Below are 139,259 nucleotides of genomic sequence, written 5' to 3' on the forward strand. Positions count from 1 at the left end.
AACATTTTCAATAGTATTGGTTAAAAGGCAAATTCCAAAAGTTAATTCCCCTTTTTCTAGTTTTTTTTATGAGCTTTTTATAGCTTCTGACTATAAAACAGAGCTTGTGCTGAACAATAAATGGAATTAAATTCCTCCCCCCAGGTGAAAATAAAATCCATGTGCCTGCCAGGTGATCTGCAATACAGAGGTGATCTTACAGTGATCCTACTAGACTTGTTAACTGCTTTTCATTTTTTTCTGTGCTGTACATTATTGAAGATCCAGAACCAACACAAGTTTCTGCAGTTTCAGCAATCTTGGGGGCTGATGATCCTAACAGCATGACATCCTTATTCTGGGATTTTCCCCAGAACTTTCCCCAGCACTGCAGGTGGAAATGTGCCCTGTGCAAATGCCTGCAGGCCCCCACTATGCTGACAACCCCTGGATTAATACAAACCGCTATCTGCACAACAGACTACTCCACTTTCAGTGCAGTTGGTTTATTATTTCCCTTTGCAAAACCCTACACAACCCTAACTTGAGGCTGAACTACTGTCTTACATGAGTGTTTTACAATACATTGGCAGTTCACAGGAGTCTAGCTCACACGAAAGGCATCAAGAGTCTTATGATGACTCTGCCGGGAGAGCAAGTAATTCTTTCAAACACGCCTCATGCTTGCTGACCTTGAATGCTGTTGTGTGATTCTCTGCACGTCTTCACCATGGCTTTACAAATCTATTTTGTTAAAGAACACCGTCTTGGTGTCTCGGGCACATTCAAATCAAACTGCAAATGGTGTTACTTTGTTATAAATGTGTTGACTGCCCCTCTATGACTTGTCGTCCCTGACCCCAGAGGTGAATAACGAGACAGGGCTCTCTGCCCTGTGCTTTTATTGCGGAGTTTCTCACCAGCTTCCAGGCCTATCCTGATCCAAAGACACGGAGGCCAAAGTGCTTCATTCTTGACTGCAGACTTCATTCCTGCTGCAGCCGACATCTGCCAGCACCTCCCGGTTCTCCAGGATACATCAGCTCCGTCTTCTCCACCTGTTTTGCTGCTGAGGACTTGACTGCCGGAGCCCTGTTAGCGGAGTTTGGAGGCTGCAAGGAGTACTAAAAGGCCCTTATCTTAACAAAGGGTTATTGATAAATGTCCCCTAGCTGGAACGTTTGCCATGGATTACTTCAAGGTACTGAACTGAGACATTTTAAGGACTCCATTCAGGCAATTTTTGCTTGCAGGTTTCAAGTGTACAAAACTGACAGTTATGAGTAAGCGAAATCTTTAAAACAGACCAACTTGCAAATTAAAGACCCAATGACCCCATTGCATATGAAGGGAGATCTGACAGGAAGAAGACATTAATTCAATTTAAGTATTTATTATGGCTTTTGTGCAGCTCTGCAGAATATTTGATGTTCCACTGAAATTTGTTTGTTATGGAAACAATGACTGAATTGTTCATCGAAGGTTAAAGAAAGAACTCAAGGCCAAAAGGCTATCCTTCCATGTGAAGCACAATGCAAGTTTGCACTTTTACCTTAGTGTGTCTCCACGTTTTAGCCCACACTAGGCTACCGTATCTTTTCAGGATTAGCCAGTTTGTTCACTGAGTCAATGAAAAGCCATTTGCCTTTAGGTACCTTTTGTAAATGAAACAGGTCTGAAAAAACAGGCAAATTTTGGGGATAAGGAAGTGTAACCTTGGCAAAGAAAGTTTAAAGCAAGCGGGAGGCGGCTTTTCGGCCCAGCTAGAAAAGGTAATGAGGTAGCCAGGGCCTCAGTGAGACCTTTGACAGCTGAGTGTATGGGAGATTGAGCTTGTTGTCAAGGTGACAACAAAATTAGAATTCCCTGGCTATTATTGTAGGCTTTGATAATGTTTTTATTTCTCTGCCTAATACCAAAGTGCATCTTTTAACAAGTGGGCCCAGAAAGTTACCGAGGAGTCAAAGAGAGAAAATGCAATAACACCCCTCCTTTGCATCCTGACCCTTTGCAAAAAAACAACAACTGAGTGACAGAAATCTAATTAAAGCATTTTGGAGAGTGCAGGCTGCTACGCACATCTGTAGAGTTTTAAAAACCTGATTTGGCTTTGGGGAAAAAAAAAGATTCTGTAGTGGAGTTCTTCTTCAGCATCTATACTGCACAACAAGAGTCTTTCCCAGGAAGGCTTGTCAGTAAATAAACAGCCCTGGTTAAATTTAGTTCTTTTGTCTTACGAGCCTCTCAAGATACTTCCGCGGGTTGTGGTTCGAAAAACGAAGTAAACTTTCTGAAGGCCAGATTTACCATTCTTAGAGTTCAAAGACCTGTGAGGTGGACATGCCTTAACAAATGTTTAATGGGGAAACTCTTCTGCAATTTTAAAAACAAATTTATTGAAAAGTCTCAACCCACACACACCAAAGGAATTTCATGCCATATGTTGGGGGCTGAATGATTCGCCCACTCATGACAGGCCTCTTTTAACTGCGTTTTATTTTTGATGTTGATCACCATGGCTACCATAGCATGCTGCTTTTGTTCCTCAATTACCGAGTGGATCTATCAGGGAAGGAAGATTCAACCAGTACAGTGGCACCAGAGACAACCTTTTCAGCAAAATGAAATCTGTAGAAAAGAATGCAGAGTCTCAATTTATTGTTCCAAATGTATGACTTCCGGAGGGTTAAAAACCCATTTCTTCAGGATGAGAATGAAACTGAAATAAAAGTAACAACATTCATGGCTGACCTTATAGTGAGTTTTCAGTGGATTTTCTGGTTCCTGTTCGATAGCTGGCAGTTATAAAGATACACCTTCCTCTTCATCTGGTGAACAGCAAGGTCTGCAGCATCGTTTCCTTCTAAGGAATGACAGCTGTGAAGTGTCAATTTGACAGTAGCTACTTGTGTCAAAAACCTGCATTGTAAGTTGACAAATTACAATGTCAGCAGAATTTGCATAAATATATTACTAAAGATCACAACACACAGATGGCACTTGTTATTTTCTGACATGAGTGGTTGCAAGACCTGGAATTGAACTTGTTTTGGAGTTGACTAGCTGATTTTGTTTTTGCAAAATATGGATTGTCTATATATAAAGTTTATTCATCCATATTTTCCCAAATGACATCATTTGAGTTCCACTGTATTCCAGGCTAAAGACACTGCAATGTATTTATTTCTACATTTACTTACAATACACCATTTATTTATTTGGTGTCATCATCTAGTGGATTAATAAAAGAAATCAATTAATAGCAATGTGCAGGCAGACCTCTCTGGAGTCACCCTTGGGCAGTGAAATGAGAGTCTTAACATTTGGATAATAACACAATTCAGAAAAGGAACTCTCCTGTACGGTTCTCACATTTCTGATAATTAAACTGTATTGTAAACTTTCATCATTTTTTCCCCTATCTGTAAAAAAATTAATTAGATAAAACAGAGCTGGGTTTCACACACTAATCACCTTTTGCCAATGTCATGAGCAATTAACGATAATATGAATCCTAGAAAAACTCATCAAATTAGATAGTCTAATTAATACAGTGGTGCTCATCTCCTGCTCTCAAGGGCTGTGTTCGTGTTTCCTGTGCATCTTTAAATAATTAGTTTCTCAAAAGCCCTAAAAGACGTTCTATTAAACATACAGATAATACATATAAGTTAAATGACTAGAAGCTGCTACAGTGAGCTCTTAACTGTTAGATAGCCAGTTTCTGGACATACTAGTAGGTGTTGGTTCGCAGGCGTCATTAGTTTCTCTATATTATACAGTGCTTTATAAACAGTTGCATGTGTTGTATTACTTTAACTCCTATACAAGAGGTAATTGGATAAGTGGTCAAGACTTATTTTTGTACTGTAAAGTATTAGTCACTTTAGTTTCTAGTTGTAGCAGAATCAGTAGACTAACCTGAAGAATTGTACATTACCCTATATTATATAATATACATGTACATTTAGACAAAGAGATAATTAATGATGAAGTGATAATGCACATTGATTCAAGTAATTCTGTATATGTTTTGTATAAAAGACAATTAACAGTCATTAAACTCACAAACACAAAAACCAATGCTGCTGTTCAAAGTTGGCATGTAACAAAGTACAGTCTTACTCTTTCTCGAATGTATAGTATGTGCTGTATGCTCTTCTCTGAAAAACATCAGGTATTGTTTTCAAATTAAAGGAATCTATTAAATTATCTGTGTACTTCAGTTGAATTCTATATGTGAATACCTTTGGGAAATCAGTGACAGGAGGTAACTGTGTTAAAATAATAACCTGGCTTTTCAATTCAACCCGAATTATGGTGGTTTTACTGTCGAGGAGCTGAGAAGACTATAAATCCCATCATGCTTTGGAAAACTAGTGCAGTAAAAAGACCATAGATATACGGAAGCCTAATGTATTATGGGCGTGTGCATGGGGTTTGACGTCATTGAATGACAGCCAGCTGTCAGAAGTGAGTTTGGTCCCCAGCAGAGAGAGCTCTTGATTTTTTTTTTTCCGTGTAGAGGCGGAGACCACAGAGTGAGCGAAGAAGCGGCGGAGGAGAGCCGTCAGACAGAAGCGCCGTGTCAACCCTCCGCGAACCGAGCGCTGTTACCTGGCCTGGCCATGGAAGAACAGGCAGGGCCCGGAGTCTTTTTTAACAACAACAATAACTCGGTGCTGCCCGGCGGTGGGAAGGGACCCCAGCCCGAGGGAGGCGGAGGGGAGGCGGCCCGGGCGCAGTACAGTATCCCGGGGATCTTGCACTTCCTGCAGCACGAATGGGCCCGATTCGAGGTGGAGAGAGCCCAGTGGGAGGTGGAGCGGGCCGAGTTACAGGTAAACAACCTTGAGCGCCCAGCCGGGGTCCGGTCCGCGTTCGTGACGGTCCCGGAGAGAGCCCTGCCTGCCCTCCGGATCGGCACTGAACAGAACGGGCTCAGTCCCCCCTCCTCCCCGACTACTGAGTAGCAAACAGTGCATAAACAGCTAAGGGTTGTGTAGCTTCTAGGGCCAAGGCTGGGTGTTGCGATCGGACACGAGTTCTGAAATGTGTAACTTAAAACAAGAGGTTTCGCGTGTTTTGCCGACGTGCAATGTCGTGCCGGGTTGCTTTTGCGTTTCGACAGGGGTGTCAGACCCTGTGCATGAAAACACATTTCGCTGTGTTCAGAGGCGTAGAAATGTTTCAGGATGTGATAAGGTGGCGAAGTGTAACGCTTTCGGATTCCGGGCTACAGCATGTGAATTGTTGTCTGCACCCCTCCGTTTATCACCGGCAAAAGCCGACCTGCATTTTATACATTTGTAACCGTGTTTAGCTCTCCGATGTGCTCGGAGAAGTGTGTACTCCGATGTGTCAGAGCAATCAGTTCTTGGCACTGAATTCCGTTTGCACCTTTGAAATGTAAAGTTATGTAAATTCGTGAGACAAGGAGGTTAGATAGGTGTGATGTAGGGCTTCTGTCTTAAGGGAAGAGGTCAATAATTCTTTGATACGAAGTGACTCCCACATACGATGCAACCACGCTCAAATGTTTTGTGGCTGAGATTTAAAACGCCACAGAATTAAAAACGATGGCGAATTTCGTGACAGATGCTAAATATTAATTTGAAAATCTACTGAATAGTTCCCCCCCCCCCCCAATGAAACACGTTGAGGTCTACTGTTTAAATTCTGTCGTGAATATTTAAAGAGGGTTTGAGACACTGGCCTCCAAACTCTCATTAGTAGTTAAGTCCGGCACTGAGCCGTCTATGAACAGTAAGTGCATTAGACACACAGGGTGACTAAGCCAAAGCTGCTGCAAATCACTAAAAAAGTAGCAGGCTGCTTACTGAGAGTTTAGTGCGCTCTGACATATAACCAACCCTAACCCCTCTGTCGTTTGTGCAGGGCACCCTGGTGCTTGAGGAGGGCCTGCTGCCCGCTCCTTCACTCCTCTTGGTGCACACTGCCTTTCAGTGCCCTGTAGTAAATCCTTTTGGCATCTGGAGCAGGGCCATGAGCTTTGGTGCCGCAGCCACTAAGCATTTTGAGCTGCGTCGCTGGGGTCGGAGCTGATGGCAGCCTCTGAGAGAGGGGGAGTTGAAATGTCCCTCTCCGCTTTGTGTCTTTAAAAGACTGTCCGCTCACCTGTTGCGTTGGGGTTTAAGAGGGGGCCCGGGTGTGGGGCGGGACGGGGGTCTGGTCTTGTTGAGATCGGTGATCTAAACTACAGCAGCGTTTAAGATTTGCTGCCTCCTCCACGCACACTCTCTTGTACTTACGGATCTCCTCATGCACTATGAGGGGCCTGCGCTGTCGATAAGCTTGGCTGTTCCACGTAGTGGTGAATGCAGAAAAAAATTATCTCATCCCGCATTTCCTTGGATGGCTGAGAGAAGCCGACATCCAAAAATTGCCCTAAAGCACGCCAGTCTGGCGATTGTTTGTCCACAAAGAGTACCTGCTCACTGAAGGTCTTGGGTGAGCACAGATCAGGTGTAACAGAGAGTGGCGAAGCCAGATAGATTTTTATCCATTCTGGCCTGACAGTCTGCTCTGTGTGGAAACAAGAGAAACAGAGCACAACTGGCACAGCAGGGGGTTTTCAGGACCAATGCCGATAGTTTTGGAGGTGCTTTTTGCTTGATGTGGGCAGCTGGCCACTTACAGTAAATGAAAGTCATCTCACCATTGGCTTTGGCCAGTTCAGTTGCAAAGTTAAATTCTTCCTCCTCAATAAAGTTGACCTCTGTTTAACTAGGCCTGTGAGAGTTCAGAATGCTTTGTTGCAGGAGAGAAATTCATTTCTTCCCTTTTTTTGTACTGAAAAAGTTTTCTCCTTATAGTGAATGCTCAGTAGACATGAATGTTTTCTAGTTAGCAAACGGTATAATAGCGGTCTAGCTTTGCAAGCCAGGATGTATGATGTTTTTGTGTGTGTGCTACCTTGGACTCTCTTCTCTGATTACACAAATGCAAGCAGTTGTTACTGTTTCTACAAAAAACCCTGACGCAGCGCAATGCTGTAAACACCTTGGGGGTTTAGCTGTGAATATCGGAGGTTTAGACACTTGACTTACACTTTCTGAAGAAGACAGTAAGGTCGTGGAATTTTGGTTTGCTGTTCACATCATTAAAAGTAATACTGGAAGGAAAAAAAAAAGGCCAAAAAAGCAGGAAATGCTATTTTATCCAGTGGCAAGGAGCAGTTTGTGGTTGTTTCCTACATTGCTCTGGCTATAGATTGGTCGGGCTATGGTTTGCATTACACAGCACTTTTCCAAGTTGTTTGTTTGCTGTGCTGTCGCATGGGCATGTGTTCAGTAATGAGGGCTCGGACAGTCAGCTTGTGTGAAATAGGAGCGTGTAATCTGGACAGCTGCTGAATGGCTTTAGACATGATAAAGATGTTCTGAGAATATAGGGCTGTCATTAAGTTTTACCAGCCTTGGGGATTTTCTTTTTCCAAAGCAGGATTCAGCCCAGTATGCTAGCAATGAATTCAAGATTCAAGGTTTTTTATTTGCCATATACAACAAGTGTATTGGAATGCTTACTCATTTAGCTGTACTCAGTAACAGCAGAGAGAAAAAAATAGGCACAAATGACGAACGGACATTGACAGCCAAGACAGGACATAGTGCAAACTTGTACCTTAAAGTGCAGGTCCTTATTATGATATGGACTGCTTGGGGGAAGAAACTGTTTCTGAATCTACTGGTCAGTGTTCTGCCCGGACCTCACAACCCTCTGTATGGCTTTTCTGTCCTGTACTGTGGCTCCACCATACCACACTAATACCACCGGTCAGGACACTCGCAATGGTTTTACGGTACAAATTGGTGAGTTTTGTCTTTCTCATCCCCCACTTCCTTAACCATCGCGGGACGTGAAGGTGCTGGTGGGCTTCAGTGAGGATGGCAGCAGTGTTCTCTGACCAGCTCAGCCCCTCAGTGATCTGGGGGCCGAGGAACCTGAAGGTGCTGACAGTTTCCACTGGAGCCCCCTGAATGATGATGGGTGTGTGACGTCCTCTGTGCCTCCGGAAGTCCACTATAATCTCTTTTGTTTTGCCGATGTTAAGAGCGATTACTGTGGTGTCATCAGCGAACTGGATGATGTGGTGGCTGTTCAATCTAGCCACACAGTCATGTGTAAATAGAGAATACAGCCGTGGGCTCAGGCAGCAGCCCTGCAGGGCCCCTGTGTTGAGGATCAGAGGGGATGAGGTTTTGTTTCCAATCCTCACCATTTGGGGTCTGCCTGTCAGGAAGTCCAGGACCCAATTGCAGATGGAGTTGCTGAGGCCCAGACCCCTGAGTTGGACCACCAGCCTGCCTGGCACAATTGTGTTGAAGGCTGAGCTGAGGTCCATAAATAACATCCTGGCACAGGTGTTCCTCTTGTCCAGGTGGCGTGAAGGGCGAGTGAGACAGCATCGTCCACTGACCTATTATTCCTATAAGCAAACTGCAGGGGGTCCATGGAGTCCGGGACAATACTGTTGATGTGTCCCATCACCAGTTTCTTCACACACTTCATGACTGCTGAGTGAGTGCCACCGGACGGGAGTCATTGAGACATGACACCTTGGTTGCTTTAGGCAGTGGCATGACAGTAGTGCTCTTGAAGCACAGTGGGACAGTAGACAGGGATAGTGACATGTTAAATATTACAGTGAAGACAAGGGCCAGCTGTGCTCCACATGCCTTTAAAACACAGGAGGGGATGCCATCAGGGCCGGCAGCCTTGCACGGCTTTTTGAGGTTGTGTCCCAGAAACATTCAGCTTTCATGTCTCTGTTTACGTGTGTGAGTATACTGTTTCCCCCTGTCGATTTTAAATAACATTGAGAGACGCCATGCGTTTTGCTTGTATTTTCGAGTGCTTCATGTGTTTACCCTTCATTGAAGTGTGCCTTTAATTTTTCCATGGTTGTAATAAATATGTCACATCCCAGAAGTGTATCTTACACTTCCCTGTGCACGAACATGCTGCTGAGTCAGTAAGGTTAGGAAAACTATTGGTTGTTCATTGGTGCGAAGTCACAGCTTTGCTCTGTACTATCCCAGAAGGATGCCTGTCTCTGTGCTCGACAGAACAATGTGTATTGATTCAGATGTTTCCTTTTTGATTCCCTCCTTTCCTGAGGATTTTTACACACTTTGCCCTGGGGCAATTGTGTGTCTGACAGCACAGCACAGCTGTCAGGTCAGAGAAATCCCGAAACCTGTCTCCCTTTTCAGGGCAGTGGGTTGTGACTTTGCTAATAGTTTGCTAGTTTGATGTGTGGTTTTCTCCCTTGGATGTCTTTGAGGCTGTGCATTCCACGGGCTACACATTTATCTCTTCTCTCTTTTCTTGACGTCTTTTTTTCGGTCTTCTGATCAGTGCAATGAAAATCGGTAGCTCTGGAGGTTTTTTTTTCCTGCTCCCTGCAAGTGCAAATTCTAGTATAGTGCTTATCCAGAGGGGGTGGAATTCTCATTTGCTCAGCGCATGGGGCAAGAATAGAAAATGCACATAATCAAGCGGAGAAGGGAGAAAAAGATAAAAAGAAGAGTGCGTAAGGGAATTGGAAGTGGTTTTTTTTTTCTGCTCAACAGTAGAAGACAGTCCCAGGCGAAGATGCAGGCCTCACAGTAGCTGTTGTGAATGATCCTTCCTGTTGAACACTCCACAACAGCAGGGTTTTGGGAGCACTGTAGTCAGGGGCTTGAAACAGTACGGCACTCCTCTGTCCTGGCCTGTGACCCCTTTCCTCGCTGGACGAGTCTTGGGGGAGCAGAGGGGTGGAGGGCAGTGATGGGCTGAAGAGGTTGTTTTTTTTATCTGGTTGCCTGCATTTCCTCCCTTCAAATTGCTCCACCTCCAGAGTTTTTTTTTTTCCTCCCGACAGAAGGAAGCTAGCGTTTTAACTGCCCATTTTCCTTGTGTAAAAATATCCCACGGTGGGTGACAGGGGTGGGAAAAGTTGAGTAGGAGTAAGAAGCCAGAAGGCTTGTGAGTGTTTTGAAACTGCCTTTTTACGTAACGCGGAAGATGAGGCGCTTGTATGCCACTTTGTTCCTGCGTTTATTTTGGTGAAAATATTTAGTATTTGCCAAACACATGCCCACTGTGTCTTCATGAAGTGCGCTTTGCTGCAGATGCATGGTCTGGAGATCCATTGATTTAAGGATGTCCTTGTCATTTTCACAATACAACGCAGGTGGTGATTTTCTAATTGAGTCTTGTATGACTCACGCTGCAGAGCTCCACCGTGCTTCAGTGTGCTGACTGGTAGGCTTGAAGTGTAGTTTTGCTGTTGAACCTTAAATTCTGCACAAGGCAAAATTGCCTTCATTTGAACACTCTTGGTGGAGAGCAGCAGAGCCCAAGATTAAGAATCCAACCGAGTGTGCTGCACTTTCATTAGAAAGTGTTTTTATTTCTCTTTTGAAAAGCAAGATCACTTGCAGGCAAGATTAGCATGCAGCAGATTCTGTCAATAAGCCCAAAAGGTCACTAGTTACTCATGCTACAGCTAGTGGCTGTAGTATAGCTCTTTGCTAGTAAATATGGTGTAATAGTATAGCTGTGTTTGTGTGATTTTAAGCAGTAGCCAAGGACTCTGTTACAGCCTGAACACCAGAATGTGGTGAATGCGGTCAGTACAATACTGTACTGTGTGCTGTTTGGATTTTTTTGTGCTTTAATGAAGTCTCTCTGGCCGTAATCCAGCGTCTGTGTCGTCACAGGCTGGGAGTTGTACAGTCCTTGAGGATGCACTCGCGCCAGGGAAAGCTGTTTTTTTTTTGGCGTTTTTGCTCAGAAGACGTCTCAGTTGAACTGTCCCAAACAGCCTGCGTGTCGGATGTCTTGGCCAGAGTAACTCAGACAACAAGTGACTGAAGGCCCATTGAGACTGAGCTAGAGCTGCAACCTATGAGTAATACTGTCTGGAATTCTAATGGGACCCTGTGCGCTGTTGGTGTATTTCAGCAATAGCACCTGATGGCTTTGTTAAGTAAGAGTTGGTCAGTAGTACAAGATGTGTGAGTGGGGCATGCATCTCTTTGCTATGCTCACGTGTCTTTCTGTCAGTCCTCAGTTATTGTATGTTCCACAGCTTCCCATATGTACACTAATACCTTTGTATACAGTGTAAAACGCTTGAGCCCCATTAAAATTAAAAGAGCAGTTCAGATTTCCCCATGCAGGTCTGTTTTATGGCCAATCTGTAATTGTTAAAATTGGTTTATAACTGATTTAATCTATTATGTAATGCATTTTTATTATTTATTTGATAAAGATCTGTAAAACACAGTGGGGAGGGAGAATGGTGATTGGCACAGTAAATCTCAAGGGTGTGCCATTGTTAAAAAGAAGACCATGTGTTGCTTTTGTTACGTTTTGTTGTTCTGTGTTGAAAAGTCAAGTTTAAAACAGCGTAGAAGGCTGTGAGTTTCACGTCGCACTGTCTGGCTGCGGAGAATGTATAATGTATCACTATAATGTAGGAAATACTAGAATGTAATCCACGCTGCTGCATTGCCCAGCTCTCCAGCAGTGTGCCATTCCACGGTGCTGAGGAGCAGTTCAGTGAGTAATCCTGGTGTGAAAGCATATCTCATTGCATGCAGTGGATGAGGATTTTGCAAGTAAATGGCAGGTAAGTAGGCTGTAGCTCTTTTGCAGTGGCATGGAAGAATAATAAGGAGCTACGTCTTTCTGCACCTGTGAAGCCCCTTAGGATTTCTGTGCCTGACAAAAGCATCAGCTTTTTTGGAAATTAAGCTGTGAATGAGGCTAAACTCTGTACATTATTATGTTTGCTTTTTTTCAGAGCTGGCTGAGGTGGGTTTGTTTGCTGAGGTTAGAAAAACCCTCCTTCAGCCTGGGTTCCAGAGATTCATTTTAAGGAAAGCAGGGCCCTTTTTTCAGCTAAACCCTCTTTTAGGATATGTACATGGAGGGAAAATAACTTTTAATTTGCCCTTTGATGTATTGATGTGTCTGGATGTGCAAAGAGGATTATTTTTGCCACAGGCCTGAGGGAATGAAGGAATCTTGGGTGCATGGGGTTCCCTTTCTCCTAACACGCTACACAGCAAATTTGTAGCTGAACCAATGGACATTATAGTTCAGTCAGAGCCATCCAAAATGTGGACTGGCCTCACAGCAGCCCATCCAGAGCCTGCAGTTGAGTCACTGCTTCATTTCAGGAGAAGAGGAAGGAGTTATGTGCATAAATGCTAACGCTGCAAGCAGTCTGGGCACAAGAAGAGGGCTTTGTGTTTGGCGGAGAGGATTGCGACATGATTTGGATGGGCATACAACCAGTCTGTAAGGAGCGAAGGCCCTCACAACTGGAAACACCCAGACAGGTTGGGCTCCTGGAGGAAATAAAATTACCTCGCCCTCAAACAGCCGGTTTATTGGGTTTCTGCTTGTTAATCAACAGGCTTGAGCAATAACTTCAACAGGTGGAGTTTCATACAGGATTTTGGCAGCACCCTGCTTCGCCTTTTTTGTCTGATTCTTTAAGTACAAGTTAGAGGAGTTAAAAAAGGGTGAAAAGTAAAGTCAGAGTATAATAATAATAATAATAATAATAATATAATAATGATAATGTTGCTTTATTAGCCCTATACAATTGCTTGCATTAGGAATTAGTCTTTTCGCTTACCCCAGCTTGCTCTCCATGAGACACAGACAGGGAGAGAAGCTGGGGGTCAGAGCAGAGGGTCAGCCATTGTACAGCGCCCCTGGAGCAGCTGGGGTTAAGGGCCTTGCTCAGGGGCCCAACGGAGTAGGATTCCTCTGCCGGCTGCGGGATTTGAGCCGGCAACCTTCCAGCCACGGGCACAGATTCAAATGATCTTGATCAGTTCTCACTACACTGTGAAGCACCAGAGACAGGGTCATTCCAGGCAACGTTTTGCTGGAATAATTGGCATACAGGCCGCGCTTTTTATAGTGATAACACATTGCGTGGCGCAAAGTACTATTGCTTGGGCTGGCCTTCTTAAAAAGCAACAATAGCTTGTTTGTTTCATGTTTAACGTTGGGAACTTTTTTTCCTTCGCTGGGAGAGTGTCCTTGTTCTCCGGTATCGCTTTAATTTGTCGGACTGCGTCGTTACCTGGTGTTCTGCTCCTGGCCTGCAGAAACAAGGCAGTGGCCCCGGCACCGAATACACAGGGGCCAATACCGCCATCGTGAAGAGGGAGAAAGCTCAGGTACGGCTGCGGTAGTTGTAGGCCCTGGAGTGAAAATGGCTTGCGTGACGTCAGCCCTTCGATCCTGAATTGAGTCAGTCTACCTGGGTTGTTTTTCAAAGGAAGGAACTTGGACCTCCCAGGAACACGCCCTGCGATTCCTTTGTGCTGAGAACAGGCACGCAGGGGCTGTCTTGACTGTAGCAGAACTGGAGTCAGCAGGTTTCTTGTGCTGAATGAAAACAAGCTGGCAAGTAACCTCCTGAAAGAATGTGGTCCGTTCGTTCTCTCGCCTCCTTTGCTCTAATCTGCATTTCAGCTTTCAGTTTTTTTTGCATTTGGACAAAAAACTTATCTTGTATATAAAGCAAGTGAATTTGTCAGGATTTTGAGATTAAACATTTCAGAACTACTCTTTTTTCAGAACTGGGGTTTAAATTATCAGCAGCTGCATAACAATATTCTTCCAGGTTTTGTGCAGAACTGTAATTTTTTTGAGGTTGTAGTAGAAAGATTCTGTAAATGAAACAAACCGTTGATTTTAGTAATTAGTTACTGCTCCACTAATGGCTGACATTGCATACTTTTCCTACTCATTCACCGTGAAGTCCACAGTCCATATTTAATGAAAAATATATCAAAGTAATGTAGTGTGTTTGTCATTGCATGAAAATAGTTCTAGGGGTCTGTGTAGGCTTGAACACAACAACAAAGCATACGTAATAACTGTGCCTGACCTGTAGGCACCTGGGACATTGGGTTTTTTATAGCACTAAAGCAGAATTAATCTGGGATCAGTAATTTGTCAAAACTGTTACACAATAATCCCTCATTATGTTTTAAACGGGAGATTATAAACACTTATTTAGCTTTTGCTCTGGTGATTAAACTGCATGGTGATGAGTCTTCACAGGAGAGCGTAATAATGCATGCGGTTATTCTGGCGCAGTGTACATAAAATATTTGCAGGTTTTGTACCCAGTTCTAAGGATCACACGCTCACTTATGAATTTACATATAATTATATTAACATTTTGAGCAGGGCAAAATATTGAGCTCAGCTGCAGGTAATAGCTGAGCACTCAGAATGGACAGACTGTTGGATCTCTGTCTCTCTCGCTTGGGGAAGCAGAGGCTTCCGTTGCCTGTTCTTTTCTCTTGCACGTAGAGATGTCTCCAGATGCTGTGTTCCTAGGCGGTTACATCACATGCAGCATGGCTAGGAGCACCTCTCACAGCTGGAACGCAAAGCAGACCTGTAGTTCCCCCACCAGGCAGCAGTGCAGAGGGCAGGCCTGTCTCTCAGAGGGAGTTCCCATCTCTGCTACTGGAGGCCCCGCTGGTTTTCACTCTTGACCCGATTTAAATCCTTTATTATCAAAAAATTGCTTGATTGGAAAGTTTGCAAAACTTTGATTTGTGCTCAAAAGATGGAATTTAGGAAACAGCATTTACAGGGTAACCTTCTATGTGTTTTAAAACTGTAATTAGGTCAATAAGAGGTTCAGCGAGATGAGTTATTAGGTCAAAATGAGAGTTCAGCTGGAACAAAAAGCAGCATGTAAGTGTTTCCCCAGGACCGGGGCTGGGAATCCCTACTCTAAGTTCATCTCCTTTACCCAGTTATCAGATGGACAGATGTTGGACTGAGCTCTGCGTAGGTGTTTGTTGCCTATGTCCTTGTTCTGATGATTTTATTCCTTTGTTGTCCTACAATCAATCCACAAAACATGTTTTTTTCAGGATTGCTATCTTGAGCTCTTTGCCAAGTGTAGCTCTGAAAAAACACAGAAACATTATGGGTTCTTAAGAGCTGACCAGGGCAGAGTAAGACTTTGCTGTATTCAAGAGTGTATCTGAATGGCCCATATCAAGTCTGTATCATTAGATCTCATAGAAGCCATTGCAGCTAGGTCAGAGTCCTGTTTTACGAAAAATGAAAATCAGCTGCAGTCAACAGATCCTGCATTGTGAGGATCAACGAGTAGCCACTCAAGGCTGTCCCTGCCAGATTGCCTGCTTCTTTAAGATGCAGTGTCAAGTGGTGTGCAACAGATAAACAGCTGCACAGCCTTCTGCCTTCCTTATCGCTGGTGATCTCATTGGTGGAACTGTCTTTTGGCGCCTCAAGTGAGGCCCTATGCAGTATTGTAGTTTTTTTTTCATCTCTCGTTGCTGCAACCTGTTCTCGACCGGTGGTTTTCATAACCACAAGGAGGTAATGACAACAAGCTGCAAGTTCCGCCTGCTAAGTGTTGTAGTATTTGGCCTGCAAGCCTCTTCTTGTTTTGTTAAGCCGAATTGAACTGAGCCATGGAATCTGATGAAGAGGGTGCTAGATTTTGGGGGCCTTCTCTCCTCATCTTCACTGAACCTCCAGGGGCCTCCGTCTTTCTCGGCACCTTTCTGCCTTCTGTCTTTCCATCTTTTTCATTTTTTTCCCTTTTTCTCTCCTCCCCCTTTTCTTTGTTGTTTGTTTTTTTAACTCTAGGCCTCGCGTGATCTTTCCCTGCGTCTGCTGAGTTGCCTGCCGCTCTGTCTCTTTTGTACCATCGTTCCGTCTTCCACTTCCTGCAGGCTGTGAAGCAGCCCGCCGGCGCGCATCTGCGGCCTTTGCAAGTGGCTCTGGGATGCCGTCCCGAGCTCCTCGCTTTGACACGTTTCCCAGTTTGAAAAAAATCAACACGTACGCACACATTATCTTCATCTTGTGCAGGGGACTAAATTGCAGCTTGGATTAGCCTAGACTATTTTCTCCCTGCATGAAATAAATATGTAAATAACTAACTGGAGAAATGAGGAGTCGATGATTTTCTGTGTGTGCTGCTCTTAGCCTCACTTCTCTTCACACGGAGAAAGGACAGGAAGCTGTTTTTGGTTAGCTGTGTGGGCAGCACAGAGCATACAAGCAGTGGTTGGCTCAGAGCATTTTGAAATGACAAATTCCCCCGAAATGTTTTTGGCGCGCAGACTTTTTGTTGTGGGTTGGTATTGCAGGCATTTGGGAGAATCTGTTTACGCTCAAATCTTTCTCACAGGATGACCCCCTGAAGCAGATGTGTTTTTCCCAGCGAGACTGTAACAATGTATTTGTACATCTGTCAAACGTATTTAAGCTGTTGCAAGACAGCAAAGGTCTTATACTCGTCTGATGAAGGAGAGTCTACGTACCCTGGCTCAGATCCTGTGGACTCCCCCTTGTGTAACGGTAACAGAGGGGTCCCTGGTTTCCTACAGTTTCTCGGCCATTTCAAACAAGAAAAATAGATCACTTGTGCACGCAAAGATTTAATTCCTAACTGATAACCAACTAACAGTGTTAGACAAAGGAGTTGGAGACTTCGGAGTCGAATCTGTGGTCAAGAGTTCATCAAAGACTTTGTGGGTCATCTCAAGTGCACAGGCATTAATGTTTGTAAAATTCATGAGGGTTGGCAGCAGTAGCAGATTTAAAAACTCTTTCGCCTTTTGCAAAAGCAAACCATCTGCGGTGTGTTGCTGTTGCTGCCTGAGAGCGAATTTGCATTTCATGGAAAGAGTAATTTGCTTACATGACAAATCCTGGACAGTGTGTTGCTCATTAAAAAAGCTCTCAGTGGCCAATGTTGATATTGTAACATGGGTGCTGCCATGTTCTGACTCTGACCCGAAGCAGAAATCAGCAACGTCTCTTTTTACTGTCTCTCTCATTTTGTTCTCTTTGAATTGGCCTGTGAGCTGTTCGGTGTTTGTTATGTGACACCTTAGTGGTCCTTGAATATTTTTATAAATGTACCCATTCTGCATGTTTCTTTGGAGGTCTTTGTTTGCCTACAAATCTTATCAAAGCTTTAATTTCTTATACCTAGGGGAAATGTTATTATATTATCTAAAACCGTAGTATTTGCAGTTCAGCACTTTGCGTCTTGCTGGCACAACAACAGCAGTAACAGTATTAACTGAAGTTCTGTGATGGGTACTGTAATGTTACCTTACCTAGCTTTTTTTTGGCTTCTGTCTTTACTAATCGTAGCAGGAAGCTCTTCAAGGTAGCTCGATGCCTGCGCTGGAAAAGAATCAAGCTGTGACCCGGGGATTTTAGCAGGGTGATATATTTAGTAAGTGTTTTTTGGTAAGAAACAAAATCAAAACTGAACGAAAAGCGATCATGCAATCAGTTTACATGAATAATTAACTGTTTTAGTTATGGTTTCCCAGCCATTAAAAATTAAACTGGCTGATGTAAAAGAAGCTCGTGATGCAGAGCACTGGTCTCAGCAAGCGCTTTCCCGACCTGAGATCCCAGCCTGTAGTCCTGGTCTCCTAGCAGAGGGAGTACTGATGTGTGCAGGGAGAGCTGGACCTGTAGAGGGCAATGATGGGCAAATCACTTCATGAGGGATTGAATCCATTCCCTCAGTTTGCATTGTGCTCTGCCGTGTGTGTCGTGAGTTTAGTGTTGCGAGTCCCCGACAGGACCCAGACCTAGGTTAGACCTGCATGCACTACTACCATGATCACTGAGGCTGGCTTCTAATTTTAATAATTCTGTTCATGTTGTAATGTTCTGTATTCATGAGACCTTAATAGGTAGAACAGTTAGTTATTAGATGTGTCTAATATGTGGTTTATATATATTAGCAAAGGATTTATTTCTGACAGAAGGCAAAGAGCACTGACAAAACCTTCACACATTCTCTAAGTCCAGAATTGCTAGTGTCTTATGCATGTGCCTTGGATTGTGTGTCTGAAAGGTGTTTTTTTGTGCCTCTAGTATGACACAGTGTTAACAGTTAAACGGCAAAGTGAAGGGGCTTTGCACCAGGTAAAAACACTTTGTGTTCTTATTAAAGTTGAGCACCACTGTAGTGTTTTTTTTTCTCCCTGTTTTGGAATTAATTTTAATTTAACAGCACATCTTCTCTTTTCACACCTGCTTACCGTATCTACTTTGGAATGTAAGGGGCGAACAGTGTCTGTTTTAGTAGGGGTTTCTATTGTGAGGTACATATAGAAACCAGGTGTGGGGGGGAAAGTATCTAGAAGACTATAATAAGATTTAACCTAGAGCAGTGTGAAGAGCCAGACTGAGGTATTGGGCTGTAGAGTGCTGGTCTAGAGCAGTGTGAAGAGCCAGGCTGAGGTATTGGGCTGTAGAGCGCTGGTCTAGAGCAGTGTGAAGAGCCAGACTGAGGTATTGGGCTGTAGAGCGCTGGTCTAGAGCAGTGTGAAGAGCCAGGCTGAGGTATTGGGCTGTAGAGCGCTGGTCTAGAGCAGTGTGAAGAGCCAGACTGAGGTATTGGGCTGTAGAGTGCTGGTCTAGAGCAGTGTGAAGAGCCAGGCTGCAGTATTAGGCTGTAGAGCGCTGGTCTAGAGCAGTGTGAAGAGCCAGGCTGAGGTATTGGGCGGTAGAGCGCTGGTCTAGAGCAGTGTGAAGAGCCAGGCTGAGGTATTGGGCTGTAGAGCGCTGGTCTAGAGCAGTTCGAAGAGCCAGGCTGAGGTATTGGGCTGTAGAGCGCTGGTCTAGAGCAGTGTGAAGAGCCAGGCTGAGGTATTGGGCTGTAGAGCGCTGGTGTAGAGCAGTTCGAAGAGCCAGGCTGAGGTATTGGGCTGTAGAGCGCTGGTCTAGAGCAGTTCGAAGAGCCAGGCTGAGGTATTGGGCTGTAGAGCGCTGGTCTAGAGCAGTGTGAAGAGCCAGGCTGAGGTATTGGGCTGTAGAGCGCTGGTCTAGAGCAGTGTGAAGAGCCAGGCTGAGGTATTGGGCTGTAGAGCACTGGTCTAGAGCAGTGTGAAGAGCCAGGCTGAGGTATTGGGCTGTACAGGACTATAGAGCTCTGTGTTATGAAGCTATTCGAGTCAGAGCAGCTCCTGCTCAGGGAGTTCTAGATGTGTATCTTTGCCTCCAGTGAGAAGCAGTGATATTCTCCAGGCCCTGGAGGGCCACAGTCCACCAGGTTCTATAGGTAACTCCTAGAGGTCAATGAATGAAGACCTGCACACGGTGGTATTACAGAGCAATTAAGTGAGCAGTTGATTCAAATCAAGTCACTTAGAGTCCAGGTAGGAAAGAAACCAGAAGAAAACTGTGGCCCACCAGGACAAGGAGTAAATGTCAGTGGACTAGGGGGTGGTCCACTTTCCCTGCAGTTTCTCACAGAGATTAGCTGTGTGGTATTCCAGAATAAAATGGTCTATTCACTGCTGTAACTTTGGTCCAGCTTCAAAATATCTTGGCTAGTCCTCTGTTCAATATTACATATGAATGTATCACATTTGTTTGCACAACAAAATACAATTTGATTCATGTATTATTAATAAAGTTTGTGAAATAACATTAAAAATCATGGCATGGCTTAATTATTAATTTGGTGTGTGCAGCATAAATTATTACCAATGGAGATGTCTGGATGGAAAGAGAAACAAAGTGCTTGGCCTAGATAAATGTTGTCGGGGCTTATGAGTCTCTGGTAGTAGAGGGTGGAAAATGTCCTAAATTAAAGTCTTCTTAGCTGTTTCATTCTTTCCTCGTGTTGTAGAAATTTGTTTTCATCCTATCCCAGTTGAGCGAACATGTAAACTGTATAAAAAGTAACTTTGGGTAGGAGCTGCACACAATAAGTGTTCTGTTGTTGATGTTTCAGTTGTTGTAAACATGAATGTTTCAAGCAGAAACATTGTAACCTGCGGTTCTGGATAAGAGCCGAGTATTGCCAGTGTTCTCTCTGGACATGTCCCTCCATCCAAATCCAAAGGCTGTTGGTGAGCTCAGCCAGTGATGCCAGAGATTCCAGTTTGCACTCTGGACTCGGCTAAAATTCCCAGAGGCTCCCAAATTCCGTGCTTCCACACTACCCAACTCCTCTTGGCTTTCTGGAGGAATCCAGTGGAATTCCTTTGGATGCTTGTTCCCCATATCCTTGGCAATACCTTAATTCTGTTGCACCAACACCAGACAGAACTGGGATTTGTGTCGTACTGCATAAGCTGTAGTTTCCCCCCAGATGTCTGAGACTCCTGCCTCAGCTGAAAGGAGTTCTCATTTCTAATTAAAGGAACTTCCCTTGCATTTGTTCTGGTGTTGGTGGTGCTCCCTAAGGATGTGTGGGATTGCACTGCATCAGTGCTATTCTGGATGCCTTTGTTTCTTCTTTTTTGCAGTTAGGCAAACTAGATTCTAATTTGCTGATACTTCATTTCCATCTGGTGTTGCTTTACATATACTGTATGTTTGATCTGAGAACTGCACTGAAGAGAGCCATGCATAGCACAGTGTCTTCAAGTACACCTTGGAACTGTTTCTCAAGTGCTGAAATCTTTGCTTGCTACTCTTCAGGATGAACATACTGATTATTTTATAGCTAGGGTTGTCATACAGTATATTGTGTGTTAATATTGTATAGCCAGTATGTTATTTCTGATTCTATGACTAAAGCATCTAAGCACAGGCATGACAGCCCATTGTGTCGACTTTTTCAGTGCGTTGGGAGATCATAATGGAAGGAGAGCAACCTCCTTTAATGGGACGACAAGAAGAGAATTGTGAAATTTGTATCTCCTTTGTGTCTTTATCAGCCCAGAAGTGCCCGTGAACATTGCTTTAATATGAAGAAAGAAATAACTAGAGACATTTTACAGCATGAGCTGCAGGCCTTTGTTGTATACCAACACCAAACTTGCAGATTTCATCGTTTTTAACATTGATTACAATTGCACAGACACTGTGTAAATGTGTTTTTCAGGAGTAAGCTGAAGTACCGTGTAATATTTTGCTGTGCTGCTTCATCAGTTCAATTGGTGTGGAGGTCTGATCAGTCTTTTGTAAGCTGTATGCCCGTGGGATCAGAGACTAAGTGGGGCTGTGAGCACGTCTGTGTAATTATTATTCTGCACTTCCTCTTTAAATGTTGTGCCTGCTTTGTTTAAAGAGGAAGTGACATACGTGAAAGAACACAGCATGCCGACATGATGACAGTGGTGCAGCTCCAGCACAATTTTCACCCTGCTGAATAGCATACAGTTGCCTTTGTGTTTTGGACTATTTTTGGTGCAGAATGTCTAGAACCTGTCAAAACTGTATTCCTGCTGGATGAAAAATGTACACATTTTCAGAGCGGGTAGAAATGGTAAGAGCAAATGGCATTCGGTCAGTAAAGAGAATCATATCATCAGACTTTTTTACCTCACCCTTTATATCTTTTTCATTATGTGCACATTCATTCATATGTTCATACATTAATTCTTTATATTTCATTCTTGACATGGGAGAATGTGTTATGCCAGTCAGCCTAGGAGAAGCTTCAGAGGACATCAGATGACGTCAGATGTGAAAAAAAGTATATAAAAACATTACAACCTGACCAGTTCTCAATTTTTCTTCTATTTACCACAAACCCCGGAGTCTCTGCTCTGTAAAGTTTGTTATTTCACTTTCTAGCTATCTCTGTAGACATTTTAGAAAAGTGCACGACCCAGCCTAATTTTCTTAAGGCTTTTATGTGCGCTTCGAAATGTGGTATTTTGTTAAAGTGAATGTCTAGTGTCCAAAGCACATTTTCTGGAAATAGCCCAAAAATCCAGTGCTCTACAGTCATAATTCTAGAGCCCAGAAAACAATATGTTTTGTATAATTGGATGGGTTTACGGCCTACGCTGTGTTGTGTTTCACTAAGACCGATTAGCCACAATATAATTCTGCTTATTTTTTAATTAGCGGAATAAACAGCCTAACTTGTTTAACACTGCTTAGCAGATTGCCTAATCTGAGCTGGAAAAGGCAGCATTGTTTTGTCCAGTTGTCTCTGAATACAGTGACCAAGAGGATTCCCTCCAGCAGTGTGGCAAAGGAGGCAGGTGTCTCTAGGAGATGTTAGCAAGTCTTGTTCTCAGTGTGTCATCACATCACACTTGGATCTACCTCAGAATACCCTCTCGCAACTTTTAAGAGGGCATGGGGCATACATAAAGAATGAATGTGGTCACAGCTTCAGTGCCGAAGGGCTATTGACTAAGAAGGCTGGGCATACAGTGCTGTCTACAGGTGTCGAGCCACAGTGTTCTGGAATCAGCTGTCTGCAGAAGCAAGCTCCCAGTGTGAGCAGAAAGCAGTTAATCCATGTGCTCTTTTAATTGTGCCTCTTAAGCTAGCTCAGACCAGAGCAGAGTGGGTCCTGCTTTCTCTGACTGCTTGATGTTTCAATAAGCCCTTTAGGTTAAGTAATACTTTAAGGAAATGGATGTTTCTTTCTCTCTTGGGTTGGGACTTGAAGGGCCTTTCACAAGCTTGTCATCAGCTGTTAATTTCCTATGCCCGAACTGCATACCTGATTAAGCTTTTTTGAAGCACAAATTGTTCTACTTTTGTGCAGACAGAAGTGTTCACACTCGTTATTCGAAACCATTATTCAAGTATTCGTTTTGTTTAATATTTACTGAACTGCACATTCTCATCACTGATGGTGTTTTAGCGTTTATCGCATGATGGTTCTTCCAGCTGAATACTGCAGAGATAAAAATTCCAAGCGGAATACTGTCTGGCAGGGAGCCATTACCGAAGTCTGCGTATTCAGGGGTATTTGAGCAAAGTTACAAGTAGTAAACGTACAGCACCTGGTGTTGGTTTATTTTAAGAGCTTGCAGGTCCTGATACCTGAATCGGCCAAAATGCCTTAGCAGTGGGGGACTTCATTCCATTACTGGTTTATTTAGATTTAGGTGATTTAACATTGCTTATTTGAAAAAAAAAAAGAATGAGGGTGATTTTGGGTGAGCAACAAATAAATGAGAATCTGATATCCAGGAAAAGAGGAGGACGGGAACGTTTGGGCTCGTTACTGCAGTCGGAAGCAGAGAAGCCTTTGTGCTGCTCGGCTGTGAGCTGTTTCCTGAGGCTCGTCCAGCTGGGAGCCGCGCACCGACAGGGGAAGCGCGCAATTAAAGATCAGAGCGAGGGGACCTGTGCTGTGGGCTGCTTTAATTATGCCGTGGTGTGATTGAGGTGCAGCGCCGGGGTGTCCTGTGGGTGGCGTGTCTGGGCCGGTAGAGAGGGGTAGTGGGTCTTGTGCTGGTTCAGCTGACACGCCAAGCAAATGATGAGACGAGGAGGGACACAGCGGCACTCCCCTCCCCGCTGATCTGTCTGTAAGGCTGCGGTGCTCTGGGTCTAATTGTGAGGTGAAATGACATTGTCAGGGAGCAAAATTCGGCCAATTCTTTATTGATGATGGGGAAAGAAAGGCGCTAGTACAGGCAGTAGAGCAGCCATATCACCCTGAAACTCACAACTGGCAGCCCACTGGAGCTCAGCAGGTGTGAGCCTGGTCAGTACCTGGATGGGAGACCTCCTAGGAAAAGCTTAAGGTTGCTGCTGGAAAAGGTGTTAGTGGGACCAGTTGGGGGCGCTCACCCTGTGGTCTTTAATAATAATAATTGCTTACACTTATATAGCGCTTTTCTGGACACTCCACTCAAAACGCTTAACAGGTAATGGGGACTCCCCTCCACCACCACCAATGTGCAGCCCCACCTGGATGATGCGACGGCAGCCATAGTGCGCCAGAACGCTCACCACACATCAGCTGTTAGTGTGGAGGAGAACAGATCGAACCTTATAAGAACCTGTAGAACCGTATTAAAGCGTTATACACTGAACTCATCAGCGGTGGCGTTTACAATCACTACAGAGGAGCAAAGGATGAAAAAACAGATTTTACTCATCTCTGATCTTTTGTTTTTTCTGTACGGACACATGGATGGTTCTTATATTACTGGTGATATAGTTTTTTCTGCACTTTAATGGAGTTTTGAAAATGTATTGGAGATAACTAATCATAGAAGGTTGCTGTGCACTAGTTATTTGGGGAAAATGATTTTGCGTACTGAGAAACTTCCAAACATCTCTGACACGTGGTCTAACAGAACAGACTTTGCATCTAAATCGCATTTAAAATATTAAAAATGGCGTTTATTGGGTTATTGATCAATACTTTCTATTTAAGTGAGGAAAACATCGCAAACAGCCTTGTGTCTCAACCACTGACAGAGTCAGTGGTTGAGAAAATACAGCCGTGCACCTGGAAGCAGCTGTCATGGTTTTGCCCGTCGTGGATTTTGCTGTGCTCAACGTTCATCTCCCAAGGCATCTTCTTGGGCAGTTGCCCTGGCAACCCGGCGAATCGGAGAGAGGGAGGGGCTGGCACAGCCAGGGGTGCCGCCTGCTGGAGTTCACACCTGGCCACGATCCTGCGGAGCCGCGCCGCGCCATAAAACAGAACGAGTTCCTCTCACCGCTGTAAGCGCGTGCGTCGTAAACAAGATGGGTGACAGGGATGTGAGGAATAATTCTTCCCTTCAGACATCTTGTGCTTGTGCCCTCGGCGATTGCTCCAGTGTTAAAGTGACCTAGAAGGAACATTTTTCTAATAAAAGTTTGGCAGGTGGAAAAGAAAGTGGTGTGAATAAATTTATAGACACAGCTCTGCGAAGAGCTCCTAAAGCATTTTAGTTAGATGCTGAATATTAACTAGCATATCGGCTCCTCTTCTGTCTGCATTAAGACATTAAGTTGTTTTGTACTGTGTGTGACTCACATGTTTATTTTTTCCTTATCTCTGTAGGATTAATATGTGTTCCTTCTAAGGAAAAGTGGCACTGAATGTGATATTTCTTTAAATTCGGTTTTGCTTTGTATTTCCGGTGCTTTCTCTTACTGTGGGAGACTGGAATAGTCAGTGAGTGGCTGCAGACTTTGTCCTGAATTTCAAACATCGAAGTCACAAGTCTTCACCAGATATTGAACCTGCTGAGACAGACAAGCAAAATATATTTTTTTTTTGCGGGAAAAGGAAATCATTTGCATGTATCTCAATAGCTGCTTCTTATCTATGCAGAGATAACCAAAACTTTTTAGGAAGCTTATTGTCCTTGACTGGAAAGCATGTGAGAAAAGATGCACTGCCACGTCTAGGAAACACAGGCAAGGAAAAAGCTCTATTTGATTAACCGACGCTTCTCTTAGCGAATGATTGTAACCTTCTGCAAAACAAGTATACTCAGAATGGAGAAACTTAGAGAGCCTCTCAGCAGAGCTTCTTGGGTTCTGGACCTGTCAAGGATAATGGGATGCAAGGTGAAAACACAGGCCTGATATGTTTTAATTCACTACCAGAGTCATTCTTGAGCACTTGTTTTTTTTACACTGTTAGGTATGTCAGCACCCTTGAGGGCTTGTCATTCCAGATTGCACAATTTGACAGCAGTGCTGTTGGAAAACCGGTACGATCTGTCTGGAAACGCACCTCGGAATTCATTTTGCCGGCTGGAAGATTCCACCAACACATTCTGGTTTTCAAAATTGAAATTTTATTTTCGCCTGCATAAATTACTGTAATGCTGTTCTTTCACAGTTTCTTTCATTTTAGGAATAGGTCACTCGGAAGTCACTGCTTTGGGATTTATGACAACTCCCAGCTGCCAGAGGAGCACAGATTTTCCTGTTTTTTTTCACAGACCAAACAAAAGATTTTGTGGGTCCATTTTCATTGTGTAAAATCTAATAGTTTGAGATAATGAATTCAAAAATGCAAGCCCCCCCCCCAAAAAAAAATCTGTATTTTCCTGGAACATGCTATCACTTGTGCTGTGACATCTTCAGTATTCCTCCTCATAAATGTCAGCCGTGTTTCTAAAACACGTGAGGTAAAATGTAAAGGAAAAGCTGACTTCACACTTCAGAAGTTATGTAAAAGCAACCAGTCTTTGAAAACATGTAATGTGATGGTTTTGCAGCAATGCTACATGTTTTTAAAAATAAATTAGAATGTCCACATCTTGTTCTTGGATCAGGTTTTTAGTTTTGAATGAGATTGTTCCCAGGGACTCTATACCTACCACAAATTATATTGGTCACACAGAGTGACTGCTGCAGGTACGGTTAATAACCAGGAGATTTAAAAACAATCCTTGGAAGCTGACATTTTAGTCTAGATCATATTGATGAACAGACTCTTCAGCTGCTGTTCCACACTGTGGACCGACACCACAGGCACGCTTGTGGTAGATGAAGGTGTTATGGACTTCAAGTTCCTGATATTAAAACGGGATGTTGATTTTGAGTGGTAGGTCTGTTTCTCAGACAGATTGTCCTTTTTAAGCCTTACGCTGTGAAAGGTTTGGCTTTGTAGTTGATATAAAGCGTGTGTGCTTTCTGAGTGCAGGACGCAATAAGCTCGAGTCCAAATTCCATCCAACCACCCGTTTTCTAACCACTTTTTTTAATTTAGGATTGCTGGGAATCTATCTTTGCAAGTGGCAGGTACATGCTGGGCAGGACATTTACATAATAGTGTTTTTGAGTGCAAAAACGTTCTTAAGGGCCAAACAGCAGTGTTTGTATTGGAATAGATTTTGATGTAGCAGAGCTGTTTTACAGAACTCGCTCATCAGCACCTTGACTGCTGGGGCCAGAACTACAGCTCCGCCTAACGATGAACTGAGATTCCAGGCGCTCATCATGTCCCATCATTGTCAGGTAGAACGACAATAAATATAAGATCTGAACAGTGCTGCTGTACGCTTGAGGACTATTTCATCTATACCGTGCAACTGTTTAAAACATTTCCTGATAAAAACTAAAGTTATAGTTTCAAAGAATGACTTCGGTCATGATTCCTCTTAATGTCACACTTTGGATAATTGAGTTCTGAAATAAATCCTGTGAGGTCTTGGTACAGATTCACAGGGGCGTACTCTCCCAGATGAGACTTGGGAATGTAAAATGTTAAACAGTCTCTGCGTGCTTAGGAATCCGAGGTTTGTGTTAGGTCGTGATGTGGCGAAGTCACAAAACGGTCGCATCATCTGTGGGGACAAAAGAAGGAAACGGTGTTTTGACTTGAAACACAAGGGAGTCGGCTTTGCAGCAGCATGTTCCTTCAGCATTCTGCCTTAAAAATGCCAACCTGGGTTTATTTTGTCATTTTGGTTTTGACAGGATGCTGATACAATTTGAAGACAGAGCCCAGACGCCTAAATTAACTGGACATGTCTCCGAAAAAACAAAATGTAGCCTGTTAAAGGAAAGAGGTGGAAGGTGATTTCTGTCAGCGGCACCAACAGCTGTGCCCTGACCAAGCCGGTATAGGGAGACCAATTCCACGAGCTCCAATTGAAAACTCAGGGTGCTTTCAAAACGAAGCCTTCAGCTTTTCATTTAAATGCTCTGTTCTTGGTAGTCAAAGTAAAACAGGTTGGTAAAATAAGCAGTGTTAGCTCTCTGTAGGCTGGGTGGGTATGGTCAGCACTGAGACAGAAGACCTCAAAGGAAAACCAGGTTGCTGCTGTGAGTGCTGTCGGTGGACCAGTAGGTAGCGCCCTTCCGTCTGGACCAGAATTCACAAAATCTGCACGCGAGCATGGTGACTGGGAACAGCATGCTGTAGGAGATGTCATTAATGCTAAACCCCGGACCTGAGCCCTTGGTTATTCCCTTGGCCCTGCTCAAAAGAACAGCGTGATCATGGTCCTGCCTCACTCCCTGTTCTTCTGGGACAGGTTCCGACATGCTGTGGCCCTCACCTGGATGTGTGGCTCAGCTGTAATGCACGGATGGCTGCAGAGATTTCTGAATTTGCAAACCTGTACAGTATGTGATTGTGAGCTGTGACCGTGGAGCCGGAACAGTGGTCATATTGCATTGCACTAAACGCAAAGCCACAACACAGATGGCCTTGATGGCTACCTCATGAGAGACGTTTATCATTAATGATTAAGAATCTGAGAGAGGAAGAGCATGCATATCATCCATAAATAATATCTGTGCATCAATCAGGGGCTTATTAGTGTTGTTAGTGGCCTATAAGGCTATAGTGCCCTAATTGCAGGAGGGATAATAAATGACCATGTTTAGCAAAATTATGTTTCAGTGCACAGGCATGTCTCCAGCAATCATCCTGCCCAGGTAAAATGCACGCCTTTTTCAAGGATTTTGGTGGCAGCAGTGAGCTTGCAGTTTCTGCATTTTTTTAGCTGTGGTTATTTATGGGGATCTTTCATCACTGCTCACCTAAGGGAAATAGGGAAATGTGGTAGGGAGAGTTGAAATAAAGCCTGTAGTTTCAAAATTGATGCTGTTTAGCTGGGCGTTTAGCACAGAATTTTATTTCTCCATTTCGTTTGTCATGATGTGTTACTTGTTAGAGGGCGCTGAACAACAGCGATTTTCCAGTGCCTTGATCTGTAATGCTCTGCAGTGGTTGCCAGTCATGGTTACCTTGGAGGCTCTATTGTTCAGTGCTGGGTGAATAGGCAGTGTTCGGTCTCCACAGCTTTCTGTTCTCATCAGCTTGAAGGCTTGTATTGGGAAACGTCACTGCGCTTGTCTAGTGCCACTAAACAAATTTATACAGTCGAAAAAGGTTAGGTGGACTCACACGGCCGTGTTAGCTGGCTCTGTTGTTCGGCAGTCTTCAGTTCAAGCCCAGCACGTATATCATTAGGTGGTAACACCTGAAAACGGACATGAGTGAATTTTCAAGTAGGACAGAACACGACAGTTACAGACTGTCTCTGGGTGTCAGGTGCCGATGTCTGCAGGTCCGCTGTGTATTTGCAAGGATTGAACTCGAGGCAAATATTAAAATATAAGTTAATAAAAAAAAGTAATTTACTGGAGTTCTTCTTGTCATGCTGTTATTATTAAAACTCGGGCATTGCTGCATGGTTCCCTTAATGTGGCGCACAGTACTTTGTGTTACCTTTTCGAACTTTTAGAAAGAACAAAAGAATGTTTGCCATCATTTTGGTTCAGAATTCTTGCAGAGTATAGAACAGCTCAAGCATTCCATGAGCTACGAACTAGCTTGCCTTTGATTTAATTTAGGCTTTCTGCTCATGGATATTGTGATATGGAGTCTTTTTTTTTAAAACCTGTCCCAGTTTTCCTCTGCAGGTTCCACTGCAGTATTGTTAAGCAGTAGATATGATTTTCACAATAGGTACTACAGCTTCCTAATGATAATGGACACATGTAAAAAAACACTCATCATTCCATTTGGCATCTGAACAAGCAGTTCTCAAACGATGAATGACCCTCTGTGTGTCTTCCTTGAACCGTAATTAAATAAGCCAGTTTTATGTCCTTTAAAATGCATTTCATACTGTCTGTAGATCATCTTTGATAGCTGAATGAGAAATAGTGGAACAGCTAAGAATTTTAATGTCGGGGAGCACCTGTTGTATTTCTGCCACAGCACAGACTGCTGTCAAAGACGCTGCTGAAGATGCTGATTTACAATTGTCTTCCCATTTCTGCAGTAGTCTCCATGTCTATTTAGGGACAAACGAGTATTAGGATTTTCAGACTTCAGAGGTAAGGGAATACGTGGCAAAATTAGTTTAATAAATTGTTTGGAGGGTGAGGGAGCTGTGCACAATTGCACATAACATTTCTAAGAGAAACAATTCAGATTTTTACCCTACTCGGCAGTTACTCCCAGTACATTTTGGTTTTTAAACTTCATTAAAAAACTGAAATTCCTGCCCATCACAAAGCTGATGTGCTTAAATATGAAAGCGGGTTTACTCTTGTCTAGCAATCGTATTACGTAAGTGAGTATTTGGACAGGAGTGAAGAGTGAAGCTGATGCACTTGTGTGTGTTGTCAAGCAATTTAAAGTTCCCCTTTTCAAATCACAATCAAGTGTCTTGTTTTACAGCGTGGGGAACTGCTGCTGATGGAACCTCACCACTGTCCTAATTGAAACAGTGATTTGTGTTTGGGAATGTATCTGTCTTATTGCACAATGACAGGACGAAGTGATAATGTTCCTTTAGTTTTCTCTTCACTTTATATGTAATGTTGTATAACGTCAATACTGGCAGCTTTGCTTTGTACTGTTCAGACTGCAGAGTTGAACAGTACTGTCCCATTCTGCCTAGATGTTGTGCAGCTTTTGAAGGAATATTTAAACTTTCTTAACCCAAACTGACAGTTTGTTGAACTTTACACTTTAAAGTGGTATGTATAATAATAGAGAATATATTTTAAAAAATCCTGTTACCAGATGTTTGTATCAGCTTTGGCAACCTAAAAATACTGTTACATCAGAGTAGTTGAGATTAGTGTTTATTCTGCTGTCAAATTCATCTGCTTTCCAGTTCCAGGTTTCTTTGTGAAGGGCCTGCCAAGAATATGGATAGAATAAACCAGGAATATGTGAGAATTGCATTCTATATTATGAGGGTCTGTAATGGATACAGCCCTGTTTTTTCTAGATGTCTTAGTTCATGCAGGGAATACTAAAGACATTTTGTACAGAATGTTATCCTTTTTTTCCTTTATAAAAGTGAACATGTATCGCTCACCGTGTTGAGACAGATTTGTGCTCTTTATCATTGATTCCTCGATTCTGTGTAACTTCAGTCATGTCTCACTCCCTCTGCTTATTGTCCCAGGATACGTTTACGGCTGGGCCTTCAGTCTGTGACACGGGTTGCTTTTGAGTCTAACTCCAGCCACTGAGAAAAGTCTTCTTTATTTTTCCACAGAGCTGACAGTTTTATCTGTCTAACCACTGTACAATATAACCTTCAGTGCCCATAATTCTTGTGGTCTTTAAGACAGGTGTCTTACACCTGTAGACTATGGACTACGCCATATGCAGTGAAGCATAAAATTGCTAAAAGTCTGTAAAACAGGAATCATGCTCTCCACAGATGAGTGAAATGCTGCTTCATGTTCTCAGTTCAACATGCTGAGTGCTCTTGGCTTTAGCACAAAACAAAGGAGTGTGTGTTTTGGTTGGGGATGAAACTTCCAAAATCCAAACAGTCTCAGTCAAACAGCCATTTCACAACACACATCAACATGATAGTGGCAGTTATTTTCAAATGCCTTTTGAACTGAATAAAACAAAAGTCAGACTGAATCACAAACTAGGCATTCAGGAAGTGACTCAAGTTCATTTTTTATTCTCTCAGTGTAATTTGGTCTCTGATAAAAAAAAAGTACTTCGTTAGCCTGCAAAGTCATCAGCTTTGTGTATTTCTTCATGACAAGAAGCAACAACAGGGAGCCTCTAAGCCAACAGTTGTTTATCAGGCAATTGTCATTGAATAATATACGATATAAACAATAAAACCATTTTTCCATATTAGACCTCTAATAAAATCACCAGGCTAACAGCATATGCATCATTTACTGTTAAAAAAACTGCTGAGGTCCTTTAAATGTAGGGTGAGACACAGTACACTGAACACCGTACAATAAACTAAACACCGGTAGCATATGCTTTAGGGTCATCCCTTAATTTTTAACATAACTTTCTCTGAAGCATTATAATTAAATGTTAATGTCAGCTGTCCCCATTTTTTAAAGGAATGAATTTAGTGAGTTAACAGTGCTATATTCTCATTAATTTAAGTATTGTGGCTAAAAATATTTTTAAATCAATACTTTTGCTTATTTTTTTTATTTATTTTTTTTTGCTGTGTTGACCTGTGTCAAAAGTCATCCTAAAAGATTACGGAACAGAAGAACATCTGTTCTCAAATCTCAAAAGCAGTGAACAGAGAATTGCCGCCTGGTTAGTGTTTTTTATGGGACATTGGAGACCCGTTACAATGTACAAGAGTGGGTTGTGGGCATCACAAATATTTGTTTGCTTTTGTCACAGAAAAGCAATAAATAAGTGTTGCAGTACTATTACTTGCCAGATTTCAGCGATCAGAACTGCGTCACCAGCACGTTGGCGCCTGCACAACCGCCGGGTTGTGGCTGAACTGGATATGAATAATAATGTTAGGGTCTGAGTCACAGTTTTGCCAAGTCTGGATATTACAAGTTAATATTGTAGAGGTTTTTTTTGAAGTTCTGGCCTTGCTGTTTTTGAAGAGCACACTCTTGTTTTTTGGCATGGCTGTGTGCTTTCTGTGTTGTTAAACCACTGCATGATAGGAATAACTATAATGAGCAATTGCATGGCGGTATAGGAGATGTTGAAGGGGCGCAGTTCTCTGTTCTCTGTTTAAATTTACATAGAGGGCACCAGATCTATGAAAGCTACAAAACTAGAACACTATATAAACTGTCCTGTTATTAAAGATACCTTGCTTGTTAATCATCGTTACTAAGGTTTCCCGGCATCTTTAAACTCCTCTGGGCTCTGGACACCCACGTGCCGTGCTGTGGCTGCTCTTGTTCCTCTGTGGTTTTACCAAAAAGTTGGATGGCCATCTCCTGTCATCTGTCTTTAGAAGTAGCCATTGTATAGTCGCTCCTTTTGGAGTCATTTGAGGCAAGATGTACATGTTGAGCTTTAGACTTGAGTATTTCACCCGAAAATTTAAAAATACTCACAACAGTCTGAGCATTCATAATCATTATATAGCCCAAACATATCTATGAAAACATTTCTTATCCCTAATCCCTAACTATGAGGCGTGCCTCCACACACTGTTGTATCATGGGAGTCTTGCTCAGCCTGAGCATTGCCGAGGAGATCCCTTAATGCAGAATGAGTGTTCTGAATGTCTTAAAGTTTGAACTTCATTTGTGGTTCTGCAGTTCATAACCTCTAAGGTCGCAGCATATTTGATGAATGACTGACTTGAACCAAATATACAGTGTATAATGAAAATGGTGGCCTGCTGTTTTTATACTCTTAATTTTTGATGAGTTCGGTGATATCATATACTGGAAGCTGCAAAACGTGGAAAAGCCTCGTTACAGGCAGAGATTTCCTGAGCTCAGCTGACCTGGGCTTATTAATAAAACATGTCTGCTTCTACATAAATCAAATAATTTTGAATAACTCCTACACTCTGGAAAATCTGTGGATTTCCACAATAAGTCCTTTTGGTATTTATATTTCTCAGGTCTCTGATTTCCGAACCTCAGTACGATTCTTAGGCACAATATCGTAGACTTTTTCAGGTGCTTACGCGTCGTATCAAATGATAAACGCAGGGCACAGGAGACACAGATCCCTGCTTTGTGGAGAGCAGTGTTCAGAGCCGATGACTGAAGTGGCTTGTTTCTGCTTCTGGCTGTAGTTGATAGGTAGGCGGCTGGATCTGTGCAGCTGGGGAACAGCGCTGTTTGTGTGGGAGCTGGGGGAGGATGGCACTCTCTGCACATTTTGTGGTAAGTAGAATATTAGCAACAAGCAGAGAGCCCTTGGGGTAGCAGAAGATAAATCTCGCCCAAGCAGGCCAGACATGAGTGATGAGGTTGGAGGGGGAGGGAGGACTGGCGTTTTCAACCAAACGATTGATCTAAATTACACGCGTGCCGTAACTGTCGAGATCAACAGCTCCCAGTACGGTGACAGAAGAGTGGAAGGAAAATAAAACGACAAAAAAAGTTTATGTTCATAGACAGTCTAGTTTCAGCAGCTGTTCAAGGCAGGAATTTCAGAGACGCTTTCACTAAAACAGTCTGTGGGCACTTGAGACAGACTGCCTGGTCACCCTGTCACTGCCGATTTCTCCGGATTCTTCCAGGGAATGTTAGAAGCTGCCATGGGAGCAGACGTAGTCTCCTGGAAGGCCCGAGTCTGAGTGACCCCTGGGGTTTTGTGTTCTTATTTATAGCTTTGGGTTCAAGCACTACAGAAGGTCAGAACACTGAGCTCTGACGCCGAGATAAAGATGTATTAGCCTGAGCTATCCTTGGCTCCCGCCGGGCTCCGTACTTGCCTTTTGCTCTCAATGAAACCGAGCTATTTATCCAATCGTTAAATCATAATCATTTGAATAATGCGTTAATCTCAGATGGCCTGGGAGTGAGTTGCAGTAGGCCACTTTTCTAGCAGTAATCTCTGGCGCACACCATTGGGAATTCCAGGCCAGGAACTGCTGTGTTGTTATTTTAGCCATTGTCCAAGGAATTATCCACTTCAGCTGGACGAGGTGAGCCATGCCTGATATTGACCAGAGCAGACATTTATCACCTGCGTAGCCACAGCCTCTGATCTTATCACTGCTAATGAGGTCACATGAAGGATGGGGGAAGCTCGAGTGCAACAGCTACAGTACAGTATATACATGTAAGTTCTCTGAGAATTTACATTTTTTAACTGTGTGTTTGAAGCTTACATTTTAAGTTATTGTGAACTCATGTTTTTAGGCTAAATAATTCGATATGCTTGCATATATTTTGGACAGTTTCTAATGTTTTGGAAGGTAAACGCGCTGATGTTCTTTCCGAGTACGTGTGTTTAAAGTGAGTGAATGTTTTGTTTTCTTGTGAGTGTGCAGGTGAGCACGACAAAACTTGCTCCTGAGTCATGTGGCACCTACTGTATCAACATCAGTTTTGCCTCTCCAGTATTAAATTCCTAAGCATTATTTTAGTTCGTGGAAAGGCTGTACGTGCTCTTGCGGTGAACTGAAGGGGATATGATTCAATCTGTACCACAGTCATTTTTTTCAGTGATAGCTAAGATCAGTTTTGCGGATCTTGGCTCTTGTTGGTGGTTGTCGCTGCAGTGGTGCAGATTGGTGGGAGCGATACCTTATCGCATTTCTCCCGGAGACCTGAGCAGTCCTGTTGGAATGTTCTTGTAAGAACTGTGGTATGTATTGTTTTTGCCGGCAGATTTTTTTTTTTACATTTTTTTTTTCTTCAAAAGCTCTTTAGCGAAGTGGCTAAATCTGAACAGCACAAGGTGCAGATGTGTTTCCTTTTGGAAAACTTGATCTTAGTGGGGCTTCTGTTTTGGCGCCCTTGGCTTTCAGGCTCTTTGCATGGCTTCTCAATCACAAAGATAGAGCATTGGAAATATATTACCAGGCATGGTGCAGGACAGTGCTTTTCCCAACTTGTATCTGCCTGTTTAAAACATTTCTAACATGTTGGTGGGGAAAGGTAAGCTTACTACAGTATGTGTATTATGACACTTCTATATGGAATATTTTTGGCAGGGTATCAGGGATGCCTGTATACCTTGCTGTGTGTGATAATTCATATTCTTATAGTTGTCAAGTCGATGATTTGTAAATCAAAAGCAAGAGCCTTCCTAAAATAAAAACGAATGGATTCCCTCTGCCCTTATCTGTGTAACATCAGCTGTTACAGATTCGTTTCAGCTCACGATCTGTGTTTATGGCTGCAAAAACAACGTGACAGAAGGTTTTTCTCCCTTTTCTCCCATGCAAGGGGCGTCCTGTCAAAACGCCCTTTCAGCAGATGAGGCGGAAAAGCTGATGAGCGTGGTTTGGTTTTTCAAGTAGAAGACATTTAGGATTCTCATAATATTGTGGTGTGGCGCTGTGGGATAGCACCCTTGCTTCACAGCTCCGGTCTTCCAGCTGGTTTGAATCTGGCTCTGTCTGTATGGAGCTCGCAGGGCTTTACTCTGGGTCTTCTGTCTCCCTCCCGCAGTCCAGAGATGTATTGTTACTGCTGGAAAAAGTGTTAGTGGGACCAGTAGGGGGCGCTCACCCTGGAGTATGTGTACGTCCTAATGCCCCTGTCAAATGACGTTGACACTATACTGTAATAAGGCACTATTCTTCGGATGAGACGGAAAACTGAGATCCTGTCTTTCGGTGGTCATTAAAAAATACCAGGGTGATCTTCAAAAGAATAGGGATGTTATCCTTGCTTTCTGGCCAAATTTGCCCCTGGCCCTTTCCAGTCACGGCCTCCTGATAATTCCCATCTCTGAACTGGCTTCATCACTCTGTTCTCCTCCACACTAAGAGCTGATGTGTGATGAGCGTACTTTCACACTATGGCTGCCATCGCATCATCCAGGTGGGGCTGCACACTGGTGGTCGTGGAGGGGAGTCCCCATTACCTGTAAAGCACTTTGTGGGGAATGCTATATATAAGTGTAAGGAATGATTGTTAATTATTATATTGTGCAGGTTAATTGGTGACTCTAAATTTCTCCCCGCCCGTGTGTGTCTGTCCCATGATGCTTGGGCAATCCCCCTCAATATATTTGCTGTATAGCCTGCTCTCTGTTTGGGATGGGATCCCTTAAAATATATTAACAGTCGTTGCTCAGATCCTTCCCAACTCTTTTTGCTTAACCTCTATAGACTCTCCTTAAGCTCCCAGTGTTATCTCAAAGAACGTTTTCTCATAGGCCTCGTGAAATCTCTCCTGTGTTCCCACGAGGAGATTGGAAATCAACAACCACCCTATCGCAGCTCTGCTTTCTGCTCCTTGTGCAATGTACAGCAGCCTCCACAGGCCTCGTCCAAAAAGATTTCACAAAGAAGATGAAAATGTCAGGCGAAACCCAAATTCCTTGATGAAACATATCCGCATTCAGTATCTGGAAAATGTCTCCGTGTGCCTTCTCTGCCAAAGAAGGGGATTCTTTTCAGTGGAAAGTCTCTTGAAAACTGGAGTGAAACAGAGCATTCCTTTTCGAAAATAGAAAATTCCTGTGGGCAGGTGGTGCCTGGAGGTTATTGTATATAATTGTAGGCAGGGATTGTTCCGCAAGAGCTCTGTTAGTTACCCAACCTGTTTATGCATTTGTTGCAGAATGCTCCTGAGATTGTCATTAATATTTTATGACGACCCCCACGTACTCTCAGAAAGATGTATTTTCTTCTGTTAATGGCTGAGAGAAATATTGGTCTTCTTTAAAATGTTGAGTAATTCATATAAGCCATCACCATTTATTCAGAATGTAGTGCAACTGGACTACATGAGGCCCTTATTTGAAGTTTTAAAATTTGCTGGATTTCAGACAGATCATCCCATATGACCTCTTGTTTTTAGTAACTTGCCCTGGGCTGTTTCCAACATTTTTTACATGAGCTCCCAACAAAAAAGTGCAAAGCAAAAATGGAATTTGAAAATGAAAAGAAATCTGTTGTTTATGTGGCAGCTATACTGAGAACCGAAGTCCACAGAACTCCATTTTCGTAGCATTTTGTTAGATTTGTGGCAGAGCCTCCTTTTCATGTAAAAATGTGTTTTCATGAAGGACAACATAACAGCTGAAACCGAAAGAGCTAAGGCAGAAAGGAAATTACTCAAGAGTCATAGGCACCTCTATGAAAAACAGTGCAGCTCTTTGAAGATTTGTGGCATATTAGGAGAATCTGTAGGACCGGTGAGGTGAACTTGTAAGAGGGGGCTTACGGTAAGTGGCACGTACAGCTCCAAGGTGGGTGGGCAGGACTGAGAAACTGAGGCAGCAGGCAGTCTGGATCTGTGGGTGATTACCACTGTCAGCTGCTGGAGTGTAGACATCTAGCCCGGTGACGGCAAGCTCATGGGCGAGTTCATGGGCACACTTTCTTCACTAGGTGCTGATCACCAAGGTCAGTGGCTGATGGGAATGCGATATTTAGAGCATCATGGAGGGGGGAGGAGAGGCTTATTGACATTAGGGTGCAGAATGTCTAGTTCAGTCCATCATCATTGTTCAATGCATTCTGGTAGCAGACTCGATCACCTGGAGCCAAAAGAAGGAACTTCTCTTGGTGACTTTTACACTACTTTAGACTTACTTTGAATTGCTTGTCTGCTGAATGAGGGGGATAAACATTTCCATTTTTATTGTTTTCTATCACGAAATCGATATATAAATCGAGTAGCAGTTCTGAAGAAAATCCTAAGGTGGGAGACTTCAGCTTTAGTATAGTGTTGAGGCACTGTACGTTATTTGCAAGTGGTTTCTTTCTGTGTGAAAATGGATGTGTAGGGACAGGAATCGAATAGCTAGGGCTCTTTTAGTTTAAGAAGATCAATTATAGTTTGGAGGATGCCTCTGGTTAACATGAAAAACAAGAGAAAGTTTGATTCATTGTCGTCCCCAGCGATTCATTTATTTTTGTTATTATATGTATATTCTTATTTATTCAAGTTCATCAGAACAGCTCATGGTCTTTCAGCTACTGTAAAAAGCTCTGCCTGCCACACCAGTGAAATAGAACAATCCTCATCGAGTATTTTGTCCCAGGATAAGGAACTGATTCTGGTCTTGGTTCAGACAGGTCTGTCTGGAAGCAGGAGATGAAGGGGAGGGGGCACTTCAGCCTTTCTTTCAAAATTTGTCACTGCAAACATCCCAAGACACATTCATGTTTTTTTAGAGGCCTAATACAGACAGATAACCCAGGACAAGTTCCTTACTTCTGCACAATAAACAGTTTGTGGTGATAACACATGAAAGGGGAAGTTTCTTTGCCTAATCAGCCTTGAACTGCCACCTCCCTTCATGACTAGAATTCCTAACCTTGCTTCACAAAGCAGAGGCTCAATTTCGTGTGTGTTTATGCAAGTGTAATGGGTGTGACGTTTAATATATGCGAGTGTGTTTGGAATTGGGGCCAGCGAATGGGTGTGAGGAGTAATATAATGTAAGGTATTCACGCATTGAAAAATCTTGGGTTCTGAGATGGCCAGCATCTCAAAGGGGAACCAGCCTTGTTTGTGTGTGGGGGGGTGGGTGGGTGAGTTATTATATCTCCATGGCATTAGAAAAATGTCCCTTTCGCACACGCCTACCTTTAGACAGCAGCACATGCCAGAGATGGATTGTTTGACTGTATGGATATGTTACAGGAGAAGGCGGCCTCTGTGTTTTGTTTTTTTCCCCCCAATAGCAGAAGTTGCTGTGTACAGTGATGAAAGCTAAACGTCCGTTGTACCACAGTTCGAGCTGTCACAGGCACCAGTGAGGCACAAATTGCCGGGCCTGAACTTTGACGAGTCACAGCGCTCGGAATTGAGAGGGGTGCTTAATGGCTGGCACTCACTGCCAGCTGGAACAGTCCAGACGTCAAGGGAAATATGTTAATTTTCTGAGGGCACACTGTGACGTTTGTGAGCACTGTTTGTGGAACTGCCGGTACTGGAGGGAGAAAGCAACCGCGGGCATAAATAAATGACTGATCCTCTTAATGGAGTTATGAGAAAAGAGTTACAATTATCTCCTCAGAATGGCCTGCTGTCATACAGCTGCATCCTCGTACGCACGGAGACATTTATGTTCAGTTTAAACCCAGAATCTCTTCCTTTGTAAATAAATATCTGAAGTATTGAAACAGACCCACTTTTTTAAAAATGTTGGCATGGTTTCCTCAAAGATGTTATTTTTGTGGTTCACAAAGAGAGAGTTCTATATTTTTTCCTGTTGCCGAGGCTGTAAACTCATCCACTTTAATTATGCTGACCTTTCTGTTCATGACAGACACTGTGCACTTCAGATTTTCAGATGCCATCTCATTCATCATGTCCTAGTCTGTGCTCTTCTCTGAATGTGAAGACATCGTCTGGTTGATGGACCCCAAGCCGCCATTTTGGACAGTTTTCCTCTTTAAGATTTAAATGGATGTCACAGCAAATTCTCTTGGTCCCACCCAGGATCTTACAGGTTTCACCTCAAGGAAGAAAACAATGATGAGCTCATTCGGTTTCAGCTTGCTGTATGAAAAAAAGACCATCAAGACTGGTGTCCTTCCCTTTAGATTGGTGCATCTAACGGAAAGGAAAATGAGGTCATGATTTTTTTTATCAAACAGTTTCAAACGCTATGAGTGAAGCCTGGTGGTGTCAGATAGATTAAAGTACTTGTTTAATTCCTTTTTTTCTTCATGTAGGGAAACCTCATACTGTGGGTATGTAGGGATGCATAGTCATTCATAGATTCATATCGTCAAGACAAACAGTTCTGACAGCATTTCTAACATGCATTTTTGTTTGCTTGCATTCTTGAATTGCTCAATTCACACCTCACTCACATTGTTTTTCTTGAAAAAATTCAAGAGTTTTTCTTGAAAGCTTCCGGTTGCACAGTTCTAGGTACTTCATAAAACTTTTGGTTTATTTTTGTCCCTGGTTAATAAGGACATGGAGATACTTTTGCAAATGATCAGAATACGCAGATTGTTTCAAGCTTTCTCTGTTCATCTTAGAAATGCATTTGTAAACGAGACTGCTTCATACTGATGGAACAGTTGATTAAACCAATTTCAGATCTTGTCGTCGAAGCCAGTTGCTTCTAGAAGTTACTTTTGACGTGGCCCAAGAAATTCTCTCTGTATTTTAACCCATGCGCCCCCGGGTCACAAGCAAATGGAAGATATCATATAACAGACGTAAACTCCCCTTATCGAAAAAAATATACTCTAGCTTGCTCAAAATTGAGTTTGATCCATTTTCACATAAACACGTCTGCAAAATAAAGACCGTTTTGGTATGCATAATGAATTTTCTCTACAAAAACAGCACGCCAACCCACGTGAATGTATATTGCCAGTCCAGCTCACCTCCCTCACACAGCCTCTCACCGCCTTCAGAATGTATTGTTTGCTGCATACTGTAGCCTCCTCACGCCATTTTTGTGAGTTTTAGCTCAAAATAAATGATGCTTTCCTCACATCCTCACCCAGCTGCCTCAGAATTGTGTGGCAGACTTGGATTTTAATTAGTGCATTGTAATAAGAATATACGCCCATGTGTTATTTTTACTTCCATTTTTGGGAATTTGGAATTCATCTTCATTGAAGACATTTACTTTTCAATAATGAAGTTTTAAGGAATGCATCCTTTTCACGTAGTTGTATGTAAATATGCTTTGAAAAGGAAAGTGTACGTCTCTTAATCCTGGTAACAACTTGATAGTGACATCAGCGGGCACAAATGTATAATAATCTGGCATACTGGATGACTTTTATGTGAGGTTACTGATTGTAGTGTTGAAAGAAAATGATGCTGTGGTTAACTCTTTGACTATCACAGTTCAGTAGGCGTGAGTGTATTGTAAACCACTACTTTGTACTTATGACAGAAAATGTGCTCTGTCTTTAAAGAGCCCAACTCTAGGGAAATATTGAGTGAGCCAGATTTGCACAGTGTGCTCTCAATTCATCACAGTGCGTTTAGCAGGTTTAATATCCAATTTCTGTGCAATCCCAGCTCTTGCCTTTAGCTAAAGCCCTTGGTGAATTCTGCACTTTGTTTTCCACTGGAACAGCATAGGTGCAACAGTGTTTCAGCACCAGTTCCTCTCCACAGTGTCCAGGAATAGAAAGAGGCTGCAGCACTTCATTTGGAAGAAGCATGATCCTGAAGCAAAGACCAAAAGCAGAAGGATCGAATTGGATTTCTGGTCTTGGTGCTGGGACCTGAGCTGTGATCATCATGCTGTTGTCGTTTTCAGCATGATGTGGGGATTTGAGGATCTGTGATGCGTCTTCAAGGTTACGGTAGCTCCTTAACCTCCTGCTGCTATTGCAGCAACAAGTGATTTTAAAGGCCCCTGTCCGTATGACCATTCGTTTTTCCTCCGTCTCCTTAGGTCTTCTTCTGGAGGATAATTTGCGAACGGTTTAACTGTGTGCCTTTCTTCTTTCATTTCACAGAATGCAGGCTGTTTTCATTGCATCTCAGCAGCTATGGGTCAGTGCTGTACATACACATATAATCATAAAGTTATTAAATGGAAATTGTTTGGAAAGATTCTGGAGCCCTATATTCTGGTTACCTTAGCCAAATCTCGTGCACATTGTGACAAGTTATTTTTTTAAAATAAGCCATTAGTTTTCACTGTGTAGGCATCTAGAATTCAGTAAAGGTTCTCCTTTGGAGTGCTTGCCCTGCAAAGTGTTTGTGAGGCACTTTGAGAATGAGATGATGAAAAGGCATTTCATAAATGCAAATGTCCTTCTCAATAGCCCTATGTGTAGGTTGTCTTTACTAGTTATCACAGTATAGTGCTGTAGCTTACGGTCATCTTTTACAAGCTAACAGCATTTTGCCAAGCGAAAACAATAGCAAGTTGTCTTGTAATGTAATGGTCAGTAAGAATCTCAAATGATTATTGTGCCCTGTTGAAGATGCCAGAATTGCTGTTGTGCTTTGCTTACCCTCCTGGTCTGTGGGGGGTTCCTGTTTAACGATTGGCAGTGCCCTTTTAGGTGACGCACACAGTACCACTCTTCAAGTGTTGGCATTTTTAATCTGTGTATATGCTGGCTGAGTGCGACAATCACAGACCTTCAGTATTATGTGTAGGCTGAAACTGGGATTCTGGGATGCAAGGCTTATTCAGAGGGTAGGCGGTGAGGCTTTTTCACTCAGCCCAACTATACACGCGGATGGGCTGTTATTCAAAACAGCCGATTAAATGAAAGATGACTCATGAGGTGACAGCAGCACTTCTGAACAATTCTCTTAACTTTCTAACAGCAATCTTTTTTTTTTTTCCCCGAAGAGGTCTTCTCATAAACTAATCAGAAAGGAAAAATGTCTTTTTTTTTTATGAATGAATATATTTAGCATTGTTGTGGGGATTACACCACACCAGCTAGGCATTTTATCTGTGATGGTTTGTCAGACACGATTTTGAGCAGATGGATAATTAAGCACATCCTTTCCAACAAGCACATTCTGCATTAAAAAAATGTATGAACCGAAGCAATGAATGTATGCAAGTCATTTATATTCACATATAAATAAAGACCATCCTTCAAGAATCATCCTCCAGAATGGGCTGCGGCAACCCTGGCTTACTTAACGTTAAAACTGCAGGTTTTTAACCCACTGTCAACCAGCAGCATAAACAGGTTGTAGCCTGAACTTGTCTGGTCACACCGCAAGCTTTATTTCCATCTCGTTGGTAATGTTTATCTTCCTGAATTAAATCTAACATTCTTCCGGCAGTCACTCCCAATTGTCTTGAAATAAAACACTGAATGCTCACACAACACATGCATATTTAACTTCAGCAAAACTCTGCCTTTGAGAGTGTTTCCGTGTTTCAGTCAGTGTGTTTCAATAAAACTGAACTTGATCTGAATATGAGTGAGTACTCCGTAGCACAGGTTGCATTCTGTGTGTGCCCGGCAAAAACCTTGAAACAAAATGCCTATTGCACATCGGTTGCAACAGATAAAGGACAGAACTAGGATAACCACAGCTAGTTGCAAAAGCAAAACGGATTAAACTGTCCAGTCTGAAGATTAATGAATGGTAGTCTGAAGTATTTTGGAGCTATATTTCATGTTTTATAGTATTTTGTTTTACACGGGTGGCTCATGAACAGATTAGGTTTTGCTTCTCCATAAGCGTTTGCTTTGCAGTTTGCTGCAGTGCATAGCTTTTTATACGCTTGTAATTGCTGGTTAGGTTTGAAATTCTGTTTGGATGTGGGATTTGAATGGTCGGGCTCTCACTCGGAATGCACACGTCATATCCAGAAGTCCTTCTTCAGACCAAAAAAAAAAAAGATTCACCTTTTATTTTCTTCTTGTTTTCGTGCAGCTGCAAACCAGCAGCGTGGCTAGAAAAACAAGCTGGAGAATAAGAAGGCCTCAGCAGCAGTTACTGCTGGAAAAACACTTTTACTGCCATAGTCCTTTCCTTTGCTCCCGCAACATGTTTTTAAAGCTTAATAATAATAATAATAATATAACTGGATTTTCTATAGCAACTTTAAAAGTTGCTTCTCAAAGCTTTTTACAGTAAGAAAAACACCAACAAGGAGACAAAAAGAACAATAAAAAACAAGGGTTTTAAGTAGGCAATAGGCCAGGCACAGACAGCATTAACATAAAAGCCTTTATGAAGAAGAAGGTTATGAGTCTGGATTTGACTGCACTCAGGGTGGGTGACTCTCTGAAGCCTTGAGGGTAGAAATCTGGAGCTTTGGGAGTCGCTAGAGAAGGCCCTGTCACCCATAGTATGTTACCTCTGGTATATTCCAGCACATGTACTGTAGCCCATCTAACCTGTCCTGTAAACGTCATTGTGAGAAAGCACGCAAGACACCTCTACCTTCTTTTTCGTTAAGTTGCCTAATGTGCTTTGGAATTAAGTTTTTTTTTCGTTTTCAGGATGTGGTTTGACAAGAACCATAGTAGAATTAAGACATTATTGACGGTGTAGACACAGAAGTTTTTGTTGTATTGATAATTTGATATTTAACCTCTCAGTACAAACCACCTTCTGTGTTCAAAGACTGCTTGTATCCCTTACCACTTCGTCAGTTTAAAATAAGACACTGTTTAATGTTTATTCCTGTGGTTTCTTAGAAATTAAGCCTTATCAAGCCACTCCGTTTGTTTGTTCCATACCTTTGTCAAGATGATAATACATTTATTTCTCATATTATGGGTGAAAAAGCAATCCTGTTTTGTGCTCGTGTTTGCTAATGATAATGTATTTTGCCATCTAATGTCTGTTTTAAAATAGTATACCTTGCAAACAGCATTAAATGTTTTGACGAAGTGTTTATAGTATCAGAAATCAAAGCTGTGATTAAAACTTTTTAATCTGGGAAAAGGTCTTGTGATTTGGATGTGTTTTCATCTTACCAAGTGTGCTATGCAACACTCTGTCCCTCTCTATACGCCGAATGTAATTTTGTGTTTATAGTTCATTGATCACTTGAGCTGTCGAGAGGATTGGCAGGATAAGATTAGGTTTTTGCCATGTCCTGATAACCCCATTCGTAAATCTATAACCTCTCAAATCGAGGTCAACTATTATTTAACCCTCCCGCAGTCAGGGCTTGAAAGGACGTTTCAAGTCAGGATGCGCGATCTCTTATTTACCAAAAGGATCCTATCCATGGTTGAAGTACTTTTCAACCTAATTAACATCGAAACTGACATGGTATTACAGATCTGTCATTTAAGGAAGATGAAACGAAGAAACTGCCCAGTGCTGTGCTAGTTGGGAATGGTGATTGAGTTTTATCATCTCGGCTGCCAGCTGTCTGTTTATTAAGGAAAGAGGAGAGATCTGATGGCAGGATAAGGTGATTTTCACCTATCCAGAAAAATGCTGAGTGTCTGCATGTTTCTCTTTTGCCTCCAGTCAGATTAATATGGAGGAGAGCTATCAAGCTCACTGCAGGAGGCAATTCTGTTCCTCTGAATTTCTGGGACCTTTGAACTCTACCCAGGTGTTGAAATGAAATCCAATAACACAATTGAATTCCCAGCCATGAGAATTGCTGTGGCACTTTCATTTCTGGATTGGAAAATCTCACCCAGCAGTAAATACAATACTGGATGTTTGTGAAGAGTAACATTCGATGTGGTTCTCGATGGATTTCCAGAATGCATTCTCAGGGGGGGCTTGAAGGTTGTTAAAAGTCGGTATGTCCTCAGCTTTGTGTGGCAACGTGTGGCGTTACTCGTTTCTGCTTCATCAGTCGTGCTGGGTGGGTGCTCGCAGCAGGAGCAGGACGGTGGGCGGCTCTGGCGGGGAGGGCTCCGAGTGACTGTGCGGCAGCTCCCTGTTTTAACAGGTGGACTTTGTTGTGTTTCGGCTGCAGGCGCAGATCGCTTTCCTGCAAGGCGAGAGGAAGGGCCAGGAGAACCTGAAGAAGGACCTCGTGCGGAGGATCAAGATGCTGGAATACGCGCTGAAGCAAGAGAGGTCGGGGGGGGCGAGTCCCTGTCGCTTCTTTATTTCTCTCTCGCTGGCGCAGAACGACGTGCCTGCCAGACAAGAGCAGCACTGCCGAACAAGCGCCGCGATCACTTTTTGTCTTGCCATGTGCTCAGAGACGACATGCATGTCCGCTCTTATCCGTTTATTTCCCAGAATGTTTCATTTCCATATTTCCCTTCCCCCCCCCCCACCAGATCTTTTAGCCTAAGATCTGAAGTACTGAGCTCCTGAAGATGTCTTATGACGTGAAAGCCACAGCTTTGCTTTGGAAATCTCCTTCAGGTGGCGCTCTGTTGAAAACCCGACCTAGTTTCATGTAGTATGACCCAAAAATGGGAATTGCAACAGTATTACAGTGGCTTAACGAGTAGAGGTGCTCGCTTGGAGTGGGACTTCAAGCCTGGTTGGAGTCTGGGATATGTCCCCAGCCGATCTTTTGTCAGAGGACCGATGCGACTCATTGGGCTTGAATTGGCTTGAATCAGGCGGGGGAATCCTTGATTTGTTCCAAAGCAGCAGCAGCGGCCCCTCTGATGTGCAGGGTGGGGACTGTGTGGTGACGCTGTTGTAAGTGAGAGCTGCATCACTTCTCCTATTGAAGCCAAATCTGCTGAGGGCATCGTGGGACTCGTAGTGTGGAAGAGAGCCAGACGGCTCTGACAGTGCACTTTTCAACCACCGATGATTCCCAGGAGCTGTGGTTTACAATTCTCAATTCCTGTCTTTTTTAAAATAAAAGAAAACCTCATCTCACTTTCTACAGCATGGTACTAGACATTAAAATGTTAAACCGAAAGCTGCTAACATTTTTAAAAGATAAAGCCAGGCAATCCCTTAATTTATAGAAGCCCTTTTGTATTTTGCTTCCATGATAGAAATGATTCCCTTTACGTCTTTACTTCTTACTCCTGTCAGCTGTTTCTCTCCCACTCACTGAGTCACCCTCTCAGCACTCAACCAAGTTTTTTTCTTTTAACCTGAGATCACTTCACTAAAGCTACACAGCAGCAGTGACAAATAAGCTGATTATGAAAATATGAAAGTAAAGCAACGCTCTTTACAACATCATCTAGTTCCTCATATTAAGTGAATAGCATGGAGTGCAGGACAACATTTTAAGGGTTTAAATTTTGTCTGAGACTTTTTATTTCATCATCGGCTGAAATCAGTTCCTTTTCCTAGGCCTCTGCAGTTAGGATTTTTTTTAACGTAGTCTGTACTTGTGCCTTTGTAGTGGGAGAGTGATAAAATAGGAATTATTCATCTGTATTCAAACAGGACAGTGGGAAGCTGATCTCTGAAACGACGTCAGAGATTAATGTACCAACATGGGTACAAGCTGCTGCAGGAAATATATACTTTGTCTTTAGACCAGAAAGTAGGAATGACAAGGTCACCCTTGTGTTTTCCTTGAAGCCATGGAATTAGTTTTCTTGTTACTAGTTTGCATCATAACGGAACCTGTATATTAAAGCCCATGATCGCTGGCATGGAGTTTAATGTTACACATCTTTCCAGTGTTTTGGATGACCGTTTTGGGAGAAAGTTACTGTTACATCATCTGGAACTCCTTCGAAATATTACTCACCAGCAGTTGCACCGTGGTTGCTAGTATTTATGCAATAACAGTGCGTTATAGCCTTTCCTGCTTTTTTGTGTCATTCTGGAGTGGAGGACACATTAAGGAGGAGAGGGACTGTTACAAATGCAAGTATGCAGTTGTTTGCAATAACCTATTGATTCTCCTTATAAAATGTTACATTCTAATTCAGTACCTTTTTGTTCTTCCGGAAACTTTTTTTTTTCCCTTCTACACATACTATTGAGAGGTCTCTGGTATTTGTCTCCCAAAGAAATGCAGATAATTTATGTTCAGAAGATGGTTTCACTCCTACTTAGGCAAATTTCAGCGCGTCAGCACAGAAAAATGTGCACTTGTGGTCAGCATGCTGTGGTCTGATCTGTCCCAGTGGTTTCTTGCACTGGAATTTTACAAACTCTGGAATGTTCAACAGACATGGCGTTGTTGGTTGTTTTTTTTTGTGAGTTCTTTTAAAGTCTCCAAGACATTTGCTTTTTTCCCCAAAAAATGTCAGGTTACAGGAATTGGCGGATCAAAAGAATGGACAAAGAGTGTTCCTGGGGGACGGAAAGAAAACAGACCTCAAACTTTGTTTACCCCTGCTTACATCTCTGTGTTTTGCTCTTCAGTACAAGCATACAAAGTTAAAAATGTGACTTCTGTCCTTTACCATAGCATTATGGAGACTGGGACTGCTTGCCGTTTATTTTGGGCGACTCACTTTAATTCAGTGTCTGACTCCCACGCGGTGCTTGTGTATTAGTGTCCATGGCTCTAGTCTGTGAGGGAGCTGAGGCCTTTGAAGAGGGTTGAGTGTAAGACCACGTCTATGAACAGGGCTGTTCCCAGGCTGTGAACTGCTTCCCGAGGTCTTTATGTGCCTTTTCAGAATTTCTCCCTACCGAGGTGCCCACTCCGGCCTAGGGGAAGTTCACGAGAAACTGCAAACACTGGAAAACAGGAGCTGCCGTAGTCAGTTCCGGTTTACTGAAGTGTCCTCTAACTGCCAGGACGCTATGGAGAATTGTGCAAGGCCTATTCCCAAACTCATCTATCAGTCGGCTAGAAATACATACGACTCGCAGTTTGTGCCATCGCAGCTTTATGCGGCTGGCTCAGAAAAATCAAAAATAGCAAACAATGCTTTATTCTCTGAAAAATTAGTCAAACACGCTTATGAGCGATAGTGACCCTATACAGTTGTTTTATTTATGTTCATGTACTGTTTTTATACTTATTGTATTGCCGTAAGTGGTTAGTAGGGTATTTTATAAGGGTTATAGGGTAAGAGTTGACCACACACGAATTTGGCTTCACGTGCCACTCAAAATCCCTAACCGCCGTGTAAGCTGCAAGTCGATTGTATATTTATTGTTTTGATGAAAGTCTTAACCTCTGTAAAAGAACACAGTCTATTTTGTGCAGGATGTTGTAAGCCCCTGTTTTTACAAACGTGTTCGGGATGCTCCAGTGAAGACTGGGCTGAGAAAACCCTGTGTCGAAAAGCCGAGCTTTGAGTTACAAAGCGTCTCTGACTCAGTCCATGCAATCTGAGCTAGCGATCCAAAGAACGACACCTCCTTCTGTTCATTAGCAACACAGACACAGAACGAGATACAGGCTTCTTTCCTGGCCGGCAGGACTGAATGAGTGAGAATGAGGGTATACTGTCAGTTATTCAGTCCATGGCTACTGAATTTCATTGATCCAGGGCCATTGAGAAGAAACATGATTCAAGTTTAACTGCCTTTGCTGGTAGGAGTTACGAGGGGAACATTGATCAGGGAAGTAATGAAAGAGGGAACAAATAAATAGCCTTTAACATAGAAAGCAATTTATTGTGTGAAAGTGACCGTGCGCAGGACAAGTGCAAAATGATTGTGAACAGGCCTGGTATACTGGGCTTTGGGGAAATGAGCTCTGCACGTTTCCGCCATGACTGATGTGTTTGTAATTGCATTTTGAAACGTAGTAGGTTTAGTTAGCATCAAAAAACCATCTGGAGTGGGTATATTATGGGTGTGAAAGCAAGCCTGTGACACTATTCTAACACATGTTTAGGGCATTCAGTGACAGCAGTAAAAAGCCTTTGAAACTGTTACTGAATAGTAGTGGATTATCTCAAAAATTGATCAAAATCAGTTTTATGAGCTTTGCTTAACAAGTACAGCGGACATTCCATTGACAGGTTCGCAGTTAGGTCATCGTAGGGGAAAAGAATTGCGTGAAATGAAGATGCTAGGTACAGCCAAGACAATATATCCTGTCCTACACCAGTATTTGTTTCTAATTTTAACCATGAGCCATTTTTCCTTAGTGGCTATTCCGGTTCAGAGCTCTGATGCACTAAAATAACAGCACAGTGATCTGATGACCTAGTTCCTACATTTTTCTATAAGTTTGGATGTTCCCAATCTTTGCTCTGCACATTTCTTTTTTTTCGGAGAGGGATCTTGGGGAGCTGTAGTTCACGTCTTTGGACCTAAGCATTCACTCGTGCAAAAATGTAGAAAGAGCGCATTTGGTAGCTGTATGATTTTAATAACGCCTGATGGGCGCTGTTTCTTCTGAAACTTTTCTGCCTCCCAGGAAACGTGAATATAGGGCAAGAAAGAAACACAGAAAAAAAGAAATACCGTGCCACAATGTCTTGCTAGTAGTTTTTTGGGGTTTCGGACCACAGGTCAAAGAACTGTAAAATGCACTCTGGAGATTATCATATTGCTGCGTACCCATTACTAGGACCTGCTATTAATCTGCAAAGGGGGGTTTATTTGATGAAGATAGGAAAAGAATGGTTCCACTTTTCCCCTCAGACATCCTTATTGAAAGAGTGACTGCCCTGTGTTTGGGTGGCAGAAACAGCCCTTTCTCTTTTAGTCCCAGTCCACTGTGGCCCAGTTGGAGTGAGAAACGACATTGCTTAACCTCTGGGATGTCTACCGATGGCTTTGGTTGCTTAGCAACTAGTCTAGTTTTTGAACGTCTTTAAAGAAATAGCACCTCAGCTGAATATTCCCAGTACTCAATTCTGAAAATAAAACTAATCGAAATACCCCTGAGTATCAATAGCCTTTTTAATAGTGGGATATATGTCACGAAATAATCCCTGGTGTCTTTAAGACCCCTATGAAATGCAGTGACTGTGTCTGTGAGTATGTTGTTAGCCAAACTGTGAAGTAATTGAAGTGTCTGTACAAATCTGCAAGAACAAATTCGTGAATCACGCTCTTTGAATCGGGATGTATGAAACAAATGTTTTTAAATTGCGCACCACACAAGTTTATGAAAATTTGATTTTGCGTTTGAAAACACTTTTATTGTTAGCTTTTATTTCATTTCTAACCAAAGCCCGCTGTTTAGTCTAGGTAGAACAAAAAGTCAAATTTCCTGGTATCAAGCTGAGTAGGGATTTTGTTCTTGTCTACACATTAAGGAACCTAGACGAAGAGATATTAATACTTTTTTTTTGCTCAAATGTTTACTGGAACAGCAGTGTCTGTTTTCTTGTCATCATAGCTTGTTTATGTGATTCTAAATAAAATTTGTTGTGCGGTTTTTAACCGTGTGCCAGAAGGTTTTGTGAAATAACTGTGGCAGTCTCATGATGTATTGTTCTTTTTTCTTTCCTTCTTTTCTAGAGCAAAATACCATAAATTAAAGTATGGGACAGAGTTAAATCAAGGAGACATGAAACCCCCAAGCTATGACTCTGGTAAGATAGATATGCACATTTGCCTTTTAATTTATTATTTTATAGACTTGTTTTAATATTTTATGTAATGAATGAACTTTTTAACATTTTTGTAATATACAGTATATATAAAAGTTCAGGGCATATAGAGGTGACCTTCTGGTTTGCAGACTGTAACTAGATACCCGTTATATCTTAAGTCATATAAGATGCAAAACACTTTTAATGAAGTCTTTACATTCAAGTCATTTAAGACTGACATCTTTGTGTATCACTGCTTTGCTCACAAAGGCTCTGCTTTTTTCTCCTGTGGGACTTTTGTTTTCCACTAATGTTTGAATGTACAGTTTTTAATGCATCCTCCCATGTTTTCTCAAACAAGCTAGTACTGTGAGGCAGCACTGCCAGTATGGGTAGATGGGGGTGCAAGTCACAGGACAGGAGCAGAGGGAAGACAGGAAAAGGGGGGGAAAGGTAGATTCATTTTTTATACCAGTTGGTGATAGATGTTGCTGACAGCTACTGTAATGTCAATGTAGTCTTTGGCCAGGTCTTTATCATAGGTCACTCTACCTGAGCACATTATTTCTGGTAGATATCTCCCTGGAAGTCACAACACCATTTTTATGTTTTGCTATCTTTAAAAGAAAAGTACACAAGCATTTGTGTCTCTGCTTCGTCCTGAATTAGTCACCTTAGGCCTTGGTTTCACTTAGCACACGGACTAGCAATATGATTCGTCTCTCAACTTTGATGCTGCCTTCATCGTGATCATTTGTAATTCTAGCTTTGTTGGAAAGCAGGGCTGAATAATTCATGTATTTTAATATTCCTTGTCATCTGAATTGTTTTTCCTTGATCTGAGTTCACAGAAGCGCTAAGGTGCTTTTTCAGGCCTTCGGCTTTTATGATGGGAGAGCTGTCTAGTGTTGCACCTGTCACTAACTGAATTAGCAATGACCCAGTTCAGATAGTGTCATGTTAGTAGCTGCCTAATTTTTCCTTCCATATCCTTTCAATTCCAGTCTCTTCCCTACATTAATGAACTTATAATCTGTATAAAAGATGATAAGTGAATCCTTTTCTGCTTATTTTTGGACAAAGCGAATGGATTTTTAGTTGCACGCTAAATAAGGGGTTATCCTAATAGATCAGAATTGTACACTATGTATGAAAAAGACTTTTTTCTTCTCTCTCACTGCTAATCTTGCAGTGTGCTCTTAATGACACAGTAGGAAAGGGGTTATCAGCTGACTCTTTGTTTTGTATGCAGCACCGTCACAAACAACTGGTAACTATTTAAAGAAACCAGGATGTGCAGTGGATGAGGCTTAAACACACTTGACGATTAAAACTGGGTCCTCGTTTTGAAGGTTAAAATTAATTGCGTCTCTATTGCTAATCTGGAAGAAAGGGGAAAACTGAGCCCTTGATATGATGGACCTGTTGTATTTATTTACACAACCAGCCGCCTGTCTTGTAAAAACCTGCAGAACGCATGCAAATGGCAGCCTGTATATCGTCACTCGTGTTAGGCATCGTCCAATCGGGTGTGTGTCTTTTGTGTCTTGCCAACAGCTATGAAAGCATTTCCATTACCTTTTTTGCCTGTACTGACAATGACAGTCAGCACAATAAAAGAAATACTATACCACCATACCACAACAAGGCATCCCAGCAAAATGTATATATACAGTAATGTATATTTAGACATTTTAGTCATAAATCAACATCAGCGAGCTTGTCTTCAGGCAGTAGTTGAGAGCAGCAATACTGAAATCTTACAAATCAAAACTAAATTTAATGCTCTAGGCAGTTACAGGAGCTACATTTGCTGTGATAGATCTTTTTCTATACAGTATATTCCATTTTTTTAAGTTTGTTTCTTTGATATATTGTTATGTGTAATGCCTGGTAGTGAGTTAGCAGCATAAAATTAAAATAAAGCAATCAATTCTGATGGATGCTCAGAAATTTAGATTATTATTACTGAAAAATACCTGGAAGAGATTACTGCCAAAATTGGACTTTTTATGGAATGTTAGGGGAAAGAAACATTGTGTATGAATCTATCTGGGTGGCTACCTTTGATTGCTCTATTAAATATTTCTCGTTAATAGTTAATATGAATCATTAACTAGGATATTAGAGTCTTAAATAAATTATTGTTAAAGTCTTTCCTTTGGCTTTAGGAATATCTTTCATGATTTATAATGATTTAAAACGTGTTTTGCCTGTGTGAGCTATAAAACATTATAAAGTAGTGTTTTCTTAAAGTATAGCTGTAAAGTTGCATTTTTTCAAGGATCACTTTTGTCTACATTTGGGGGAAAAAAACGTTGTTGTTATTGCTTGTCTGTTAATGGCATGTAATCGTCACGCTGACAAAAACTTGTTTTGTGTCCTGCATTTTTAACTTGTGATGGTGTTAACACGAGGCTTTCAAAAACAAAGCTTTAAAATTGTTTTAAAGGAGCGGCCATCATTATCGAAAAATGCAGTCACCGGACCTTTTTTTTTGTCTTAAACCTGTCTCCTCCACGCTTTCAGATGAGGGAAATGAAAAGGACAATGAGGTCCAAGCCCCCTTGAACAACCAGATCTCCTGGAAACAGGGGCGACAGCTCCTAAGACAGTAAGTACAGCACAGCACTTCTGTCTTGATTCTCCAATTTCTCCACCTCCTGTCCAGAAGTGAGAAATGCACTGATTCATTTTGAAGGAAGAATCATGCTTTCGCAAACACAGGCTACTGGTGCTAGTTTGTAATTCAGGGTAAAATATACCTCACCACGTGTGTGATCTGCTGTTGAATGCAAAACCTATCTCCCCCCTCCTACACTACGAGGTTTAATCCTAATGCATTTTGTTTTGGGAAGTTCTGTGTTAGGTCCAGCATTTCAAAGCTCAATACCTCAAACACAGAACTGTAAAACAATTAGCATATTCTGTAGTATGGTTAATATTTAACTTAGTTTTATATTGTATTTTTAATTGAGGGGAGAATAATGATTGGCTATAGTTATTAGTTTGATTTCTACTCTTGTGTCTTTTAAGACTGTCATTCCTGTGGCAGAAATGACAAGAGCTTGTGAACCGAAGGCAGGAAAGAGAGCAAAACTGTGCCCCCCTCAGGAGCCTAGTAGGAGTTTTGTTATATAGAGCAGCACATCCTTATATAAATCAAGACGAAGGAGGCGAAGAAAAAACAGTTATGCAAGAAAAGATTAAAAATGTAATGTAACTATAATTTATTGTGTATTCAGAATTCATTAAGTTAGTGCCATATCAATTGACATTTATGGTTTCCTATTGTATTTTAATGTCTAAAGATGTTTTTTATTGATATTTTATAGTTTTACTTATATTTATTATACTTATATTTATATTTTACACTGAAGCGTGTGAATGCCCTCTCTTAAGCTTTCCAGCATGGAATTTGCTTTTGTAAGTCTGGGATTGCAGTTGTCTTTTTGACACAATGTGTTGAGAGACTGTTGTGCCAAAGTGGCTGAGCCTTTGAAGTGGATGTCCTGACAGCACTTCAAGGTGCTGCTCTTGGCATCTTCAGATCTTTTCTAGTCGTTGGCCAAAGCATGGTCAGATCAAGTTCTCAAGTAGTTTCTCACGGGGAATCAATTCGTTTATGGCTGGATTCTGTCAGTTTTGTGATTTGCAGTGGATTTCAAATAGTTTAAAAAATGAAATAGCGATGAAGGGGTTCATAGCAGATATCACTTTCCCTACTTCCTTATTCTTCAGATTACATTTGGGAATTTGAAGTATCGATTCAGTCTTTTTGGTGTGCCGGTTTATATATTTTTCCGCAAACACCTTTACAGCATCACTCTTGCAAGGCTCTGGAAGATGCTCCAGCATGAGCCACAATTCACATAGGCCCTCTTTATTTTTGAGCCTATGTGAGCAGGATGCCACCCTGCTTCATTGAGTCTCTGGACTTTCAGATCAATGGAAATCCATCACCTAATAAGGCCCAGCAGATCATCATGATTGGAAGCACAGCTATAGCTATAAATGTGTATCTGAATAATACTGACCCATATCCTATAACTTTTTAAGACAGTGAGGTGGAAAACCCTCTCTTTAACAGTTGCATGGATTGCAAGTTTTACAGTGAGCAAAGCCACTATACATTATACTTAATTTGTAAATAATTTGAATGTAGTAATCATCACCACCCTGACTGTGTACTGGACTAAGCTGGTATTGAAAATGGAAGATTATTATTATTACTGGCAGTTACTAAAAAAAATGGATGGATGAATTGCAGTGGTTGTACCAAATCAATTATCATCGTTTTTCAAGAAACCCAAAGCTCCGCACAATAGCACATACATAATACACAGCAGAAGGACAAACTGGACAAAAAGCTGAGCAAGCTGACTCAGTGAAGCCAAGAGAGAAACTGGGTTATTCATTCAAAACGTTAATGAGCAGATAGACCTTTAAGGGAGTTTGGAAAGGGTCGACAGCCTCAGAGTCTCAGGGACGTGGGCAGTGAGCTCCCCAGAATTGGTACTCCACACAAGGGGCTCTGACACCCATGTAGGGCCGAGGCAGAGTAAGAAGTCCTCGGATTAAAATCTGGCTTGTACTCTTTCTATTTAGAATGTAGTTAAAGCATCCAGTGCTTTATTTGTGAGCAGCAGGACATCTACAGTAGCTCCTTTCTAAACTTCATTGTTTGGAAATTGCAGTCCACAGAGGACAGAGCACTTTTAATTAGTACATAGTCCACAGAATTCTGGATAAACTGATGCATATTTAGTACCTTAGAGAAGATAGCCCAGTATATATGCCATTACAGTACTGGGGACCAGTGCAGTGGTTTTCATCCTAGTGCATATTTCTGTATATATCTCTCCAAGTCTGATGCACAAATGCTGTGGCGTGCTCTTGTCTTTTTTCCAGCTGGATTATTGTAGTGTATAAAAAGGGTTACAAACGAAAGGAAGCCATTCAGCTAGATCTGGCAGTGCAGTTTTCACTGGTGTATCCAAACATATTGTTCAGTTGCAATATGTTCAGCTGCTCAGACTTTTAACTCAAACTAAAATGAGTATATGCCACCTCTTTTAGCTGCTTTGCATTGGCTCCTTGTGGCTTTCAGAATAATAGCTGCTCCCCGAGTTCCCCTTCACCCTGTGTCTGTGCAGAGCTGAAAATCAGTGACTGGCCTCTTTGTCTTACATCCCTGCTGGCAGGCAGGGGGCAGTTCTGCCTCACTACCACAGCTGTCAGGGCGACAGACCATTGAAAAGCACTGCACACGTAAAAAGAGAGCTCTGAAGGTTTTCTAGCCATCTTCAGGGACAGACAGTGAAAGAGTTAATGATCCAGCAGGATGTGACCCACTTCTATGCTTCAAGTTATTTTTCATGATCTTATTTCCTTTTTTTTAATGCACATCTCCTCCACGTAAAACTGGATAATTCGATGCCTCATTTTTTCTCCATATAATTAAATTTCTGCGATTATCCAAGTAGGGCAATCAAAGTGGGTTTTCAGTGGTTGCTGTCTTTAGTGAAATTTCCCTGACCTTATCCCTTGTTTCTTTGTGCATGGTCTTTGTTTTCTAATGCTATTTCAGCACCAAACAGAAAATTAACAGAGACCTTCTTTCCATCTTCCTCAGGGATTTTTACATAACCAGTTCTATGTTGGGCACTTTCTTAACAAGCTCTAAGCTGTACCTGTGACTTTTTGTAACATTTAACATTTTAAATTTGCAGTCACCCCTGGTACATGCTGTTCAGATCCAACTGCTTTGAAGGCAGCAAATACAAAAACATCACAAGCACAAAGCAAAACAATATATTGAAGATACCAAATACTTGTTGAAGCTGAATAAAATCTTTTTGTGTATTTTTTATTTCATAGTATTCAGACCACTATTGAATAAATATTAACATACTTTACAGTCCTGACAGTCACTCAAATTCTTAGGAGAATGGGTACAGAAATAAATTAAATTGGAAGCGTTGAACATGTTTTAATAAATTCTATAGTTTTTATTTAGACCTAATTACTGCTGTTGAACATTTAATAGATTTTCTTTTTAAAAAAAGCAGGGAATTGGTTGAAGTAACCAAGGAAAGTATGTGAATGAAAGTTTTTTTCACAAGACAGTGGTTTTTGCAGAAGAAACACAGTGTTGGAGGAATGAATGGAGGATTGTGTGAGAGCATTCAGCCCCTCAGTGACTATAGAGACTGGTACAGCAAGAAACGACCCCCCCCCCCCCCACCCCAGTTTTAAAAGCTGGTACAAGATGATATTTTATCAAGTGTCCACATAGGCAGCAAGCCGAGACATAACATTTGGAATAACACAGAGCTCAAAATTTTCATGTAATAGGAAGGTATGTAATGTCTTTTTGTAAAAATGCTGATTGTATTAAAAATTTAATGAAGGCAACGACTGCCAGGTGTACTATTTTGCCATTTTAGAAACCTGCCCGCAAGTAATTTAATTTTTAAAAATTTTTCTAATTTATTTCCACCAGAAGGCACTTTAATGTAACATCTAATCTGGGGAGTGCCCTCTGGGCAGAATAAGAGCTGTGATGTTCGTTTTTCTGGATTTCTCCTTTTAGTCATTGGGTTAGTTGATTGTAAAAACAGAAGATTGATTTAGAAAACTCCCAAGTAAATACAAATGCTAATGATTAGGTATCTTGTCTCTTCCAGCTAGACAGAAGGCAAAATATGAAATACAACCTTTAACACATGTTTTTCCATGCTTTAACTATGTGACCACACAGGTAACTACTTCGGTGTTTTCAGTCTTTGCTTCTGTGCAGTGTTGTTGTGTAAGGAATTTCTTGAATTTACTTGGAGGTGGCTTTAGAGTCTTGAATGGTCTATTCTGTCTGTCTATTTTCTGTCAGTTCTACTAGGAAGCAGTGAGGTTTAATTATGTACTGTATACTACTGGGCTTCTGACAGAAGCATTTCAGGTGCAATGTTATTCCATTATCAGTCTACTGTGAATTGATTTTGCAGCTTATAATTAAAGTCATTTGATGTTCTATGAATTGAAATGGGATGAGCTTTTCCCCATGAGTCACGTATCTGTGAATTAGCCAGAGCATCACAGATTTTTGAATAGTCATTTGGCAACTCTGATCTTATAAAGAGAGTCTGCTGCCTTCTTTCCCTATATAAACCTCTCAGCTGTATTACCAACAGCACCCAAAAGCAGGGTCAGTGTGTTTCTCTTCCCTCTGTCCACTGCTGGCCATCTAAGATTTCATAAAGCATTTCTTTATAAACTGCCTCTACGCTACTTCATCTTATTCCATTAGATCCGCCAAGTGCTGTTGAAGACATTCACGTGATTGAAAGATACAGTATTCGCAATAACCTCACATTTCAGTGGGTCATCTTGCCCGTGGAATTCACTCTCAGTGAAAAAGAAGGCAATCTTACGTCGTTCTGATGGTCTTAATTCCACTTGAGCAGCGCTAATGGCCCTTTCTTCCTAGGTACCTGCAGGAGGTGGGCTACACAGACACCATTTTGGATGTGAAGTCTCAGAGGGTAAAAGCTTTGCTAGGCCTGGCCGGGGATGCAGGAGAGAAACCACCGGAGAAGAACCCAGAGCCCATGGTGAACGGTACTGAGCCCTCCTTGAAGGGCAGCATCATGACTGGGTAAGAACACCAGCGGACGCCCTGACACTCACGCTGCAGATGCATGTAGGCGACACCTCCCAGAGTGGATTTTGTCAAGGAATCGGTTTGTTCAGTAAAAGCATAGTCATCCATGCTCACTTTGCTGATGTCATTCAGATCATCTCAGGATCCGCAGGAATGAATACAGTTTCATAAAATGTGCGGTATTGATTCTTTGTGAAAAAAGTATATGGTGGCGGAACACAGTTTTGTCTTTGCATCCCCATGTAGCTGAATCCTAAGAACGGCCTGCTGTAAAATCCACTGCAGAAATAGAAGTATTTTACTGATGCTACTTTTTTGGGGGCGAAAGTTGTCTGAAAATCTAGAGCCAAAACTGTCAGACGCTTTAATCTACATTTGAGTAGCATCAACATCAGTGAATGCAAACGTTGTACCCTTAATAGCATTTAATAGTATAAAAGGACTAAAATGGCATCATTCTGCACGAGAGCCTTTTATACAAATATTTACTCTAAAATGAAAATTGCCTGTAGCTTTCCAGAACAGGCGTATTTTTCTTCTGTGCAGCGAAAAAGATTTTTTGAACAGTGAAATAACCAGGCTTAAATGGAACTGGTTTCTATTCACTTCTTCATAAGCTTTGAGAATATCCTGAGTGTCACGTTTACTGTTTTTGAAACCTTCATTATCACGTAAGCAACAGTTGCTTAATGTATTGTTTGTGGCCCATGCTGATGACTAATAATGGTTTAATACACTGCGGCTAATGTCTAAAGAGCGTTTTATTTGCAAATTGTTTCTTTATGGCAGGTTTTGTTTTTCTTACTTGATTAGAAAATTCTGCACCAGCTCATAGTCACATTTTTCTAAAGATGACATTAGAAGAGATTCCTTCACTTAGCTAAATTTTTTCACAAATTTCCCCAATCCCAGAAAAACAGATCAGAATAAATTCTGTGACTTCCTCTGAACTGTATGGCACTTATGACCTTTAACCCTTACACCCTAACGCAGGAAGAAATGTTATTGTTGTGCCATTTGATTCTGATAACCTTTTCCCTTTTTACAATAAAACCCTTAATGAATTGCTTTAAATGTCTGTATTTGTTCCTGACTGCTTTGCTGTGGGGAGTTATTGTGCATGTTCCCGTGCGTGAAGATCTGCCTGTTCTCCTTTCCTGATGGCTTTCCTCCTGTGTGATCAGGAAACCTGATTTGACTGACTCGGCCTCAGTGCTGGAAGCCTTTAAATTCATTGAAAGTGCTGCTGCAGAGTTCAGTGACGAAGATGAAGATGATGACAGTGACGGGAAAGACAAGACAATGATCGATTCTTCGACGGTGAGTAACAGTACACTTCTAAAACCCAGAAAAGGGATCCATGTTCTTGTAATGCCTTTTGCAGTCCTAAAAGACCTTTGCATTTCACCTTTACAAAGGCAAACTGTATGTCCTTCTTACATGTGGTGTTTTGTAAAATACAAAGAAATGATATGGTATATATGACGGGCCAAATTCTAAAGCATAAGCATGTTCCATTGGTTTATTTAGCAATAGATCATGTAAGTGACTACAGTTTGCAAATAAAAAAAGCATTTCTCTGAATGATACATTTAATTCGACAAGTTGATCTGATCTAGTAACATGAGCATATATTATAATTCTTTGTACAAAGCATACTGTAGTTTTAGTTGAAGCCAGTCCCATGACAATTCAGAAATTGGGGCTAATCTTTTTTTTAACACATTACTGTGAGCTGCCAATGTGTTTCTACTGTATGTAGTTAGTAAATAAATTCAATTTGTCATCTAGGAAATAAAGATTTCCCCTCATGCAGTGCAGATTTTCTCACATTTTTGCATGATGTAGAAAATAATAGTTGCTAAGAAACCTGGAATGTTATGGTGGCACTGAGGAGCTTGCCTTTCCTGACTGTTTTGTGTCTCTGTGTGAAGATGCATCGTGGCTTCAGGGAGCCATTTTAAAATGTTGATTTTAAACAGAATTATTGACCGGCCCTGTGGGGATTTACTTTTTCTTCGGTCTCCTTTGCAATAAGAGTGTGTTTTGTTCACAGCAGTTGGCATTGAGGCCACTTCTAGCCAGCTCTGAGGTGTCTTGTTCAACTGTGAAAGGCTGGCTTCACACAGTCTTGCAGCAGGAAGCTCATAACTGCTTTACAGCAGTTTGTTTGTTAATGTTAAACAAAATTTCACTGTCACATCTGTGGCATTTCAGGTATGTTTTACAGTAATCCACCTCCATACTTCCTTAAGGTCTGCTGCAGTCACATTTATCCTCTCTTCACGGAACACTTTAACTTGAATGGAACGTTTAACCTGAAGTATAATCAAGTAGGGACGCCTATGTAGTGTCTGGAATATTCCTTACGTGTGCAAGTATAGGTGTCTTTGAGCCCCATGTGCCTTGTCTGTAAAATACCTGCCTGTAAACTCGATGTGTGTAGCTGTTAGAAAACGTGGAACGTATAGAGCTTTGCGTACTGTGCAGTGCACAGTTCTGTAGGGAAACTGGAAGACGTGTCACTGAACCTGAAACTAAATCTCTGACTTTTGGTGATTTTTTGGTGGCCGTGATTTTCTGTCGCTGTTATGGAATGCCCTACCTCTGAGTCTTCAAGAGGCAAATTCTTTGACTCTCTTCAAATCTAAAAACTCATCATTGCCCTACATTCAGTTCTGTATGTTTTTGTTTAATTTTTTCATTCTGCTTTTTAATTGTACTTTGTTTCTTCTTTATCACTATGTCCAGTGTCCTTGGGTTTGGAAAGCCACTTTAATAATAATAATAATAATAATAATAATAATAATAATAACACTATCACGTTTAAAAACCAGATTGTGAGGAAGAAGGTATCGGCCTCCCCATCGTCCTCCTCTGACATCAGCGATGACCTGGACACAGAGGAGGCCCTGAAGGGCTTCGACTTCCTGGGGGGCTCTGATGACGTGGACAACTCTGTGGAGTCCAGGAGCGCGGGAGACGGCACCGACTGGGGTAAGAAAGGCCCAGCCGTCCTGTCCCGTACTGTCGCCCACACCCTCCATGCGCTTCAGATCTGCTTCCCGAGTGCGAAACTAAAAAACATAGACAACACATACTTGCCACTCGCTGTAGCATTCTTATGGTTACCAGAATGAGTGTTGAATAAAGCAATGAATGACAAAAAGAAATAAAATAGATGAGAAAGATTGTATCAAAAGATGAAAGACTTCCCAGTAACAGCTTTCTCGCCATAATAAAATCAACTTGTGTTTAACCTGTTTTAATACTGCAAACCTTGAGAATGCACAAAAGATTTAAACAGTATAGTTTATCAATTGGTTAAATGGTAATAGAACCAGTAGTTCATTTAGTGGAGCCTCAGTACCGTAATCTCATTTTACTTAATGGTCACTTAATTGTGAAGTATTACAAGGTTACAGACAGGCAGAAATTGAATTATGTTAAAAGACTTAAAACAGCTTTCATATCTCGCAGCCAGTTTACTTTTTATCTTCTTAACACGAGCCATTAAGCATCTGGCATCAAGCAGATTAACCATAAATCTCTTTTTTAAACAGAAAAAAACAAGCTCGTGTTTAGATTCTGTGTTCAGGCCTACTTTGTTGGCCTTTCGGCATCCTGACAGGTAGAGAGCACTTATTAATGAATCATCATCTACAATGTGCAAGACAACTTAAATATTGTAGTGCTTCATTACCTCCGTTGCGTGAGTAGTTGTTAATGGAGGTGTTCTCCCAGCATTTCGATTTCTGACTCATTCCCTAAGAAACCACCTGCTCCTAGCACAAATGTGGCAATGTGTTTTTCCTGTGAATTCCATTTGTAGTAGAAAAAAAGTGAAACAGCATTGAATGCTTTAAAAAGCAACAAAACATTATTTCTTACTAACCTTTTATATTATTCTTACATATTACTCTATACTGATATATTACATTTATTATACTTTAAGGACAATAAACCACAACAAACAGTAATTTAATTTTTTTGCACTTCAGAACCTAGTATTTCTCACTCATCATCTGGTTGTTCAGCATTTTGTGGTAAGCTAGATAACACCGTCATTCATGTACAGAACCCAACACGATAAAAGAAAATATGCTCAAAGGTATACAGTAGTAGTAGTGTCTATGTTTAGGGCGTTTTTTTTTACCTTTTTATGGCCTGTCTTTTCGTTTAATGCTTTCACACTTTTCATTTACAGTATTGCTGCAAGTTAAGAAATTCTTCCTCAGAATTTTTTGATTCCATGATGTGGTGAATTTGCAGCACTTCTGTCAAATCCATTTTTGTTGTTGATATACAGTATATTTTCTTCGTGTGCCTGCAGTTGTCTGTTTCATGCCTTGTCCCACATTAACCAGCGCAGCTGCCTGCGACATAAACCTTCTGTCCCATCCTCGTGCTGGTGTCTGAAGAGAATGAAATCGATTTTCTTCTTGCTTGTACATGTCAGCGCTGTCCTCGTAGCTCAGTCTGGCCTCAATCTGGCCGCGGCCTCACGCGCTTCTGCCAGGGGAGTGCCATTCGTCTTTCAGATCGGCGGGCAGGCTGCGGTTGGCTCTCCCGTGGCGCTGTCACGTGTGTGTGTGTCCGAGCCTGGTCTCGCCCCCCGCATCCAGAGCCTTGGGAACTGAACAGGATGCCTTTGATTTGTCTCCCTGTTTAGAGAAGGACGAGCAGTGTCCCATGCCAGAAGCCTGGGATGTGGACCAGGGCTTGATAACCAAACTCAAGGAGCAGTACAAAAAGGAACGCAAGGGGAAAAAGGGGGTGAAGAGTAAGTCCACCAGGGCGGCGCCGCCTCCCTGTCCTCAGACAGACCAATTGAAAAGAAGCATTCTCTCCCTCCGTCCCATTTATTCTTCAGCTGCTCCTTCCGGCAGCTCTCTCACTCTCCACAGCTCGGCCTCCACAGTTCTGTTTTTGTGTTTCTTTACCATTGGTCTTCCGTTGTCACCGTTTAACGGTCCCTAGCGTTTCTCTGCTGTCGTATGTTTATTTCTGTTCCTCGTCTTGGTCTCCTTTGCAAATCTATTTCTCACGGTCGTCAGTGTCAGAACCTACTTGCCTTGACACCAGGCAGTGTTCTGGCCATGTCTCTCCGCCTTGTGATTTCTTTTTAATTTGGTTTGGTTGTATATATATATATTATTATTATTCTGATTAATCATTCTGAAATCTCTCCACATGGACACAAACTTTTACAAGGCAATATAGGAAATTGCCAATAATGCATATGCAAATATGTTTCCAAGAACTGATTACTTGAATAGATTGCATGCCAGTAAATGTTTGCTCACATTCTGGCACGACAGCACTTCACCAGATCCACCCTACTGTGATGGGGGAATTTAATGATATCATGCCTGATACATTGCTCTCTTTTGTATGAGGGCTTGTTTCTCATAATTTTTTATAACGTCCCATATGGAGTTTTGCAGCATGCGCATACATTTTCAAACATCCTGTCCTTTATGTCTGAGAGTATTCTTAGTCTGCAGTATAATCCTTTGCATTTGTCTACCAAGGGCTTTTTTTCCACCCATTATTTCTTTCCCTCCTGTCCGCTTTCAGGGCGTCTGCATCTTAATGCCTTTTCTGGCTCTTCAAATTATTATTTTTTCTCAGTTCAGTTTCTCTCTCCCCTCCCCCCACATTTCCAGCTGGGCCCAAAGCATTGTGGGTTGCAAAGAGCAGGAGGCGGAGTTCCCATCTGCATCCGTAGTCTTAGCAGTGGGCTGTGTGGCCCTGCCCTGGCCAGTCAGCCCAGTCCTGGAAGGGGGTGAGCACAGGGTATTGTCAGCCTCTGTGCTCACGCCCCAGCCTGGGTTTCTTCTGTCGCCTGCGTCTCGCTTTCCATGCTGAATTGGATGGTGTATCTCCAACTGCCGGCCCTTCTGATCTGTTGCTTTACTTTCTGTTCTCATTCACTTTTTTTCCCCCCTTTCCTTTGCTCTGTGGTCCCCCTGGTAGCCCTCGGTTGTCGCTGTCTTTTTGAAGTTCTAGAACGACGGTCACCCCTTGTCTCAGCGTGGTTAGCGAAAGATTCCCCTGTCCTTCCGCAGGACCCAACCGATCGAAACTGCAGGACATGCTGGCAAATTTGCGAGATGTGGAAGATTTGCCCCCCATGCAGCCTTCCGTGACCCCTCCCGCGCGACCCAGCATCCCCCGGCTCAATGAGCACGAACCCAACCACGCCGACGAGGGTAACCCTCCCATTTCTTCCTTTCTCGCAGGCGGGATTGTGGGATCAGAAATAAAAGCGGAGCTCGAGCAGAACTCCCGCATGTCCTTTGTCTCATGTGGAATGAGCAGCATTGGAACGGCATTGGCGGCTGCAGACCGAAGCACTTTACTTCATCACCTAAATAAAAACAGATATCCACAGAATCCAGCCAGCGCCTGTAATATCTGAGAGAAGAGAGTCTCTTCTTTTGGAACAAGCTGTTATTTTGTTCCACAGTTGACATCAGCATGAATTTAAGCAATCTGATGTCAACAATATGTGGAGTATTAGTTTTGTTGTGTAATCATGCAAGAGGTTTTATGGGTCTGTGGAGAACAGTTCATGGATTTTTAGAGCAAGTCAATATCGGGGCATTCGTTTGGGTTCAAAATCTGTCCGTCAATGGGCTGTTGTGTTGTTTTCCGGGTTTTATTTTTTCCTTCTTTTCCAGTGGAGGCGATGACGTTTCCCCCCACATCAGGGAAGTCTTTCATCATGGGCGCTGACGAGGCCATGGAGAGCGAGTTGGGCCTGGGGGAATTGGCGGGCCTTACAGTCGCCAATGAGGCCGAGTCTCTGACGTACGATGTAAGTTGCTCGGGTGGGGGGCTGGGGGTGCTGTGTGTTTCAACAAGTGGTTGTGGCTTGAATCCAAAGCGCTGCGATCTTCAGCTTTATGCAAACAGTTGTGTACTTCAAATATAAGACAAAGTATCCACTTCAAAGAAGCAGTGCTGTAACAGAGCATATACTGTAAATGCCATGGTACTTGTTTTAGAAACCAAATGAACAGTTGTAGATTCTGTACCTATCCTCTCTTGTGCCTCGGCTCCCTGGGGAGAATGAGGAGGTACAGACAGTCTCCTCTGTGAACTTCATACCCCTCGTGGTGGTTATTGTTTAAACACAAATTCTGCAGCAGCTCACAGGAGGTTTAGAGCTAGAGAAGAGGAACATTCCTCACTGGTGTTGTTTCAAGCCTGCAGACCCAATTCCAGTGGTTGCAGAGATCTGGCCAGCTTATCTGAGCCCTGCCTCTGTTGGTACTAAGCCAGTTTTGCCCCCGACACTTACCGGCCACACTTGGCTTGTTATCTTATGATTTACTTTTTTTAGAATTTCATTCTGCCCATGCTGGCGTCTGGAAAAAACTCCTCCTTTTGCCATTCCTCACCAATTTTTTTTTAAATGTGTGATTTAAAAATAAAACCACAAACCTGCGGCCAACCAAAAAGACAAGGAAACAACCTGCCAAGAATAGTCTTCCTACTTTGTGATTGTGTAGCTTTGTCACTCTAGTTCCTCTGGCAGTGCCAGTTGGAATCCTTAAGTAAAACAGTGCTTCAATCCCTAACTCTCTCTCTTCTGGAAGATATTGTGTCTGTCTGCCACACAGTCTATATTGAATTCCTATTAAAGCAATAATGAAAATCATCTTTTGTGATTCATCATTTGACTGGCCCTGACAACCTGCTGCTGACTTTATTGGTTAACTTTAATCTCTTTATTATTTTAAAAAACAAGCAAAGGAAAATAGCCAATAATCCTGATATTTCTATTAAACTCACACAAAGCATTGTTGCACTGTCGATAGCATCTAATTTGTAGTTATTGTAGCTTTATGTTCCTTCTTATTTCACTCCAATGACCTCTTTCTTTAAAATTTTAAGGGTAAGGAACAGAAAACAATGCCTTATTTATGTCAGAGATCTCAGTTTTTAATTCTGGGGTTTGCATTGTGCTCTGAATTGCACTGCCTGGTTCTTCAGACCCAGCATTAAGAAACCCAGTCTGAATGTTGGTATAGAATGGAAAAAGCTTTGTCGTCTTTTTAATGAATTGAACTCTGTATCCAGTAAACCATTGCATCAGTGTCCCTAGAACAATGGTAGGCAGCCTTGGTGCTTGAGGATTGTAGAAATGTCTGGTTTTAATTCCATCTGTGCTCTCAGGTACTTCATTGAACCTATCAGTTTGTGAAACTGAACTGTTAGAACTGTTTCCAGCCATGTAGCACGTGGAGCTTTTTAATAATAATAATAATAATAATAATTGCTTACACTTATATAGTGCTTTTCTGGACACTACAGTCAAAGTGCTTACAGGTGATGGGGATCCCCTGCACCACCACCAATGTGCAGCCCCACCTGGATGATGCGACAGCAGCCATAGTGCACCACTACACTCCCCACACATCAGCTCTTAGTGGGGAGGAGAACAGAGTGATGAAGCCAGTTCAGAGATGGGGATTATTAGGAGACCATGATTGGTAAAGGCCTAGGTTAAATTTGGCCAGGACACCAGGGTTAACAACCCTTCTCTTTTCAAGAAACACCCTGGGATTTTTAATGACCACAGAGAGAGCTTTACAAAGCCTTAGAAATCACACAGGACTGGCGTTTCTCCCACCTGCCCCGGGACCAAATGTCCTGTTCTCGCCCGCGTCTGTTGCATGGAAAATGCTGAAACGGAACCTGCAGGCCGAACCAACCAAGCTCTCCGCCTTCTTTCCAGATCACCAACAACAAGGACGCGCTGAGGAAGACATGGAACCCCAAGTTCACGTTGCGGAGCCACTTTGACGGGATCCGGGGGCTTGCTTTCCACCCCGTGGAGCCCGTGTTGGTCACGGCATCAGAGGACCACACCCTCAAAATGTGGAACCTGCAGAAAACCGCCCCTGCAAAAAAGTAAAATACTCCCTCCGCTTTCAAAAAAAGACATTATCGGACATAGCTCGGCTCCTAGGGCTGGGTTCTGAAAAAGAAAAAGCAGTTTGTGTAACGCTTCTGCAGAAAAACAAACTGCTTGCTTCGAGGCAACTCGAAAGTGTTGTCTACATGAATTTGTGCAGATGCTTAAAGCTAACATGAATCCTTTATGGTTTCACAGGCTTGAGAAGAACATTGATTGTAAAACACAAGTAACCATGTAATTTGCTTCTGCTTGTTGTTCTTCTGATGATGTGTTGAACAAAAGTGTTAAATTAATAGAAATGTAGGTTTAAGAGCACTGGAAACTTATTTGTTTATAATATGCATCTGCTGATGGTTCATTTAAGTGTTCTCAGATCAGATCACTTTATTCCTTAGTATATTTTTGCTTTGTATCTGATACCCTGGTTTTAGGCTCCATGTGTAACCATTAAACTGGTTGTTTCCCTCTCTACAGGAGTGCCTCCCTAGATGTGGAGCCTATTTATACATTCAGGGCTCACAGGTAGGTCATTAAAAAGAATTAAACTTAATAATGATGAACATACTTAATGATGAACTTAGAAGCTGTGTAGATCAGTACCGGTGTGGTCCATAGTGCTAAATATTCTTGTTTGATCACTGATTGACCACTAGTTCAACAACGGTTTCTTCATGTTGTCCTTTCTGTATTTCCTGACCTTTGGCAGGGGTTCAGTGCTGTGTGTGGTTATGAGCACCAGTGGAGAGCAGTGTTTTAGTGGTGGGATTGATGGGACAATTCAGAGCTGGAATACTCCAAACCCTAACATTGATCCCTACGACTCATACGGTACGTATTGCTCTTCACATTGACTGCTAAGACAGTCAAGAAGGGAAGATCCTACAGTATGTGCTCTCTGGTGGTGATGTGCCCTGTAGGCACATTTTTCAGGAGCAAGACCTACAGGTCCTCCACAGAGTCGGCACTGTCCTCGCTGATGTTCAGGTGTTGATGTGGGAGGGGCCCTGTGGGCGGCGGTGTGTGCGTCACTGTGGCGGTTTGTTCTCGGCAGAGCCGTCGGTGCTGCGGGGAGCACTGTGTGGCCACACAGACGCGGTGTGGGGGCTGGTGTACAGCGCTGCTCACCAGCGCCTCCTCTCCTGCTCCGCTGACGGCACCATCAGGCTCTGGAATGCTGCCGACACCTCGCCAGCTCTTTCCATCTTCAACGAGAACAGAGGTACCAGCCCGGCGTGAGATAAGATCAACTTTATCGTCCCCCCGGAAAAAACGTTACGGGCGTATTCTGTGCATCTGAATACATCACAGAACATTACACATCCCATCTATTGCACATGCATGACTCGTTACAAAAGAAGTCATGACATATTACCCATACATAGTTTCTTACAGCATAGATGATTTACATTGACCCAACTGCATTTACCCTTGGCATTTATTAAATCAGTATTAACAGAAAAGGGAACAATGTATTGTTTATATCTATTTGATCTACATGCAGATTTGATCTACCTTTTTTATCTGCTTGATTTCAACCGAGGCCTGACATACTTGAGGAAAAAGTTATTTTGCATGTTGCCATGTGTATTTGGGTTATGTATCCTTAAATGCATGATATGTAATGTCTCTTACGGGTTTTCAAGAGGTTTCCGAGTGGTTTAACCAATAACCGAGCTGTCCAGTTTCTGCTGCAAATCCAGGTTTTTGTGAGGCCGAGCCTCTGTCATGCCACTAGCCAGGACTGGGATCAGTTGGCCATTAAAGGTTCCAAGGCTGTGACGAATGTTTTTCTATGGAAACCTTTTGTGTTGCAGAACTTGGAATTCCTTCGTCCGTAGACCTGGTCTGCAGTGAGCCCGCGCATATGGTTTCATCCTTCAACAGTGGCCAGACTGGGATCTTCAACATGGAGACTCGGCAGCTTGTGCTGAGCCTGGAGGCAGCTACTGATGGCGGTACGTGTGCTAGCAGTCTTTCCAGAAGACCCTTCAAGGGTATTGAGCAGCAGGAAAGGGAACTGAAAATCTCTCATTAAAAAAATCCTCACCAAAGCATCTATGCAGTACAAGCATCTGTTTGATGTAGAAGATCACAGTAATGGTAATTACATGCTGTTATTTTCAAACTTCTGTTGAACAAGAGAGAGCTCTGAACCTGCATTTTTAGGTTTTAATTTTTTGTCTCTCCTACCATGATGTCAGAACCCTCTTGAAAGCATTGATGCTTTTCATATCAGAAGGATCCTCACTTTTCTCTTGTCTGAACCCTCTTTATTTCATACAGCTTCAGGCAAATGTGACATCTCTTTACATACTGTACATACAGGGAGTGGCAAAGGCAAAGCACAACGTTAAACTGCCACGTGGAAAGGAGGTGTCCTCTCTGCCACATTCTCGTTGTTGTCTTCCTTGAGGACAGAGATGATGAAACCTTTCTTTCGTTGTAGACACTCCTTGTCAGATAAACAAAGTGCTGAGTCACCCTACCCTCCCCATCACCATTACAGCCCAGGAAGACAGACACATCAAGTTCTTTGACAACAACACAGGTACCTGGCCGGCACTTCAGTGGAAGTCTGGGAGTTTTATATTTTTCCCTGCAGTCCCTGGGAGATGAAAAGAACAGATGGACTATGGAATAAATTTCTTAATGGGCACCATTAGTCTGACACAAATGGAAGGGAGCAGCTTTCCTGATAATTAAGTCTAGGATACAAACTGCTCTTAATTAGGCTTTGGTGTATGAATCAGATTTGAAAGAGCTGCCGAGCCCTAGATATTTCTAAAGTTCAGCCTGTTTGATAGGCTACTGGGAGTAATTTCCTGTTGGATATCAAAGGAAATATGGTAACAAAACGTGTAGATTGAGCCAATATAATTGTGCTAATCTGCGATACAAAATGGACATAGACCTCTTAATTAGAAAAAGAGGTAATTTGGAGTGCTGACCCTTAATAGTTTAGCATAACTTGATTATTGGTAATTGATGAATAAATTGCTACAGTCGCTATACTGACATAGGCATAGGCAAACAGTGTGTTGTCCTTTCAGAAGATAAGAATGGCTTAGTTCTTTATACTGTCACTTCTTTCCTTAAGTCTTATTTTTTCTCTTTTTAAAGGAAAACTAATCCATTCAATGGTGGCCCATTTAGATGCAGTTACAAGCTTAGCTGTTGATCCCAATGGACTGTATCTGATGTCTGGCAGTAAGTATATTTAAATGCTACAAGGTTTTAAATGTATTTTGTGTTATTAGAGTTTAAGGTTTTCTTTTTAGGCACAGCTTGACCATTTCTGAAGCAAGTGAGTTTAGTGGAATTAATTTTAAAACCCTTTATGGTTATAAGTCTGCCTGTCAAAGTGGCAGTAACTGGTTAAGAATCTGATCACCATCACAGTCTTTAAAAGTCTTAAGATTTATAAAACAATTTTCATCTGGATTATGAATTGTGGGAGGTCTGCATTATTCTGTTTTATGGATTAGAGTTCCAGGTTTTCTCTTGAAATATTCTATTACAGACTATGTGTGGTTAAGAGAAAGCAGTGTTTACATTTCAGCAACTTCCAGTAGTTGATAGTATCTGTCATCTGGGATGCAGCTCTAGAATTATGGATCTTTTCCCACTCCACTACTGAAATTGTTCCTGCATTTCCAGATTTTAACAGCAGAGGACACTGTAGTCCATTATATATATTTATAATTCAATATGCAATTTACATAAATCATGTTTAATTTTTGTCACAAGTCAGCCACATGAGGGTGGTATGAGAGTTAAACCTGAGCATGACAGTTTATCCTCAGTTAACTTGTACAAGTGGAAAATGTTTTTCTACAGGCTATTTATATCTCTTTAAATTAAATTAGATTATATTTATTTAGAGTACATATGCATGTACATCCATATGGTGTTTGCTCATTGAGAACCAATTGCAATACCTATTTAAGCATTGAAAAGTTGCCACTTCAGAGTAAATTCTGCCCGAGACATGAATTAAATTTAAAATTCAGGCATTATTGGCTTTTCGGAAATGTGTTTTGTCCTTGAATGCACGATGTTTCCTTTACTCCTTTTTCTTTCTCCCTCTCTCCACTCCAGGCCACGACTGCTCAATCCGTCTGTGGAACCTAGAGAGCAAGACCTGTATCCAGGAGTTCACGGCGCATCGTAAGAAGTTTGACGAGTCGATCCATGATGTGGCGTTCCACCCATCCAAGTGTTTCATTGCCAGCGCTGGAGCCGACGCCCTGGCTAAGGTCTTCGTATGACACAGAGCTCCCTTCACCCTCTCCGTCCCGCCACACACTAACCAGCTAGACCACACAACCGGAACCAATGGAGAGGAAGTAGGGGCGGGGCTTAAAGGTGCGATGTCGTCCGCCCAGCCAATCAGCTCCGTCCTTCCCAGCTCCCTGCTGGCTCTGCTGGTGGACTCTCTGAGACTAGCTCTGGTTCGTCCCCAGCTACAGGCGCAAGGGGCCCGGCAGGGTACGTTGCCCATAACGGCAGAGCTGCTTCCTCAGAGCTGCGCTCTACATCCACACATCCAGGCAGGCCTGGGTGGAACCGGGCATGTGTAAATGAGGGAGAAGATAGGAAGAAACGAGCTGATCTCGATTGCAAACGAGGGGGCGAGGCGAGATTTATCCTTCAGGGTTCCTCAAAGCGCAAGGGTGGGAAGGATGACAGGAGTGGGGGGTCAGGCGTCCCCAAGGTGGTTTCGTATTGCGTGCTTCTTTTCATGACTTCAAGCTCTTTTTTCCCCCCTCCCCCATGGTGACGCAGTTCTTTTTGGAAGCAAGTGTTCTGTTGCAAAGACACCTGCGGAAGGCACACGACGGCTGTCAAGGAGATACGATCTCCCGTCTACTTCCAAGACAGTTTTGTCTGCCTTTGCTGTTGATCTTGAAGCTTCATGGAAATGTGCCTTTGCTTCAAAACAGAGCCCCAAGTACGGTATATATACATAGTTTTACCTAAGTTTTTTTTTCTTGGGGGGAAGGGGAATTTCAGCGGAGTCTGTTTTTAAAAGATATTGGATGTAAGAATCAAAATAATAAAAAAGACGCATATATCCCATCTTAAACCTCGCAAGACAGTCTGAATTCATTTGTTGTTTTTGTTTTTTGCTTTTCATTGATGGAAGCATATTCATAATCCTAAAAATCCAGCAGGACAGTTCAGTATGAGCCCAGGAACCGATTGCGTTGAGCAAGTCCATTCAAAAGTGTGACAGCAGAGAGTGCCCTGATTGAAGTACTGCAGGATCATCAGGACCAAAATCCACAGCAAACACTTGTGAAATTCTTGTATGTTCCTTTATTTCTTATATGGAAGTGTGCTATGGCTATACTTTAGAATACTAAAGCACAATGGATTGACACTCTCTCCAGGGGTTTCCAGCTGTGCTCCTGGAAGGCTGTTGTGTCTGCAGGTCTATTAAATCCCTGAAACAGCTGGAGACCCTGTCACATTGGTCTAATCTGAGCAGGAAGAAAGCTTGCAGATAAACCAGCCTTCAAGAACCATGATTAGAGACCCCTGAGGGACCCCTGAGGTTCACAACTGGCAACCCACTGAAGCTAAGCAGGTGTGAGCCTGGTCAGTACCTGGATGGGAGACCTCCTGGGAAAAACTAAGGTTGCTGCTGGAAGAAGTGTTAGTGAGGCCAGCAGGGGGCGCTCACCCTGCGGTCTATGTGGATCTATAGTGACGGGGACACTATACTGTAAACAGGCGCCGTCCTGCGGATGAGACATAAAAAAAACGAGGTCCTGACTCTCTGTGGTCATTAAAAATCCCAGGGCGCTTCTCGAAAAGAGTAGGGGTGTAACCCCGGCGTCCTGGCCAAATTTCCCATTGGCCCTTACCAATCATGGCCTCCTAATAATCCCCATTTATAAATTGGCTTCATTACTCTGCTTTCCTGGTGTGTGGTGAGCGTTCTGGCGCACTAATAATAAACTACTATTATTATTATTATTAATCAAGGGTGAATCCCGCAACTTTGAAATGGCAGTGTATCGCGTTATTGTACTTCACAGCACAGGGCATTTTTTTTAAGTTTCATATTTTCTTCTTTTTTTAATTGAGTTTCGATCACAAACTCTTTTTCAAAATTCTACTTTTTGATGGAATTGTTTTTTGTAAACCAACACACTTCTTTATAGTAGTTACATCTGCAGTACATGTATATCGACCCACCCACCCACCCATTTTTCAGCATTTATCCTTAGAAAATGTCCAGAGTCTAATCCTGCAGACACATTATGGCACAAGTGATCCTATATTGTGAGGACAGCAGTACATGCTGATTTACATTGTATTAATACAGTACTCGCTTTCATGCGTGCAGTGTAAAATATTGTGATATTTTCAATGTGCTTTCCACTTTTTAATGCTGCATGCTATATTTGGTGTGAGATTCCTTGACAGAAATACGCAATCAGATCTGCCTTATTAGGCAAAGTCAAAAATACTGTCCTCTGGATTTTGTTGGTTTTATGCAAATATTCTGAGTCATAGTAGAATAAAGTGTTAAAAACAGTTAGGTGGTAACTGGTATTCACACAACAAAATGTAAATTCCAAAGCTATCTGTGAGTCTTATACTGTAAGTATGATCCATCAGGAAAAATCACTCTGGTATCTTGAAACAAGTGAAAAACGTGACAGATTTTAGTTAAAATACTGTATTTGAATGACTACAGTTACAGTTCAATCTGATGTTTTGTATTTAGCAGTTTTTGTATGCGGTCTTAAGTGTAGGAGCAATTAAACCCAGCACCTTTTAAGGATAACAATATAAGTACAGTAATATCGATAGGAAACCAAAGGGTTGGCGATGGGCTTATTTCTTGGGGGCATTAAATCTTTTAAGGACAGAACTCTTTATGCTTTTCTAAAGAGAAATATATAATGTGAAGTCAAAGGAATTGCAGTTATGCAAATGGAACAAATCATTTTGGCTATTGTTTTACTTTCATAATATTTCAAACCGTGAAATTGTCTCACAAATTTAAAGCATCTAGCTTGCATATGCTTTGGTTATGCAATGTACTGCTTGTTCACAGAGACCCTTGCGAAACAGAACTCCTTTCTTCCTTGTCCACAGACAAGCTGCAAGCATGAATAACTTTGCAGTGATGAAAGTTTTTCTTTTTTATGTTCTTCAGTTGTAGTGTAGTTTGCTTTTAATTCTGTTAAACCAAAACTATTTAGAATGAAATACAGAAGCAGCTATACGGTACAGTCTGAATGTCAAAGAGATTGTGCCACAGGTGTAGAAACTATGTAGATAATGGTGCCTGAGAAACAAGGGAATAATTCTGAGGATAGCAACTGCAGTCCACACAGTACATGCAGAAATATAAAAAACTGTAAGAGCAAAACAGATACTTGCACACAGATTTGCACTCCTTCATTGGAGCTGTGTATATTTAGTTATATATTTAAGCATTTAAATATACACACTGACATTTTGTTTGCAATAATTGGGGGTATACAGCTATATAAGTATGTATTTTTCTGAATTTTAGATGTTGGATCTAGTCTTAATATGTGGGACCGAAGGCCTATTAACATCTGTATGTTGAATGTCGGAATCTTTGCAACGCGGCAATGTTTACTTTGTTATAGAAATATATACAATATTCTCTTTACTGTCCCTGCGCATCCTTCAGCTGAGAAACATAAGCTGTAATGTAAGGTCAACACCTTCAATGGGTTAGCATCAAGAAAGGACAAAGAAAGGTGTGGATGTGAAATGAAAGGTTGTTCTATTTAATTCACCTTTAGTACAGATGGAATTGTTTTTATATTATTTTCTGCGATTACTTGAAAAAACAAAAGGTGATTCTTTGAGGTGCTTGCTGTAAGGCTGAAGGGTTTTGTTTATTTATGATGGTAATACGCCTCTAAAAGGAAAAAAATAACCCAGAAGCTGCTCTCGGGCCATTCAGTTTGTGGAGCTTGCTGCCAGCCTAGAGTGACGGAGACTTTGCTGTTGACCTTTCTGCAGTTGTACCTAACAGTGACTGGTAGCTCTTTGACGTCTTCGCTCTTCTTCTTTTTAATTATTTCCAGAAAAGCTGGGAAATCGGGGGTCTTCTCTGTTTGCATTTTCAACAAGAAATCAGAGGTTGTGTGGTGCAACAAGTATAAAAGATTTTTGTAAAAAAAATGGAAAATTGCAAAAATGTATAGTTTTAAAGTATTAAATATATACAGTATATATGAAACACATTAAAGTGATGTGAAATGGAAGTTCGGTATGCTTTTTGTGGTACTACTCATGTATTGTATCTTGTTCAATAACATATTACCAGTGCAGGTAGAGCAGGGAGCCCAGTGCTGGTTAAAGACAGAAGACTGAACGACAGCGCGATGGCCTACAAACAGTGCTCACTGGAAAAGTCCAAAGTCAGGCCCTGGATTGGTTTCACAAGCAAAGCGATGTGGCAACGAGTTTCAAAAGAGAAGAAAAAACAAAGCTTAGGAATAACATCGTACACCTTTGAGTGAAATCAGCCCATCTGGGTAAAACTACGCAGCTCTGCACATTGGACTTGTAATTAAATTTAATTTGAAGCACAAACCGTTGTATCCTAATCACTGTGTACTGGCAGAGCCCTTCTCTCGAATAGAACCCTTTCAGCCCAGGCTAGGTACAGTAGTTTGCTTTTTGTGTTCTCTTCAGTGGTTTTAGGAATAAAACTTTAAGAAACCTGTTATTTTCTTATAACTGAGATTCCATAGGGGTGAGTGTCTTCTAGCTTTTAAAGGGATAGCAGGCATAGCAAAAAAATGTTAAGATTGTACTTTCTGTGATGTATTCATGCAGTTTTCAGTTCTCAAGATGCTGAATTTTTAAGAATTCTGCACTAACAATTTAATACTTGTTTGCTGGCAGTTAGTGAAATTCAAGGGTGTCAGCTCATTTAGATGAGAGCATCATTTTAGATGATGGCCTCACCTGCCCCATACCAAATTCACAATTCAGTGTTAAAGAAAGCCAGAGAGATCAAAAGAAACTATACGATTTTCAATCCCGCCCTTACACAAGAGAAAGCAGGTCATTCCAGCAGATCCAGTCTGCGGGTCAGTTTTTGTTGTGTTGTTCAGTTTCCTTCAGTGTTTCATTGGACTTGGGGCATGTTGACCTTCTCTTTTGGAAGAAACATCTTTCCTTTCAAGGGTGTGTTTTGTACCAAATTATAAAGGAAGGTCATCCTCCTGTGTGCAGAATTTAGGGCTTGGGGGGGGTTACGGGTGAATGGATTTTACATCTTGAGTAGCACACAAAAGGCATGAAGGGTGCAATTCACACAGAAATGAATTTGCAACTCATCTCATTGTCTAAACCCAGCTTTTGCAGACAACACAACAGCAGAAATCTCTCTCATTCTGTTCTCATTAAACCTCTGAAAACACATCCTGCCCAAGCTAAGGTTCCTGGAGAATCACAGAGAAGCAAAAGTGGGACTAAAAATTTGGAAACTGTTTGATTAATGCCAATAACATCAATATGTTTTTCCATAAATTCATTAAGAGTTTGGCTACAATGAAAGCTGGAGGAACGCTTGAAGAAATCTCCATGTTGCACGTGGGTCTGCAGGACTTGAACTGCGGGTCACTGGTGTAGAACTGTAGAACCAGGCTGTGATGAATAACTCATCCATAGTCTTCTAGTTTATATCTGCCCGTTTCTGTCTAAGCCCTACGTGCCCAACGTTCTCTTTTCGTTTTGGATATTGTCTGATGTTCCACCCTATTATATGCAAAATATTCTGAAAGGCAGACAGTTCTAGAAGTATCAAAATGGTAACATTCCTCTAAAATTGTAAGACGTATTGGTGATCTATTATCTATGACACCAATCAAGAGTCACTTTATAAACATGCCATTTCATGTAGAAAAAAAGAAGCCTTTACCTATTTTTAGCTCTTGATTATTTCAAAGTTGTTTAGTTAGTTAAGTTACAAAGCAATTACAAAAAAAACATTACATTTTTTTCTTGACTCTTCCTAATTAAATCACAACTAATGACTAATTATCCTTTCTGAACACCAGTGGCACTTCCTCGCTCACTGACACAGTGGGTTTTCATTGTGATGCTGATGTCCTGCCTTTTTTTCTTTTGAATGAAGATAATTCCACTTCGAGAGAAGATTGTCAAAAGCAACATGAATTTGAGGTCTCAAGGGTGTCAATGTCCTCATGTCCTCCCTACAGCAAATAGTTTTTGGCAGAGAATGAGAGAATTGTGAGACACATATTATGGCCTCGCTGTCTTTCACCTGTTCTGTTTTTTTCTTCGTAAGGGTGTGAAGAAACCAGCCAGTACCTCATGGACTAAACAAAAAGTAAACAGAGAGGACTATTAAAAAGTTGTTGTTTTTTTTTCATTTACCAGATTGTGCGTTAGAAAATTTGTACCAAATATTTTATGATGGCCTACTGTGAAGCTGTCGGTTGACGTGCACTTTCCGAACTGGGGCCCTTTCTTCTCACTGTGCAGCTGCTGATCCAGTAGCACGACAGAGGGAAACAGAGGTCAGCCAGTTGAAAGAAGGGCCTTTCGAAAGGAATTATGGGTGATGTAAGAATTCTTCCCAAATCCAGGCCTGATTACATTATGTTCCAGGCTTGTCCTGAGCAAATGTCTGAAATTACTCTAGGTTGCATCCAAAAAAACAAAACGAGTTCTGACATATGCCAAGTCTGCCTGTAAACTAGCGTCATTGCTCTTTTAAGTACAATTGTATAGAGAGTTCTTAAATATCATGTGTATTTGATAAATATGCTAATTTTCTTGTACAGATCTTATTATAGTTTACTCTTTTTTTCCATGATGTATTCTCTTTTTTTTTTTCCCCATAAGGGGAGCGAGAGATTTAACAATAACAATAATAAAAAATATGTTGTATTTCACAGAAGTGTGCGTTTTATTTGTATGCATTTTGTTTTCAGATCTGACTTTTCTTTCAGTGGCGGTTGCCTGCTTCTTTTTTTGAAAAGCTGGCAGTCACATATACTCTGCAAATGTGCTTTGGAAAAACAGCTGGCCTGTTGCAAACCTAGAGGCCATTCAGCTCATCAAGCCCATTAGATAGTTTAGTACCTAAAATTTCAACCAGACAGTTCCAGCCAGTCCAGTTGGTCCTTAACAATGTAGCTGGATAAAGTTCAAGAAACGCAGCTCTTTAAAAATATATATTTATATATGTATATTTATATTTATTATAAAATGAAATTATGAAATGTCGCTTACTATTCAGAAAAGCAATTGTTTAGCTGTGAGGTAACACGCTCAATGTACAAATTCTATATGTTTTCTTAATGGATTTATTTCTAAAGTTAACTGTACTTATGTACTCATTAAAACACATGGAGATGACTAGTTTTTAAGGTATTTTATGAAAAATTGCAATAGAACAATGATCAAATATACTGTGCATTACAAAACACAAAGCAAAAGTAGTTTATATTTTTAAATATGTACAAACAGAAAGGAAGCCGTCATATAAATAAGTCTTAGCTACAAAAGTGAAAGGTTACAGAGCTGTAATGCGCTCGTACAAATGCATTGTATACAATTTTCAAAAAATGATACTCGGGTGGAGAAGAAAAAACATTCTGCAGAGAAAAAGGCACTGGGGGCAAGTCGAGTTGTTCTTCTATACAAAACATCACCCACCAGACTGCAGCACATACAGCAGGGACCACCTTAACTACCATAAAGACACATCCTCCCACTCTTCCCTAAACCTTCTGATCGAGGGGTCTCTAACCCAGTTGTTGGGAGACCCAGTCTCTCCTGATATTTTGTTCTACCCAAACTCTTGGTTGCATCCTCCAGGGGTTCCCAGTCCTCGTCCTGGAGGATCACACAGCCGCTGGTGTTTGGTTCCAGCCAAGCTCTCACTAGAACAACTGACCCCTTAATTGACCTAATAGGATTCATTTATTAAGAACTGTTTGACATGATCTCAGCTTTTGAGGTTACTTTTAGGCTATTTGATATGTAAATGAAAGCTTTGCAAATATTTCAATCAAATCACTTGGTAGTTCAATAAAGGCTACCATAAGGTAATTAAGTTCAGGTGGAATGAAAGCCAGCAGACATGCTGGTCTCCACCACCAGGATAGGAACCTCCAATACACCAGATGGAATTAACTGTGAAATGTATAGTTTTTCTTACCAGCTGTAACTGAGTTGTAATAAAGTAGGTAACACTGAGTGACTATACAGTACTGTGTTAGATAACAGGTATAGGTTTTCTAGGTAACTTTACCTTTTATGAAGCAAATATTTTGAGAAAATTCTTATACAGTATATGCCTAACAGTAACTAACTCTGTTGTTTTATTGATAACAGGTTAGAACAAAAACCAAAAGACACTAGTCCTGCTGGCATTAGAGTTTGAGACCACTCTTCTAACCCTTGTGTGTGTGAGTAGTACAAAACACTGAGAATGACCCCCACCATGGTCTAATATTTTGTGTCTGCCTCAGCTGATGTTGTGCATTTTGGAATATTTCGAACAGACCCCGAGCGCAGCATTCAGGGATGCATTAGAATTTGGCTCTGGATCTCCAGCTCCTACATGGAAGGTAAGGGCATTCTTTGGTCTAACTGTAAAAAAAAAAAGTAATTCATTTGTAACTGTATCGTGCTTTAAAGCTGAGTGCTTACTGCTGTAAAAACAGGAAAAGCACCTCCTGGTCCTAACCCTGTCTTAGATGGCTGCTGATCAAATCAAGCCTTTCGAGAGCTGGGGCATCTACAGCAATTATTCTGTCAAGACAGAATGTAACTGTATTCTACTTTGTATGCACACAAGTCTTGGCAATCAGAAGAAGGGTGATTCTTAAATTGTAATTAATTATTTCTATGTTGCGACAAAACTAAAACCCTCTTCATTTAGAGGGTGTTTTTAGTCTCCATATTAAGGAAATGCTTGTAGTTGTAGCCTTAACCAAAAGCTTTTAAAGCTTTAATATGAGGAGCTGCTTTTTACGGTATCCCCTACATTTTTTGCATAGCATGTTATTTGACTGAATAGGAAGTTGAATTAAATTAGTTGGCGTTCCCTACAAAAATAATTCCGTTACTGCGAGTGCATTTCCAAAAGTCACAGCAAAATAAAAATTCTGTTTTCAGATGACTGTAGTCACTTTTTATATAATTATCAATTTATTATTTATTTGACTAGATTTGTTAAAAACCCACCCCTCTAAAACCCTACTCACAGCAGTATAAGATTGCTGTTGGAAGCAAATAAGACTCTTGACCGATGATATCCACTTTCTTTCACTATGTGACATGATTAATTACAGAAGCGGTGTTTGGTCCTGCTGGTTTTTGAGCCATCACATGCGACCATCACATTAGTGCTTAAATCTTTCTATTATTAATTATTGCACAGCTATTCAGAACATTTCTTGGACTCTAGCTCTGTCTATTTGACCCAATTTGTAAACCAAACTTTGTTCCCCCCAAGTTTTTTTTTTTACAAGCAGAGCTCTGTTGATTTCTGCTGAGAGCACACTTCAGATCCACAGTCATCTTTGTACTGTTTCCTTTAGGAAAGCCCTAGGTATGTCCTCCACCCACAGACGAGGCCGGAAGCAAACCGCGGCACTATAAGATCAATGAGAAAGCTCTTCAGTCACAAAGCCACCGATACAGAAAGGAGGGCACATAAGCATGACAAGCTCCTACACAACAGGCGGGTGCTATCTTTAGATGTGTTTCTTGGAATATAACAAAAATAAATCTGCCCCCCCCCCTCCCCAGTCCCCCCCCAAAGGATCAGGTCTCTAGATCAGTTCCGAGGCTGCGAATTGAATTCCTGGCAGATGTTTTGTATGATTTTGGGCACAAACTTGTAGAGGTTGTCGAACTCATCGACGAAGAAGGAGTGGTCTTTGTCGGGGTCGGTGGCGATGTACTGAAGCTCATCTTGCGCTGCCCAGGCGATGCCGACAGAGTACGCAATCACACCTGACCGAGCGAGACAGAGCTTATTAATCCAAAGCTTCACAGTCCAGTGGTGAAATTGGGAATATTTTTCTCCACTGACCTTTCTTTTTACTATTTTGCCTTACCTTATTCCCAACTAAACTATCACAATAGTTCTTAAAATGTTCTACTACTGTATATATCATTGCACAGCTGTTTAAGTCAGTTATTTAAACTTCTGCCCGATTTAACTTGTTTAATAAGGGCAAGACAGAACCCGTTAATCAAAAGCTTCACACCCCGGTGGCAAACAAGGAACATGTCTTTCTCATCTGACCTGCTCCTTATTGACTCAAGCTTCTTCATACTGTATGTGGGACAATGACAGCCTTGTAATCATAAAAAGTATGGGTAAAGTTTGCTCTCCATTTGTAGTCTGCCCCGACAGATAAGTAGTATTTAATAAGTAACTATTTAATAAAGCATCAAGACTATATTGGAGATGAAGTTATTTTACAAAGAGTAAGGTATATATGATGTGTTGGGTGAACATCAAGAGATCTAAAAATGAATGCAGTTTTCAATACTACTAAATACTCTCCTGTTATCTGTAGGTTTGTTGTAAGTCTGTCTCCCCGGCAGCACGCCCTCCCCCCTCCAGCTCCTCTTACCTGTGCGGTGAACCGCCAGCGCCGGCGCGCGGACGTCGTCGTAGGAACGCCCGTCGGTGATGACGATCATGATCTTGCGCTTGTTGGGCTTGGACTTGCTGAACAGCTGTTCCGCGGCGTAGGTGATGGCGGCGCCTGTGCTGGTGCCCCCGCTCCAGTAGTCGATGCGCTTGATGGCGTTGAGGAGCTCGGGCTTGCTGTCGTACTGGCCGAAGGCGAACTCCAGCCGCTGCTCGTAAGTGTACTGCACGGCGCCCACCCGCGTGTCCGTGTCCGAGATCTCGAACTCCTTGGTGATGTTGGCCACGAACTGCAGCACGGTACGGAAGTTGCTGGTGCCCACGCTGCTGGAGCCGTCGATGACGAAGGCGATGTCATTGGCGTTCAGGCAGGTCTTGCTGCAGACCAGCCTGTCCGTGTCACAGACTCGCTTCACCAGGGGCTGCAGGGTCTTCCGCAGCCCGAACCAGCTGGGAATGCTGAGGGAGAAGAAGCCGCTCGTCCGACACACAGCCTGGGTGGAGGGGACAGAGAGGGCGTTGTTGAGATGGCCGAGGCAGTTATTCGAAAAACCCGTAGGAACATCGTAAGCAACTGCTCTGTTGGATAAAATCTTTTTTTTATTATTTTAACTCAACTTTTAATCCACATTCAGCATCAGAAGACTGTGAAAACAGTACGGCTCGGGGATTTAGGTGTAATCTGTTGACATTTCCATATCACCTTCTTTCTCACTGTGCAGTCTGGTCTAACCAAACACCAATACAATGTGTGGATGTTAATCACGCCAGGCCCCACAAGAACTGTGGGGCAAGAAAACTTGCAACGCGCCCATTAATAAGAGCAACCCTCTAGATAACCGGGGCTCTCTTTTTCCAGCTGCACCTTGTCGACAAAGTTTGGCTCCACCACGTTTTGCTTCTCATTCTCGTCAGGTCCCTCGATGGTAACGAAAAAGATGTTGATTCCCGACTCCCTGGCCAGACGCGAGGCCTCCTCAACTTTGTCCGTGGGCCAGCCATCCACCAGCACCACAGCAACGTTAGGCGCCCCTCCGCGGTTCCCACTGGAGTCGCTGAAGAAGTGCTTGTTGATGTAGGTTAAGGCCTTGCCTGAGGAAACCCAGAGGAAGATTTAACAAGGTGCTGGGAAACCCACTCCCCTTCTTGGCAGCCTCTTCCAGGGATCTATCTTTAAACGGGTCCTCATCTAAAATGTTTCACCCATATGAAATGGGGCTGTCCATGCACACCACCATTGAGTATCACTCACCCACATTGGAGAGCCCCCCCTTCTGGACTATCTTTTCTATTGCTGGCTTCACGTCTCTGGAACTGGAGTAAGTCTTGAGGCTAAATTCAGTCATTGGGTCATCCCTAGAGCAAAAAAAACAAACCCCAAAATGTGTGTGCATAATTCTGGTTTCTGTTTATTAAAGAGTGTCAGGTTTATGAGTTTGGAAGATTTGGTTGTCTCTTGCCGTGACTAAGGCCTATAAGTCAAGCACTTGAATTTTGCCATGGAAGTTATCAACACATCTTGATTCAGTCTGATGTTTCTGATGTTTTCTGACTCCCTTTTAGTTCAGATTAAGAAATCTTTAATGAGTGTAAAGAAAACCTGTTTACTAAATTTTCTAACTTTTCATTTTCAAGGGGAGTGTTAGTATAAAACCTACAGGAGCACACATCATTATTGGTTCACTTAAAAACATGAAATATTTCTCTGTAAGCTCCAGTGCATGACAAAAGAATCTCCATAAATATCAAATTCTTAGGCCTTGGAAGGAGATATAACTTAATGCTTTTCCACACAACTAGATTGCCACAGGCATGTTAATGTAGATATTTGCTTTGTCATCTGTTTTGTCACTTTTCAGTGTTATATCAAACGCAGTCATAGATCTACTGTATAGCAGGAAACAATCAGTGCAGTAAACCGACTTACTTGGAATTTAGGGTTTACTGTAAACAGAATAAAGCATGAACAGCTGAAGACATCCTAGAGACCTGAAGAGCTATGGAAAATCTCTTTATTTTCAGAAATTGTTTAGGTATGGCTTCTCTTATGCTGAAGCCCAAAGAATTTGTGATCATGTATTCATTCCAAAATTCTGTCCAGGGCTCTTGAGCAGATACTCCTTCGACAGACACTAAAACTACACCATAGGTCCAAATATTTTTACCCATATTGGATGATTCCCATCATAGGACCTGCAATTCCAATGTTGAGAACCTGAGACACTTCGGCCAGGAAATCCTTCTGGATTTTAAAACGACGCTTCCCTATGCTCCAGCTCCCATCCATTAGGAAAGCAATATCCACTTTGCAATCTGCAGGGACATGACAACACCGAAGAACAAGACGCAATCAAAAAAGCCACAAGAGGGTACCGAGAGTAGAGAGTGAAGACAGAAATACGTTTCAGAAATGAATTAGCTCAAGGTTGAGAGCTGATTGGCCGCAGACAATTGCTTAATACTAAAGCAAATGCATTCATTTCACATACTTGGATCTCCCTGAGAAACTGTTTCTGTCACTCTGGGGATCAGTTCCTGTTCTTGTGCACCAATGCCTGGGGGAAGATGATGACATTAGAGACAACACAGAAAAACTGTACATGATTCTGAACAATCTGTTTATTTTACCACTGTTTCATGGTGTCACAACACATGATATCTCAATAACAGTGCTTTACATAACCGTACTTTTAAGGATATGTGAAGTCTATACAGTACTGTATGTACTGTATATAATATACTATAAAGAGCAGGACAGTAAGTTTATTAAATTAGCTTATAGAGTAATTAGCGAAAATAGTGTTATGTTCTTGTAAGTAAATGAGTGCTTGACAACTCACGAAAAAAAAGATTGAAGCAAAATTTGTTGCAAGCTTTGGAGCTTCTTAACAGTTAGTTTCAGTTTGCAACCACTCCTTTCTCTTCACATTCCTCTTATTTTTAGACTCTAAACACACTGTTGATTGTGGTTTATGTGCCCAAAAAAACAGCCTAAATTGCTCACCTGGAAAAATAAAGACTGCTACGAAGTGGTTTCAAACACTTCAGGACCTTTGTGCATGCCAACTTTAATGCCTTATAGAAATCTTCTTGGATTAAGGAAATGTTCTATACAGTTGACTCTTTCCACACGTATAATGAAAGGGAGGCTTTGCAAAAATATATCTAGAGTGGTTTGCCTCTATGAAAGTCTTTTATTTTATTCTTTACAAGTCGGCATGCTCCTATATTCTTCGGGGCTCTTCGGCACTCAGTAGGAAAACACCCCGGTCAAAGCCAGTTCTTTTTGTTGCGGGAGTTAGACTGTTACAGTATCAATCGACCCTACCTGTGTTGAAAGGGTTTACTTCAGGTTTCCAGGCATCAAAGGGCTCAACTGTTTCGAAAATATTAAATATTTGATTTGTTACCAAATTTGTGACACGTTTGAAAAGTACATCCAGAAAAGGCCTCTGGGGGTCAAGTCCAAAACTTTGCATATCCTGCACAAATAACTGGATGCTGTACAGCAGAATATGTGCAGATATACTGTACGTATATTTATGTTTGTCAAACATAAGTCATCTACAATATAAGTTTATATAATGAAGGTGGTGAGGTCAGGCAGATGGTTTATTTTTTTTAGTCCAGCAGCAAACAAGATATTACTCAGTTTACTGTAAATCCAGCAAAAACGTTATACCAGAAAGTTTGTTTAGTACTGAAGAAATACATATGACGATAAGAAGAAAAGGCAAAGTTAAAGGTCACATTCAATGTTATCTCTGCATTTACAATCCAAAGAGCTTTACTATTAATCAAATTCCATTATACTGAACTTGCCTGTATATAACGGAATTTGATTAACAGTAAAGCTCTTTGGATAAAGATAGAAGCCAGATGATTCAAATGAGATTAGTATGACTCAACAGAATTTTAAAAAAAAAGTTTATTTTGCCTTTGTTATTCTTCAGTAGAGGAAATTTTGTTACCTACCTGTACCTTGTGAGTGAGTTGTCTCTGGGATGATTTTACGATTTGTGTCTTGTTCTCCAAATCTGGTGCCTAAGAATAGTTTTAAAAAAAACTAAATGTTACACTGACTCCTAAACATCCAAAATCTTGCTTTAATACTTAGAACTGCAGGAAAGTACAATACATTTTTTAAAAGAAAATGTTTAAAAAGCATTTTCTAGCACACATATTCTATTTTTTGTGACATTATAAACAAAAATGTTTTGTCATAAAACCAAGAACAACAGTAAAGCAAATCAGACAGAACACAGTCATACAAAATAATAGAATACTTTTCCCAATTTGTCAAAAATCTGCAAGGCAATTAGAGACGTTAAAGCAGCATTAGTCTTAATGATGCCATTACTATTGTTAAATGCAAGGTCAGTTAATATTAAATACACACTGTGTATTTTACGGTGTAGCATAAGAATACACAATTTATGAAATATATATTTTTATATATTTCTGTGACAATGTTACTGTATTTATTACATTATATAAATATTAGAGTTATCAAGCTGAAATGTTAACCACTGTAAAAAAAAAAAGTACTAAGATGTGCTTTATTACACCAAAAAAATCCTCACACTAAATTTGTCAGAGGAAACAAATTATGTTTAAATATATCGGATATTTAAGTTGCTGCAAATAATTGTACACAGTCCAGCATTACGCACTTTTTTCATCAGTCTTCTCTAATCCGTAAAATGCAGATTTATATTTACAGTACTTCCTACAATTATTACCATTTCCGTTTCAACACAAACACTGAGAGGCATTAAAATACAACAGATTGGTTTCAAATACTCATTTGTTGCATTTGTAATGCTGCTAATATATTATATATAAACACTGTATTTAACTAAATATATGACAGTACCATTTGTTAATCCTAATACCTGAAATAAGAAGAATATGCATGGAAAATCATGTGGATCAGGCTCTTGCAAGACGATCCCATTAACAGTCCCAATAAATACATTTCAGATTTATAACATTTATAACAAATAACATTTGCTGAGGGGATTGTTCACAGGAGCTCCACAATATATTGAATTTAAGTTCTTTTTTCAAGTAATAATAATTGCTTGCATTTGTATTTGCAATTTACATCCCAAAGAATAGCAGGGGGGTTTATTCACGGTATAGGGTACAGAAGGTGAAGGGCAGCACCTCCTGGTTTGATCTTCCCTTTCATTGAAAAAACATTCCTTCTTACCGTACTGTCCAAGAAACCAGCGATCAAATTCAGAGGTAGCAGGTCTGGGGCTCTGAGCTAAATAAAAACACCAGATCATTTCACTTGATTTTTCTTGTCTTGTCGCCCAAGTGAAGATGCCCTTGCAGATCCACATAGATCACTCATGGAGACTGAAGCCATGCAGTACCAGTAGGCCATGCAAAGGGTTAAGTCTGTCAAGTAATATTCCGACGAAAATGAATCGATTCCCAGTCTTTGTTGCATACAAAGTATGCACTCAGGCTGCAAAGTTTTGGGATTGAGTCTACCCAACTGACATGTCTTTTATGTGAATACAATACTCACTGAAAGACTGGATCCAACACTGCAGACCCACACTACCTCCTTGACAAACATGACTTTTATCCCTTCATTATTGAGAAAGACACTTATTCCTGGTAGAGATCAACGCCTACCCTGGAAACCCTACACATGGACCGTTCTGGGATGCCAGTTAACTCAGAGGAAGTTGGAAGGAGACTGGGACACCCCGGGACAACCATGCAAACTCCACACAGAAAGCACACCAAGTCAGAATTGAACCCAGGACCCAAGAGGCATGAGGCAACAGTGCCATCTGCCGCCATGGACTCGTTTACTAATTATTACTACCCAACAGGAGATAAATGTGCATGATGCGTACATCAGAATCACAGTCAGCACAGACCACAAAGCTATCAACTGTCTTTGTGCTATGTGTCCTCTATTCTCAGTCCTTACCTGGTGTGTCATAACCTTCCGATTCAGTCCATGTATAACCAGAGTCAGGGGCCGCATAACTAATATCTAGATACAGAAATTGAGAGTCATTCACTGTGTCTCATGATAGAAGCAAACTGCACAATAGCATCATATTTACTCATTATTATTTAGACTTTTATGTTTGAAGTTCTGGAAATTAGTGTTAATTTATATTTTTATTTAAATGTTTTAGTATCTGGTATTATATATTTAACTTTTTCAACTGCAGTGTTCCTACACTCTAATCTAATATTCTTTTTATAGTAGATTTCTTAATCTAACATCTTACATAAACATGGAAAACCATTGATGTTTTAAAAGACAAACATCTTATTTGTAAATGATTTCTTTCTTAAACTCCTTGGATATTATTGCCACCAATACCTGTTGGCCGTCTATATCCATTCTGCCAGGTTGGTCTTTGGTAAGAGTGGTGCCAGTCCCTTCTAGTAAAAGCTGCATGGGAGATTAAAAGCTGCTTTTGAAGCAAAATATTAAAACAAGCAAACTCGTGATTATAGCATGCGGTGTCCTGTTTCAGGAGATACCTGAAGCCATTCAGTTAAAAAACAATGCCAATTTACAAATAAGAACAGGGCAAACAAAGGAATGCAAACATGCAAGCTAGCATCTTTTCGTCTGAAACAGCTCATTTGTTAAAGTTTCTTGTGTGAACTCCTTAAGGATGGCTAGCTAGGCTTCCAAAGTATAAGGGAAAAAAGCACGAACAATTCTTCTGAAAGCCTTCATATAATGCTCTGAAGGGGAAAAAAAGCATTCGGTTAAGTTGTGTTTTTTATGAATAATCATACAGGATAGCTACAGGCAATTTGCCGATACTTGTCATGTATGTTTATTTTGAGTGCCAGGCATTTAATAAGAGTATCAGCATTTTAATGAAACTCAATGAGAAATGTGTTCTAGACTGCCCAGTTCAAACCTTCCTTCCATTGAGCCTAACATTTTCTGTTTTATTATAACCTACTTTAGTCAGAAAAGGGCATAATTTAGGATTGCTGTTTAAAATGTTTTCCATACAATCATAAAATAGAGTCCCTGCTGTTATTGTTCGTGTCTCTATATATCCTATCCTCCCTGTTAAAGACTCCTCTCTTGGTTTAACCCCTCAAACAGCTAAACCCACATACTGTATCAGCTTGAAAATATTCTCACGAATATATGTATCCTTTTCATCATCTGCAGCCATTATCCATCTGATAAAGGCTTCTCCCACATGGAAGACGTGTTAACCTGATCCAGTTTAGCCCTTCTTCACAGCCTTAAGCTGTTGGTAGTTTAAATAGGCTTGCTGAATTCCAGAACTAAGTTGGGAGACTGTCCTACTATACATTCTTCCAGAAGCTCCTCTCTCCAGCCGTTTTCCTATATCATCTTGCTCCAACGCACATACTGGGGTCATTGGACCTTCTTACTTAAGAGGCTTCATTAGTCTCTTGGGAGCGGGTGAAGTATTTTCTTTGTCCAACATTGACCTGTTCCAATTTCCACTTGTCCAGCCCTTTGGCACCTCAGTGTCGCGACTAATAATAATGCCACACAGTTCTGTTTGTGCTCTAACTCATTTGTTTCCTTTTCATAGCATTATTATTCCAAGCATGTATTTTACCATCAGTATTTTACATCCTATAGCATCCTATAGTTATTAAATTGTTTTTGCATTCAAGTCCAAGTTTCACCTCCCTATCTAAATTCACGAAACGCACATTGACCAAAAACCTTTCCTTTAGGGGAAAAAAATGTTACCTCCTTCAAATATTTGATTTCCGAATACCTATCTAACACCATTGTAAGATATAATTTTGACTATTGAATATGTTACTTTTGTATTTAATAATTGCATTAGTTTTGAGAGAAACAGAAAAGTTTAAGAAAACAAAGTACAGTACATGTGTATGGACAGCCTACAGCTCCACTAAAATCTTGAAGGCACCCAGATAAAAAGCTTTTTTTGGTATAAAGAAAGCACTTTGACACAGACCAAGACCGAGAACAGCCGAGCACGTGACAAGAATGCCACAAAGTTCACGGGGTGAAGTTTAGCTCTGTGTAAAGTTTCAGTGCAGCTGACACCTTCAAACCCAGCAGCCAAAGTCAGCAACCAAAGAAAGAGAGAGGCTTCGCTTCCCCACATGATAGTCATGCTATCTAGTCAATCGCGCTCCATCCTAGATCCCCCCTTTCATGAACAAAAAGAAGAGCCGCGTTTGACAGGAACTTGCAAAAACACCTCTGTGGACAATACAGACCGGGGCAGTTAGTGAACCATACATGTGTGCAGACAGCAGCAACCAAGGCCTCCCCAGAGATTAGAGGGTATAACAGAGTGGGAGTGAGTGAATAAGTGAAGCACAGAGTCATTGTTTGTGCTCCTCCATGCCCTCAGTCCATACAAGCAACTGTATATACAGTAGTCCTGGGGGCAAGTGTATGAGTGCACTGACCTGTAGACTGAGCATTAGACTTGTTATCTTACGGCTTGGATATTTTAGATAAAAAGAAACAAAAAAACTTACACTCAGGAGTCTACACAGTCACAATCCGCTGACTGAGGGATACAAAGCTTTAGCCTCCAAATTTCAGACTCCGCTATTAAATAGTATTAAGTAGTTTCAAGCAGCTGAAGTCTTCAATTTATGCACTGGCTATGGTCTGTTTATTAAATGAAGAGTTATTTTATTGTCATGTTTGGCTTATGATTGCTTTTTAGCGGGTGGCCTTATTCAGGGCAATAGCAATAAAATACCTCAAGTAAAAGAAAAGGATTTGAATCCTAATAGCTTATTAATTCAACTAATAATGATCAGAGTAAAATCAGAGTAAAATAATGTCCATTGAGCAGTAAGAAACATGGAGGTAAGGAATGACTTCTTACAGCCCAGAAAGAAAGCCATTAAGCGGAGTGCAGCATCGGCTGGTGGTGCAAGAGAGATCACAGGTGCCGTCTGAACGGATCAAGTCTTGAGGAGACGCAGAAAGGTGGCCGGGGGCAGCACAGATCCGATTTCAGTATCCAGCTCGTTCTCCCGCCGCGGCTCCAGGGACAAGAAGGAACAGGCCCCGGAGCTGGGCGAACGGAGACCAGGAACAGGCTGAGGTGGAGGAGGAGGGGGGGGTCAGGAGGGAGTACAGAGATTGGGGGGACTGGAGATGAAGTGGGGGAGGGCGTGCATCAAACAGACAACCTTGTGTCAGTACCACTGACTTTCAACATCACCGCCCGTCCCTCTCCCGCAGAATTTGCACCTTTTTTCAGGGATTTAAGAAGAGTGAAACCCATAAAAGTTTGAGAAAACCCCCTCGGTCCTCACATAAGCAGCAGCAGCTAAGAACGAGCGCTTTGAAACAGCCGGGAGACAACGGAGGGATGGAGCAGCAGGGCGGCACGAGGGGAGCGAGGAAGAGAAAGGACCCGGGCGAGAGGCTGAGGAGCACAGGCAGGGAGGCCAGCCAGCAGGGCCTGAGCCAGGGAGGAAGGGGCTGGAGGCACTCCTCAGCAAGAAGTGGCGACAGTGGGCCAGTGCAGAATAAAAATGAGAGGTCTCTGTCAAGAATGACACCAAGGTTCTTGCTAGAGGAAGGGAAAACATATTACATTTAAATACAATATATAAGTATTATAGCACATACACTTGCCTCTGTCAAAGTCATTCCACTTAAGTGATGAAGTCCTAGTGTAACAGATTAGATGGTTATTGTTTGTCATGGTGCTGGCCTTTGCCTAGTGCAAATCTGACATCAAGCTACCCTTTGGAATTAGATACTGGTGAGTGAAGGCAAAAAGAACTATCTGCTTCTAAGGACTAAGTTATTAGTCATTCAAGTTATTTTTCCTGTGAGTAAAGATTCGCTAATAGTACTGAGAATACTGTACAAGGTACTCAAGGAACGTAATGGATCATTTAAAAAGAAATTAAAACGTGTAGGCACAGCTTAGTTTGAACAGGGTAGCAGAAACTGAGTTCTCATTAGAATGCTATCACATGTGATACTCCTAAATGAGGCAGGCAAACCTAAATCAAAAGCAGTAGGTGACAAAACCACTTTTTGTAGCTCGCAAGCATGCTATATTTACAGTAGCAAGCATTCCTGCAATACGTGTCAGTACTCATAATTAATGCAGAGAAAGTTCAAATAATCTTGGACGGAAATAATGCAGTACTAGCACAGTATATGAAACTATTTAAATACGATTTTATTAATTGTCCTAGTTATCAGAATCAGTTTAGGGTTTATTACCTATGGTTAGTTAGTTTTAAGTTTGAACCAGGTAATAGCCATTGATCACAGTGCAACCGCTGCAGTTAAATAGTATGCCTTCTGATGGAGAGGATTTTCAAACACTTACTGGGGTGGGACTGCACAGCTTGTTGGTTTCTCTCTGTAGCGGAAAGCTGAACTCTGTTATAAGCTGATTTTCAAGAGGAAAAAAACAAAAGGAGAAACCTGAAGATTTGAAGCTTAAAAAAAGAATTACTAGGAGATGAATATAAAAAGTATCTAAGAGACTACTGTGGCTTTCCTGCTACAGAAAATATATTCTGTTTTTCACAATATGTTTTTAGTATTATTATGTTCTGGGACATTGGAAAATATCTAAGCAATCACTCCAAAACATCTTTGTATTTGGATCGGTTTACGTCAGTGTGAGTTCAAAGAAAGACAGACGCCGTCCTTCATTAGAGAAGACAGAAAGAAAGTGACTTACCTGGATTAGCAGGGGCTCCAGACTGTCTTTTATAGGTACTTATTGGGTCCTGGCGGCGAAAACCTATACACAGTCATTATACAGTATTAGTAAAGCACTAGTGGACTGGCAGCAGATTTCTACTTTAGGAACAAAGATATTATTCTTATTCCAGAACTGATGAGACAATGGCCTGTGATGTATTATCAATGTCATCTGGTTTAAGGATGTTATATAATGCAACCTGCCTTTCACCTCTTGTGTGGGATGTGCACCTATCTACACCTGAGCACCGCTTTTCACCATGTATTTGTCAGTGCTAATGGGTTTTAAAGCTCTCAAAGCCAACAGATGTGGCCCCCAGTGTGTACAGCAGCAGAGCAGTCAAAAAGAACCATTGCAGGATAGCTGAGGCAGCTGTGATCGACTGAATAGACCGATTGGAAAAACAGCTCTGCACAAACAGCACAAAGCAAAAACACTGCAGTGCAAGGTTTCATTCAGCAATCTGTGAAAAGCAGAATAAAATACTTAACAGTGAGGTTGAAGGAAAAGCCAGAAAAAAATCTAATTTCTGTGGGCATCCGTTGTGAGAAATAAACGCTGGCCTAGTTTGTGGCATATGCAGAAAAGACATCGGCGTATTTCAAGCATGATTACCTGGACTGATACGAGGAGAATTTCTACTTGCATAGCTGGAAGTGCCTCTGAATGCTTGGAAGACAGTTTATTGGCAGTTAGTGTGACAGTTTTATGCAGACCGGATTTTACTTCTGCTTTAAAACAGACAAATAATCTGCAAAACCTCTAAACCATACCTTGTGTTGGCCCTTTTGCTTGAGAATTCTGTACCTGCCCTGAAGCCCGTGTTGAGAATAAGAAAATAGTTTAATGCATTTATAATCTTGTTAAAGTGCATCAGACATGATTACAACATTATATCTTATTACTATAAAAGTATGCTAGGAGAACAGTAAGTGAAAAAAAGTCTGCCTCTTTCTCATAGAAATCCTGTAGATTGTTAGTCTATTGCTATTAGGATTTTGTTTGAATATTACTGAGGTGAAGGTTTCAAGGAGGATCTGGGGTAAGTCCACCCACTCGGAAAAGCTCTGATACATTTCAATAAAGAAGTCAGCAAGTAATTGAAACAAAATCTACAATACTATTTAAACATACAGGATTTGTACAGACAAATTCTAAAGCACATAAGTCTGTTCTTTCTTGAAATACTGTAATTTTAAATTGGAAGAATCCTAAGCTGTCATGAGGTTTTTAAAAATAAACTATAAGACCTTTATCATCTTGATCCTGCCCTTTTCAGAGAGTTAATGGATTTATAAATGCTAACTGTTTTAGAATTTTAACTCCTATGGACTATGTTTAGAAGATGAAAATATTCTGAATTACTACCTATCCACAATTAAAATGCAAGTTAGGATGAGTGGTACTGAATACTGGATCTTTCACTCATTTATTTAAGATTTATAAGCATTCAGAAATATCCTGGTGGGCACAGGCATTGCAAAGTTCATCAGACACATGAACATTCACTAAAATACAAACAAAAACAGGGACAAAAGCATAGCTTGACTTGCAGACACAAGAAGAGATTAACCTTACACCCCAAGACAGCAAGCAGACACCCGACACTGCACGGCAGTACCCATTTATGTGATTACTTCCTGAATCAGAAAGACTAAGCAATACAGTATATTCACAGCGGTGCTCCAAACGCATGGGCATTTCAAGCTGGTCTATCATGCTCAGAAAGAATAGTGCTCGGGCATCTGGCAACAAAACAGGCTCGCCACCAACTTATTTCAGCAAGCAACGATACTAGAAAAAGAGTGGTGAAAAAGAAATGCTGTTGTCTACAGGAGTTTCTCTTTGAAATGATAGAAATCCCACAACTACTGTGCAAGCGAACAACCCCCGGTGATGTAATATGTCTTGGTGTAAGAGTCACGGATACTGTATAATCTGTAGGAGCCGATGCACTGATTTTGACTGCCAGTTCTGTTTATCTCTTATAGTATAAATAAATGCTTATTCTATCACATAGAACATTAATGTAGCTCATAGATCACAAAAAGATCAATCAAATTAAAAAAATACTCAGTTGCGAGCTTTTAAGTGAAATGCACATTTAAGGAGTCTCTTGGAATAGAATGACAGGAGTCTTTCTGCTTTTATGTGCAAAAGCCCTTCGTATTCTCTCTGTAATGTAAAACCCTTGTAAAAACACAAACAATAGCACAGACAGGGGCACCATGTAAAAAAGCTGTCCCCTCTGGCAGCGTAGCAATGACAACCTTCTCTATCGGATTACCAGTCCGTGGATAACTGATTGAAAACCCTCCCTCAAGGTGACCAACTACTTCTGTCCTTCCTTGTCCTGGCTGTTCAATTCCTGATGTGTGTGAGCAGTGCCCTGAGCAGCAATCCCTGCCCCTCCGACACTGACCTGCTTCCCGGACTTTGTGAGGCGCTACCCGGGGTTTGGCAGGGCTGCTGGGGGCAGGGCTAGAGCTCGGGGTGGGGGTAGTGGTGGGGAGCTCGGTGCTGGTTGTTGCGGGTCTGGGGGTGGTGGTGGTGGGTGCTGGGGTAGTGGTGGGCTCCGTCACCGTCGTGGTTGGAGTCATGGCTGTTGTGGAAGCCTTGGCCTCCTTGTGGCCTGTGAGGAAGACAAAAACAGAACTTCAACTGAAGAGCTGAGTTACCGGAATGCCTGAAAAACCCAGCATGCAGTTTGATGCGGACTTAGCTTTTGTAGTTTAGTCACACTTGAGTCAATGTTACAAAAGAAAGGTGGGAAAAGTAGGTTAGCACTATCCTTTCAAAATGAGCAGTGGTCATGTCGGAGCTAGAAATGAAGACTTGACCTTTGTCACTTTGTATTCATTCTTAAAACATTATTTACAGCTCTGAGGAAGTAAGATAATTAATCTTTAATTGATTTTTTGTCTGTTGGGGTTTTGGAGTCCAGAACTGATTAGATCTGGTCAGAGCTTTTCCATTTTTACACCCTGTAAATCAGGGAAAAGCAGCCCCAAGAGATTTCCTCCAGATTCTGCAATAAGAAATTGATAACCTCCTTGTAAATTATTGCCATACCTTGATCTGAGGTTTTCTCCGATGAACTTCCAGAATTCTTTGTGTTTTTAGTGTCTTGTTCTGATTTTTTGGGTTCTGTTAGAAAAGTAAAATCTCTATTGATTCATAGTTATATTTCAGTTGAATAGAAAAGAGAAAAACAAAGTTTTTGAAATTACACAAGCCCCAATAAATGCCCTAAAACAATAGTTTAGCGAGATGGATTTCATCTGACCACATCTTTGAAAGACTTTCAAAATTAGTCAGCTTTTCAACATCATGTTCTAGATCACTCCCCTGCATTTCCATGGCAAGATTTCTACTGCTATAAATGTACTATTGTCTCCTGATTCAAGAAATACCTATTGTTGCATCTTACCTGTTTTAACAGAAGTAGATCTTGAAGGTAGGAACTCCAAGATGGAGGGATAGATCACATCTTTCTTTGGCTTACCCACTGAGAAACAAACACACAGTCACATAACTTCCTTCCTATCTCCTTTCTCCTTAGCCTCATGTTGCTTCTCGGATTTTTTTTGCACTGTAATCTATGTAGCAGATTGTAATCATAAAAAGCAGTGAACAGACATTTAAGAAAAATAAGAGTCCTGAAAATATAAAATTATAAAATATTCCAAACAAAATTTTCCTAAATTAGTGAAAAAAACAATTTTCTGAGATCTGACCTTCCACCTAGATGACCACAGAAACCAAAACATTACACATCAGAATATAATCAAGTTGATTGAAGCTCACCAAAATGATTCAATAGTCTTTATCAAGTACTGTACATTTGTATGATAAACTAGATGATAAGCGCTGTGGCTTTCAACTGGACAACTGTGAAAGATGACCCTCTGTCAACCTGATGGGTTTTCAGAATGAAACCACACTTTTCCGATGTTGCCAAGAGACAAACATTCAGAGACTGGGATAGCATGGAGAGCAACAAGGACCTGCCCCAAGATTCCGATTCTGGCCTTCCTTCTCCTCCCAGCCTGCCAGGGCCTCACCTGATACGATGAAGGACTCTCGCCACTTGGGAAGAGACAGAGATCGGACGCCATTGGAGAAGCTTCCTCTGTACACCGACTGCCCCGCCACCTTCCTCACGATCACCTTCCCTCCGGAATTAGTTATGACCCCGCTGCCAAACAAACCTCCAGGTCAGTAGGTAACACCTAAAAAAATCTGCAGGTTCAGTTCTTGTGTCTACACTACGTGTTCAGTGCCAAGATGTACAAATTCTCACCAGTGTTCCAAAATTTGCTTTGAAAAACAAGTCATATTACATGTATTTTATTAACATTTCCAACATTAACCTCTTTACTGCTCTCTGATGGTTGCAGTTGCCATAAACCTGTTTATGAACATAGTTTGAAATACTTTATTGTTGTGTGAAGCTTTGCTTTTTAAAAGCAATTTAACCTTTGTCCTTCATGAACCAATTTCTTAAAGTCATTTTCACCACATTATCACCACATCGTAACAACATCCATAACAACAGTTAATATAAGACATAATGAGCACTAAAGCCAACCTTCAATACACAAGGATAACAACAATAAAGAAGAGTCAATGAAAATAAGAGAGGAGTGCTGAACCTTGACAATATGTACCAGGTGAGCAGACAGTGTGTGCAAAGGACTTCATAGGTCATGCTAGAACGGCATCGACCAGCCCTTTGTCATAGACAATAACCAAACACTGTGACAGGACGATAAGCAAAGCTCCAGAACATCTTTCCACAATCCTGACCTGTGAATAGCTGCATTACAGACACTGGAGATGGAGGCATAGATGTCTGCTCCATACACAGGGTGCTTGGTCTCCCGGCAATTAGCAGGGCACTTGGCAATGAATTCTGGAATACTGATTTTCCCTGCTCGGACATCACAGTCTATCTGAGGAACAACTGGGAGTAAAGATTGGCATGGGTAAATTCACACCACCTGTTGCTGTTCATGCAAAACATGATTCTACATTGCCATATGGACATTAAACCAGGAAGAGTATGAAATATACTTTTCAAGAATGAAGGAGAAATTGAAAAAAGAGAAACAGTATGCTTTGACATGGTATTTTTAGTTATAAGGTTTAAAAAATGACACTGGATTTTAAATTTACGTAAAGTAGCTACTTCTGAAACAAAATACCAATCTTTTGGTAAAAGGGTATGTAAAACATAGTACTACATCCAGAAAACCAAGGACTCCCCATCCATTTTTGTTTACAGAGTCCCACCTATTTCATAACATCTCAGCTCACAATGTTTCTCAAAAACTGTTGCATGAAGCACAAGCAAGTCTTTTTGAATGAGTCTGTACTTCTGAATTCCATACAGGAGCGTTGCTTCAGTACTTACTTTGTTTGGGCTTTTTGTTTTTTTGCCCATTTTGCTTTGCTCCATTGCCACTGGCGAGCAACAAAGCTGAAATAGAGATCAAGAGAACAAGCAACAGGTTCACTTTGTAACGAGTCAAATTTCATACATCAGAAAAACAGGGCCTGCGAGAGTCTCACTGAGGTTACAGTGGTTTTTCTGTTTGAGTCTCAAACACAAACAAAAACTAACTGCAGTCTATTTAGAATACACTAATTATGGGCTTGTTGCACTGATGCTCAAACAAAATGCCTAAGTAGTCCTAATGCATTTAATCAAATATTTTAAACGGAGACGTAAGTTAGACATAATCACAGACCATATCAACAAAAATAGAGCTCAATAAATAGTGTTATTAGTATGAAACATGTCGCTGCCAAAATGAAAACATTGCATAGGAAGCATCAGGTATGACTTCACTGCGCACAGACCTCATCAGCCTCTGGACAGACTGCTGTGGGAGGCTGTTGCAGCTGCAAACAGGTCCCAGTCTTTGCTGTTCTTATATGAAATGTCTGTTTGAATGGCTATTGGTTTGAATTGCTTCACCTTACTTGGCAACTGTAACCCAAATACACTGTAACCCTGACTGAGGTCTAGATATTAAAATACAATTGCATTATCTCAGGTTTATGTTTTCCCAAGGAATAATACTATTCAATAAACAACACTTTTGCACAGTATTTAAAAAAAAAAACATTGTTCCCAGTGAGAAATTGATGTGAAATACAGACTGCTGTGCTTTTATTGTGCATCAGTATGTATAGTATTCCTTATTCTTGTAATTTTAATTAACTTCAATGGCATCACTGTGATGTTTTGGGTTTATTAACAGTTTACCAAAACATAATAGCATAAGAATATGTTTCTTTATTTAATATAATTTCACACATTATAAAACTATCAGATTTAAAGTTTATTATAAAGATGTTATATAATTTTAATTAAATACGTATCTCAGGCATGCATGAATCCAAAGCTGCTCAATAAAGTGCTTTTATTATTTGCTCCATTAAGTATGTTAATAACTCAGACATCTAACCTAAGATGGTTATGAACTTCATCTTAAATTAAATCACATTTTTGGTTCAGCTGTCAATCCAAAACCCAATACTTGGGACAATACTTCCTGTTTTCCTAAAGGCTCCTGGCTCTCATCCAACAGATGCCACAATCAATGTAATGTATTGGGATTTTGCAATGAGCTGCTTGGTTAAGAGGCTCATTTCAGCCAGGCCACCACTCAATAATATGTGAACTGAACATAAAGAAAAACTTACAGTTTTAACACAACACCTCCAACACTGAAACTTTCACTAATAAGCTAACTTTTAATAAGTCTACCCTGCCTTCTGATGAATATATAACATCATCGGAATAAATGCAAGTATTTTTCACATTTGTTATTTTCTCTCATTTAAAAGTTTTGTCAATCTTTTAGTGGTACTCTAAATATATATATACTCAAGTATATATGTATATATTTGAGTGCTAGTAAATGACAAATACAAAGTTAATACATGTCTTATTAGCGAAAGTGCAAATTATACTTAATTAATTTTACACTATACAACGGCTTTCTATTTATTAAGCTCTATTGCTCATCAATAACTAATACATGGCTTAAAGGTCACTTCTAAAACTGTTACCAAGGCTTAAAATCTGCAAAATTAGATTATATATCAAAAAAGCCTACCGACACAAAGCGTTGTGAGAGTAGATGTGCTCATGATGTCAGGCTTCAATACTGATCCAGGAGTGAGTCAGTGACGAGAACAGGTCACTGTGGTCTGTTAAACAAAAGGCGATACATTTGTTTTTGTTATTTTGTACTCAAATGTTCGGCTACCATTTATTTGGAAACAAAATCTAAGAAAAAAATGTAATTATTTTAATGTTATAAAACATGGACTTTGTTTACTCAGCAAATGCAATTTCAGTGACAGAACTCCAAAACAAGTTATTGTCAACTGGTTATAATAATTTGCTTAATGCACAATAATAATTAGCTTACTTTCAATTCCAACATTTATTTTTTTCTTCATGTCTTCTAGGGTCTGCAAACTTTTCTAAGTTGTTTTGCTTATATTAAAAGCTCTGCAAGAAATATTTTGGCCAACAAATCTGAGACTGCATTTCCCTCACAGCTGTAAAGTCATTATACTGTACACCACAGAAAGTGGACTTAAAATCTTTCTGCATCATTTAAGTCTGATTTAAATAGAATAAACAGAATATATTGCTAAAAAAAGCACAAGAGCTGGGCCTGTCTCAGCATGAAAGCCATAAAACTCTTACAAACTTTCACTCTGAAGAGGACTGTACTGAAATAATACACAAGGGAGTATTAGGCTACATTATATTGTTTAATTCCATGGGTCATTTAGTTAAAAAAGGCAAAATAATTATTCAATCTTGAGATGGGACACAGACAGTAAACGGCTAATACGTCACAGTTATACTGCTTTAATGTATCATCCTAAAATTACAATGGAGCCAGACCTCCAGGCCTGGGAGGTATTCTAGTTATGAAGGTCTGGTCAGATGAGTGAAGGTTTAAGTTAATTTTCCATTACATGCAGAATGCACTTCCCTACCACAGGGCTTGCCTTTAAGTAGAGGATCCTTATCTTTTTTAATCACGTCCCGTCGGGAACGAGACATGATAAGAATGAATTGGGAATGAATTAACATGATGGGAAAGAATTGGGAATTATTAAGCAGGAGATGGGTGATGAAATGCTTCGTCATGTCACCACATACTGGACCTCACTTGGAAAGGAATCATCCTTAAAGAGCACAGAGAAAGCAGCTCACAACCACACATCATGAGAGTGGCCAGGTTTTATAGCAGGTGGGCTGCTTGTTCAAACCTCGACTTTGTTTTGTCACAACCTTGAAAAACAACATGAAGCAGAATCGTCAAAGTCTCTCTTTACACAAACTTAACAGCATAAGCCATAATTTGATTTCTGGTAATGGCTTTCTTTACCTTTAAGGAATCTTAAAGCCCCTTTCTTAATGTAAAGAGATTAGTTTCGAACATCTGAACATGTATTTGCTTAATCCCACTCCCAGTGCTTAACTTACTCTTTGTTTTCACAAACCAGTGACCCAAAATAATCAAACAAGAAAAGCATTACATAGTGATGTTAAACTACAGCTGGTAAGTCCATTTACTATCTACAAATTCATTTGTTATTTTGCAAATGGATTGGATTTAATTTTCTGGTTTAACTTGATGTAGTGCAAGTACAGTCAATTTCCTTTTGTTTAAAAATTAGATATACTATACATGAAGAAACCTGTCCTGTGGCTTTTGTAGTAATGTTTTACTTATGTTGAATTTTGATCATATAATTGCAGAATAAAAGCAATTACTTTCATGAAAAAGAATACCTATTTCCCCTCCAAATCTTTCTTCAATATCTTTTTCTAAGCCCCATTTTGGGCATTCTGCACTTAGCTCACAAAACCATGACAGGAACCAAGTGACAACAGCTAAACTAGAAAAGCTATAGAGCAAAATCTTATTCTTAGAACATACCAAGTATTAGGTTTTAATTTCATTGAAGGAATTCAACAGTTTCATGAGAGCATAGTTAATAAATACAACATTTCAAGCCAGTTAATGTCTTGGCAGTTTGTGAATGAGGCACTGTTTTTGAAAGTATTAACAGTGCCTTAGGCTCTAATTCAGCTTCCCTTCCAAAATTACTGTTTTCAAGTTCTATCTAAGCCTTTATTTAATCACTTCCCTCCCATTACTTCAAACAAATTACTGCTTCGGTAACAATAGAGTTTAGTTGAAGACCTCCGCTCTTCAAATTCTGCCCTTGTTACTGTCCCCCAAGCCCGTCTACATTGTATGAGTGACAGGGCCTTCTCCTGTTATGCCCCCAAGCTCTGGAACTCTTTGCCCAAGGATATCAGAGAGTCACCTTCTCTAAACCTTCTCTAAACCTCTTCTTCAGAAAAGCCTTTACTTAACTGGCTCCATTCTTCACCCCTCTGCTCTTCTTAGTACCACCATCCACAGTCTCCTCTATATATTGTAATTGTGTCTTATCTTGTGTATTCTCCTTATTTATTGTTATTGTCATCCTGTAAAGCACTTTGAGAAGCCACCTTTAAAGGCGCTATATAAAATAAAGTTTATTATTATTATAATATGGGTAAACACTTCATATATTACCCCTGCTATTTACCTTTAACATTTGTGCTAGTTCTTTTTGTCATAAGACACTTTTTCAGACAAGTACAATCTCTATGGCACTCATTCCAAATGAGTACCTAGTACACTAGCTTCATGACATCAACCTGCTTTTACAAAACAATCCCTTTAATTTGAACACTCTATTCCACAAGATGCAAGCACACAGGTAATTTTCAATTAGCAACTAACTACCACCCTAAAACACAGGTGTTTTGATTTATTATCCAAATGATTCAATTTGTGAATGAACACCAGGCATAGATTGCAGATGAGGAAACTCTTGTGTCCCTTGAGCACTTTAGTGTCTAGGATTAAAGTACACGCTGTGTTAATGGCAATTAACATTACACCCCATTTGGAAAGCTTAGTGTTCATTAGCATTCAAATGTTTTCTACTGTATTAAAGAACAACACACAGATCAACATAGGCCACCAATAACACAGACACCACCTTTGCTGTGATTTTATTTGGGACCTCTTTTATCAAAGCTCATTGTGCAAATCTGTTTTAATCTCTTAAATTGCCAAATTTACAGGTCAAAGTTCCTTCCTTAGATTTTTTTTTCCCACCATTAAAAATGTACTGAGACAGAAAGAGGTAAAACATGAAGGATATCAGGACAATGGGACATATCAGAAGAAGTCTTGTCTTTGAGAGTAAATGGTATACACAAGTGTGTTCTTTGTTCTTGAACAGCAAAGGTCTAACTAATATTTGAAGAAATAAGCAACAAATACAATAAACTTCCTAATACTGCAAGAGATAACTGTCTCTGTGAACTTAAAATCTTTGAAAAAGAACAAGCATTTTAACTCTCACTATAACAAACACACAGACATTAAAGCATAATATGTTTTAATAATATGCCCAACCACCTACATTTCTTTATATAACGTGTTGCTAGTTTTATACTGTATGTTGTTGCTTGTGGTATTTAATAACAAATCGCAAATCCCACCCAAGGAACACTTTTTGAGAACACTGCTCCTGCTGACTTGTATTTAAGTTGGATGTTATTTAACAACTTTGTTGTTGTTGTTGCTGCTGTTCTGTATTTATGTTTTGGTGTTTCCTAAATTCCTTTGTATCGGAGAACACAGTACATACAAATAAGCATTTCACTGCATTCGTATACAAATAAACTGAACTGTTCATAATAAGGTACACACAGTGTCACACACTGAATATTATAAACACTCTAGTTCACCACTTAGTCACCAGTTACTGTTTTTTTTTGCATTTTTGGCTTTTATCTAAAAAAACAGCCACAATGAGACATGTCATATTTTTCATTCAGTTGTTTATGACAGCCAAGAACATTACTGGTTATTAAAGTCAGAGTTATCCACTAAAGCGTACCTCAGAACTCAGAGCCACAAAATGCTTTGTTTCTTCTTTAAAGCACTACATGTATGCACATGAAAAGGAAATGCTTGGGTGAGGGTTCAAAGGTTTAAAAACTTTTGATTTTAAAAGTGATAAGGGCATTTTCTAAAAGCTTAAATTGATTCAAAGGAGAGGTTTAGCTTCTGAATGAGATAGATTCTTTGATGCTGTTTTGTTGTACAGTAGGATATTTTCCATGTCATGGCTCATTCTGATTTATTACAAGACATTCTTACCATTACGCTATTTCTATATATTCAAAAAATTTAAGTAACTCACTGGCCCGTCCCCCCCAGGCATAAGAAATGAATCGGCTCAGTTTGCTCTCTTCCGCAGGACAAGACCGAGCTTGGATTATTCACTTTTCTGTTTTTCTTCTCTATCCCTGAATCAGGACGAGCCAATTATTCTGATAGAACACAATACAGCACTCACGAATCTTGTACAAGGTGCATGCAGCTTGAAATACAGATGATCCTGCCACCCAAGTAGGGTGGTAACTCAGCTACCGTGAGTTCAATTGAAAAAAAATAGTTCTTTCCTGCCACATGGCATGCTCATAAACATCTATTTGCTGGAGAAGCAGGGCCATATTAAATAACATTTTGAGGATGCATTCTTTGAGCATATTCTTACAAGAGCTCAGGCACAAAACCTGAGAATAGGCAAGGATGTTTGGTGGGAAAAAAAACTGTAACTACTGTAATTATTTAACTTTTCAGAAGAGCTCACACCCGTTTTAACCTTGTACTTATATATATATAAAAGTTAGATTAAAATAGTACAGTATCTGCAAATGATGGTGCTTTCAAACACAAGTTCAGGAGAAAGCCAAATTCCTCATCTCACTTTCTCACTCTTCTACACCTAAATATCTGGTCTGCCAAGCACCTCTTTTGCACTTCTCTTTTATAAAAGCTCATTGTGCAGCATCTTCACCCTTGCAGCAGCTCCCTGGCTCATTCCTCGTGAATTGATGGAGGGGGTCCTATCAGCCTCATTCTCACAGGCACGCTGCCGTCACCTCAGCCAGGCAGGTTCCATCAAGTCAACTTTAATATAGTTCGTCTCTGTCGTATTCATTAGGCTTTCAGGAATTACTTAATGCTGAAAAAATATATACAGATTTTGCAGAACTTTTTCAATAAGCTGAAGCATTGCATAAGAAGGATCCACATGAAAATCTAGCTATTAATAGGTACCAACCCCGGTTTAGAAATACTGTAACAATGAGGAAAAAAGATTTGGTAATCTATTCTGTAATAAATTAATGTTTTTTTATATAAAAAGTGAACTTTCACACTTCCCCAAAGGATAAACAAGAAGCATATTTCATGGAAGTCTGTGAAGTACTGTATGAACACACCTGAAGATGAAACCGACCACAGGAGGGCATTCAGACAATAAGCATCTGCAGCCTAGCCCTGTTTCCAGCAGACATGAAAGCAGTGCCTGTCAGCATCTGCACCTTATGGATGAAGTGAAAAACAAGAAAAAAATGCATATGGCCAATATACAGCATTTCTGGGTGACTAAGGAGGAACAAGACATGATGAGTAGCTCATACAGTTTGTGCACCTATACTATCAAAGATACTTGATGTCCTGATGACCTGCTCACATAAGAAACTGAAACCACCTTTAAAAAGAGACTATGTTTTTTGTGGGACTCCCTCCTGTTTTAACCAGGCTAAAATTACGTTTGTCAGTGTGATGCAATAGAATTTAAAAAAGAAAAGGGTCTCATCAACATTTAACGACACAGGCCCACCCAACACATCAAACTCAAACCTAATGCAACTTCAGTAGTTTAAAAAAATCTTCAAAAGAGCCCTATAGTGAATAACTGTGTTTAGAATATCTTTGGTTTTTACCTGCAATGGCAACCATTGTATTACCTGTAAATACTTTGCCAGCACCACAAATATGCAATTCTGGCCAGAGGCCATCATGTTTGTCCAGCAATCTCCTTTAGAGCATCTCTTGTAGAAAACGCCCTGCCATTTAACCTGGTGAAACAGTGAGCAGTGAGGACAGAAGATCTCTCCAAGTCGATAGTTGCCAACTGTATCTTCCCCACATCTGATCACACTGACCTATGTCTGCATTCTTCCACAGGGGTTCAAAGACACTCATGTCAGAAGGACATCGGAATTATCCTAAATTACCAACATTCAGTTGACAGCTCCACCCAGTACTCACTGATTGATTAATTTCTTTCTAAATATCTCTGCTCTGCAGATTTCGGCTTAACACACTTGCCCTGGAATTCATTACCCAGATTATAATTTCTTCAGTCCCCACATTCTCCTCTCCCTAACCACTCTTAGACTCTCTTTTGTACTCCTTAACCACACCTAGGCTCAAATTCCTACTCTTTTTCCTTTTCGGTATGGAATTAGCCATACACTTCCAGCCTGCATGTTGACATAACTCCCCACACCAACCTCTTTTAGAGTTTCGGATATAATTCCTTGCTTTATGTAACACTATATATCCTGAAGGATACCAGAGCACTCCTGTTCTTATTTATTTTTCAGCTTTTACACAATAACAAAACTATAGGAACGTGACAAATACAGAGACATTACATCTTATATGACGGCTTTTTGTTACGTTTAAGTAATTTCTAGAACAACAGGACAAATATTTATTTCCCTGGTTTACTAGCAAAAGGCACGTTTTCACCTTATGTACTTTCCTCCTTGCTCTGAAGGGGGTGCGCTTTCTTTAAAAAAACGTCAGAACATTTCAGGGATAATAACTCGTAGCTGAATAGTTAGCGTGGAACTCTTAGTTCAAGTTCGTACTCGTTCTCCACGCTCTGACGAAGAGTAAATAAAATCTAATTTTACAAAGAAATAAAGTCATTTAAAACTTTTTGTTAAAAAGGTGGCATGGAACAAGCCCTTCTCCCGTATTACATACTGCGAAATAAGAATTTAATCCAAAAGCTTCACCTGCTATTTAAATCAGCATTGGAGATAAACGTTCATTGCAACTTTTAGTTGCATGACGAGTTACTTCGCTTCTTTTAAGAAATGAGAATCGAGTGAAGGGAAAATGCTCATCTGAAGTGTGATATACAGTACTCCCATTATTCAACTATTCAATATTTATTAAAAATCGGCAATAAAATATGATTTTTAAAAAACGGCGCAAAGTACAGGAAAAAAAATCAATGCTTGCAATTATATATGACAAACACTGCACTACTGCAACAGACATCACAGCGATTACACCAGTTTGAAAAAGAGTCAAGTGCAAACTTCAGAAAAACTAATGCACAGTAAAATGCGTGTCTCTAGCTACAATAGACGCGAAGAGCTATGTGGGGGGGAAAGGTAATGTGACACTTACGATTTGGGGGCTGAAATGTTGTTTTCTGTCCTGTCTTGACACTGAACAATTTTTTTTTTCTGCAAGTACCAAATCCCCTTGGCTCAAAAAACTCCCAGTACCATTATTGTAAATCCGAGTGTAAAGAAGCGCTGTGCCGTCCTCTCTCCCTCATCCCTTGCGAGGCACTACCTCACAGCTCGCAGTGAGTCGCGGGGCCGCACACATGGCCGTGGGCTGGGATGTTAACGAAGCAACTCCTCCTACCTGTCCCACCCTTTCACGTGGAGATCCCGATTTAAAAAAAAAAAGTTCAAAGCCTGCCAGATCGAGGTTTCGACGCCTTGGAAACTTTGGCTTCGGGGTGCGATATGTGAAAAGTTTAGAAAGCTCTGTACCGGAGAAGGAAACAAGCTGCTGCATTACAGTTTCGATATCTTTGTCAGTATCTTGATCATTTAATGCAATAAACTGTATATCTATCCCAAGCAAAAGCGTCTTGAGGTTTGATTATTGGTTAATAATGGTAACCTTTGTTTTGTTTTGTACAGATTTTTCATCATAATCTCAAGGCACTTTACATAGAAAAAAAGCAAAAGCAAACCTAGTAGAAACATGAATACACAATTCAATACAAAACATGTTCACGTATTATAGTAAGTTTTAACACAAGGTTGACTGGTTTAAAAGGCCCAATCTGTGCTGGGAGATTCTTCCACAGCCTTGGAGCACCACAGCAGAAAGCCCAGTCTCCCAGGGATCAGAGCCGAGATTTTGAGATCCAAAAGTAGGATGGAGTCGAGAATACATATACTGTGCAGTTGTCAAGGAAAATAACAGTTCACGAATGTAGTCAGTACCCAAACAGTGCAGGTCCTTAAAGGTAAATCTGCAGTAGCTTTAATTTTATTTTGAAATAGGTTTTATTCTGAGATGTGCAAATGATTTTTTTTCTTCAGTGAGGATCTGATTATTATTCTAGTATGACTTAAGAACGGGTTTGGATACACCAGAAATCACTAATTAACCCTGAAAAAGACACGTGCCTGCATTATCTTCTCTACATGAGATCGGGAGAAACATCAAGAGACACAAGCAAAGTTACCAAATTAAAAAAAAAAACACATACAGTACCTTCATAACGTTGGGAACTTGAGCTTCAGATGTAAGATTCAGATCTTGGCTAAACCAAAATTCCTGCTCGGAGTGCTTGGATTGATTCCAGCATCAACAATAATCAAACTAATGTTGACACAGTTGTGGAGCTTATGAGGAGAGTCAATCAGTGAAGCTTCAGCACAGCTTCAGTCTTATTAGAGTTCAAATGTAAAAGCATCTGTTACAGTACATCCATTTTGTAACATTATCTATGCAGTGTGACAAAACAATGTTTGCCTAGTGTACAGTTTTGTGCAAAAACAATTTTTGAATATGAAATTTATGAAAACTGATACTATACCTGCTCCAATGCTAACATACTGTATATAACATGAAAAACAATGGGACCAAGAACAGACCGCTGTGGGACACCAGATTTTAACAATTTTGTTGAGAAAGATAAAAACGCAATTAGAGCAAATAGTTTTCTGTCACTTACTCTGAGTAAGTTTTAAATCAAGACAAATCAGTTGCAGTAATACCAAAAGCCCTCTCTAATCTATTGTGCAAGATAGTTTGATTAATAGTATTAAAGCCTCCTTTCAAGACAAGTATGACAAAAGGGATTAAAAGCAGAGTTAACAGCCATCAGTAAATCATAAATATCTGTTACCAGAGCTGTATCAGTATTGTGCATCAATCTTAACCCAGACTGAAATGGTTGATATAGTTTATGTGCAAATAAATGAACTTGTAACTGAATGACAACAGCCTGTGCTTGATCATTTGTCAAAAACAGTGGTTTAAATCACGTTTAAAAAACTCATTAGTAGATTTGAGACTAGCTTGTGCTTTTCTTATCTCCTAACAAAGAGGACAATAAAAGGGTTGTGGGTTGATGGAACAATTCTAGATCAATATTGATTTAATTTCTTGATAATGATCATGACAACAGAATAGATATTTCCAAATCTTAAACAAATCAAGACAGGAGGCACATATAATGGGTTTTACTTTAGTGATTATCTCAGACATCTAATGCATTAATGCATGCATTAATCTCAAAAGCATATAAACCATGTTCATACGTGGAATCATAAGGTACAATCTGCATTCTTGATGGCTCTTCATCTGAAAGTCTTGATTGTTAGAGTGTGCTTAAGTAAAATGTGCTGGACCTTGCAGAAATATTGAAATAATGTTAAGGAACTCCTCCCTTTGCTACAACAAAAAACAAAGACAAATTAAGCAAAGAAACACAAGGAAATTGCAAACTACCCACAATATTAAACATTCTCTCCCTTTCTAAGATTTTGCATATACTGTAGATCCTCTTTGAACAGGTTTGACAGCAAATTTACAGAAGAACAACCAATTTTCACTTACCCCTCTGCAGAACAGTTTAACAAGTATGGCTCACGTATCACACAGTATCATGTGTGAGTGTGACATGCACAGTTCTTCTTACCCCTGCCAAGATTCGAACCCGGTTGCTTGCAAGCTCCAAGCACACACAGCGGTACTCCTGAGATAGTGGATAACTTCTGCCAGGCCAGAAGACTGTCTAGATTTCAGAGGAGGGTAATGTCACTTCTGTAACTCTCTCAGTGCACTGGTCCCTGTTCCATAAGCACTGATCATGACCTGGAACAAACCTTCCCTGATATTAGGGAAATGCCCTGGATTTGACTCACTGGTAAACAAGAGGTCTTTATACTCCAAGGAAAATACTTTCCATGAGGGAGTAATGTCCGTGAACTTGCAACAACATAGGCAGCCACCTCTGTATTTTCCACTGGCATCTCTTTACTGAATTGTTGACTTTTGTAGATCTGAGTCCAAATGTCCCACTGCTGGTCAGCAAAGAGCTCTGTTTATTAGCCCTGAGTTCAAAGAGTGTTGCATGTGTTTACAAGTATTCAGAACATTCTTTATTTTGACAACACTTCTTAGCAATTCCGTACAACAAAACAACAAAACAAAATCAAATTCAGTACCCGATGTGAGGAGTGAATAGCAATCACTATGGGGTTTTGCATGGAGATCCTTTGGAAGCACTCTGAAAGCAAAGACTGTACTGTGGGTAAAACATGTTGGAATTAAAACATGTCATTTATCTCCCTTCTCGGCTTTTGTCAGAGCAGGGCTGCAGGAAACCGAGTGACTTACAAGGATTTGCAGAAAAAACCTGCTAAGTGCAGAAATGAGACAAACAGAGACGGTCATGTGAGAGATTAAAAGAAGGTAGAAGTGTCTGGAGCAGGATGTGAGTGTGTTAGATCTTACTGGCATTTTGTTTCAATAGTCTTTATTGCAACAATAAAAGCTCATTGCACCTTGATTATGGCCTTGGCTTGTATATAATTACCCATTGCAGGACTTCAGAGTGTATTGTCACACCTCCAGTAATTCTCCCATACCTCCATTTGTGGTTAAATACAGGCAGCTCTTCTCTCTGTTTTCCCTACCTGTCAGTCAACAGGCCCGTGGATGAACCATTCTGCAGGAAACATACCCCAGGCCATTGAGAAGGTATGGATAACAAAACTCTAGTTTTAAGCATCTAGTGTCTTTTAAGAGCAACACTTTTTGGACTAGCTTTACAGCAAAAATCCAGTCTGGGTTCTTTGATGTACTAAAACAATGTGGTGGCTTATATATGCCTGTCTTCAAACTCTATAAAGTACAGTATATATTAATAACTAGGGAGTATACAGTACTTGTTATATCTATAACAAGGTCATTTTTACATGGCCAATAAAGCCAAGGTCAACAAAGTACTTTTAGGATAGGGAGTGAGATCTCAAGGCTGAAGCAGAATAAATCTCCTATTTCTTGTTGGTCTCTCTTGCCTTTATAGAGTTTTCATTGACTGACCTCTTGCAGTCTGCAGGTACACCAGCAGACTCTCAGAGAACAGTTACAGAGCAGCCTTGATCTGATGCCTCTCAGATTGTGTAGGATTTATCCCACACTAGTTAGAATCACAGAGAAACAAGGCCAAAAACTAAAACGCATCAGTCTATATGCCTAGTCATTATTATTTTTTTGATGTAACAAAAATGCAACACTGTATAATTTTGTCGTTGAAGAATGTAGGAGTGTATACACCCTGTCCATTCCAAATGTGTTCTCAAGTCTAAGAAATTATTATTTCAGCTGACAGTCTTTCACAGACGCTATGGAAGAAATAGCTCTTTTCCATGTAAATGTATGATGTTATTTTCATCACGTTGCTGGATTACTGATTCATTACATTACTATCTTTAAGTCAAGCACAGATTGTAATAACCTCTTTTACTCTGAGCCTGATTGTTTTTCAGAAACTGACTTTTCAAGTCAGCCAGCGGACACTCATTCCTGCTTTCTGTGGCTTTTGTGGCAAGAAGAAGTGGTAAGTTTTCACTCATTCTTGCACCAACTATTCAGTGCATTTTGTGTTTAGTTGGACATGCTGAGCTTTAACCAGATATGATGAGTTTACTTCTTCAGGGATATTACTAATTGCTTGTTTTTTTCCACTGAGCAAACAGCAAGAGTGGAGAGCAGTATCACAAGGTTTCCCTTGCAGACACACCACCCCTTTAAAACCCAGTGTTCATCGTTAATATTAGGTTAGCCACAATCTGGACTGGCCCATAATATCTGTGCGGGACAAGTGACTAACAGATGAACTGGGACTTGTCTGGAAGCCTAGAAATTTATTTTGGCAACAACCAAGTCAGCCAGCAAAAAAAAAAAAGTGAGAAAGAATCCATATTAGATGCTGATATTAATGTTTGCTTGGTGGTAAGAAGTAACCACTGATTCTATCAACATGTTCAGCTTATCCACAATCTAATGGCAAAGAAACACATCAAAGCAAATAAGATTTAGTATCAGAACACACTGTATTTCTCTAAGCAATTTACAAAGCAACTGGTAGAACACAAAACCTTAGACACTGCCATCTAACAGGGATACAGGTATGATGCATAAAATTAATTGTGATCTTCACACAAAGGTGTTTATGTGACTCATTCTTTCTGGCTTTTGTTTACTGAATAACATTAAAGGTAAAGCTGTTGACCTTTATAGTTTCCTAATGGCAAAATATACTCACATTGTAGCCCCCCATTGCACCCACAAAAGAATGATAGACTTAAGAAGCAGATATTAAAAAGTAAAAAATCTGTGAAGGGTTACAAAACTTTAACACCTTTTAACTCCTTTAATGAGAAACCATCATAACAAAACATTTTGCTAGATTTTAATAGATCTGGCACAGTTGACCATTATAGAGACGCACAGAGCCTTGCCTTATTAAAATAAGTAATCCTCCGAAGAACTAGGACCATCCAACATGAGCTCCAACTAAATGGTAGAGGTAGCAGCCTTTGTCTGCATCAAGCTAGTCTGTGAGAAGTTGCCATGTCTGTTGTGCTCGTGTTGTTGTCTGTTTTAAGATTTGCATCTCCCACGATTCAATCTCCTTGGCGTTGGGCGCACGTAAGCCTCTGATCATTGCCCTGGGCAATGTGAGGAAAAAGAGAGGAAAGCAAACCAACAAAAAAAAACATAACGTGCAAACCACATTACCATTCAACATCACTGCACATATATTCCCCAGAATGAAAAATAACCCTGTAACCACGGGGGAAAAAAAATGACAACACGAGAGTTCAGTTTTTAGAGTCTGTCGCTTTCGAATTCGGGGGTCTCCGACTCCAGGGGCAGGGGAATGAAGAAGACCTGTTGGTTCTCGGGGGGAGGGGTGTTGGAGGGGCTCCCAACGCCAGAGTCCGGGCTGGGAGAGGGCTTGACCTCCTCCCCGGGCTGGGGCTCCTTGCTGGGCTGCTGGGCCTCCGCCCTGGGCTTCAGGTGCTTGAAGCGCCGGAGCCTGACGCTGTCCTTGCCCCCCCTGGCGCAGGGCAGCAGCACCCTCACGTCCTTGCGGAACTTGGAGCTCATGCCGAAGTAGATGAGGGGGTTGTAGAAGCTGGCAGACTTGGCGAAGAGCCGGGTGAAAATGCTGGTGATGTTGGGGACGTAGAAACCCCAGGCCGACCACATGGAGACCACGGCGTAGGGTGACCAGGCCACGATGAAGGCTGTGCAGATCACGACGGACACCTGGAACAGGAGGGTTTGTGTTACCTTGTTTTTTTAAGGTGGTGGAGAAAGCAACAGACCTCATTAACAATGCTCTCTATTACCTTAGTATCCCTGTAAAGCAACAAAAAGAATAAAAGTCATACTTTAAGACAAACTGAAGTTTATGCTCCATTGATTAGGTGCCATAAATGGCAGATTTATCCCTCAAGGGCTTTAGCAAAGCATTGTGCCTTAATGAGTTTTTAAACCACAGACCACTGGCTAATGTACAGCAAGCTTCTGTTTCTGAATTATCCTTTTCAAGTGAAGTAAGTTAATTATTTATTGCTCTTCTACTGAGCAGAATACCACATTTGTCAAGCCTTGGTTTTTAATTAATTACAGGTTTTGGAGTTCCGAGTCATAAATCACTGAAATGATAGGCTTTGCTGTTGGATATTCCTTAAAGTGTGTACAGTGGTACACTGGTTCAGACTTCTTACAAACTCCTGCAGTTCCTTACTCCAGTGGGAGTCAATGTATCATCCTGGAGTCCTTTAAAGAAAGACGCACAGCCATGTTGCATGTATTACACTTCCAAGCTAATAAATAAAAATGATCCCTTGTCTAAAAACACAGACTCCATTCTTTTTCAAAAACACAAACCAGAGGCCATACTGTAAATGGAAACCAAATAGAAGTATATTAAAACCAACAAGAGGAGACCCTTCTTTACCCAAAGGTTCGGATAAATGTAGGTGTATGAAACAAGCTACTCAGCCACAACATTGAAGCTGATAACCTGGGTCCCTTTGAGAAACAACTGGTTGATATATAAAAATAATTCCTTTTTTCTGGACACTCCACTTAAAGCGCTTTACAGGTAATGGGGATCCCCTCCACCACCACCAGTGTGCAGCCATAGTGCACCGTTACACTCCCCACAAACCAGCTATCAGTGGGGAGAGGAGCAGAGTCATGAAGCCAGTTACAGGTGGCTGCATTATTAGGAGGCCTTGATCAGCCTTGACACCTCTGAGGCTGGGTGGGGAGAGGGCCAGTGTGTCAGAATCGTAATAGTCCTCTGGCTCTGCCCCCGGGCTGCTCGTTGAACACTCACCCTGGTCACATCCCTCTCCATCCTCCTCTGCCTGTCCGTCAGGTCCCCGTCTGCCCCCAGGGCATGGCTGCTCTTCACGGTCCGGATGATGGACACGTAGGAGAAGATCATCACCAGCACAGGCAGGAAGAAGCAGAAGATTAGAATGGACACGATGTAGGATTTGTAAATGGTGGAGTAGTTGGCTTTGGCCCAGTCAATCTCACAGGTTCCATATCCTCGGTCTGATGAGACAGAAAAAAAAACATGGAAGGTTTAGCATGCTTTCTTTTTAAAGAGTGAAAAAAGCAAGGTGGTAAAGTTCTGTTAGTGTAAAAATAAGAATTTTGTGTAACTGGATGCAGGTTTGCTAGATGTGATGGATTTTCTTTGTGGGCGAATGGAGTCATGCTAGCATGTCTGCTTCAAAGCATAAATATTGAACACACAAAGCTGAATCATACTTAGACATTCGAAGTGAATTTTAAAATGGACGCATTAGTGGTTGCTATGTGTCTTTCAGTTTCAAGTAAAAAAAGGCAAACATTGAAACTGAGCAGCGTTTTAAAGGTACATAATGGAAATACATGGATATCAAAATGATGGAACAATGCAAAATGACTCTGTGTCGATCAGAGTTAATTCACAGCTGTTTTCTCTGACCTGTGTAGCTGCCCCAGCCCAGGAGAGGGGCTCCAGACCAGAAGAGAGCTGCAGCCCAGATCAGCACTAACGACACGGTGATGGTGTGGTTGCAGATGCAGGGAGCTGCAGAAAGAATTAAAAAACATGAAGAAATAAGTGCATTAACAATGAGAAGACTCTAGACACTCATTCACCTTGTCATTACCCCCCTGTAATCCCAACAGGTGCAGGAAACCAATACAAATGGTCCTATCACAGCCCATGTACTGTATGTATTGTTATTATCATGGTGTGCACCCCAGATGTGCACTTACAGATTTCTGCAGCATAATTAAAATAAAATATATTAAAATAAAAATGTACAACAGGCAGGTCCCTCTAAAAATGATGAAAAATGCAGTTATTATTTCTACAGACCCAGACAATTCTCTGATAAGCATTATTAGTCACATTTCTACTTTACTTAAAATTCTAAAGGAATTCTTTCCAGATTAAATGTTTGGCTTGTAATTCTTCTCACTGAATGTGAGAGGGGACACAGAGGGACATTCCTTTAGGGCTTATGAATGTCAGATTGTGACATTTTATAAATAATTAATACTTTTCTCTGAAGGAGGAAGGAGGAGCGACCTGTTAGTGAGTGAAAAGACCTTTTGTTGAAAAAATTCACACAATCATGAACTTAGTAAAATCATTTGCACTTATACTCTTGTTTAGACACACTGATTTATTAGTGGATGTACGGTATTATTGACAGTTTATTTTCAGTGTTGGGAATGAAAGTACAATAAAAAGAATTTGCACAAAAGAGCACAGCATTTGAATTTCTTTACAGTATTTAAATCAAGTATGTATTTTTTTCTCTGTCACATGGCTCCATAACTGTACTGTTTGAGCTAAAGCACGTACATGCACCTAACATCTCCTTTTTCATGTCTTACAACAGCAATATATACTGTAGCGTGTGCAAAGAGCATAGAATTTATCTAAACACTCGCACAGCACTAGTACACGTGACTGGTTTTCATTTTATAAGTGGAATTCACTATGTATTCATGGACTGTATTGCCCTTGCTTCTTTCTTCATATACTGTAACAAGGTTTCCATGAAAAATGTTAAAGGAGCTGAGACATCAAGCACAGTTCTTCTCAACAGCACGAAAATATTTTTTCAGATGGCAGCACATGGGTCATTTAGTCTGATTGCACACATGCCATAATACACTATACAGCACCTTTATTACAGTCTGGCACTTGTGTCTGTGAGGATCGTGAAAGCTTGAAAACTGGGGATAATTTTTATATGAATGATATATTAACTGAGAAGAAAGATCTTGATCTTTTCATCGCCTGAAACGCACCATTGGCAGTGCCTTTTTTGGGGGGATTGAAGGACTAGCATGATGATACAATGAAGAACTGCTGATGTCCTTTAAGCTTAGAACCATATTAACAAATATGATAAGCATAAAAACAGAACCAAAATCAACATTTTCCTAAGTTAGCTTGTATAAGCTGTGTTACATGGGGCAAATAAAGCAGAAATGCATTGCAACATTTTAAAATGATGAAAATCAAGTAAATAAAAACACATGTATAAAATCAGATACATATTACAAAAATGCTATGAATAAACTTCACCATTTGTGCATCAGAGGGATAAGAAGCCTGCATTAAATGTGACATTACCTCTGACAGGATGGCATCCCTTGATATATCTGGTCACACTGATGACAGTCAGGGTGTTGATGCTGGCCAGACCGAAGAGCAGGGTGAGAAAACCATCGACCTGGAAATAAATAATATATAATATCACCACTGCTTCAGCAATGCTGGTAGCTCAAAATTCAAGGAGATTCATTCTTTATCCACGAATGTCTGTGTTCCTTCAGTTCAAACAGTGCTTCTTGGAAATATGCCTGAGGACACTAAAAATGAGATCATTGTCATAATCAGTCATCCATGTGCTCACATGCTTTTCTTACAGCTAGGTACCTAACTAATCTCCAGCAAACTCCTAGACTTACCTGTGTCATGATCCATCATATACAGCACAGCTGACAGCTTGACAGATTTATCTTACAACTGGTATGTCAGATAATACAGGTTTTTTCCAGCTGACATATTAAGCAGGCAATACATGCCTGACTACTTCTGCGAAATAATTCCTAGGTACACATCAACCCAAAGTAATCATAAAAGCATTTCTATATGCGCACTATAGATACAGTAAAAGCATTTTATTGTTAAAATCTCTAGTTGCACTAGGCTATTACAAGGATTCCACATATCTTGGCCAATTTTGCTGGGGCTACTTTGCAGTTTTCCAAGTTAGGAAAAGTTACAAGTAAAAGGTAGCTATTATGCCTATCTAGTATCATGACTCTTGCAAGCAGCAATGCTTTCCCACTCCCACCTTCCTGCCCTTTTTGCATGCTTCAAATTCAAATGAGAAAGAATCTCAGTGGGCTAGCTGCTCAGTTTGAACTTAACGTTATACAAGCAAACAATCAAAAAACAAAGCCGGCACCGCATACTTTGGATCTTGATTAAAGTTAAGCTTAATACTTTGTGATGTTCGCGGAAAATGAATGCATAGTGCACAGGGAGGAAAAAGGCAAGGAATGAATGCCAATGTCCGTGCAGCTCCGCTTGTTAGCTCAAATCCCTGATAACTGAACCACAGCCATACAGCTCACTGTCTTGTCAGGGGACTCAGTGGTGATTCAGAGGCACTGTGGGAAAAGCAGTGATCCTGCTGTCCTCAGTAAATGAGGAGGCAAGGCCATGGGAAGGAAATGCGAAACTCTCATGGCTGTACCAGTTACGCAAAATCCGCTGCTAATTTCATAATAAACTCATTATAAACTCATAATAAGCTCTTAGTGTCGGCACAGTGGGTTTCAAATGGCTCCGTGAAACGAAAGGTAAAAACGTGAAGCCCATACTTGAGTCTAAAGCAGTGGTATTCCAGCTCTGGCCCTGGGGGGTCTGCAGGATTTTCAAGTCTCTTTAAAGCAACAGCGCTGCTACATCAGTCCACTTAACTGAGTAACCAGCTGTTTAACTTGTTATGAGCTGAGTTGGGATGAAAATCCACAGTCCCGCTGGCCCTCCAGGGCCTGGACTGGACACCCCAGGAGTGGCTGATCAAGCCATAACCTACCACAGTGTGTGACCCCCCTGGACACAGGATACTAGTCTTCTGAGATGTTACGCCCAGAACTGCAGGTCTACATTTGTCATGTGGACTGAAGTACATTGCTCTAGGGCACAACAGCAGTGATGGCATTGTAGTTATGTGTTCCTGAACTTCCAGACCTCTAACTTTTTCCACCTTTTGTAATATTTTCTGAAAACAACATATCGGTTTATGTATACAGTACATCTTAAAACGACCTTGTTTTAGAAAGCATAAGTTAGTTTTCTTCAGGTAGTCTTTTGGTTGTGGTAACTATAGTTTGTTGTTTAAGTGGCACTTTGTAGAGAAAAAGTGGAAGGTAAAATATCCTTTTGATGCATGTATTATTGCAAGGTAATAGAAAATTACATGCAAATAAACCAGTGAAACCCACAGACCACATCATAGATTTGCACTGAGCTCTTAGCAAGTGTTCCCACACAAGTCCTGTCAGACTAATATTGTAATCTGTTAATACGTGTCACATGTGTACCTGCCTGCTCATTCAAATAACTTTATAGACCTTTCATTTTCAGCACTACTTTTATCTCAATCTCCAGGCAAAATAAAATAGAAACATTTAATATTGCTTGAAGAAATTGTTAATGAATTTAAAGTCTTTTATAAGACTGCTGTCTTTTTACTTCTGAAGGAATAAGGGGAGGTACAGTAATGGTAGAAACAGCATTATTAAGAATTAAACGTTATTGTAACGTGAGAAATTCCATTCTGAACACCTTCAAAATGCAAGTTAAGAGAAATTAAATAAAACCTCACTCTGACTGCAAAATGTTTTACACCTTTGCTTTAAGGGGTAAAAACGAACAGAAGGACAATGACCTTGAAAGATGTTAAGGTTTTACACTGAGCTAGTATTAGCTACAATATCAGCAGCACACAACACAGTGGTGAGCAGCCTGTGAAAATGACACTTCAATTTGGAGCAGTCAGTGACAAGTTAGAAAGTAACAACTAATCCAACACAAAGCACCAAAATACCAAAATACAGGGTGAATGCTCTTGTGGGCTGGGATTTCTCAGAATTGTGATAACCTGTGGTTGAGAGGACCTTAAGCATCATCACAAATCTTTTATAATATATTTTTTTATATTTCATAATTTCAGTAGCAAAAGGTGGTATATCTGCAAATTTAACAGTTATGTGGTGGGTTTGGAAATGTACAGTTTATCCCTGTGATGGATTTAATTAACTGGTAATCATTGTTATTACAGTACATGGATGTCACTTTGCACGCTCGTTCAGTTATGATTTTCTTCTTACATTTTGAAATGTTCTAATGAAAGCATCAATTCACTGTTTTATAGAGCAAATTCTGTTCCTTGTAGCTTTCTTCTACAGCTCTTATACAGCTTCATTCTGTATTTCAAAGTTCTAAAACCTGGTATGTCTTCAAGTCAATTCATCACTTTTACCTTAAATATTACAGTTGTCTTTATTTTCAGTTTGTCTTATGAGTATCTTTAAAATGTTTTAAAAAGATGGGCCAGAGTGCTGGATATAAAGAAATTGCTCTTTTTGGAGGATTTTCTAGTGCCTGATCTGAGATAATTCTTTAATGTCTTTATACATATATATAATTATTTAAATAGTTTTTATTACTGTGAAGTTTTTAGCTTGGTATACTGATTCTTCAATGTAATTTGATCCATAAGCTGCTGAGGGGTGAAGAACCATATAAAAACACAGTTTATTCTTCTTTTTAGGTATAGGTGAACAATCATGGTCAACTGCTTTGTCATATTAGGGCTAATTGGCGTTGACAGCTTTCACAAGTGACATTGAGGTACAGTATATGCAGTATGTGAATTAAAAGTAATGTCTTTCAGCCTTATGGAGTCTTTTAAGAGCCTGCGTTTGCTATGAATTGTGGGACTAGAATTAGAAGTCTTAAACGGTTCCCCTCCTCCTCAGTGCTGTAAAATACTAAGAGCAATTTAATATTAATTTCCCAAAAACATAGCTACTGTGTACTCTTAAAACGCACTGTACAGCATATGTTCCTTGAAATAGAGTTAGATTTATGGTCATTACACGGAATACAAAACTGGTCAAGTAGAATACAGTTTGGATTATCCTCACTATTACATGGAAAATGTTGTTTTGATGTATGGAAAAGACCGAAAAGGCCGTAAAAGAGACAAAAAGAAAAATCATATCACAGCCAGGCTGGGGCCATGCTCCCCTTTCAGTGTCTATACAGATAGCTCTGATTCTGCTTTCTTCCATGTAATACAATATTCTATACCACACACCAGAAAGAACACAGAAAGCCTGACTGTGAGGAACATGAAAATCTATTACCTCTTTAAATGGAGTTCTAATGAGAGTTCAGGAGGAATAAGGGAAGCCAGGTTAATGAAGATCAGCTGCTGCACTCCATAAACTAATCCTGACGTACTGTAATTAGGCAGATTCCTGTATATACCACACGTCACTCTCTCCTCTTCCTTGCTTGTTTTGTTACCCTCCTCTACCCCATCTCCACCTTTGCAGCTACCCCTGGGTCGCCTTTTCACCCGACATCAAGGCTTCTAGCCTCCCTGTCCTGTGGCCTGGAGGTTGGCCCTCAGACAGGTGGGTGAAGCCAAGTCTCCCAAAACTCAAGAAGTGATTCTTCATTCACGTGTGATTTCACACAGTCCTTGGCTGCCCTCATTCCTCGTGAAACTGAAATTTGTCTATATTACCCATCGTGTGTGCAAAATCTCTCTGTCAATGTCTCTCTGCTCTTCAGTAACAGGACTGTCACACTGTTTTTCCATTAGAGGGACAAGTAGGAGGGTTCAGGAGTTCCTTATGTGAAACTCTTTTATGCGGCAATTCATTCACATTGAGGTGAATAGCTCTTGGAATTGTTCCCATGCTTTCAGTATATCTGCAACTTATTTGGTTTTATGTTCAGTTGCATTAGAATAAAAAATAAGATAAAAAAAAAGATAACTTTTTTAAAAAAAGTCCCACAGCTGCAGAACTCGCACCGACACTGCCTTACCTGGCACGTCCAGATGGATGTTATAATAAAGCCCCCGTCTCGGAAGACGTTGAAGATTTCAATGATTCCTCGGGAGTATCCAAACACGGAGATGCTGGCGTCCGATATGGCCAGATTGAAAGTGAGGTAATCGGTGGGCTGGAGGGTGGCCCTTTGTTTGTAAAGGATGAACAGCACAATGCTGTTTCCAAACCAAGACAGCCAGCCTGCGAGAGGACACAGAGGCACAGTCTGCTGAGGCTTGTCTATTGTTTACTCCCCTCAGCTGATTTATTCGGTTACTTCATTGCAAAGGGTCTAGCTCAATCACATCTCCCATTTCATTCATTCTTATTATGTCTGTGTTTTGGGCGCTGAGCCGTTAAGCCCTGGAGATATCACAATAACTGGCATTACTACTGGACAACCTTGGAGACCGGAGAATTATGCCATCAAGTCGAACCATGTGGTGCTGAAAGACTATGAATAAATTATATGGGTAAATTGTGATGCTCTGTGCTGGTGTTTCCCACTGGATTTATATTAAGAAAGATATGAGAATGGTTAATAGCTCATTCCCCTTTAGTCCCCAACTTTGTCATTTTACCTCATAATATGGAACATCTCTGGACTACACAAGTGATCCCATTATACAGACTGCATTTTTTTGTTTCTTAATGCAGACATAACATATGGAGACCCATACAACACAAAGGGAATTCTTGAAATTCTTCTGTCCAGAAATCAATATTGTAATTAAAGAAATTATATCAGGCAATAGAATAGCATATTTACAAATGCCAAAAAAATCAAAAGGGCTGAGCATGTTCTAAATTCACTTGGACATTATTAAAATATTTTATATAATATTTCTATGGTATTTCATAATTTGTGTAAACATGATATATATTCATAGCCCTTCCATATGTTCATCAGGTTCAATTATATTAATACTAAGAAGAAGCTATCAAACAAAATCATTCTCACATATGATGTACAGTATTTTCCACAGCCCTTCAGAAACTGGTGTCTTACAAACTGTGCTTCACAGTGTTCTTGTATTTCCCTGCCTTTGTTCTCTGGTTGTTCCCAACAGTCAGTGTGCCTGTACCATTGCTTGAATTTGCTTCATCTTATTTAAAGCTCTGTCCAAACTCTCTGATAAAACCAGGACTGTAAAATTTATAAGGCACTACTGCTCAACATTTAGGGTCAGTCAAACACACACAATACTTACTTTAATATTTTTACACTTTTTTAAGTATGTCTTATACTTTTTTATATCTGTGGACATTTTATTGACAGAAAGAGAATGAAGCACCTTGCTCAAGGGTACATCAGTAGTGCCACACATGATCCCACAGCCTTTCAGTTATCAGTCCAGAGCCTTAACCACACGACTTATCCCTGCTGGGCAGGTCAATATCCTCGGATCAGACAGGATATGAAGGAAAGACCTTCCTCTTTAGTGTAACCCCACAAACCCTGGACTGCCTACAGAAAAGAGCAAATCCTGGCTATCATTTCAGGACAATCTTGCCTCCTGTTTGAAGTGGCAGAGATGGGGGGCTTGTGGAATTATACTCTACTTTTAAGACAGGATCAAAAACAGGGCTACTGTCAAGTGACACTATCAGAATCTGAATCTTTGGTCTGTAACTGTGCTTAGTATAGTGGTTTAAAGCCCATGAAGTAGGAAGTGTGGTTATGTTTAATTTCTCTAGCAATTGGACTTACAGCTTATAGCTGTGAATTTACAAGTGAAATAAATAAAGTGAATTGAAACTATGATTAATGTTTTGTATCACTGAAAATTCTCTCTCTAGTGTCAGGCATGTTTTATAATAAGCATAATTTCTTATTATCTTTTTTTCCCCATGGTTTCAATCAACTTAGAAAAACATTTAGATGCACAAGAGAAAGGACTACTCTTGGTTTCCACGTATTTACTTTAAAAAATCTGAAACAAGGCATTCGCGTGTGATGAAAAGCGTCTTTCAAAAGTCAGCGATGGGAGTCATGGAATATTCAGAGTAATGGGACTGAGAGAAGACCTACAATTGATATGTAAATATTTATGACCTGGTCCTTTCACCCTTGAGATATCTTGCTTCTGCATCGTGCTCACAATTCAGAAGAGCTGCCATCAAAAACACTCTGGCCAGTGCTGTGCCTCGCAGCCTGACCTCAGAAGCAGACAGTTTGGTGTGTTAAACAATGTGAAGTTAATCTGAAATAAACATATCAAAGATGCTGTAACTCTCAACTACCACCAATGGCCCATTCCTGACTTAAAGGAACAGATTAACTTAATTTTCAATTAACGAATTTAACCAAAAATCACCAGGGTTCCAAATGTTTATAAACTGGAGCTTTGAGGCCGAACTTTAAGACCTGCTAGAAGGAATTTCCATAAAAAGTGTTATTTCAAATAACAAGATAAATAAAAATAATTGATATTCTTTATTATATGTTTAGTGTATTTTTATGCAAATAGATTTATTTAGCACATGCTTGTCCTAGAAAATCTTAAAATCTTGAAAGAAGGAATCTACAGGCATCAAGGCATGAGACTCTATAAAAATCTGTAGTTGGGTTTAATAAATTAGCGAGTATCATTAGCTGATGACAGAGGGTGCCCATTCCTTTGAACAAAATAAATGCCTTTCTCCCAGTGGACATTTACTTTGTTTCCCAAATTCTAAATGAAAGAAGCAGACTGGTAAAGGTTTTCAAGCTACTAACATTATAGAACAGAGAGAAAAAATGACTGCAAGTCTTTAAAAATATAAAATGCAGTACCTCCTATAAAACTGACTTAGTCTACTCAAAATAAGATTGTTTTACCCTTTCTCTCTGGTGACAGATTACAATCCACAACCTTCTCATGTTTTCTCCGAGCTATGCACAATTCTGGACAAACCAAATGATCAGCTACAGCAACAGAGGACTACAAATCTCTGCATGATCTCTGCATGAACATGAACCTCCTCACCATTATTTTGGAGAACCAAGACCGTAAGGATTACCATAACAATTACAGTATGTCTGGAGGTACTTAAAGTATTAATCAGGCTTAAGTCTAGTCCTTCATAGCTAGTATTATGCAGCTGGACACCTAACAATATAGCCTTGCCACACAAAAAAGATGTTCACTTTTTTAATGTGCGTTCTTCTCAAGTTCAGTTAAATATTCATTCTCTTTTAATCATTTCGGAAACGTGAAAGAAATTAACCAATTCACCAGCTAACGAAAGCAGATTTTTAAAAACTTTGCAAAACATTCAATTGTAGAGTAATGAATCGCAGAATCTTCTGTCAGTACACCAATAGTCAGTCCGCACTGTCTGACACATAGGAAGTTAAAACAGAAAAAGGTACAAATTAATATGGAGACGATACAGTATGCTTTATCTTGGCGGTAAAAAAAAGTGAAACAAGCGATATACAGTACAGTTCCAGTGAAGCATTAACACACCTCTAAACAAGACCTACAAAATTAAATGGAAAATATTGCACTATAGAAAGAATCAGAAAAATCAAAATCTTGTGACTCGTGTTGAGCTACAGTATACAGTGTGTACATAATGTAGCAGTTTTACTCCTAGCGAACAGTGTAATCAACTTTAGATACCCACCTAGAATCAACAGGTATACTCCGATGATGGTCTCTCCTTGTTCTGAAAGAGGAGGGTCTTTATTCAGAAGGCTGATATTATTGTTTCTCCATGCAATGTTGGCCACTTGTAAAGGATTTTTCAGTGACATGCTTGCTTCTGAACGTTTTGGTTGCCACGGTATGATTTGGTCCTGTCGTTCCAGATAACACTTCTGAGAAAGCCCGGGTGCAGCTGGTTTTGGAGAAGACAGCGTGTTCCGCGTCTTCTGTAAAAAAAAACCTTTTCCGATTCTTATGTCCTAATCCAGGCTAAAAATATCCACTGCTGCACCATTTGCAGTCCACGAGGATGACGTGCGTGATTGTAATCCAATTTTCGCCAGGAGATAAAACGTTGATGGCAAGGCACAAAGAAATCGCCGTGTTAAAAACTAACTGACAAATGTCTCGTCGCCATGAAAGGTTTATTCCCAGAGTTGGATATAACATGGCATATTATCGAAAAGAAAATTTGCATTTAAGAATGCCTTTATGAGCTCTCAATATTCTTCTTCTGGATATTGTAGTTTTACTAGCGTATAGATATGTGTTCGTGTGAATATCCAATCTACAGACTTCTGATCATCCACCTAAACTGTATATACGGAAAAGCAAAGTGCAGTCTTTGAAGACAGATATGTTGCTTTAATCATCTTCACTAGCAATTAGACCTTATTCAGCATTTGCTACTTTCCACCCAAAAAATATGTTACAGATACAAAGACGCTAAATTCTAATTCAAGTCAATCTTTGGGAAAATAATGGACTTAAATCTGGACTGCATTGCAGATATCGCCCATTCACATGATATTAAAGCAAGAATATTAAATATGTCCCCTTAAGCCACTTGCTGGAACTAAAACTATACTGTATTTCCAAGTCTTTAAGTATAGCTTTACAAGTTTGTCGTTAAATACGAATAATGGTATCATATAGCTACAGATGACAAAGAACTTTATTTGTACGGCTAATTATATTTCATGAAGTAGAGCTTCAGAGAAACATTTAAAATAATTAATATTTAAAACAACACGTTGTTTTCTCACCTTCAGGGCACATCGTCGCCCCAAGAAAGATCTGAGTGCACTGATTGAGCGAACTGCTCCTGGACTGTCCAAGGTGCTGAAACTGAACGCGCACCGCAAGACAATGCGCTCCAGGCAGAGGAACACTTGCACCACGACAATGATGAGCTCTTTCTAAAACTCCAGTATCAATAAAACAGTAAAGTCCGTTTTAGAAATGATTAAATCGATGTTAAAACATTAACATTTGTGTTCATTCGTTTGTGTTTTATGCACATTCTTTCGTCTCAGTTATAATGGATCATGTACTGTCTAGTACCTAGTGCGCACGGAGCTATAGGATTCTGGTACTAGTCTGATTTTCACGTCAATGCTGTAACTGTACTTATTCAATGGGATTTGTGACTGGTTATTCATTTTAATAAAAAATGGATCTAGGATGTCTGAAATGACAGTACCTATGAAAAATAAATTCTGTATTTTGCATTGCTGTATTCTGTAAATTCCTGGGTATTTATTACAGGGGATTATTTACACGGAAGAGGTTTTTGTAGAGTTCTTTGAGTTGTGCTGGTTCCAGTGGCTCCTTGGTTCACTCCTCATCAGGGGATCCGACAACCTCACAGACAGGTGGTCTTACTCCTCAGCCAGGCAAGATAGGCCAAGAAAGCAAACTAATTCAAACCATGTGGCAACCCCACTCTGAATTAGGGTTTGGCCAAACTACTGAACATATTATACCTGCTTCTGCAGACATTAGCATGCAGTTAGACCCTAGGAGCTGTAACAATATTTAAACATTCTATTCAAATGTAATAATAAACTATTTAGATTTTTTTCTGAATTGTTTACAATTGATTTTAGTGGTATCTAATTGCATTTTATCTGTACTGTGATGTTATGTTTGCTTTCAGCTTTCAAAGCATACAATTACAGTTTCTAAAATTGGAGTTCCCTTAACAAAAGTGTAAAATAAGTGGCTAAGTGTACAGTAGATACAAAATACACCAATTTCCTTAGTCACTATTGTCTTTCCTTGAGGGTTTGTCTACAGGCTTTGTGACATCCTTTTTCATGTGGTAAATTATGTTGATTTTTGCATCACAGTCTTGCTGACAAAGACAATCCCTATTTCCAGTTTGAAGGGTTAACTATCACGCTGGGTGTGAGGGACAATAGGAGATTATCCCCAAGACCCCAAAATGAAGACTTTTGACAAAGCCCTGACACTCTCAGGCTTTGCTTTATGGTTAGCCAGAACTACAGTTGAGTTGTTCCAGGAAAGTTAAGAGACACAGCAGTAGTTGTGAGCAGTGCAACAGTAAGCAATGAAAGATGCTGTTTTGCGAAAAGCAGAGTGAGAAATCACTCACTTGGAGTGTGATAGGAAGTATTGGCTTCTTAACTTGCAAAGTGTGGATGAAAAGATATCTTATGAATCATATTTATCCCCAATCACCAGCCCATCTGTCTGCTAATTTTGTCAATCATTTCGGTGATGGACAAAGCATTCAGACTGTAGATTGGTAAAAATGAATGTGGACTCTGTATATAGCCCTTGCTTATTTACTATATATTTTTCTAGCTTCAGGTTTCCTTTGAATTGTTTTGAGTTTCATTCATGTTAATGTCACACAAGGTTGAACAGTAAGAAATCCACAGCGCAGAGCTTCTAAAAGTTAGAAGAATTGTGTCATTTTCACATATAGTTCTTGTGGGAAAATAAAATAGGGTAATGTTCTGTGAGTATCCTAAATTCCTTGTCATATAATCTTCAAAAACTAAAACTAAGATTTACCTAATTTTAAAGAAAAGTAAAAAAATTACATAGAGCATACAGTGTTAATTTGATTGCCATAAACATGGTGTAACCTATTTGCCTCATTTATACAAGAACCAGCCTCTGTAAGTCTGATGCCTAACCGAAAAGGGCTTGTAATAATTGATTTCTTTGCGTTTCAGTTCAGCTGAATGGGATCTATCCATCTGCAGCTGCAATTCTAGGATAAGTTCACTTTTTGTCTTGAGGCCTTCTGCTTCAGAATACAGCTTAGGGATGAGAAAGTGAGCCCAGAGTCATTGTGTGGCCACAATAAATCAAAACCTCCTGTCACTTGCTAACTAGGAGCAAAGAATGGTTTCTGTCCTTCTGACTTTCACAGGTGCCAATCAACGGTCTTGTTCTCTGGTTAAGGCACGGTCATTGTTTCTCTCTTTCGAGAAGAGCACCAGACTCTTTATACAGTATCATGGGAGGAGTAAAGAGGTGCTCTCATGTAGAAAATTGAAGCTGCTATTTATGTTTGGTTGGAGAAACACTGAAAACATAAAAACGTGCAGTGTGGTCTCTTGGACTGGACTACAATATCTGATTGAAGTATGTGCCCCTTCAGTTTTGTATAAGTACCAAGATATCCTAAAATCCAATGAATTTTATGCATTGCATTCTTCAGAATAAATTAGACTTTAATAGCAATTTAATAGATTTTTATAGCACAATTGAGCCTGTAGGTCCTTGGCAATTTTTGCAAACTCTACTTCAACAAATACTCAGACAATATTGGATTAAATGTTACTTAAATTGCGAGCTTTAAGAATTGACAATAATTTGTTTTTTGCCCTGTGACATATTCTGCTGAATACCAGTTAGCAAACAGTGTGTGGTTTTTTTAAAGTTACATTATGCAGTAAATAAAATAAGTTATTTCATAATGAGTTTTCAACATAAACACCAAACCTTAAAGTAAGTATGAAGGACTGTAAAATCCTTTTCAGGGTTGGACTTTGGAAACCAGTGAAATGTCAATACAAAGAAACAAGCTTCATCATATACAATAGGGTATCTGTGACTGTAATTGTAGCAAATTCTTTCCAAAAAGGAAATAATTTAACATCATGAGTGATTTCCCCTCTACTTTAATGACTTCAGCTTCTCTTTTTCCTAAAGTTCTTTTTTAACACTGTGTAAATTTGATGTTAATAATACAGGTTTTAAATTCTGACAGTTCTGAAGTTAAACATAAATGTTGACACTTGGAATTTCTTCTTGTTTGGGTTTTGCCAGCTTTTGATCTGTGCAGCTTAATTAATTTAAAATCTCATGCAGTTTTTATTACTTGATCAATTCACGGGAAGGTTAAATCAAATGTGTATTCCAAAAGCACAAACACCTGTGTCTTTAAAGCACCAAGACAGATTAACATGCAATAACAATTAGTTTTAAGCTATCCTGTTGATATAGCAATTTAAAAACGCATTAAACGGCATGCATTCTTTTATATGTGCATTAACGCTTTTAGGTCATAAACTGTAATGTACATTTAGGTACACTAAACGTTTCTACTTTGCTGTCACTTCTTTTCAGTAAAGAGCAGGAGGACACCTCATAAAGAAACATGAGTCTTTGGAGCCAATGAAACCTCACAGTACCCACCTTGTAATAGTCCAGAGACTGTTGTTTTGGTAGATCTGCTTTAGGACGTGGATGGAGTCCCTGCCAGCTGCCCTCTATTTCCTGGTTGTACATCAAGCAGCCCCTCAAAGTTGGCACCTTGTGAGTGCTTGTACTGTGGTGTGAACCTCTGACCTTCCTCAGTGCCAGCCCAGCCAGCTGAAAACACTGCGCCACTCATTCTGCAGGCACTAGCTTGTGTTGAGCAATGTTAATTGCTGCCTGGATCAAAAAGATGGAAAACGGTTCCATTATGGCAACAGTGGGTGTTTTCCAACATAGCTGCTTTGTACTGGGGACTTACAATGGGCAGGTATGTCTGTATCTTGACAATGGAAGCCCGGAGAGAAGAGCAGGTTCTAATCTGTTATTTGTACTAATATATTATGAAGTTCAAGTACGTAGCTGCATGGGCTGCAAAGGAAAAGAAAGGAGACAGCCACCTAAAGAAGGCTCCACAGCCGAAACGTTGTGTCTCTTTTCTTTTCCTTTCAGCGTGGAATAAACCTTTCCCTGTTCCTAATATATTATGTGCACATAACAGTGTACAGTGTACATGAAAACTATGCAAGACAGGAGAGTTGCTGTTTTCATGCCCCGATACAGTTTTGAGATACGTCTGCAAAAGACAAGAATACTGGAAAAAACAATGCACTGAAATTAGATGCAGAAGGATTTGTGGAATTTAAGATGCCACTTGCTTCTTGAGAAGCAAGGAGACTTACTAAGGAGACTGGAAATTCAACAAAGAAGAATAAGACATTCAACATTTTTCTGACTTTCAATGACAGCATAGTGAAGGCTGTGAGACAGTACTTATAGAAGGCAGGGTCACACAGAGGTAACTGTAATCATCTTTATATCTATGAACTACCAATGAGCAAACTTTAGTCAAATGCCATTAACCAGTTACCTACTGATGCTATTAGCTTACATTAGGCCTCAGCGATGTAGAAAAGGGACTAGGTGTCATTAAAGGAGCCATGGGAGTGCAGGGGGGGAGGGGTGGTGCAGCAGTCCTTGCTGGGACAGTCACAAGGCCATGAGGACCGTGCACAGAACACAGTGCTGCTGGCTCTACTGAGGGAAGCCAGCCAGGACTGGAGGGTGTCACGTGAAGCACACCTGCTTGCTTAAGCACCCTAAACCCTGCTGGCATCACAGCAGGGATTAACAGATTGTAAAGCTAACAAGCCAAAGAACGTGGAAAGCTGACCTCGTGCTGCTAAAAATATTTCAAGAGACTTAGTGTGGTCATGGTCATTTCCAACAAAACTGTCTTATTGTGACGACTGGTCATGACAGCATGCAGGAAGTTACATGCGCATGTGCAGCTGTTGAATGATTGTAAATGTATATCTGTATATAGCTGTCCATTTGAAATCTATTCAGGCATCTACCCTACTCATTTGTTCAGAGCATGTTAGTTCTGTACTGGGAATGAGAATCTACCTTCCAAGCACTTCAGAGGTGTTCCTGAATTAAGGTAAACTGTAATCACTTCAGAGGTACAGTTGCCTTCATTTTGTTTCACAAAACATCTTGAGTCTTATTTCAGGATCTGCAATTTCTAATGGCATTTTTCTTTAAGCCGCTTTAAGCATCCCTGTATCATTGTGTGTATGTCATGGGGAAAAGATAACCATGCTCCTAAAAAGGTTTTTATATTTGAACACAAAAATAGTCAGATACACTACCTTTCTCGGTTTTCCTAATTCACATCAGCTTTCAGGTCTCTGCCAAACGCAGCTATGAAGCTATTTAAAATGATGCTGTTCATTTGATCCATTGAGTTAGCTTTTTGAACTTACTTGTGCAATAGTCAAGTTATTAGTTATATTGTACCAGAAATTGGTGAATTATGTAATAATTCAATGCATTCATACAGAGCTTTTCACCTCTAAGGATCCCAAAGTGTTTCACGTATAAGAGGGCTTCCACTTCACCCTGCCAAAGGTGCCAAAAGCCCCAGTTTACATCAGATAAGGTAGAGAACTGAGAAGCAAGTTGTACACTCCCATAGTGGACACCCCTACGCTTGCTGAAATTGCCATGGCATCTTTCATGACCAAATAGTCAGGATCTATGTTTATCGTCTCACCCGAAGGATGGCACTGCCTACAGCCAGTTTCCCTGGTCACCATACGCTGGCATTGGTCAAGTGGAATTTTGAAACTCTGGTCCAGAGGGAGGAGGGCCACCTACTGGTCTAGCAAAACCACACACAGCAGCAACTTGGTTTTCCTTGGAGATCTCCCCACTAGCTGTGCATGGCAAGCCTTTTACTAAAACATTGTCACCTAATGCAAGCTACATTTCATAAGTACTTAAGACTTACGTAACTTAAAAAACCTTTATCGAAAGCAGCCAAGAATTGTTGTTTTTACAATTGTTGTTCAGACACACGTGGTGATTCCCACAATGCTAGAAGTATTGTCACAACGCTGTTTGGCCTAAGCCCTTGAATGATTATCCATTTAACCCTCGCAAGTAGAGTAAAAACCCTATGACACCTGAGAATAAACTGCTATAACAATCAGTCAATCATGGTTTACACACACATAATTAATTGTTTAATGCATACAGTACCTCTCGGTGTGTATTACAGTAACATCTTCTTCATCATAGAGTAAAGAACTACAGTACAATGAAACATACAATAAAATAACAGCTTGACCGAAAAAATGTCCTGGTAAATGCTTCTGTAGAATGTTATTATTCCTCTGTATTTCAAAAGTATTTTATGAAATCAAAAGTATTTTAAACTGTTATTTCAACTATGTGCCATTTTGTCCCCATTACCTGTAAAGCGCTTTGAGTGGAGTGTCCAGAAAAGTGTAAGTGTAAGCAATTATTATTATTATTATTATTATTATTATTATTATTATTATTATTATTATTATTATTATTATTTGAACATATGTTTCACCTTTATAAACATTCCCTGCTGTTTTGACAGTGATTTTTCCCAGAGGGTATTGCAAGTAAAAAAGAATACTGTACCTTTCACATGCCGAGCTTTGTGGCTGTTCTTCTTCCTTGAAAGCTTGGAAGCCAAAGATTTTACCACTGGATTGCACTGGTGTCCTCAATATGAGGTCTGTAAACTACGTGACTTGTTTTCTTATTGAAGACATAACCTAAAGGTAAAAAGGTTAGGTTGAACACAAAGGTTCTTTGCCTGAAGGGCTAGCCAAGGCTGACACCCCTTTCAGTAGCCTAGCCTTGCTGTCTTCTTTCTGACATTTCAGCACTGTGGGTGTGTTTCAGAGGTAGAGACATAGTTTCTGCTCAGGTGAAACAAAAGCTGTAGCCCATGACCCGACCTTTGGTGACAGAATGATTGGCAAAACATGGACATCCAAAAAGTAAAAAACCAAAAACAAACAGAAAGACCTTATATCTTGAGCTGTCAGCATGTGTCCCTCCAGTGGCTGATCTGGCATGTTGTGATTTGGAATTCTAAAATTTTGGAATTTTAGATGAAGAGAGTAGAGATTAGGTGAGAACATAAGGTGAGAACGAATTTTTCATGCTTACAGAAAATCTAATATTTTTCTGTAACTCAGAATAATGTCATCAGAATCTTTTCCTTTTCATCATTCTTAACCTTTTCTTTTATTCTATCTTTATATATTTTTCACAACACACATCAATTTACTAACCCATATAGCATTATTAAAAATGTTTAAAAACTTTAAAACAAAAACTTTGAGGATTTCGCAAGAATGAGAGTTTTCAGTTCAATACAGCAGGTACTTATAAGCCACTGGTTGACAGCTGCAGATTACTGTTTTACTGTCCTCTACTTTCATTGCTGTAGCCTGCCCCAGGGAGATGTCTATCTCTGTCTGAATCTCAGATGTCTTTGGGCCTTCCAGGCTGAAAAAGTAAGATTGCTGAACTTGGAAGAAAAGTCAGAGATTAAACACAAAAAAGAACATGTTGCTAATTCCTAATGTGTATTAAGCAATGGCTTATCTGTCTGATTGTTCTGAGTTATGTTGTTCAGACATACTGTATACACTGGCAGCAGACACTATCATCCTTGTGATCGTTGTGAGAAGTGGATATTCTTTGAGCCTTGAAAAGATGGTGGAGCCCAGAGCTTAGGAACTGAGATGATTCTGCTTTCTCTGAATCAGTTCTCCATTACTGTGTTGGGAAATGAAGAGAGAGATGCTGTTTAGTGTCCCCGGCTTTCAAAAAAGCCGTCTCTGGACACTCAGAAACAATGGTGCACTTTATCATACACCGACACCGCCATAAAAAGTGACAGAAAGTTTTTTCTTAAAAGAATAACATTGAATATGAGCTTTGCAAGTTGCACATTGCTTTCCCCAAGTAAAGGGACTTGGCAACAGTATACAGCTCTTTCTGTGCCAAATCCCTGTTGCAAACATCATTCAGCCATGGCTTCAACTACAATTCGTTCAAGCCACTAAAATGGGTTGCTTGTACTGCTTTGAAGAATATGCACTGGAAATGACAAATGGCACAATCACAGCTGACAGACTCTGTCTCAGCCTACATTAGGAAAATAAGACAGGGAAGCTACACCTCCATGCACAGAGTCTGTGTAGAACTGTGCAGCCCCTGTGTGGTGTTAATTAGTACATACTAATGAAATAATTATTTGGATTTGGATTTGTTGACTTATTTATGTAAGGGCTGGTTCAACTTTTTATGTAATTTGTAACTTTCTGTAAATTATTTCTGCTTTAAAGTGTGTAAGTAGGTTGCACTGGTCTGCTTTAAAGTGTGTAAGTAGGTTGCACTGGTCTCTAGCCTATGCTGTATAGTAAGCAATGAACTCATTAGCAGCACACACAGAGGAATTCAATCAAAGGAGGCTGCTTTCTATTCTGCTTGAAGCACTAGCTTTCTCTAGGACACAAGCAGTTCAGAAATAACTTCCAGGCTGTCCCTGGAATTCTTATTATTTTGTTATGCTACCTAAATCCTCTATGTAACACAAAATGTGGCAATATGGACATCTGAACAATGTCAGACAATATAGAGGTCCTGGTAGTTTGCCTTGTTTTTGTTTTCTTTTTACATTTTATGCTTTGAAGAACAAAAATGTTTTAGACATTTATCCACTGACTGTATAAGGTCTCACTGTGAAACTGGCGAGGGTAAATTTACACTGATTAATAGGTAAATCAATACATAAAGATTGGTCACAACAAAATATCTTATTAATTTTGACCCGTCTTGTTTTAGAACAACACGATTCTGCTCACATTTTCTTGTCAATGAAAGGAATAAAATTAAAATATAAGAAACAGACAATTGGTTGCTAGGCCTTCCATTCCTAGGAGACACCACTCATGAATAAAGGCTTTAGAAAAAAATTAACTTAATGGATTTGTATGTATCCCTGGTCTCAAAAATACAGAAGCCTTCGCCAGTCTTGAAGGACACTATCTTTTCATCTAAGGTCTTCTGGCTCTGGCTGTGTGGAGACATTGGTAGAGGAATATCACTCAGTGCCAGTTTATTTTTCAGAGACCACAATTAAGATAAGCAGATAAGTAAAGTCAATTTACTATAGAAATCATGTTTATACTTGAGGATGTTTGTGTGAGGAAAGTTTATTTTGCCAAAACAATTGATTGGTCCGATGTGTGTATTGCCTTCAGCAGAATCACAAATTTATGTTAGACTTACGTATCATACACTTAGAAACTGTGGTTGCTCACTATATGGAATCCAAGGCTTGGATTGGTGAATACCATGATTTGTTTGGTGAAACAAAGGGTCTACAGTAGTTGCTAGTGCAATGCAATAATAAAATAATACTCAGTGGCTGACAGAGAGAAAACACCTTATTTCCTCCTCAGTGTACTGTATTGCCTACAAGCCATATCAGTGGCTATTTTTATGAGCCACTGATATAACCACACATATCCTAACCCTAACTCCCTAACCCATAGAACAATGCAAATGATATCAGTGGCAGTTTTATTAACCGTGGTTACTTCTACCCTGCCTCTCCAGATTATTTTAGTAACTACCCCAGAGATTTAAGGTGTTCGTGGTGTTCACCTAATTCCTCTCAATTCAGGCTAAAGTGAACTTGGTAATTATTTCAGTAACCCCACCCAGTTCACAGCAACTAGGTCATTCTGTGTTCTGTGAATTAGATGCACAACAGGTAAAGCAAGCTTCTTTCCAACTCCAGGCCATCCATTGTTTCTTGTCTCTTTTTTCTATACTCACTCTTCCAACACTCATGCTCATGCAATAAACATCAACAATATAGCTCAGGCTGCACGCCTGAAACCCGAGTTCTAGAAGACACTTGGAATCCTGATGTGCTGTTCTTTATGAAGGAATCTGATCCATCAGCAGCGCAATCATGCACATAAACTAAATTTCAATATTATATGACATGACAACTACCAGCTTTAGACATTTTCCAATTGGACTTTTGCAAGCTGAGCTGTGGGGGTGAATCTCATTACACTCTTAACTGTTCAAATTAGAAATACATTGCTGTTGATTATGGCTGTATTGTGGCCCACCGAATGGCATTGCTGGCATCACAGGTTTGATTCTGGACCTGGGGTGGAGTTTGCATGTTCCCCATGTTTGTGTAGGTTTGCTCTGGGTGCTCCAGTTTCCTCCCACAGTCCAGAGACATTCTGGTAGGTTAATTGGCTACGGGGGGAAGTGGCCCTGATGAGTGTCTGGTGTGTCTGTGTCTCTCTGCTCTATTTAAACAAATCCATTTAAATAGATACATTGAAAGAGTAGTTAAAAATACAGTATATCCATAGCTCAACTCATTTTACAGAGATAATCACACCCAGGGTATATTTTCCTGTTATGCACGACTGGAGTTTTCTTTTAATGTGTAATTTTTATGTTTTGGCAGGGGCGTTTCAAAATTTAATGCATGTGATCCTTATAATGTTCTTCATAAATCACATAAAATGTAATTCAGTTCTTTGTGTCAATCCTTAGATCCGATGTTATAAAAAAAACATAATGAGCTCTTTTGGCTACAGCATGTTATATAATGTTGTTCCATTTTATGATAAAGTATACTTTATCATAATGTAAGCATTATTTTTCTGTCAGATTAAGCCTTCCATCTCAGCTAACAGGCAGCAGTATTAAGATCTGATCATCAAGCATTTCTCCCTAAAGGTGGTTCAGTTGCATTTTTTAATCTGCATAGAAATTAACATGGTTTTACACCTCTTATTTTACCAAAACATTCATGAATGGTAAATAAGACCTGTTCACATCTCCAAATTATAATCAAAAGCCTACTGTTTTGCAGTTCAAAGCTGAGGCTTAATATTTGCTTAAAGAGGATCAGATTTATTTTTCACTTCTTGTCCAAAAGTCTGCTACTGTAGACGTGAAAGGCAAGCAAATGTAGATTCCTGAACTTTCTCGTGTTAACACTTGTTTAACAACCTTCAGGAAATTCATTACTCTTCCAGAGCTGCCTCACAGGTTAAAAGTTGCATTTTCACAAATATCTTCAATAAGGATTTTCATGACAACATCAAGTCTAAGACTGCATGAACCACAAATTGAAGTCTAAATTAAAAGACTAAGTAAATCATTCATTTAAAATCTCCTTTATGGAACTGTGCCTCACCATGCTCATTGCTTTTGCATTCATGACAGATGTGAATGTGTTTTCACACAATATTCTTGTCACGATCGTAATCCCTCCTCTTAAGGGCGCTCTGACTCTTTCTTATTCTGCTAACTACGTACACCTGCCCCCTATCCTGCCCCTCCTTAATTAAGCCTGCCGCTCTCACTTCTCTGGGCTCTGCATTGGAAGACGGACGTCCGGAGGCCCGCCTACCATCAAGTCGCCCTACGTCTGCAGCTTGAGGGCATAGGCCTCCTATCGGCAACCTGACCCAGCTGAGTCCGGGGCTCCGAGTGCCTGGCCTCCTCATCCCGTTTTTATTCCCGGCTCCCGTTACAGTTATCTTATATAGAAAACCTCCCAAAACGATGCTGCTCAAGAGTAGTGAGACAGATTAAGATGAGCCCAGAGAAATTCTCATTTCCTGTACCAAGTGAGTTCTTGTTTGAAAATATCTCAGCCATGTTTTCTTAACACACTTTCAGGCCGAATGATTCTCAAAACAATATGGAGAGTGAGCTTCAGGTTTTATTAACTTTAATAGATTCTCAGTTTCTCTCCCTCAGTGTGCTTTTCCACCCCTATCACAAATAATTCTGTCCTCCGAGTTTTCCTTTTGTAAAGTGCTGTAGCTTCCCTCTGTGCACACAGAGAAGGCTGATCTAGGGAGCAAACAAACAGAGTCATGTTAATAGATAGCCTACTGTCTTGCATTGAAAGCTTCACCTCAGGCGAAAAAAGGCTGGCTAGGGAGTCATCAGTATTGCTTTAATTAAGAAGGAGTCTTTTCTTGTTTCGTGAACACGTTGGCTGTAATTAATTGCTCGGACTGCCCTTTCAGCTTCATTTACTAACGCGGAATACATTCTGTTACTGCCAAGTCTTGGTCATTAAACTCTCGAGCCAAGTTTGGCTATTCTTTTGTGTTGTCTTCAAAATATTTGCAAGATCATGGTGGGGCACCTTGGATATGGTTGAAACGAAAAGGGAGCCTGAAAGAAACTGGGAGTTTTCTTCATCCCTTAATAATTCAGCTTGGGTACCTTCACTCCAAGATTTCAGGAACATTATCAGGCTTGGCTGTGTGTAACAGTGTTTGAATGATGTAAATGTTAACTAATTCATTCTTCACTGCTTTTCCATTGTGTTCACTTTAGGAAGTAGGGACCCAGGTGCTCTATTATTGCATTTTTGCCTTGCTCCTGGAAACAGTCTGCACAAAGGCTAATCTGCTCAAGAAAAGCAATTGTTCAATGTGATTAATCAATAGCACCAGAAGTATGCTCTTCCCAAAGATTAACTGAAAACCAAATAATGAAATAACATTTTGTTTAGAGCACAGTTTGGAAAGTGCATTTCTGCTAGCAGCTAAGAGACTTGATTGCTAGTAAGGCTTCAAAGAAGATGATTTTGATGGGAAGAGCCCTAGTAAGGCTCTATGGTGGGGGGTTTTCCTAGCTCATTAAAGGATGCCTTTCAAACAGTACAGTTCCTCATCTGTGGAAGAGGAATTTGTTCATTTTATCTTAACTCAGGATTATTTGCATTGACCTTGAGGTGCAGAAGTGTATATCCATCAAGCATGCAGATGGGGGTGATCAGCTGTCCTTGAAGTCAAGGTTTATAAATGATTAGCTCAGATGAGGATGTTCAAACTGACCCTTGGTGTCTAATGAAACATTTTTTTTACCAAATGACTTCACATTATGGAATTTTCCACTGCCTCTGCTGCAGTGTCCACTCACAGAGAAAGGGCAACATGTTTTCAGAATACAAATAAAGTAATTGTCTGCATAGAAATACAAAATTCACTCATGGACAGAAAATTAAAGCAGTAGGTTCAAGATCATATGGATAATAGATTCAAGGAGAAAATCAACATAACAAAAGAATATGTGGTGATTGAGGAGATTTCCATCTATTCTTTATTTCAAATATATAGAAGTATCCACATAATTGAAAGTTTTAAACTGCACAATGTTTTTTTTTACTGATTCGACAAGCAGCAAGATAGATAATACTTAAGGGGGATTACTACTGTACTAATCCAAAAACATAGCTCTAAAAAGTTTTATTCCACTGCTTATAACTTATTACCAACCAGACCAGAGAGAATTCCAGGTGTATCTAAATAGACTTTCCTTTGGAATCTAACTGCCACTGGTCTTCCAGGAAACTCCAGCTGTTGATAATACAGCAAGAAACTCCAACATTAAATTCCTTAGATAGTGCTGCAGTCTGGC

At 40.6% G+C, this 139,259-nt stretch overlaps 3 protein-coding genes across 15 annotated transcripts; 1 reads left to right on the forward strand and 2 right to left on the reverse strand.

Moving 5' to 3' along the window:
- The first annotated feature begins 4,458 nt into the window (after positions 1–4,458).
- strn (striatin, calmodulin binding protein) lies at positions 4,459–75,675 on the forward strand. 2 transcript variants are annotated; one of them, XM_088610124.1, is made up of 18 exons: positions 4,460–4,820; positions 45,404–45,507; positions 50,746–50,819; positions 53,349–53,433; positions 58,306–58,473; positions 59,664–59,799; positions 61,317–61,476; positions 63,152–63,262; positions 64,551–64,694; positions 65,166–65,302; positions 67,229–67,404; positions 67,886–67,933; positions 68,118–68,239; positions 68,463–68,630; positions 69,226–69,366; positions 69,858–69,959; positions 70,532–70,618; positions 71,510–75,675. In XM_088610124.1, exons 1-18 carry the CDS (start codon positions 4,608–4,610, stop codon positions 71,677–71,679), a joined length of 2,346 nt encoding a protein of 781 aa, XP_088466250.1. In that variant the 5' UTR covers positions 4,460–4,607; the 3' UTR covers positions 71,680–75,675. The 2 variants fall into 2 exon arrangements, with proteins under 2 accessions (XP_088466251.1, XP_088466250.1); XM_088610125.1 differs by lacking the exon at positions 63,152–63,262 and having other exon boundaries at positions 4,459–4,820.
- A 3,134-nt stretch (positions 75,676–78,809) lies between these two features.
- Positions 78,810–109,923, reverse strand: vit (vitrin). 12 transcript variants are annotated; one of them, XM_088610112.1, is made up of 23 exons: positions 109,736–109,923; positions 99,925–100,018; positions 98,211–98,276; positions 97,604–97,760; positions 96,859–96,992; positions 96,225–96,302; positions 95,867–95,941; positions 95,217–95,426; positions 93,568–93,606; positions 93,410–93,463; positions 92,771–92,833; positions 92,411–92,473; positions 88,429–88,500; positions 88,024–88,089; positions 87,283–87,339; positions 86,043–86,111; positions 85,396–85,443; positions 84,557–84,622; positions 84,233–84,380; positions 83,320–83,423; positions 82,933–83,159; positions 82,048–82,561; positions 78,810–81,418 (listed from the first exon to the last, which is right to left on the reverse strand). In XM_088610112.1, exons 2-23 carry the CDS (start codon positions 99,956–99,958, stop codon positions 81,240–81,242), a joined length of 2,523 nt encoding a protein of 840 aa, XP_088466238.1. In that variant the 5' UTR covers positions 99,959–100,018; positions 109,736–109,923; the 3' UTR covers positions 78,810–81,239. The 12 variants fall into 12 exon arrangements, with proteins under 12 accessions (XP_088466238.1, XP_088466239.1, XP_088466237.1 ...); XM_088610113.1 differs by having other exon boundaries at positions 109,654–109,923; XM_088610111.1 differs by lacking the exon at positions 109,736–109,923 and adding an exon at positions 107,191–107,404.
- A 2,215-nt stretch (positions 109,924–112,138) lies between these two features.
- On the reverse strand, positions 112,139–125,519 carry opn6a (opsin 6, group member a). Its single transcript, XM_088610126.1, has 6 exons — positions 124,897–125,519; positions 121,280–121,485; positions 116,774–116,873; positions 115,103–115,207; positions 114,461–114,684; positions 112,139–113,379 (listed from the first exon to the last, which is right to left on the reverse strand). The coding sequence occupies exons 1-6, from the start codon at positions 125,024–125,026 to the stop codon at positions 112,936–112,938; spliced, it is 1,209 nt and encodes a 402-aa protein (XP_088466252.1). The 5' UTR covers positions 125,027–125,519; the 3' UTR covers positions 112,139–112,935.
- Positions 125,520–139,259: the final 13,740 nt, after the last annotated feature.

This window comes from Lepisosteus platostomus, chromosome 17 (assembly GCF_059453375.1).
Source record: "Lepisosteus platostomus isolate fLepPlt1 chromosome 17, fLepPlt1.hap1, whole genome shotgun sequence".
Taxonomy (NCBI): domain Eukaryota; kingdom Metazoa; phylum Chordata; class Actinopteri; order Semionotiformes; family Lepisosteidae; genus Lepisosteus; species Lepisosteus platostomus.

Excerpts from the sequence above, each read along its gene's own strand:
- strn (XM_088610124.1), top strand. The coding sequence starts at position 4,608 with ATGGAAGAACAGGCAGGGCCCGGAGTCTTTTTTAACAACAACAATAAC. Across the intron at positions 68,631-69,225 it reads CATCTTCAACGAGAACAGAG|AACTTGGAATTCCTTCGTCC; the intron begins GTACCAGCCCGG and ends TTTGTGTTGCAG. Across the intron at positions 70,619-71,509 it reads ACTGTATCTGATGTCTGGCA|GCCACGACTGCTCAATCCGT; the intron begins GTAAGTATATTT and ends TCTCCACTCCAG.
- vit (XM_088610112.1), bottom strand. The coding sequence starts at position 99,958 with ATGAGCACATCTACTCTCACAACGCTTTGTGTCG. Across the intron at positions 95,427-95,866 it reads GGAGAAAACCTCAGATCAAG|GCCACAAGGAGGCCAAGGCT; the intron begins GTATGGCAATAA and ends TCTTCCTCACAG. Across the intron at positions 81,419-82,047 it reads GCTGGCGGTTCACCGCACAG|GTGTGATTGCGTACTCTGTC; the intron begins GTAAGAGGAGCT and ends TCGCTCGGTCAG.
- opn6a (XM_088610126.1), bottom strand. The coding sequence starts at position 125,026 with ATGTCACTGAAAAATCCTTTACAAGTGGCCAACATTGCATGGAGAAAC. Across the intron at positions 121,486-124,896 it reads AGTATACCTGTTGATTCTAG|GCTGGCTGTCTTGGTTTGGA; the intron begins GTGGGTATCTAA and ends GTCCTCTCGCAG. Across the intron at positions 116,874-121,279 it reads CATCCATCTGGACGTGCCAG|GTCGATGGTTTTCTCACCCT; the intron begins GTAAGGCAGTGT and ends ATTTATTTCCAG.